Source organism: Octopus sinensis, linkage group LG9 (assembly GCF_006345805.1).
Source record: "Octopus sinensis linkage group LG9, ASM634580v1, whole genome shotgun sequence".
NCBI lineage: Eukaryota > Metazoa > Mollusca > Cephalopoda > Octopoda > Octopodidae > Octopus > Octopus sinensis.
The window spans coordinates 27,853,892-27,998,070 of NC_043005.1; the positions used below are offsets into that span (position 1 = coordinate 27,853,892).

The 144,179-nt window shown below is 38.2% G+C and overlaps 4 protein-coding genes and 1 long non-coding RNA gene across 11 annotated transcripts; 2 read left to right on the plus strand and 3 right to left on the minus strand.

The window, feature by feature from the left end:
* Positions 1–1,401: 1,401 nt before the first annotated feature.
* Positions 1,402–7,697, plus strand: LOC115215874. 2 transcript variants are annotated; one of them, XM_036505849.1, is made up of 5 exons: positions 1,418–1,478; positions 1,613–1,645; positions 2,838–2,975; positions 5,249–5,392; positions 7,558–7,697. In XM_036505849.1, exons 3-5 carry the CDS (start codon positions 2,856–2,858, stop codon positions 7,636–7,638), a joined length of 345 nt encoding a protein of 114 aa, XP_036361742.1. In that variant the 5' UTR covers positions 1,418–1,478; positions 1,613–1,645; positions 2,838–2,855; the 3' UTR covers positions 7,639–7,697. The 2 variants fall into 2 exon arrangements, with proteins under 2 accessions (XP_036361743.1, XP_036361742.1); XM_036505850.1 differs by lacking the exon at positions 1,613–1,645 and having other exon boundaries at positions 1,402–1,478.
* On the minus strand, positions 4,719–5,052 carry LOC118764806. The gene is made up of 3 exons (XR_005000614.1): positions 4,912–5,052; positions 4,841–4,844; positions 4,719–4,729 (listed from the first exon to the last, which is right to left on the minus strand). It is a non-coding gene; the product is annotated as an uncharacterized LOC118764806 (long non-coding RNA).
* Positions 7,698–13,146: 5,449 nt separating the features above from the next.
* LOC115215834 (structural maintenance of chromosomes protein 2) lies at positions 13,147–50,655 on the minus strand. Its single transcript, XM_029785162.2, has 25 exons — positions 50,387–50,655; positions 47,828–47,977; positions 44,395–44,556; positions 42,612–42,722; positions 41,605–41,742; positions 40,576–40,653; positions 38,632–38,694; positions 37,178–37,327; positions 35,979–36,168; positions 34,711–34,765; positions 32,535–32,655; positions 32,042–32,160; positions 30,572–30,710; positions 29,519–29,665; positions 28,519–28,723; positions 27,108–27,243; positions 26,049–26,173; positions 24,418–24,611; positions 22,941–23,084; positions 21,393–21,587; positions 19,761–19,961; positions 19,125–19,250; positions 18,022–18,173; positions 15,124–15,271; positions 13,147–14,214 (listed from the first exon to the last, which is right to left on the minus strand). Exons 1-25 carry the CDS (start codon positions 50,552–50,554, stop codon positions 14,029–14,031), a joined length of 3,603 nt encoding a protein of 1,200 aa, XP_029641022.1. The 5' UTR covers positions 50,555–50,655; the 3' UTR covers positions 13,147–14,028.
* LOC115215668 (2-(3-amino-3-carboxypropyl)histidine synthase subunit 2) lies at positions 39,503–70,620 on the plus strand. 4 transcript variants are annotated; one of them, XM_036505845.1, is made up of 9 exons: positions 39,503–39,507; positions 45,976–45,981; positions 50,709–50,731; positions 53,649–53,820; positions 55,509–55,621; positions 57,118–57,338; positions 61,918–62,574; positions 64,663–64,836; positions 70,428–70,620. In XM_036505845.1, exons 3-9 carry the CDS (start codon positions 50,709–50,711, stop codon positions 70,547–70,549), a joined length of 1,482 nt encoding a protein of 493 aa, XP_036361738.1. In that variant the 5' UTR covers positions 39,503–39,507; positions 45,976–45,981; the 3' UTR covers positions 70,550–70,620. The 4 variants fall into 4 exon arrangements, with proteins under 4 accessions (XP_036361738.1, XP_029640792.2, XP_036361740.1 ...); XM_029784932.2 differs by lacking the exons at positions 39,503–39,507; positions 45,976–45,981 and having other exon boundaries at positions 50,654–50,731; XM_036505846.1 differs by lacking the exons at positions 39,503–39,507; positions 45,976–45,981; positions 50,709–50,731 and adding an exon at positions 52,025–52,054.
* LOC115215669 (UPF0600 protein C5orf51 homolog) lies at positions 70,378–84,462 on the minus strand. Of its 3 annotated transcripts, none has more exons than XM_029784934.2 (7): positions 84,317–84,462; positions 80,981–81,076; positions 77,807–77,900; positions 77,610–77,662; positions 74,725–74,856; positions 73,568–73,679; positions 70,378–71,606 (listed from the first exon to the last, which is right to left on the minus strand). In XM_029784934.2, exons 1-7 carry the CDS (start codon positions 84,440–84,442, stop codon positions 71,368–71,370), a joined length of 852 nt encoding a protein of 283 aa, XP_029640794.1. In that variant the 5' UTR covers positions 84,443–84,462; the 3' UTR covers positions 70,378–71,367. The 3 variants fall into 3 exon arrangements, with proteins under 3 accessions (XP_029640794.1, XP_029640793.1, XP_036361741.1); XM_029784933.2 differs by having other exon boundaries at positions 80,981–81,075; positions 84,304–84,456; XM_036505848.1 differs by lacking the exon at positions 84,317–84,462 and adding an exon at positions 81,781–81,832 and having other exon boundaries at positions 80,981–81,075.
* Between the last annotated feature and the right edge of the window lie 59,717 nt (positions 84,463–144,179).

The following is a 144,179-nucleotide window of genomic DNA, read 5'->3' on the forward strand; positions in this document are numbered from 1 at the left end:
TCATCTTAATCAGGGAAGTTAAGTTTTATATGCCTCCTTTCAGACTGAGTGCAGCCTGTGCATTATTATTATTATTATCATTATTAAGAAACTCTCTCCCTCTCTCTCTCTCTCTCTCTCTCTCTCTCTCTCTATATATATATATATATATATATATATATATATAATCAAAATATATTTTAAATTGTATGGTGCCTCAACTTAAGTACCTTATTCATCTGAATCTAAGTTTTTACTGAACTCTTACATATATATATATATATATATATATAGTTGAAATTTACAGAAAAACAAAAGACAAAAACAGATGTATCAGTTTGACACTCAGGAAGGTGAGAAAGTCTTTTGCATTTCGAACCTATGCTCTTCAACAGAAAGGCGCGTAAAGAAATAAACAGAAAGAGAATAAAAAACTTTTGGAGATAGCAGTCAATCATGATGTGTGTGTGTATACATACATACATACATGTGTGTGTGTCTGGGTGTCTAAACAAATTACTTTTTTATTTAATTCAGGGGATGATAGGTTCAAACAAGCTGTGTCCAATCACTTTGAATAAAGTACTCAACGAGATAAGTAAGGATTAATAAACATTTAATCCATAACCATTAGTTTAACAAAATATATTTTGTTTCACCTATGGCTAGCTAAGCTTGAACTTGTCTCCAAGCTGTAATCAGTCAACTTAATTATAGTCGTCTGAATTAGCTTAAATGTTAATGAAGGTAGCAATCCATCTGAACATTTCTGCCCAAGAAGTATTACTATCCTATCCCAGAAAATGATATTTCACTCATCCGCCTCATATCATCAGTATGGCAAAACTGCTGTGTCCTGTACCATATCAGATTTTCAGACGTATAACTAAGCAAAAAGCTAGAGTCTCAATTCAATAGAAACTTGATGACAAGTTAACACAATTCAGTTTTGCTTGTTCTGCAGTAATTAATAGAATTTGAATGCATTAATTAGCTATAGGACCAATTAAAGCTCATACTGATCAGTGTTCCCAGACTATAATAATTTTGAGAAGGAAACAAATAATGGAAATATTTGATGTGTTGAGCATAGTGCAATGGAAATATTCGCATTTTGAAGAAGGAGTTTTTCGCCCACGATGACTTGTTTCAAACTACATTAAAAGATAGTCGTTTTCAGGTTTAGAATGAGTAAATTAAAGCTTTCCTTCAAGGGAAATAACTCATAATAGACCAGATACTTACGGTTCAAGGGATTTAATTCTTATTGCTAAATCGATTAATTGAAGTTGATTTGATATGTAGAAACGATTCGGTGATATCTATAGTACATGCATTGTATGTATGTATGTATGTATGTGTGTATTTCGCCAGACGAAATGCCGCTAAGTATTTCGCCCGGCGCGCTAACGTTTCTGCCAGCTAATTAATAAATCACTCACACAGTATTAAAGGGAGGTAACTAACATAAGCCACTCTCCAATGTTGTGAGGTTCCAGGTTTGTGTTTGTTTAAATTATTTCTGTATTTATTTCTCTGTTTTTGTTTTCCGAAGTAAATTTACGCAAAAGCAGTGAATATTGTTTATTGAACATGGCAGTAGATTTAAAGACATATTTCTAAACATTTCTAGCCATGAATATCTGAAATTAACCAAGTTGTTAATGTAAGCATTTCTTCCAGTTCCTGTAATTTTCTGTTTTTCTTTTGTTCGAATGAATGAAACAAGATTTTTCTTTACATCGACCCAGTATCTCAGATGGAGAATTATTGTTAGACTGTGTGATGTTCATGCCTTTCTCAACGACGATACAAATTAGACATAAATGAAGTAAAGGGATTCCAACGGAGGAACTGAAATAATATCAGACTCAACACTTTCTCTCAAACTTCGATCAGTCTCATAAAATTTCCAATAATTGATATTTATATAAAGTGATTTAAAACTCTTCATAAGCTTTTTACCCATTGACTTCGTGCATTTCGCCTTTTTACCTCCTTACGTACTAAAATACAGAAATAGTAGATCTTCATATATATTTCCACCATATTTACTCGTTTATAAGTCACGCCTCTAATTAAGTGTTAAATATTTATTTGTTTATAAATTTTGTATATTTTATAATAAGCTGCGATCAGGAATAAATTATTTATTCCATGGCATGGAAACCTTCACCTCTAGAGAGTATATTAACCCTAGTTGAGAGTTACCGATATTAAGGAATTACATCATAAATAAATATTGGAGGCTGGTTTTAAGATTCCACCATAGTTTAATTTGCTTAAATGTGTTAATTGAAAGCTATATCAGTTAAGAGAAAGCTATGAATCTGGTCAAGTGTTAAGCTGAGACCAAGTTTTAAACAGAGGTCTTAGGTTTACATGTATTTCCTTTCTACTTGTGTATCTGTTCTTTCTCTAAATATAATCTACCTCGCCTTGAACTTTCTTTTTCTCTCTCTCTTGTGTGTGTGTATATATATATATGAGAGTGTGTGAGTATAACACATGGCTTTAATATTCAAAATATGTTTCATGAAATGTTATATTTGACAATAACATATTTGTTCATTCTTAATATATTATTCTGACAGATGAGAGCATGGATATTTCATTGATGTGATTTTATGTTCTTGGAGGACATATCCTCCCATTAGACTACAGGAGTTCATAACACATCACATAAAGAGCAAAGTTGTTTTCCAATGAAGGAAAGCAAAAATGATGAGATATTCATGCAGAACATCTTAATACATTATTGTGTGGACTCTTGCTGTTCTGGCTGTTTATTCAACTGTACCCCATGAATTTATATCGTATTTAACGACTTGTTGCACATATTTTTTTTCTTCTTACAGAAATCTGTGATTGTTAGAATGGTACAAAAAAACACCGTTGCCTGTTTGTTCTTGATCATCACACTTCTACAACTCATTCTTCAGACTTCTTCAAAAGAATATGTCTTCAGACAGTATAAATTCAGGAAAAAGCGAGATGTATGTATTTAAAATAAACCATTGCCTTTCTAACTTTGGGTGAGCAACAGTAAAATGTAGGGGGAACAGCAGATTATAGGAATGGTGTACATCATAACAAACCAGATACTGTATGGTTTTGCATGTTTGTGAAGCTGGCCAATGAGGAAATAAATACCAGTAATATAACAAGGGTTTTTCAATTTACTGAAGTTCTTGCTTTCTACTAACTTGCTGTGCTGCACTTAAATCTATCAAAGGGTACATATTTTGTCAACCTTGGTAGGACAAAAGGCAAAGATCATCTCAGATTTAAACTTGGGACATAAACAAATCCAAACAGTTTATCTGATTTTCTACTAACAATAAATGAAATCGAAATCAAATTCGATTACTAGAATCCGTGCTAGTGGAGCACTAAGAGTACCATCCGAGCGTGATTGTTGCCAGAGGAACAAGCTGGCCTCCATGCCGATGGCACGTAAAAAGCACCATTCGAGCGTGATCATTACCTGCGTCGCCTTACTGGCACATGAAAAGAACATTCAAGCAAGGTCGTTGCCAGTGCTGTGGGACTAGTTCCTGTGCAGGTTACACATAAAAAGCATCATTTGAGCATGGCCTTCACCAGTACCGTCTGACTGGCCCTCGTGCCTGTGGCATGTAAAAGCACCCACTACACTCTAAAAGTGGTTGGCATTAGGAAGGGCATCCAGCTGTAGAAACTCTGCCAGATCAGATTGGAGTCTGGTGCAGCCATCTGGTTCGCCAGACCTCGGTCAAATCGTCCAACCCATGCTAGCATGGAAAGCGGACATCCTAAAGTCCCAATAGACATCCCTCTCTTTTGCCAAAAACTTCTCACACATCTGCTTTACTGCAAATATTTGATCTGCTCACTCCCTTCCACTCTTAAAACCACACTGTTCCCCTCCTAGTACACTCTCTGTCTGGTTCCTTACCTGAACAACCAGAATTCTCCCATACAGTTTACCAACCACACACAAAAGACTTAGACTCCTAAAATTTCCACACTCACATTTATCCCCTTTTCTCTTGTACAGTGGCACTATACAGGCACTGCACCAGTCCTTTGGTACTCCTCTAGCCATATAACAAACATTCATGGGCATCACAAACCATTCAATCACTGTCACTCCTTTCTTTAGGCATTCCACTGTACACCCATCTGTATCTGGTGCTTTCCAGTTTGCCATCTTCTGCAAGGATTCCCTTACCTCCTCCCTTCCAATTGCACCATAGTTCCATTCCCCAGTAACAGGCATTCTCTTCTCTCCTCCTACAGCCACTATACTTGCCTCCCTAGACAACTCCACATTTATTAAATCACTAAAATACTCTGCCCATCTCCTTTGTAATATCTTCACTTCCTTTCAACAAATTTCTATTTACATCCTTCGCCTTTTCTTCAACCATCTTCCTTACCCTCTGTACCTCTTTCCAAAACATCTTTTCATTTCTTACAAAATGTTCACTCAACTTTTTTCTGAACCTTTCATTTGCCTCCCCTTTCACTACCCTCACCACTCCCTTTACTCTCCTCCTCACTTCTCAGTAGCAATCATAAGCCCCTCTATCCCTCTTCTGCAACCACTCTTCAAAGGTCCTTTTCTTCCTTGCCACCGCTTCCCTTATCTGCTCATTCCACCACTCACTACCTTTCCTCACACCCATTCCAACCACTCTTGTGCCACATGCCTCAGAGGCACATCTCATTACTGCCTCTCTAAAGGCTTCCCACTCCTCCTCCACATCTCCCATCTCTTAACCTGTTCATATTCACCTCTCAGTTCCTCTACATACTCCTGCTCCTTCTCTCTCCTATCCAGTTCACACACCTTCACGACCTCGCTCCTCCTTGTCACTCATCTAGCATTCCATTTTGAGCATACTTTTAACTTACCCTGTACTAAGAAGTGATCTGAAACTCCTCCACCTCTCTTTACATGTACATCCACCAACCTTCCTACCACTCTCTTATCAATTAATACACAATCCATCAAGGCCCTATCCACTACTGTTCCTCCCTCCACCCTCTGAACTTATTCTCCCACTTTTTGAAAAGACTATTCCCCACCACCAACTCCTGCTCCATACACATTTGCAACAACCTCCTTCCACTCTCATTCCAACCAAGAACTCCCCTATTTTCCTCCTACATTTCCTACTTCCTCATTTCCCACTCGTTCATTCAAATCACCCAACACCCCCGCATAGCCACTTTTCCCCACCCTATCAACGCTTTAATGTTGTTTTTGTTGTTGTTTTGTCAGGACAAACACTATCGACATGCTAAAAGTCAGTGTGAGACGTCATCTCATTGCCAGAAGTTGCTTACACGTCCCTTGGATCACACCCGCTGTGTACGACTGTGTATTTCTGAGAAATGTTACAATGAATTGTATGGCCATGATGAAGTGAGTAGTTTTAAGTTTTGCTTTTGTTAAATTTGTACCTTGTGGAATTAATAGCATCATTCATCATCATCATCATCATCACTGAAAAAGTTTGATTGAGAAACTCGCTTCCCAACCATGCTGTTTCGGGGTCAGTCCTACTGTGTGGCACATTGGACATGTGTCTTCTCCTATGGTCCTGGTCAAACCAAAACCTTGTGAGTGGATTTAATAGAAAGAAACTGAAAGAAGCTCATTGTATGTGTGTGTGTGTGTGTGTGTATCCTTGTTTTGATGCCCCATGAAGGTTGTGAGTGAGTGTCATTGTCATTCGTTTCCATCTGCCATGGGGAAATATTAGTTTGCTTGGAAACAGGTGAAGATTGGCAACAGGAAAGGCATCCAGCCATAGAGAATCTGCCTCAGTGAATTCTATCTGACCCATGCAGGCATAGATGACTGGACGTTAGAACAATGATAATGAGAACACTCCCAGCAGTAGATCCCTATCCGTTGTTAGGAAATTGTTCTTTAGCTCCAGACCAATCCTGATGCTGCAGACTTATGATCAAAACATTCAATTCCAGGATTTTATATGAAGATTTAGCTGCTTTTTTTAACAGGTCAAATGATCATATTCAATGGCGTTTGAAAGATTTACTGTATTTGACGGTCTGAAAGGCTCAAGAGTATATTAAACATACTCCAACTTTGGCAGCACATAATCAAGGAACAAAGCGTTTTTAGTGCCTTAAATTGTATAATATGAGCCCAACTTCACATATAGGACCCAGGATATTCTAAATATTCTCTGTTTAATACTCATATGTAAGGAAGTAAGACAGGCTTCTTTCTTTTTACATCATTTTTACCCATAATTACGCAGAGAAGGTTCTATCTCAGCTGATAGGGATCCTTCTTACTGTTCGCTTCTAAACTGTAGAAGTAATTTATAATTTGTCAGACAAACTGAAACAGAGTTATGTCCCTTGCTCTGCTATACACTATAATGGCTGCCGTTTCAATTTATGATATCGAGGTTGGGTCGGTTTGGTACTTCAGGCTCAGCTTTTTAAAAATCGTCGTTACAACGTCTTTTTTCCATATTTGTGTGCGCCAGATGGAATTCGTTGAAACAAAATTTTTTGCGGTTGAATTGCCTGTCCTGTGGCCTCTCCTCACATGTTTCCAAGCCAAATAATACTTTCTCAAAATTGGACATATTTTCATGGAAAACTAAGAAAACAACATATACATACATATGACAGATTTCATTCTCTTATTGCTTACCAAATCCACTCACTAGGCACATCAGATGACACTTGCTGAAGGTGCTAAGCAGTGGAACTGAACCCATGTGGTTTGGAAGTGAAGTTCTTAAGCAGACAGCCATGGCTGCATCCATTTGTGTTTCTTTGGCAGCTTCTAAAAAATATTTAAGTATAATTGCTAGGGCAAGAAAAACGGTAGATTTTCCTTTAAATGACTAGAAGTGGCCAAATGTGAAGGGTTGTGGGTTTGAATGGCTACAATGCTAGGGTCACAGATTTGATTCTAGGATCAGATGACACACTGTATCTTTGAGCAAGATATTTCATGTTGCTCTATTACATTTAGCTGATAATGAGTACCAGTGGCATGTGGAAGTTAACCCTGTAAAGGACTGGTACCCTGTTCAGTGGGGTTATGTATTGTCAGCCTAAACCGTTTGAAAAAAAAAACATAAGCTTTGACCCCCATGTACTTGTAGACTTGAGGAAAAGAAGAGAGAATGACAGTCAGAGAAGAGAAACTGTCTGGACGAAACCCATGTCCAACATTGGAGAACTATTGACATCTCACTTTGTAATTCATGAAATAATGAGATTTTAATCTCTTCAACCTTATTTAACATCCACAATCCTTGCTGGCAGGGATTGAAAACAGTTTGACAGGGGGTCGTGGGTCCAAAGATCACATCATATCCAGCATCTACTTTGGCAATTTTTCTACTCTGCCAAAGGGTTGGGTGCCCTTCCTGAAGTTAACTGCTTTGTAACAAATCTTTAAATTCTTGATTTTAATGAAAACAATTTTGGACAAGTGATATTGCATATATTTATGGATATAAACAGGATTACTGTTTAATTTAGCATTTCTTGAAAGTAATTCTTGTTATAATCTTAATTATTTTCTTTCTGTTCCAGTTGGAAGAAGGTGAAATTGATGTTCGATTGAATTCCTTCAAAGGTTGTTACTTCTTAGATTTACGAAGTAGAGAGATGTGAACATTCCTTTTTAATGATTTCTAGTTTTGTAATAAAGCTGAATCAAGCATTTAAACATTGGTGAGTATGAAGTTGTTATTTTAAGGAGATTTAGGGGTTGGCATTTTTTCTTTTGCTTTGTCAGGGGGAAGGCTGTACCCATGGTTTTTTACACAGCCTATAATATTGACAGGAGCAGGGCTGGAAGACATTGGTCAAACTGAAAACCTGGCTGAAATTCTTGCAACAGAATAGACTTCATTAAAGGCAACCAAAGATGATGTGGTGTTAAATCCAGGAGGACAGAGTTAATGAGGATCAGGGTGTCATCATAAACACATAAAAGCAGAGTTTATGAATTAAGATATTTATTCAATTAAAAGAAAGAAATATTTAAACCATCACAGATATTCAAGGAAAGTTTAGGTCAGTGTTTCTATATTGGGGTCCACATAAGATTTTGGTATTAAAATTTATCTACAATACATTGCTATTTCTATAATACACAAAATATTTTTAATTTTGTCAACAATTCCTAATGTTATAAAAAAAATGCATTAGGGTTTTTTTTTTTATACATCAAATGTTTATTAGGGTCTAATAGAGTAAAATAGGAATAAAAGGGGATCCAAAGATGTTTTGAGGACCCTGATTTAGATATAACAGAGTAAAGAAATCAGGACATGATCATTGAGGCCAGTTCTTTCATGCCTTTAGAATAAATTAAACTTTTTCTTATTTTTCATGGGCTTTGGTTTAAGCATTAGACAGGGGTGGACTGAGCCATCAATCAATTGGGCAAGGCCCGAAGTCCCACAGTCTACATGTTAACTCTGTTGATATCAGTGCTAAGGGACCTGGTAAACAGTTATGCCAGAGAGCCCTTAACCCTGTCGTTACTGTATCTATTTTGAGATACTCTGTTTCTTTCAATTACTTTAAATATAACAAAGAATTTAGTAAATTAACTTAAGTTATCATTCAGCTAGTGTTAGGAACATAAGTTGTGACTAAGATTTGGTGGAAGATTTTAATTCAAAACTTATGAAAACAAGACATTTATACTACAGAGCTAGAGGCAGTTTCAGCTGGGTTGGTAACGAAAGGGTTAACACTCTCAGTCTGCCCCTGGCATTAGACATTGAGCCACAAAGTCTGCAAGTTCAAACCTTACTAGTGGTGTAAAATAACTTGTTGTCAGTTTACATGACTGCAAACGGGTATCGCTTCAATGGAAGGTGAAAACAAACAGCTTCAGTAATTCCACAGAGCAGCCGTGATAAATAATGGAGTGAATTTGTTGGTCTCAGAGAAATCCAAAGTTATCATTTCACCAATGATTATGTTGTGTGATGAATTCTAAGACGGGTGGCATTTCAGTGAGTTTATTCTGTTCATTTGTGATGATAATTTAATTTTAGCACAAGGCCAGCAATTTTAGTAGGATTGGTTTTAGTCAACTTCATTGATTGCAGTACTTGATTGGTTCTTACTTCATCCCTGAAAGGATGAAGGCTAAGTCAACCATGGCAGCATTTGAACTCAAAATTCACACAGCCAAAAGACATGTCAAGTTTTTTGTCTAATATGCTAAAGATTCTGCCAGCTCGCCTTGATGGGTCTTCTCAAACACGACATTATGCCAAAGGTCTCCGTCATTGCCTCTGTGAGGCCCAACACTTGAAAGGAACTCAGCCACTTTGGTTCTGTGAGGCCCAACGCTTGACAGGTCCTCTCAAGCATAGCACATTGCCAAAGGTCTCATTTGATATTTTGTTATATAATCACAAGGCCTGAAATTTTGGAAGAGGAAGGAGTCAGTTATATTGACCCCATTACATAACTGTTACTTTATTTCATCAACCCGAAAAAGATAAAAGGCAGAGATTATAGTCAGGGTTGGAACTCAGAAACAGGAAAAATACTAAGAATTGTCTTATGCTCTGACAATTCTGCCACTCCTCTACTTTGTGGTAAGAAGATTGTATCCCAACCACATGGTTCCAGGTTCAGGTCCAGTGCATGACACCAAAGCCTTGTGAGTGGGTCTGGTTGATGGAAACTGAAAGAAGCTCATATATATATATGTACACACACACACACACGTGTCTTTGTGTTATTCCCCTCCATTGCTTGACAACCAGTATTGGTGTTTATGTTCCCATAACTTGGCAGTTTGGCAAAAGAAATTGATAGAATAAATATACCAGGCTTAAAAAATAAAAAGTTCATTCATTTCACTGAAAATTCTTCAAGCCAGTGCCCCAGCATGGCTGCAGTCTAATGAGTGAAGCAAGTAAAAGATATAAGAGCTGTGTTCCTCCATCTTGTGCTGTCCTCAGATCATGATTTTCAAGTAATTCATCTAAAGAAACCAAATAACAGTGAATTCATATGATTTATTCATAGAATGAAACAAGAGGGGCTCTCCCTGTTGAGTGAAGTGGTAAGCCAGGAGTTGGGGTTATGTCTTGAAGTCATGGCTGTCAGCAGAGGAGAAGGAACTGAGTGTAGGGGGGGAGGTGGAGTTTGGTGCAGGTAGGGTAGGATAGGAGAAGTTGAGACAGTGGTGTTTGTCTGTAGGTCTATAGTGGATGGAGGTAGTAAGAGAAGAGTGGTAGATAGTGACAGGAATGTCAAGAAACTTGATGAAGATACTGGAGACAGATCAGGAGGATTTGAAGACGAGACAAAAGAGAGGAAGACATCAAGATATTAGCAGGCAAGTGAGGGCCAGTACCATAGTCAGTGTAATGAGCATATAGCTCGGGACTGGGACCAGTAAGCTGTGAGAATATTTGTGCGTCAATATAACCAATGAACAGGTTTGCATAGTTGGGGCCAATTCTCTTTCCCATGGCCTCGCCTGAGACTTGATAAAATTCACCTGGAAATGAGAAGCAGTTAAGAACTGAGGAGGGTAGAGATGTTAGGTTGAGGATGAAGATCAAGAAAGTGTTTTAAAGGAATGAGGAGGGATGACAGTGTAGATGAATTTAGGTCAAGGATGAACAGGAGTCTAGAGGGGCCAGGAAGAAAGGAGAAAGAATTGAATTGACAAAGAGGCATGGTTGGTGTTGTGACTGTGAAAGGAGGGAAGCCACTAGGGGTGTGAGGACAAGGCTGAGACATTTGGAGTTGAGATTGGTGGGGGGGAAATATGGTGTAGCCAGGGTTGTTGGGTTCAAGGATTTACATATATATATCTTTTCTATTACTTGTTTCAGTCATTCGACTGTGGCTATGCTGGAGCACCACCTTTAATCGAGCAAATTGACCCCAGGACTTATTCTTTGTAAGCCTAGTACTTATTCTATCGGCCTCTTTTGCCGAAGCCACTAAGTTACGGGAACTTAAACACACCACCATCGGTTGTCAAGCGATGTTAGGGGACAAACACAGACACACAAACATATCATCATCATCATTGTTTGACCGTGGTCGAGACAATGGAATTTACCATGTTGCGCCAGACTTCACGGTCCATCATAGCATTACGGAGGTCCTGTTGCTGGATGCCTGTATCCCTGGAGATTACATCAGGGTAGGAGAGTGTGCGCCCTCTGGTGTTGAGTAGATGGCTTCCAGAGGAGAAGAGTAGAAATTACTTCTTTTTCAGCTCTACAACAATGTCCAGCAAACTAGACTCTCCTACCCTTCACAAGAGATGACACAGGTGGTAATTTCCCATATATTTGCATTTTAGTTGGATGGCGCCTCCACGAGAGATTTTGAGCTCTCATAAGGAGGCGAGTGTAGGTTCCATCCAACCGCCTCTCAAGCTTCTTTGATAACGTCCAGGTTTCTGAGCCATATAGTAGGATTGGTTCGACTGTGGCTTTGAATATTTCAAGTTTGAAGTCTCTACTTAGATTTGATGACCAGATCTTATGCATGTCATTACAGGCTGACCAGGCCATACCCTTTCTAGTTAGAAAGTCTTTTCCAGATGATGATATGTATGACCCAAGATATTTATAATCAGAAACCATATTTAAAGGTGCACTGTTGAGAGTGTGGATGATGCAATCACTGTTGGACAGGCACTTGTTTATGTATTCAGTTTTGGTCTCATTAAGGTAAAGACCTACACAATTTGAGGCTTGTTCAAGAGATTGTAAAAGAGACTGGGCATTGGAGAGAGAATCACTGATAAGAGCGATGTCGTCAGCAAAGTCAGTGTCTGTCAAGTACTCAGCTGGGTGTCTGGAACTTCTTCTTGGTTTTATTTCAAAGCCCTTGCCAGAGATGGTATCAACTGACATACGTAGCACATAATCAACAACAATGATGAAAAGAAATGGAGCGAGTGTGTCTCCCTGCAGTATTCCGGCCTCGATCGAGAAAGATGATGTTTCTCCATCAGGGGTTAAGATGGTTGAAGACGTATCTGTGTAGAGGACCTTGATGGCAGAAATAATTTTGTCTGGTATCCCATAGAGCTTAAGGATTTCAAACATCTTGCACCTATCCACAGAATCGAACGCTTTAGAAAAGTCTACAAATACCATTGCAAGATCGCGATTAAATGCTTTTGATTCTTCAACATATATACGATGGGCTTCTTTCAGTTTCTGCCTACCAAATCTACTCACAAGGCTTTGGTCAGCCCAAGGCTATAGTAGAAGACACTTGCCCAAGGTGCCACACAGTGAGAATGAATCCGGAACTATGTGGTTGGTAAGCAAGCTACTTACCACACAGCCACTCCTGTGCTTACATATATATATAGTCATGTAACATCCTTTGTCTATGCTGGCATGGGTTGGAAGGGTTTGACCAGCGATGGCAAGCTGGAAGGCTGCACCAGACTGTCTGATTTGGCATGATTTTCTACGGCTGGATGCCCTTCCTAACACCAACCACTCCAAGACTGTAATGGGTACTTTTACATGCCATCACCATGGGTGTCAATTTGTGTGACACCAGTATCTGTCACGACTGCGATTTTGTTCAGCTTGATGAGTCTTCTCCAATGCAACATTATGCCAAAGGTCTTGGTCATTGCCTCTGTGAAGCCCAACATTCGAAAGGAACTTGGCTAGATGGATCTTCTCAAGCACAGCACATCGCCACAGGTCACGGTCACTAATCATTGCCTCTGTAGGCTCAAAGTTCAAAGCTCATGCTTCACCACTTCGTCCCATGTCTTTCTGGGTTTACTTCTACCACAGGTTCTCTCCATAATTAGAGATTGGCACTTCTTTACACAGCTGTCCTTGTCCTTACACATCACATAACCATATCAGCGCAGTGGTCTCTCTTGCAACACCACATTTGATGCCTCTTACGCTTAACTTTTCTCTGAAGATGCTTACACTCTGTCAAACATGCACACTGACACTGCACATCAAGCGAAGCACTCTGGCTTCATTTCTTTCAAAACCACAAACCCAACAACCCTGGGTTGAATAGATGTGTGTAAAAGGCAGTACCTCTAGATGTGTAGCAGTTCTGTTTCATATAGGAATAACATAAAAGCGAGCACACAAGCAGTAAGATTGCAGGAGACAAAACAGGGATGCTTTATCACCTTGATTTATTGTCCAGCTTTTTATGAAGTAGAGGTATAAAAGAGAGAGAGAGAGAAAAGATATTTACATTAACAAACAATAAAATGACATTCAGTCGACACAAAGACTCACGCATGCACCTGCACAGTGATGCAACATTACAGAACAGAACCAAATAATAAAATAAAATTAAATGCAGATAATCAGTTATAATGTAATAAAAATTTAGTATATTACATCTATCCTCATTTATTACTGACCTGGGATAACGACACAATTGTGAACCATGTTCCACATACCATGAATTGATCTATAATAACATGGATCAGTGGTCAAAGATTCTGCTTGGATCACAAAAGCAAGCCCCAGCAACCATACACAATGTTTGGGATAACTAGGGATCCCAGAACAAAACCTATTTTCCTCATGTTCTATTATTCATTAATCGCTGATTCATTTAACTTTTTTTTTTAAACCGAAAACCTCTCATAAATGAGGATAAATATAAAATACGATATGATAAAATACATGGTTATTATAAATTCTGACCATCACTGACCACTGAAATTGTAACTTGTATTTCATGACAGTTTCTGTGTTCTAAGGCAAAATGGAATATGACAAGTTACATTTTAAATGGGCATGATAGCCACTACTTCATTAAGTGCTTTCACCAAATTGATACTTTGCCATTTGTGACCTCCCTGTTATTTTTTTAAAAACATGTTCTTCTCCAAGCTATAATTAGGCCTGGTATATGTGTGTGTGAGAGAAGTTTGTATGTTTGGGTTGTGTTTTTGTAATTAATGTCAGAATGTAACAAAGACGATGGAAGTGAGAAGAGTCTCTGTGTGAGTTGACTTAAAAGGAGAGAGAAACGAGAAGCAGTTAAAATGTTTCAGGCAGATTGTTTCTTTCTTGACGATGATGATGATGATGATGATGATGAGTGGTCTTTACTGGTGTGTGAGGACTTTTGACTCTGAGTGTGTCTGGTCACTGTTGACACGCCGTCAACAAATTTCGTCTTAAACAGGACATTGGCATTGTTAAACATTCCGTCTTTCAGAGAAACCACAATGAACTGGAGAGAGAAAAAAAAAACACAAATACAGTGAGTGCCACAAAATCTCATTATCCTACACTTCTCTAAAGACAACTACAGGAGTGGGAGTTATGTATGAGTCTGTTTTAGTGTGACAGAATAAGTTGAAACTGGACAGTGGTGTGAGGGCTTTCATCCTCACCCAAGTCCATAGGAGGGCTAATTTAGCACATCATTGTATCAGATTTAGCCTTTCTCTGAAAAGGCATGAGCATCACATAGGATTTGAAGCCAACGTCTCAAGCTAACAAAAAACACTTCCAATTTATAAACTGTATCCTTGCTATCTACACTAGCGAAATGTGCTTCAACATTCTTTCTAGTTAGAGTTCAGTGTGTTTTTATTTGCTAAAGATATCACTAAATAATTCGTAAATTTAGGCACAATACTGTCAATTTTGATAAGAGGGTTGGACAATAGCACCAGGACATCATGGCATTTGATTTTATCAACCTCAGAAGAATGTAAGGCAAAGATGAGCTCAGCAAGATTGGAACTCAGAATGTAAAGAGCTGGAACACAACATACTAAATAATCATTAAAAAATGATTTCCAAGATAGGCACAAGGCTAGACATCATGATTAGGAGAGACTCTGAAGAGATCCTAATACAGGATTGAAATTAGTTGCTCCCCTGTGTCCAAGAAGATACTGTATATAGATGAGGTATTCACAAACATCTTATGTGACTCTGCACAATGTTGGCTAAACACCTGTAGATATATTCTCCAGCAATGTAAAGCATTTTTCTGGTTTTAGTTGATTTTGAATAAAAATTGTAAATTGCAACTTCAAAATATTCGTAATTGCTATCCACATAAAGGCCAAAATAGTCTTCTGAGACAGAACTAGTAATTAAACGGTTAATAGCAAGAACACGTGATTACCTGTGAATGTTTGAAGTGGTTTTTAATCATATGTCCAATGTTTTGGGTGTGAGACAAGTCAAGTGCAGCATCAACTTCATCAAGAATATAAATAGGAGCTGGTTTAAATAACAGCATGGCCAATATCAGAGAAAGAGCAACCAGGGACCTATAAGGAAAAATAATAGCAAAAAATTACATTGGTTTCTAGTTAAAAGAAATGAACAAAGCAGATATAAAAGAGTACATAAGAAAATATAAAATGTGGGGATTAAGGAGGATCAACCCTTAAAAGCTGCAGGTTTTACTGTTTAACCTTTTAGTTATCATATTTCAGTTGAAATACTTTTGTTTCAATTAATGTTAAAAGTTACAAAGAATTTAGTAAAATAACTTGGGTCATTATTAACCTGGTGTAAGGAACCTAAATACAAAATTTTGCTGAAAAGTTTTAATTTAGATTACTTTAAAGCAGGACATTTCTATTATAGAACCAGTGGTGGTATCAGACAGGTTGCTGTTAAAAGGGTCAATACATATATTGACATATTCTGTTACTTGTCTCAGTCATTTGACTGCAGCCATGCTGGAGCACTGCCTTTAGTTGAACAAATCAACTCCAGAACTTATTCTTTGTAAGCCTAGTACTTATTCTATTGGTCTCTTTTGCCCAAAGTGCCATGCAGTGGGACTGAACTTGGAACCATGTGGTTAGGAAGCAAGCTTCTTACCACACAGCCACACCTGCGCCTATGTTAGCAAAAGATTTACAAAATCTATTAATAAACATTTTATGAAAGATAAGTAGAATTGTTCAACTTACAGATCATATCTCCACATCTAATGGGTTCTTTTAAAATGTCTGAGAGAACTAGATGAGATTACAGCATTGATATATTGTATTGATTTTTTAAAAAAGCCATTAAAGCTCTTAAAAATATATGTTAGAGAAAAGTTTCCATCATTTAATAGACAAGCCCGGTGCAGCCTTCTGGCTCAACAGTCCTCAGTCAAACCATCCAACCCATGCCAGCATGCAAAGCGGACGTTAAACAACAATGGTGATGATGATGATGAAAGTGAAACTAAAACACATGAAATCAGACAAGAATACGGTGAAGATGATCTAAATTTTGAAATTTGTTCATTTTTCCATCCATTTTTCAATCCTAGCATGGGTTAAACAAATGCATATTGTTGAAAGACTGCTTTACCGTTCTGCCTTTTAAGTAAGAGAGTTTACACTTCACTCACCACAAGTGTGTGTATGTACACATTACAGGCTTTGTAGTTTCTGTCTACCAGATTCACTAACAAGACATTGGATGAAACAGGGCCATAGTAGAGAACACTTGCCCAAGGCATTGTGCAGTGAGATTGAACCCAGAACCACATGATTACTAAGCAAACTTCTTAACCCCACAACCATTTGTGCCAACTTTGATCTACCAGATCAAAAGGCTTGAAAGGCCTTTGAAATCAATTTTCATGTGTTGACATAAAGCTGTTAATATAGGTTTTAAGCAGGCTTGTGCTGCTTAGGGTAGGCAGTTGGTGACGTTTGTATAGTAAAACACAGGTGTGCGACTGAGTTGGAGACAGATTTACTCCTGCCTTTATAGCACATAGAGAAAATGTTGTAGGAATGTACAAAGCATGTGTATCACAGTAGTTCTCTGTGTAGCTTTAATACCGGGATTGAAAAGCAGGGACGAATTATGCCAACCTAATCTACAAAAAATTAAAATATTTTGTATTTTACACATAATAATCAGTGTAACCTTCATGATTTTATTGAATTAGGTGCATATTTTGCCATAAAAGGAAAATGTTACTATCAACCTATTTTATTCAGAGTAGGTACTGCCTGCCTTGCCTACCCAGGGGACACGTCCCTGGTTTTAAGTCACACTCATTCTCATTTGTACAAACTCATATTGCCAATATACCATTGTACCCCTTTGAAGAGAAATATTGCAGAAACAAAGGAATAAGGCTTTTCTGTAAACATTCGCCATCAGTTTTTTACATTGTGTTGAGGACTCATGTCCTTTATTTCTGTCTTAGCCACCACCATCTGTCATTGGGGAATAAGGGTACAAGAGCTGATGTTAAGAAACTTTACAACTAGACAAATCCAACACATAAGCTGACTACATTCGAGCATGGTTGATGCCAGTGTCGCCTGACTGGTCTCATGCCAGTGGCATGTAAAAAGCACCATTCGAGTATAGTTGATGCCAGTACTGTCTGACTGGCCCTTGTGCCGTTGGCACATAAAAAGCACCCACTACATGCTCCGTGTTGACATTAGGAAGAGCATCCAGCTGTAGAAACATTGCCAAATCAGACTGGAGCCTGGTGCAGCCTGCTGGCTTGCCAGTCCTCAGTCAAACCGTCCAACCCATGCCAGCATGGAAAGCAGACGTTAGACGATGATGAAGCTGACATAAAAATCTTACTGGGTACAATGTACACACACACACACACACAGGTATGGCTGTCTGGATAAGTTTGCTTTCCAACTGCAAGGTTCCAGGTTCAGTCCTACGCTGTGTGGCACACTGAGCAAGTGTTTCCTATTAAAGCTGTAAGCCAACCAGAGTCTTGTGAGTGGATTTGGTGAGCAAAAACTGAAAGAAGCCTATCATGTGTGTCTTCACAGCACATGGTAGTTGTAAAGGAGTGTCACTAATACAGAAGTAGTGTTATTTGTTTCCAATCTTCTATGGAAACAATGTTTGGCCATGGGGAAATATTACCTTGCTTGGAGATAGATGAGTGTTGACAACAGGAAAGGCATCCAGCCATAAAAAAAAAAAAATCTGCTTCAACAAATCCCATCTGACTGATACAAACATGGGAAAGTGGACATTATATTGATGATGATGGTGGTAGGAGTGAAACCTAGAAGTTTACCTCTGCCCTCCACTCAGTTCACCAAGCGATTCTTTCCAGACATCTCCAAATGCCACTTTCACCTCCAATCCATCAAGGACAGTCATTCCCTCTGGAGGACTTAGTTTAGCATCAGTACCAGGAAGCAGTGAGGAGAAAATGGAACCAAAATCCTAATGAAACAACAAAAAAGAATGGTAAAGGTTTAAAACAAAAAAAAAAAGAGTCTGGAACATAACACAAAATCATTAGTAAAGAATAAATATTGGTCATGAGGAGGAAGGAGTAACATGCAATACAATGGTGCTTGGTCTTTTATAGTTCAGTGTCACCTTTCATCGAATGATGTAAAACAAATGCTTCACTTCATGTTTAGTCCTTTAGCATTCTCACTACTCTCAAATATAATGCTTATTTATTCACATTGTTTTAAATTAATCATAAATTATGTTGTAGCTTTGAGATTTCAATGATGTGACTGTTTAATTTTAGAATGACAGAGGAGAATAGATAAAAGGCTGGATTTGGGCATAAAAACAAGTAGAATATTTGGGTTGGGTATGGCTAGCTTAAATGCCATGTATTAGATATTTCTATAGACTGTTGCATTCTATGTTAAATTTTTAAGGAAATGCCTAAAGATCAGTACTCATATTGGACCTTGCTGCATCATCAGTCATGTTTCTGCTCACTGTTAGCACAAGGCCCTGCTTTTATTTTAATCACACGAAACATGTTTTGGAAAATGCATTCAAAATATAACTACTATAGCTTGTTTAAATTTTATGCTTCTGAGAAAAATGACCAATCTTAAAAACCCAGTGCATTTGTGCAAGTTCACAATGCTCCTATGGGATGTCTAGCACCAAAGTTAAGATATACTGGTCTAATATATAGTCAGACAGAAGTATCAAGTTTTACCCACAAAGGGGCCAAACTAAGTAAAAGATCTTGGTGGGTAAGTTGATAAATTTTATTCAAGGCCACAAATAATTTAATCAATGATAAAGGTCAGGGTAGTATAATTGAATTTACCCCCAATATAGAGTGAAAGTAGAGGCTTGCTTCACACAATACACAATTCCACTTTACCAAAACATTGAGGGCTACACAATATGTCTTACCTTATTGACCTGCTCCCAGGCTTTCTTCAGGGCTGCCTTCTTCATTTCATCCAACTCAGCAATGACTTGGGCAATTTTCATCTTGTCATTCAAAACTATTTTCCTTTTCGCCATCAGATCGTTACACTAGGGAAATTAATCAGAACATTACACAGATTTAATGAAGTGTATTACAATTCTCTCTCTTTTTTGCTCTCTCTCACACACACACACACACACACACAATGGCTGTTGATCTGAACAAAGAAAACTGTATTTCCATTGGTTTTTCAAATTGTTGATAATATGTATAGGTTGCAACTTGCAGCAGAATTTGGTGCCCAGGGCAGATGTTGAGGAACTGTCAAGAGACTCATCAACTTTGGTTCAGTAGGTACAGATATGGTTGAGTGGTTAAGAAGCTTTGTTTTGCAACCATGTAGTTTCAGGTTCAGTCCCACTGTGGAATACCTTGGACAATCTAGCCTTGAGTAGATTTGATAGACAGAATGGTGTAAGTGCAGATGTTGAAATTATGTGTGTGGGAGTTTAAATTGTGTCATATACACAGCTCTGTAGATTAAGAGACAATATGAAACCTAATGGTGTAAAGTTTAAACAACATAACAAATGAGTTAAGTTTGTCAAATTATTTACCTCTTCCTCTGCCTTTTCCAACATATTCATGGCCCTCATGTTGATGTTGTGACCCAACTTATCCTTAATTTCCTGTAACTTATGAATGCGTTGTTCAGCAGCCACAGGATCATTAACAGTGAAATCATAGGCTGTGTTTGGTTTGCCAAAGAACTTTTTCTCATCAACAATCCACTCATATTTTTTCAGCCAGTTTTCAACCTGATTAATAAAGACATTTACATAAACAGTTAATTATTGATGTTTACATTGGGATAAACAAGAAATTATTTTTTCATAAGGGAAAACGAAACTTTGACATAGTAACAAAATACAGAGAAATAGCTATAGTGAAAACATATTGATTCTTGCTGTTCCCCAACCATTTGATGATTATCAGCAGAGACCAGTCAACAGTTAAATTAAGACCAGTGGCTCTTGTTAGACACATTGGTCTTGGGGTGTTTCTGGCAGATGAAACACATGTCCAGAATCCCTTGCACTAAGAAATCAAGTGTGTTATGAACATAAATTCATCATAAAGAAGCTCTTCTATGATGAAACACAACAGCGACAACAATATTCACATCTGAATATTAAAAATTAATATGCAAGTCATCATTGTAAATATATTCCTTGGCTGACCAAAGCCTCTCAAATGAAATTTGAAGACAGAAACTGATTGGAAGCCTGCCTCAGGAACTGTTATTGTTGTTGTGTTTGGTAATAGACTTGACTTCTCATTCAGTTAAACACCAACACACGACAACTGAACATGGTGAGTGGTTGACTTAATACAACTTAGTTTAACACCTGGTCTTTGGGGACCTGTTACAGGGTCCACTCTGTTGCATTTGGGCTAGATTTCCAGCTTGAGGCTTACTTACCTTCATCATTCAGAGGCTCTGAAAATGGTTGTGGTTACAAGTTTTCCCAACTGCAAAGTTGATCCAAAATGGCTTCAACAAGGAGTTGAAACCAAAATTGTTGACTTGATTTGTCATAAGTTTGCAGAAGTGTTGGATTATAAATATAGATAACATTATCAAGCATCCACAGTGATTATTGTGTATAACAGACACCACAGCATGTATTACAGTAATGGAAGATACGTGAATATATCGTAGATAATCAGATAGTAAGATAGATATACATTTGATGTCATAAATTACTCATACATTCTGGAGTGCACACTTACCACACTAGATCCCATACAACAAACACTCACGTGTCGGGGTTTATTGTATACAGTATAACACAGCATCTGTGCGCTCCAGTATGTTGAAGTACAACCGCCATACTGTAGCCCATACAATAAGTCCCAACATACTGGAGTGCACAGCATGGTATTTCATTAGGGGCAAGGGGCTTCTGAAATTATATCAAATCATTTGAATAACTACCCTTGTGCCACTGATCTGCTCAACTGGAGCTGGCATAAGGCTAACAGGGGACTGTAATAGCAGCCAAATCCCTCCAAAATTATACCATGCCATTTTAAAAGATAAAAGAGGTATTTTAGACAGCATAATCCTAGATGGGTAGTAATGGCTTTAATGTCTTTGATCGTAGTTTTGCTTTTTTAGTGTCAACAGTTAACCTGGGGAAACAACAACATAAAAAAAATGTTAAAACAACAACTTAACGATTTACCTGTGATGTTGTGTCTTTAGATTCCTTTTGCAACTTGCTACGCTTATGTTCCAATTCCTGATTCTCCAAGTCAATTTTTTTGGCTTTCTCCTGAAAAGCTTTTAGACTTTTGGTAGCATTCCGGATCTCTGTGTTACAATCATTCAATAGCTCCTTCTGTTTGTTCACATTGTCCTGTGCCTCTTTTACAGTGGCCTGTCACAAACACAAAACAAAAAACATCTCAGTGTTAGTTCTGTTGATAGATACACATTCATCATTGTATGGTACATGTAAATGTACATTGTGTGTGTGTGTGTACATACACACACACATTACTGTGCATGGGTATATAAGCATTAAAGCATACATATCAGTATGTGTGTATATTGTAAAGTGGTTGGCATTTGGAAGGGCATCCAGCTGTAGAAACTATACCAAAATTTACCTCACCTGTTCTGGTGCCATGTAAAAAGCACTCAACCCAATCTGGAGGGGGGTTGGTGTTAGGAAGGGCATCCAGCCATAAAAACTGTGTTAAAACAGACTTAGAGGTAAGGTGCAGTCTTCTGCTTGGCCAGCTCCTGTCAAACCGTCCAACCCATGCTAGCATGGAAAGCAGACTTTAAATGATGACGATGAGTATATACACATTAGAGTCTACATGTTGGGGTGTGTGTGTGTGAATGTATACAGGGTGTAGTTAGTGAGTGAGCATATGTATTCCTTTTCTTTCTCACTACCACCACCATTAGGGACAAAAAAAAGAAAAAAGGACCCCCTTTGGTCATGAATGACCATGAAGTTGTACCAAGAAAGTTCTCACAGGAGCAAGTCTGAGCAAAGTTGTTTATGGAAGACCAGTAGTTGCCCATGCACACCAGCCTTCCCTCTCCATGCCACCAATGTTGTCCAAGGGAAAGGCACCAGTCATGTCGCAACTCATTTCTTCAGCTGAGTGAACTGGAGCAACGTGAAATAAAGAGTCTTGCTCAAGAACACAACACACAGCCTGGTCCAGAAATCGAACTCACTATCTCACGATTGTGAGCCTGACACTCTAACCAGTGAGCCGGATGCTTTCACCACCATTAGCACCATCCAATTTAATAGAAAGGAATCTCAGTAATAATTTTCTCATTATATGAATTGTGATTGATACAACCAAGGTATAAGCACAAGAGCAGAATTCATCATCATCTAATGTCAACTCTTCCATACTTGCATGGGTCAGATGGAATTTATTGAAGTAGATTTTCCATAGCCAAATGTCCTTCCTGTTATCAATCCTCACCTGTTTCAAGGCAAGCTAATATTTCCCCATGAACCAGAGATATTTTCTATGGATGACAGGAAACGAACAACATTGCTTGTACCACATTGATGTTCATTCACAACCGCCTTATGATATCAATACAAGGGTACGCACAAACACATGTACAATGGGCTTCTTTCAATTTCCATCTACCAAATCCACTCATGAGGCACAATGTGTCATCCAGTGAGTCAGAACCTGAGACCACATGGTTGAGAAGCTGTGCAAGGCTATGTTAGTTTAATATATCTTACCTGGCACACAGTTAATTTCTCTTCAATTTCTTTCAGCTCAGAACTGTAAGTGTCCAGAACTGTGGCAACACTTTTAAGTTGTTCTTCATATGAAGTCACTTCCTTCTGCAGCTCCACAATCTCAAGTTTCACAGTGTCAATATGCTACAATAATAATAATAATAATAATAAAATATAAAGACCTGGAAGTAGAGGTAACTCGAATGTGGAGCCTAAAAACAGAAACAATTCTTATCATAAAAGGCACATTAGGTATAATAAAAAAAATATTCAGAATAATACATAACAAAAACACCAGGACTAACAAATATATATAACATACAGAAAATAGCACTACTAGGCAGCACACACATCCTATGTAAAACACTTTCAATACAGTAGCCATAAGAGCATCACAACAAACCACAGCACATATCCAAGGCACACAGAGCTGCACTCAGTTGTGTAGTGAAAGCACAGGATAAAAATAAGACTACTGAATAATAATAATAATATTAATAACAATAACAATAACAATAATAATAATAATTCTGCCACAAGGGCAGCTTAGTGGAGGTGGGTATGAGTCGATTACCTCAACCCCAGTGTTCAACTGGTACTTATTTTATCGACCCCGAAAGGATGAAAGGCAAAGTCGACTACAGCAGAATATGAACTCAGAACGTGGTGACTGATGAAATATCACTAAGCATTTCATCCAGTGTGCTAACCATTCAGCCAGCTCACAGCCTTAATATATTAACAACAATAACAATAGTTTCTGATTTAGGCATAATGGAAATGCAACCTATGTTGCAAATAGGCATACAAGTGTATCAGACTGTGGACGAAATAAAATGGGCTTGCGGGCACAATTGCGCCCATGGGTGGGGGCTTTCCCAACCCTTCTCTAAATGGTCACCCAATTTGCAAAAAATAGCAACCAAATACCCATGAAGTAAGCCTGTCTTATAAAAGGGAAGAAAAGAAGCATACATTAGATTATGTAAGAGTTCTAGGTACACTATCCCTGAGTTGTGATGCTGGATGGAACACCTGTGATTATAGGACTGCTTTGCCAGAGCTAACCTGTAGATAAAAAGTAATTTTCTCCTACATGACACAGTTTAAACTAAACCTTAACCACTCAACTCAGTTTAAGAGTTCATTGGTCCTTTTGATACCAACCCACCTGAGACTCACACTGGGTCTGTCACACAATTTCTTTGTTTTAAAATTATTTAAATTAAAACTTTTCATCAAAATTTCATGTTAATTTATGTTCCAAATACCAGCTTAATAATAGCAAAATTGCTTTATTAATTTTTTTCCATTATTTTCAAAAGTAATTGAGACAAAAGCAGTGTATTTTAACAGAAATGATAACAAAAAAATGCAAAGATTATGAGCAAGGTGCCCTTCAACCTCAACTGCACAAACAACAACACAGATGATAGAATTTTTTAAAAATTAATTAAACTAAGAGGAAAACACCAACCTGTTGCTTTTCCTTCATCAATTTATTGGACTCTTGCATTTGTTTCTGTATTTTGTTAAGGTTAGCTTCAGCTTGCTTTAATTCATTTTCTCGGATTTTATCAGCATTCTTGATTTTAAATTCAAGATCTTTCACTTTTTGTTTGGCTTTCTTGTTTACTTCTCCAGCAGTTTGGACAATGGCTTTCTGTTCCTCTAAAATCAATAACCAGTCAATCAATCAATCTCTGATCATGTCTGTTTCTACTGGGACAAGCCAAGCTGTCCTCAGATTCAGAATGCAAATTATGTGGCCTCCTCATTTTAAAGACAATATCCTTATCATTTAGTGCCTACATTAAATGCTGGTATGGGTTGGGCATTTGACAGGACCTGATAGGGAATACTGTGTTGAGTACCCATAGCAGTTTTGGCATGGTTTCTTCCGAATGTCAACCACTTTACAGTGTGTACTGTGTGCTTTTTCATGTCACAAGATAAGACCCCTTGATTGAAGGCAGGTAGCAGTTCAAAACAAGGTTAAATGAATATTTATAAACATGAATGCTTTCTCACTAAAAGTTAAACCTCCACAATTATTCAAGCAAAATTAGTAGAGTGAACATTAATAAGCACTTTATAAAAAATTTGCCCAAAACTAACTTCGCTTGTGCCAGTACCACATAAAAAGCACTGAGTCCACACTGTGAATTGGCTGGAGTTAGGAAAGGCATCCAGTCGTAAAATTCCTGCTAAAACAGACACAGTAGCCTAAGGTAGTTTTTCTACCGGCCAGCTCCTGTCATCTGTCTTACCCATGCATGCATGGAAGATGGACGTTAAACAATGATGATGATTGTGTAACAGCTTTTCTCAAACAATTCTTACTAAATCATAAGACATTTTTTGCCCACAGCATGTATTGGACAAGAGTTATTGGAGGGATAGTATTCTATGGCTGGATGTCTTTCCCCCCACCAACCCTTGTTTTTTAAGTAAAGTATTTTTACTGCACTGGTTTATATATATATATGGAAAATCCACAAAGCTGGGAGATATTGTTTACAAGTGACAATGTGAAGACATGTAGAAACACACACACATTATCATCATCATTCTAATGTTTACTTCTACTTGCTTGTATGGATAGGACAGGACTCGATACTCTTTTACTTGTTTCAGTCATTTGACTATGGCCATGCTGGAGCACCGCCTTTAGTCAAGCAATGTTGGGGAGACAAACACAAAAACATATACATATATATGACGGGCTTCTTTCAGTTTCTGTCTACCAAATCCATTCACAAGTCTTTGGTTGGCCCGAGGCTATATTAGAAGACATTTGCCCAAGGTGCCACGCAGTGGAACTGAACACGGAACTATGTGGTTGGTAAGCAAGCTACTTACCACCCACCCACTCCTATGCCTATAATGGAATTAATTCTGATTCTTTTGTGGTGTGTTTAATAATTTTCATAGAAATGTATCTATTGCTCCCCCTACCACATCTATTGTCCTCAGCACCAATAAAAAATTTTTCATATCCCTCATGGAACAGTACAGCCTACCTGAACAAGCACTAATTTAATGTTTTACTAAGTCCAGTGTTAACATTGATGCTAGTGATAACAGAGAAAGATGTAGTGTACCCACCAATAGTCTTTTCCAAGGCATTGATTTCCTCCAGCTGCTGATGATGTGATGTCTGTTCAAGTCTAGTTTTCAATAATTCAGTTTCATGTTGTTTCAACTCAAATTCATTCTTCAGTTTATTATATCTAAAACATTGGCAACACAAATTCTTTATAAACTTTACATTAAGGCCCTCATCATTGTCTTCATCATTATCTCATTTATTAAAGACATTTCAACAGAAAAGAACATCAACCCTTTCCTCCCAAACCACGTATTATGATACAGTATCAACCATGAGTTAAAGACCGAGGTTCTGAGGTTTATATATATATACATACACACATAAAGAGGAATGACCACTAGGTGGATTCTTAATCTGCTAAAGGTAGACCCCATATGGTCTGACCACTAAGAAAAATTGTTCTAAAGAAAATTCAGGAAACGCCAGAACATAAAGTGAGCAAGATAAATGAAAAGATACGAAATATGGTGATTAGTCACATACTATGATTTCATTATTACCATTTACATTACGTAAATGTCTGCAAATCCTCAGTGTGACCGTCACAGAAAATATAATTTGCAGAACTATACACGAGATGTCCTCCCGAGAGAGAACATGCATAGAGTTCTATCAATTATAATTAAGGTTATATTTCAAATGTCTTTGTTTTGGCACACCAAAGCCGGAAATGACTCTGCAGAAAATAATTTTCTGCATCGAAGCCTGCCGATTAGAGAACATTGTTATTTAAATTTATATATATCTTTTATGCTTTACTTGTTTCAGTCATATTCATTTACCAAATATTAATCAACACAATGCTAATTTGCTAAATTACATAATACTGATTTTTTAATGCTGTCTGAAGGTCATAAATTTAGATGTGGAGGTGAAGTCAAATAAATCAACCCCAGCAAGATTTGAACTCAGAATATGTATGGATGTAGCTGATGACAAGATGATTTGTCAGCCAGCATGACAATTCTACCTTCCACTTAATGATAATAATTGACATCACCATTTCAAAAATATTCTCTGCTTTACAATCATTAAAACAACAACAAGGTACTCACGTCCCTGACATCTTCTGCAATGCATTCAGTTCAGCTTCTATTTTATTGAGAAGGTTTTTCTTCTCAACTAATTCCTTCTCAACTTCGGTTAGTTCTTGTAATTTCACCAAGATTGAACTATTTTGTGGCCGAGAACCTGGATAAACATATAATATAAAGCATTAATTATCATCCTCAACATGGTTACAGACAAGCATATAATGTGTGTGTGTCTATTACTGATGTGCCATTCCATCAATGTGATCTTCTATCTTCAAACCTAGTTTATTTCTTTCATCTACCACTACCAATATCACTGCTACTTTGAACAATCACTCAGTCACGGTCACTTTTTATTCTGTCATCATTTAATGTCTGTCCTCCATGCTGGAACAGTTGAATATTTGACAGAATCCCAACATGCCAGAGAACTATGTTAAGCTCTTATGTTTCAGCAAGGTTTCTACAACCAGATGCTCATCCTAACAGCAAGTACTTTACAGAGTGTACTGGATGCTTTTTCTTGTGACACCACTACTAGTGGGGTAGCCAAGAAACCAGAAAGATGAAAAAAAAAAAAAGACCACTCGACTGAGTGGGGTCATAGTAGAAAGGGAGATGGTTCTATGTCAAGTGTTGCGAGGACAAGCATAGGTGTCTTGCTGTAGAAGCAAATCCATCATTACTCTTGAGATACAAGAAGGTTAGTATAAGAAAGAATACAGCATATATCAAACATGTTAAGCCTTTTACTATCAAAGCACTCGTGGTCATAAGACACAAATTGCCCTTACCACCCAGATTCAACTATTCATATTTAAACCAAAATATTGATCTCATCACTTTGAGATAATAATACAAGATTTCAAATCAGTCTAAATTGAAGATTATTTTAAGAAATATTGCAGCAAAATTATTAACTTGCAAACACATTAATGGCAGAAATGTTTTACATGTGTATATGTGTGTCTGTGTGTTTCTATCTAGCAATAATGGTTATGAGAGATGAAACAGAGTTGATAAAAAATATTGTAAGTATACACAATAAACTTGTAAAGTTGATGTTAGATATCTTACAAAATATTTTATCAGGATGGAGGATAAGAATAGACATGGTACAAAGATATAATAAACATGTGGTGGAAAGAACTAGTATGATAAAGACAATATGATTTGGTAGCATACAGTTGAATAGCTGAGTGAACATATATTAACATTTAACACCTTTTTTTCTATGCTGGCATGGGTGGAACAGGCTACGTAGATAATAACAATAATCATTCCTTCCACTTCTATCACTCTGAGGTAACTAACAAATCTTAAAAACGGAGAATACCTGACTGTGCTTTCTAACTGTAAGTTCGGTAAATTGGCAAGCTTTCTAAATAGAGCACAAAACAAAACAAAGAAAAAAGAAAAGCTAATCCCTTACCCCCTGTAAGGGTTCCTGCAGGGTTAAATGACTCCCCATCTAGTGTTACACTTCTCTTCATGATGGCCTCATGAAAAGTGACTGTTTTAGCAACTCCCATATCTTTACAGACAAAGCTGGTGCCAAACACATATTCCATGGCAGCAGACAATTCTTTCTCATAACCAATCAATGAGAGAGCTGTGTGAACATTCTCTTTTCCAACCTAAAACAAAATTAACAAAGGTTTTTAATTAATAAACAAGTCAATAATTACTAGGTTTGGTTGACGAAACATCCAAAACAACATTAAAATATATAATAATTAAACCTTGTGATTTATTGGTTATATCAAACAGATATTTCAGAGCACAATTTAGCAAAAAAAAAAAATGTTCTTACATCATGACACAATAATGGAAGTTTTATAGATTGCAACCTCACATTAGTACTCATGTTAATAAGATTTTAGTTGAGATTTTAATTAAAATATCAGCAGATTGTATTGTAAAGTTTAATTTAATAAGAAAATTTTTAAAAAGTGTAACAGTAAATTAATCCTAATTATTATATTCTAAATCATCAGAATCCATAAAATTAATTATTATCTGGAGAGGGTGCAGGTTTGTGACATGTAGATTAGCATGTGGGATAAAATTCAGCTTTGCATGCTGGTGAATCATACCTCAATTTCACAGAGCCAGGACTGTTCACAGTAAAGAGTTACACCTTGATTTGCCTACTAACACCTAGAATACCTGGGGTTATAGACAGGACAATACTAATCACAGGTCACAAACCTTCAATCACCCAGTTTGTTTGCCCGGTACAACACTCTCTGAAGCATCCTTACTCTCAAAATAATTAAGATGATATAGAATGAAGTGACATATTCCAGACTATGTACACGAGCCTCCACATCCTATTCATTAATAGTCCACTCCATCATTCACTGGACATCAGTAGAGACCCCTGTTTCTCTCCTACCATCAACCACAACATAACTACCAGTGATACATACCAACTTTTCAGCTTTCTTAACAGCATCAGGATGAATTTTAGATCTTACAATCTTGTCCAGTGGAATTATTGTATAACGCCGCTTCAGCTGACCATTCTGAACCAATTTTTTGCCCACAATTTCATTGTCCACAACAATATTATACAGCTGTAAGATAGAATACAATAATAACAAATTAAAAACAAACAAACAAAACAATAATATTTTATCTTTTTGACAGCAATCCACATAAGACCACCCTTGCTTCTATGATACATGCTTTCTAGTTTTAAGTAATCTAAATTAAAAGACTTCCATCAAAATTTTCTGTCAGTTTATATTCCAAGCTCTATATTAATAATGGCAGATATTTTATTTAGTTTTTCGTCATTTTCAAGATTAATTGACACAAAGACTGTATTTTAATGTCCAAATATGATAGCAAAAGAATTAATATTTTAAGTGTTGTTCTAAAGTAATGAGATCAAGTTTCTATTTTGAAGCCACATCACATGTCTTACTTCTATTCTTGTACTGATAGCAATAGATCAAATAATAACATCATGTCTCCATTCATTCATTCATGTTTATCAACCCCCACAACCTCAAGAGCCAATCCCTATCACTTGTAATGATATAGTCATTTGGGAGCATGGGAGAGAAAGGGCAGTGACCCTGATCCTTTTCAGGACTTCCATGACTCTTGGGAGAAAGAGAGGAAGTTATCTCACTGGACACTGGACCTAAATCCTTACAACAGACTGGACTCCTTTAAAGGTACAAAAAGGCCAGCACAAGTTGTTAAACTGAGTAACAGATCAAGTCTACTACCAGAGGCTAGGAACAGTTCCTTCACTATCTTCTATAAGTTCCTTTATTGAAATTTCAATTCCCACCCTTTTCCTGTCTTGCAACTTACATGGCAACATTTACTGATTGAAAGGATTCAATATTGGTGATAGAGAATAATTGTATATAAACACAACTTGATTATAACTTCAAATTCCCTCTCTCACAATCATACACACACACAAAACATACATATATACTACAAAGAAATAACAAAGAACTCACCTTACTTCCTGCAACTACTTCCAGAGCTGTACCAGTCTCTGGAGAGTTCACCCTGACAAGTTTACACAGAAGACCATGGACAGTACTTCGATTAAAATTTCTCTCAGGATCTTTATACTCAAAGTTCAGCTGAGGAAATCTGCAAGAGAGATTAGACATATTATACATGCACCCTCATGCACATGTATGTGTGTGTGTGATGTAACTAGGGGCAAGGAAATGAAAATAGATATGCTGTGTACAAATGGAGAACCCCAAGCAAAACATTATGTTCAAGCGTATAACCTGGCACATGTTTAAAATTTATATAAAATTGTCAATAAGTACACCAAACTATCCCTGCAACGTGTGGGATGTTGTATAGTTATGTGTAGACACTAGAAACTTGTTACTATGTGTAGTGTTATACACAACTGGCTAGAGTTTGTAGGGTTTTTTTTTCTTATATCAATGCGTTCAATTTTTGTTTCATGAACAAATATCTCTCTCCATATAAACGGCAGTTTGTGTGTCTGTGTGTCTGTTAGGTTGTACCCTCACCCTGACCACAGCTTTCAACCGATTCTGATGAAACTTGACACACACATAGCCCAATGTCATAATTCAAAACTAACGCAGCGAAAATTTTGAAAAGTTCCCCCGGTTCTGAAAAAAGTCGATAAATTCGACATGGGGTCGAGAATCAGAAACACAAACCACAGACTGTCTAGGGGACGCAACTCGACCTTTTTAACTCTCAAAAAAAATTTACCATAATTTTTTTTCCATTTTTTTGCTATAACTCTCTAAAAATGCTTTATAGTTATTTCCCTTACAAACCTGAGCAACGCCGGGCGATACTGCTAGTAGAGATATAAAAAAAAACAGTTCAAACAAAGTAACAAATAATTTTCAAATCAAATACAGCTGAACTAGATCATCATCATTTAACATCCGTTTTCCATGGTGGCAAGGGTCAGACGGCTTCACAGGAACTGGTATGGCCAAGGGCTATGCCAGGTTCCAGAGTCTGTTCTGGCTTGGATACTTTCTATGTCGCACCATTACAGGTGCTTTTTAAGAGCAACAGCAAGAAAATGAAACATAAATGTAAGAAAGAAAACAGGAATAGAAACAGTTCTGTATCCAAAGATGGCACATAAAAAGTACCATTCAAGTGTGGTCGATGCCAGAGCCGCCTGACTGGCTCCTGTGCTGGTGGCATGTAAAAAGCACCGTTCGAGCATGGTCAATGCCAGTGCCACCTGACTGGCCCCTGTGCTGGTGACACATAAAAAGCACCCACTACACTCTCAGAGTTGTTGGCGTTAGGAAGGACATCAAGCTGTAGAAACGTTGTTAGATCAGATTGGAGCCTCATGCAGCCTCCTGGCTTGCCAGTCCTCAAACAGTCCAACCCATGCCAGCATGCAAAGTGGACGTTAAACGATGATGATATGAGCATGGTAACATTAGAAATTGTGGACATACTTGGCTTCAAGTGTTTCTGTCTTTTCCTGAAGTTTCTGGACTTCTTGAAACAAGCGCTTTCTCTCAGCAGAGATAGTCTTCACTTTTTCTTCATCATAGTTCAGCTTCTTTAATTCCATCTAAAAATAATAATGATGAAAATAAAAATAATAATTCTTTCAAAATTTTGGCAAGAGATCAACAATTTTGAGGAGACTGGGTAAGTCAATTACTTGACTAATATTTTATCAATCCTGGAATGATGAAAGATAAAGTTAGCCTTGGTGGGATTTGAATTCAGAATGTAAGGAGCCAGACAATACCACAAGGCATTTCTCCAACTCTCTAAAAGAGGCAAAAGTCAAACATTTTAAGGGCAGAGAGACAATCAAATTGATCCTGGCAGAATGAGAAGCTTCCAGTGGGATTTGAAATCAAAATTTAAGAGGGTACGAATAATCATTTGCAGGACAATGATGAGGAGGAGAGAGGAAGATATCTAAGTGTCACTCACCTGAAGTTTATTAAGACTGTCCTGCATTTTATTGTATTCAATTTGGTCTTTCTTGTAACTCTGCTCTGTCTTTTTCAGTTCTGGTGATTTCTTTTTCAACACGTCCTGACTGTGTTTCAATCTGAGTAAGATGATAGAAGAGACTGGAGATAAGACAAATGACTAAAGAATGAAAACTAAAGATGACGGATGACTGAAGACAGATGCCTAATGATAAGATAAAGGCAAACTGAAAGTAAATGACTAAAGATGGTGGACGTCTGAAGACTAATGGGATAATTCTTTGTTTATCTAACAAAACAATACCTGTAAGGAGAGTAGAGTACTGAATTCACTACCACAACCATCGTGGGTTCAAAGTTTAGTAGAGCCATTTGTTGTAATTCTTAGCACATAATCATTCTGCCTGCCAACCTCAGGCACTCAACAGCACAAGAAACAACTGATTATGCTGATGCCCCCATTACATAACTGTTGTAACACAGTTAACTACAATATAATATTAAAGGTATGGCTGTGGTTGAGAAGCTTGCTTCCCAGCTATGTAGTCTCAGGTTCAGGCCCTCTGCATGACACCTTGGGCAAGTGTCTTTACTACAGGCCCAGACCAACCAAAACCTTGAGTGGATTTGCTAGATGGAAACTGAAAGATGCTTACTGTGAGTGTGTGTGCGCGCGTGTGCCTTTATTTTGACATCATGTGGTAATTTTAAAAGCAAATCACCATCATACAAGCAATGTCATTTGTCTCCAGCCTCACATAAGAAACATATCTGGCCAAGGGGAAATATCAATCCATCTGGATACAAGTGAGGTTTGGTGACCGGAAGGGCATCAGGCTGTTGAAAATTTGCTTCAAAAAATTCTATCTGACCCATGCAAGTATAGAAGGAAAAGTGGAAGTTAAATGGTAATGATGGCAAATGGTGAGGAGTAACACACAAATAGGTGTAATAAAACTTTAGATTCCAAAGTGAATCTCTTTTCTTCCACCCCAGAAGATACTAAACTTACTTGGTAGCACAAAATATTGTCATTATATATATATACGCACACACACACACACATATATATATATATATATATATATATATATACACACACACATATATATACATACATACATATATATACACATACATATATATACATACATATATATACATAAATCGGCCTGCTCGCTTAGCCAGCGGGGTGGCATCATTCAAAGGCTAAAACAATGCGAACGCATTGTGACCAGTGATGTGTAACTACATCTGATGGACTGGTCGGTCACGTGTGACGTGATATACATACATATATATATATATATACATGTATACATATATACATATACATATATATATATAATATGTGTGGAAACAACATGGCTGTGTAGTAGACAAGTTACTGGACAATCAAAGTGATCTGTTCATATCTGACAATGTTTTTAAATAAAGAATATTACTCTACCTCTGGTATTTGAGTACTCTTTTCCACCTTATTTAAAAGCAGCAGAAATATCACAAAAACTGTTACTTAGAGTTTCACTTTCCCATTTGTCGGAAAGTTTTCTGTCCAACAGCGAACAGGAACGTGAAACTCTGAGTAACAGTTTTTGTGATATTTCTGCTGCTTTCAAATAAACTATATATATATAGGTAAAAAAATTAAGGAGTGCATGCATTATATAAATAATAATTTTCATGATTAAATAAAAAAAATAACAAACGGAAAATTTTACATAGCTATATATATTTGCCGGTGGCACATAAAAAGCACCATCCAATCGTGGTCGTTTGCCGCCTCGTCTGGCACCTGTGCTGGTGGCACGTAAAAAGCACCCACTACACTCATGGAGTGGTTGGCGTTAGGAAGGGCATCCAGCCGTAGAAACATTGCCAGATCAGACTGGGCCTGGTGCAGCCTTCTGGCTTCCCAGACCCCAGTTGCACCGTCCAACCCATGCCAGCATGGAAAGCAGATGCTAAACGATGATGATGATGATGATGATGATGAAACAAAATAAACAAACAAACATATACTAAATGCACAGGCGAACAGAAAACACAGGTCATCAACTCCCCATCAGTTAATAATTAGAGAGTCAAACACAATTTCAGCCATTATTGATACGATTGCTTCCACATAAATTTACTCATTTAGAAGACAAAGGAGAAGAACAACTTTTACTGACCTCATTTCAGCCTGTTTTATTTCTGTTTCAGTATTACTGATTTCATTCTTTGCAGCTGGAAATAATAATAATAACAATAACTGAGTAGTGACATCCAAGTACTGGCCTGGGTGACAAAAGGAAGAACGGTACTATGCCCCAGGAGGACCCAAAGGGAATGTGGTTGAAAATTTTCGACCAATATCTTGTTAGCCATTGATGTAGAAACTGATGATGGACATCATATCAAACAGCATCTATAAGTACCTAGATGAGAATGACCTATTACCAGTGGAACAAAAAAGGTGTAGACGTAAGCGCAGAGGAAGGGAGGATCAATTACTAATTGATAAGACTATCCTGGCTGACTGCATGAAAATACACAAAAATTTGGTGATGGCATGGGTGGGTACAGGAAGGCATATGACATGGTCCCACACTTGTGGATTATTGAATGCCTTAAACTGCTTAAGGTCTCCAACAATATTCTGAAGTTAATACAAAACTCAATGACAGCATGGCACTAATTGAAACCTTTGGTAAATTGTTAATGCCTGCTTCCAAGTAAAGAATAACCAGTAATTAAGAACTATCTGAGAGTCCATAAAAGGATGAAAGGCAAACACCGAGATGATGACAAGTGACCAAGACCTTTGGAGATATGCTGTACTTGAGAAGACCCGGCAAGCCAAGTGAGACCATAACAATGGCCTATGGCAGTGCAGCATAACCAGCCTATTTAAGAGCACCCTTCAATCATTGGGTAATAAACTGTGCTTGCAAAGACCTGTTGAGGTAAGTGAAGTCGTTGTCATGGCCGATAACAGTACCACCTGATAGGCACCCATGCCGGTGGCATGTAAAAAACACCATTCAAGTGTGGCCGATGCCAGTGCCACCTGACTGGGCCTCGTGCAGGTGGCATGTAAAAGCACACATTACACTCTTGGAGTGGTTGGCATTAGGAAGGGAATCCAGCTGTAGAAACATTGCCAGATCAGATTGGAGCCTGGTGCAGCCACTGGCTCTCCAGATCTCAGTCAAACCGTCCAACCAATGCCAGCATGGAAAACTGACGTTAATCGATGATGATGATGATGAAACGATTCTGCGAGCTTTCCACCCTAAATACTAACAGTAGTTTCTAATTTAGGTACAAGGTCAATAACAGTGAGGGGAGGGTGTTAGTTGATGTCACCAACCCCAATGCTTGACAGGTGCTTTATTTTATTGACCATAAAAGGACAAAAGGCAAAGTGGAATTAATCAAGATTATAATGTATACTTACTTAAGAGCTGGTCATTGAGAGTGGCAGCTTCTCCATCATCGTTACTAGAAAGACCAGCAGTGACAGCATGGAAGTGTTTTTGAGCAGCAGCAAAATCTTCAGCATCCTGAATACTCTGCTTTTGAAGTTTCTCAGTGGCAGACAGAATCTTCTCCAGATCTTTCTCTCGGGTAGCAATTGTTTTGGTGTTCTATGAGGACAGGATAAATAAGAAAAAAATAGCAGACAGACAGACAATCACTTTGTATAGTTTTCTTCTCCGGAATTGCATCTAAATTTGATCTCTTCCTCACAGAAATACAAGCTCTGGCACAATTTAATGCTCACAGTGGAATCTGAACACATAGCCTATACATGTCAGCAATTTAATAACCCTTCCAAGGTGAGCCTTACTTTGATCATTTCCTCAGCAACTCCACCTAATAGAGCTGAGGTGACAACAGCCACACAAAAGTAGATTAACAGCCCACTCTGTTGCAATTATTCAGGTCTGGTTTCTGGTTTAAGGTGCTAAAAATCTAAAGCGTTGTGGCTACTGTCTTGCTCTCACTGCATAAATGGTTAAAGGAACATAAACTGCACCAAACTTGGAGGGATGCAAAATGAAATTAACCATAGTAGGACTTGAACTCATTACTACAAGGAATGAAACTGAATATTTTAAGGCATTCAATCTGTTACAAAACTACTTCTGGCTACCCCAGTCCTTAAAATCACAAATACTGGCCATCATTTTGTTATTATATTTGTATATTAATGAAATTATCTGCTGCAGATAAGAAGAAAAAAAAAAGCTTTTAAATCTTAGTTTTGAGCTTTGGTTAGATTTTGTTAAAGAACTGGGAGATAAATCTCCCACTGGATAGGATTATTGCGGCAGAACCCATTCTTATAGACAGCTAGTTGAATTAAGCTCAAGTAGATTACAGTGTCCAGTTCGAGAAACACAACAGACTTGTAGGAGAATTGAACTCTCAACCTGATTGCTTTATCCACACAATGTGGTTCAAACAGAAACAGAAGATTTCAAAAACGAAAGGACCAGTGAACTGAAAGAAAGGCAAAGGTTTAAACTATGGATTAAAAGGTGCTTGTGCTGGTCTACGTAAGAAGCACTCATGCTAGTCCACGTTAAAATCACCCATGACAGCATGGGAAATGGATGTTAATTGATAATGATAATGAAGAAGATGACTTACATCATCCTTTTGTTTGACCAAAGATTTCTTCTTTTTCTCTTCAGCTTTCATACTTTCTTTCTTACTATCACAAGCACTAAGTATTTTGGCATGAACCACATTGGCATCAGACAGGTCTTTCTGAACTTTCGATAAAGCCTCTCCACTTTCCTATAAATCAATTAAAAATATTATAAATCAAATGACCAAAATAAAAAAAATAAAAAAGCACAAGCAATAGCAGAGATGTGATCTAGAATTTGGTCCAATTAAATTAAACTTGGTTGTAATGTTACTTTTCATAATTAAGAAACTGGTTGCCAAACCAGAGTCCTTCGCTTCATTATTTTTATATAAAAATATATATTTTTATATATTTCTTTGCTTCATTATTTTTATATAATGTTCTTCGCTTCATTATTTTTATATAAAAATATCAATGTCTCTTTTACATTAATATTAATCCTAACACTGAAGCCGCAAGTTGGTGGAATCTTTAGCAGACCAGAGAAAATGCTTAGCAGCATTTCTACTGACTTTACATCCTCAGTTCAAATGCTGCCAGGGTCAACTCTGCCTGTCAGCCTTTCACAGTCAATAAAGTAAGTTCCAAGGGCAACGAGCTGGCAGAAATATTAGCACACCGGGCAAAATGCTTAGTGGTATTTTGTCTGTCTTTACATTCTGAGTTCAAATTCCGCTGAAGTCGACTTTACATTTCGTCCTTTCAGGATCAATAAATTAAGTACCAGTTATGTACTGGGATCGATCTAATAGACTGGCTCCTTCCTCCAAAATTTCAGGCCTTGTGCCTACATACTAGAAAAGAATAAGATAAGTACCAGTTGAACACAGGAGGTTGATGTAATTGACTTACCCCACCCCCACGAAATTGCTGGCCTTGTGTCAAAATATATTAATTCTAACACTGGTGCAGTATCACAAATCAATGCATCTGTTAGCAGTGGTACACTGTCAAAATATTAATTCTAACACTGATGCCACATCACAAATCTATTCCTACTTGTATTATGTCATAAGTCAATTAATTCTAAGACAATATCACAAATTGATTAACACTGGCACATTTAATACAATATTAACACTGCCCATGCTCCAGGTAGAAACTGACCCAGTAAATTATGTTAAGGGACCATGTTCAAAGCCATAAAGTCCTAATCAATAACTTTAACGATTACAATAATCAGTCTACTTTTGTGAGTATGTTAGTTTTAACTTCCAGTGTGGATACACAACATAATGCTTACACTACTGATGCTCTTGTGAAATACAGAAATGTTACAACATCCAATTTGTGTACCATAAAACTTTGTTGTCAACAGCTTAGAAAGATTTATGAGGCTGACTGGTCTATGACAAACTGTATCAGGAAGCTTTCAATGCTGCTTCAATTACCTATGAAAGATGATGTGGCATTATCTTTACACATTCACACAAAGCAATTCTCTTTTTACCTTTTCTTTTTTAGCTTCTAATTCTTGAATCTGTTTGTTCACAACTTGTATAGATTCTTCTACCTAAGAAAAAAAGTGACATGAAAAATATTCTTTGAAAATAATTACAAATTGAGAGAGAGAGAGAGAAAGAGAGAGGGGGGATGGAGCGGGGGAGGGAGAGAAGGGGGAGAGGGAGAGAGAGAGAGAGAGATGTGTTTAAGATGTTTGTTGGGAACAAGCTGAAGATTACCCTCATTAAAAAACAAAAATGCTGTAGATACAGAGAATCAAAGAAATAAACAGAACACAACAGAAGGGGATTAATTGCCAAGGTGAGACGACACCCAAACCTTGCGTGCACATGTGAGTAACATGAAGAAAAGGATTCCTCTATCAGATAAATGTGGCCAGTCATCTGTGAACAGAAAAACAATCAGATATCAACAATATCACTTTGTGATGCTGTTTAGCCTCAAATCAGCTCAGACCAGACAGAACTTTGATCAAAGATGTTCCAGTTGTGACCACCCTGTTTTTCTTTCAGACAGTGTATCTAGGATCAATGTGATCCAGCAAATCTCTCTTTTTCAAATGATAGAGTTTGTGATTGAGGGAGAATTGACTGCTATTTGTAGCAAGTCGAATGACCATGAGAAGACTCTGATTCCTTTACTAAGATGTTTACTACATGCAGATGTGACCTGATGACACAAAAATATCTATTCGATGACATTACATTTTATGCCACCACTCTTCAAACTCCATGCCAAGGCACTGAGACATGGTGCAGTGATGTGCCACAGCACCATGTCTCAGTAGTGATCTATGGCACAATGGTACACTCTGTATCGTCACTGTGCCAATATATGGTGAGGTAGCACTTAGACGTGTGTTGTGAATTTCTCCTTTATGTTTTAAACGTAATACATTTTTAAGAAAAGACAACTTTAACTACATCATCTCAATCATAAGATAAGATAAGAAAGAAAATGCTGACAGCGAAAATGTTGGCCTATCACTTGAGTGACCCTTGTTCTGGTGGCACGTAAAAAGTACCCACTACACTCTCAGAGTGGTTGGCATTAGGAAGGGCATCAAGCTGTAGAAACTTTGCCATATAATAGAGCCTGATGCAGCCTCCTGACTTGCCAGTCCTCAACCCATGCCAGCATGGAATGCGGACATTAAGCAACAATGATGATGATGAGAGGAAAAGGACATCAAAACCAAGGCAGAACAAGTATCTCAAGTCATTGATAATAATTTAATTAGGGTAAGGTTAATTAAATTGTTTTTCACGTGCCACCAGCACAAGTGCCAGTAAGGCGATGCTGGTAATGATCACATTCAAATGGTGCATTTTACGTGCCACCAGCGTGGAAGCCAATCAGCTGCTCTAGCAATGATCATGCTCGGATGGTGCTCTTAGCGCTCTACTAGCACGGATGCCAGTCATTGAATTTGATTTTGATTTCACTTGCCTCAACAGGTCTTCACAAGCAGAGTTTAGTGTCCAATGAAGGAAAGATACGCATAAGTGGGCTGGTTACACCACTGACACAGGCCATGGGTTATGGTCTCACTTGGCCTGCCGGGTCTTCTCAAGCACAGCATATTTCCAAAGGTCTCGATCACTAGTCATTGCCTCAGTGAGGCCTAATGTTCGAAGGTCGTGCTTCGCCACCTCATTCCAGGTCTACCCCTTCCACAGGTTCCCTCAACCACTAGGGTGTGGCATTTTTTCACACAGCTATCCTTGTCCATTCTTGCCAAATGACCATACCAGCTCAGTAGCAGTACATACATACATACATACATACATATATATATATATATATATATATGCCAACAGTGGTGATAATAACAGCAACAGAAAGAAGACTCCAGCACTACTGCTGCTGTTACTGTGACCACTGCTCCTGGATTGGACAAAATAATAAAGTAAAAATACATGGTTCTTACCTCTTTTGACTTTTCCTCTAACTTTCCAATGGTTTCAGTTATTTCTACCACTTCATCAGCAGACTTCTTCTTTCGATCCTGAAGGACAAGAGGTAACATAAATGATGTGTACATGTTTTTATATGTGTATATGGCCAACTCAAATTACATTGTGGGCTTCTTTAATCAGAGAAAGTGTTTTGAGAGCCGCTTGCATACTTTATGCACTAATAGTCAAATAATCAAAAATTTTTCATACTTTTCATTTGTTTAAAATTATAAAATTGTAGGCCGTTGCTTTATTGCCACTTATAAATTTAAAATTTATTTTGAAACAAATGCTTTACACAAACAATTTTATTTTGAAACACAAATTAAACACAATACTTCAAGAAAGTATCAAGCAGGCTGCAAGACAAAAGTCTGCGGGCTGCAAGCCTCAGGTTGACCAGCCCTTGTATAGACACTCATGGTGCTTTTCATCATCATTTAGCGTCCGCTTTCCATGCTAGCATGGGTTGGATGGGTCAACTGGGGTCTGTGAAGCTGGAAGGCTTCGTCAGGTCCAGTCAGATCTGGCAGTGTTTCTACGGCTGGATGCCCTTCCTAACGCCAACCACTCCGCGAGTGTAGTGGGTGTTTTTTACGTGCCACCTGCACAGGTGCCAGACAGAGCTGGCAAACGGCCACGAGCGGATGGTGCTTTTACGTGTCACCGGCACGGGGCCAGGCGATGCTGGCTACAGACACGAACGGATGGTGCTTTTACGTGCCACCGACACGGGGCCAGACAGAGCTGGCAAACGGCCACGAACGGACGGTGCTTTTACGTGTCACCGGCACGGGGGCCAGCCGAGGCTGGCACACATAAATATATTATGATATACATAAGGTCTATTATGATATATAAGAAGTTTAAGAGGAAGGAGACAAGAGAAAATTTATATTTTAGTAGGTGCGATTATGGGTGTGTAGTTAAGGAAGTTCACTTCACAAGCATGTGTTTTTAGGTTCGGTCCTGTCAAAGAGAAGAAAAAGAGAAAACCTTACCTCAGCACACATAAACTGATAAGCAATGTAGAGTTTAGTTAAATGTTCCAGTTCTCTGGTGATCTTCTGAAATTCCAAGTATGAAGACCGTTCTTCCCTCAGCTTTGTTAGAGTTGGGTTAATGTCTTCTCGTAGAACCTAGCAACAAAAAACATCAAATATAAACATTAACAACTCATTCAGAACACTACCTTATTTTATAATTGGTTCACTATATTTTTATTATAATTTTTTGTTTTTAGAAGGTACAAAGCTAATATGATCAGCTGAATGATCCCCAATGTATTACTGGTACTGGTTTTATAATGTCTAAGGAAATAAGTAGGGCTGTAATGCGATTTGAATCTATAAAGCTAAGTAACCTCTGTCTCAACCAACTCAGTTTCTGAAATGATGGTCAGGAGATTGAAATGTTGAACTATTGGTAACATAGTGGGGAGTTCAAGCTTTACTAGAAGAATAAAAACAACAATATTAAAGAAACACTGCAAACCAAACACAAGAGATTATGGTTTCAACTAGACTCAAACCTCAGATGGATAAAACACTTTGAAGTCATACACAGAAAGGAGGTAGTGGATGGTAGAATGGTTCACTAAACACTTGGCTTTTCGGTTCAATTCTTCCACATTTTGAGGTCAAATTATGTTGTGGTCAACTTTACATATCTGCAATATTGTTACTTAGCCCCAGATCAGGCATGATTAAACAGATATAACCATCCTAATTTTTATTCAACCATAGCATACTATCAAAGACAACATAATCTAATGTCCAATGCTTGTTTCCTATTTTTAAGACTTTAATTTGAGGGAGATATGGCTGTTATTTTCAGCAGGCCGAGTACTCATGTAGAAGTTCCTTTGTTAGTTTGCTTTTACAGACATAACAAATATCTCTAACAATAATATTCCTAAGTTGGTTGATCACATCTTTCCTTGACTAAAATCAGTTCTGTTCCCAATCCAAATAGACTCAATAATTAAAAATACAAACAAGATATTTACAGTTTCAATCTCAGCCAGTTTGGCATCTTTTTTCTCAATTGTCCGCTGGGCCGATTCCTTCTTGGTTTCATACAAACGTGTTCCTGCAGCTTCTTCAATCATTGACAAAATCTAAAAACAGTGACAGAATAACATAAGATTGTTAAAAACAACATAAATACCTAACATTTGACACATAATAGGTTATGATAGAGTGTAATGCCAGTATTCAATGACTCTACAACTGACATCAAGTAGTTGTGGATCTGATAATAAAGTCAAACTTTACATGACACCTAGACTAATGATGTGTTTGCCACTTCATTACTGAATGAGATATAGCAGTGAAAGAAGAGGTTGAAGATATTCAGTGCATGATGTATCAATGCCAGTGAATAGAGAGAACCTTATATAGTGTATGAAGGTGTATGGTGGTAAAACTGCATAGTAAATGTAGAGGAGTACATGTGGTACGTGTAAGATAAATGATAAAAGGGCTACATCTATCTATCTATCTATCTATCTATCTATGTATATATATATATATATATATATACACACACACACATACCGGAGTAAGCACATAAATATGAAACAAGGTGGTAAAAAAAGAGTACTCAAATACCAGAGGTCAAGTAATACGCTTTATTTAAAAGCAGCAGAAATATCACAAAAACTGTTACTCAGAGTTTCACGTTCCCTTGGAATCTGTCCTTCGATTTAAGGTTTTCTTCAATTTTACAATAGGATGAATTTATACTGAATTTATTTTGTTCATTGCATGATTAAGACCGTTAGTTGAAAGGACCAATGAAACAAAACCATTTTCAAAGGTGTAGCCTTTAAACTAGATTTTTTGTTCTTGTTTGATTATATCATCATTTCTGTTCCATTCTAATAAAACTGTCCAACAAATGGGAAGGTGAAACTCTGAGTAACATTTTCTGTGATATTTCTGCTGCTTTTAAATAAAGTATATATATATCCATTTTCTCTTTTTTCTTAAGTTCATGTTGTCGCACATATTCGCTCTTTCTTCCAAAAATTAATGCCCTTCGCTTAGGTTTTTGGGGCCTACCAATTTTGAACAGTCTCAAATATAACAGGCCAAAACTGGAGTGAAAATTAGAAGCTTGACTGATGAATAGAAAGCCATGAATGTTCCATCCTGGTTTTCCTATGGCCGTTTTTGTATCATCCATCTGCCCATATGTTTCATTGTCAACCATTATGTTCTTGTTCCATTTTTTTGGATTATAATATATATATATATATATAGAGAGAGAGAGAAAGAGTGTAAGGTGTGTGATGGTGCATGGTAGTAAAAAGATTGGTTGGAAAGCTATGGAACCAAATTGGCTTTGTGTATTTGCAGTGTTTATTTACAAGATTGAGAACAAGTGAAAACAATTATACTTGACATTTTATATACATCCAAACATTAATAACGAACTCTGGTATTACAGCTTCAGAAGTGGACTAAAGGACAGAGTTTGATGAACACCTACTTCTACAATAAATTCTTCATTGAATTCACTGTTAGTATTGACCTTTATATGGTCTGAACTGCTCTCCTGGACCATTTGGTGAATACATCATCTTCCAGACTGTAGTACTTGAGACTCTATAAAAGGCTGTTTTATTCTAAGATAAGAGTTGTAAAAGAGTTGTTTGTTCTTAGGTACAAGCAGCTTCAGTTGCAGTTGTCTCATCTGAAAAATGATATCCTGAATTCTATGTCCTGGTATGAAACCAAAATACATCTTATCTGGCAATGACAACAGTGAAAGGAAATTGTATTTACCTCTGGTGGTTTCATGTTCAGAACTTTGGTAATACGACCCTGCATGATAAGAAAATGAGGATTGTTGACATTGAGTTGGACAGACTGGAATAAATCTTGGACACGTTTATGTTGAGCTGACATTCCATTGATCATGTATTTATTACGGCCACCAATAACAACCTGCATAATAAAAAGAAATACACTAATATATGGCAGAGTAGCAGTACAATACAGGGGAACTTAATAATTCAAAACGGAACTATTTATAAAGTACAAGGAATATTAATTAGGGCTTGAGTGTACATATTGGGCTGTGTTAGCCTTTTTTTTTTCTGTTTGCTTATAAATGTGTGTCTGACTTTTTCAAAAAGAGATCAACATTAGGAAAGACATCCAGCTGCAGAAACCATACTAAAGCAGATATTCAAGCTTGACTCAATCCTCTGACCTGCTGGATTTTGTTAAACTGTCCAACTGATGACAACATGGAAGATGGATGTTAAATGATGAGGAACATAAAGTAACCAAGGAGTAAATAAATAACTGAAGAATTTCATAAGTGCAATCTGGATGAAAATACTGATTCATAGCACCACACTAACAAGAGATATATTAATATATACACATAGATCTATGTGTATATGTACACATATACATGTTTGTGTGTGTGTGAATATATATATATATATATATATATATCACCATAGTCAACTGCTACAAAGGTAAAGGTGACGCATTAGATACAAATAATTACAGAGGTATCAAGTTGTTGGATCAGGTAATGAAGATCACGGAGAGGGTCATAGCCCAACTAATTAGAAGATAGTCAGATTAGATGAGATGCAGTTTGGGTTTGTGCCAGGGAAAAGCACCACTGATGCTATATTTCTGGTAAGACAGCTGCATGAGAAATACCTAGCCAAAGATAAGCCCCTGTACCTGGCTTTCATTGACATGGAGAAAGCCTTGACAGGGTCCCCCGATCCCTTATCTGGTGGTCAATGAGTAAACTAAGGATAGATGAATGGTTAACGAGACCTGTGCAAGCTATGTACAGAGACGCTGTCAGTAAGGTGAGGGTTGGCAACGAGTACAGTGAAAAATTCTGGGTAGAGGTAGGGGTCCACCAAGGTTCAGTCCTCAGACCACTCCTATTTATCATAGGCCTCCAGGCAATAACAGAGGCATTCAAGACAGGATGCCCCTGGGAGCTCCTCTATGCTGATCACCTTACTCTAATTGCTGAGTTACTATCAGAACTAGAGGAAAAGTTTCAGGTGTGGAAGCAAGGATTAGAATCGAAGGGCCTTAGAGTCAACCTAGCTAAAACCAAAGTCCTAATAAGTAAGAAGGCAGACAAACCACAAATCCTTTCAGGTAGATGGCCCTGCTCAATCTGTAGAAAAGGCATAGGTAGAAACTCTATAAGATGTACCCAGTGTAAGCTATGGGCACATAAGAGGTGAAGCAATATCAAAGGAAGGCTAACTGGGAAGATAGTTTTTGTATGTGGCAGATGCTCAGGAGCAATAAACATTGAAAATGTGCAAAGAACAACTTCTGCCACATTCCAGGGAGAAAACTAGAAGTAGTTGATAGCTTCCGTTACTTAGGTGACCAAGTCAGTAGTGTGGGTGGGTGCTCTGAAAGTGTAGCTGCTAGAATAAGAATAGCCTGGGTAAATTTCAGAGAGCTCCTACCTCTACTGGTGACAAAGGGCCTCTCACTCAGAATAAAAGGTAGACTGTATGACACGAACAGCCATGCTACATGGCAGTGAAATATGGGCCGTGACTGCTGAGGACATGCGTAAGCTCACAAGGAATGAAGCCAGTATGCTCCGCTGAATGTGTAATGTTAGTGTGCATACTCAACAGAGTGTAAGTGCCTTGAGAGAAAAGTTGGACTTAAGAAGCATCTGATGTGGTGTACAAAAGAGACAACTGCGCTAGTATGGTCACATGGTGAGAATGGAGGAGGATAGCTGTGTGAAAAAACGTCACACCCTAGCAGTTGAGGGAACCTGTGGAAGAGATAGACACAGGAAGATCTGGGATGAGGTGGTGAAGCACAACCATCGAACATTAGGCCTCACCAAAGCAATGACTAGTGACTGAGACCTTTGAAAATATGCTGTCTTTGAGAAGACCCGGCAAGCCAAGTGAGACCATAACCCATGGCCTATGCCATTGGTGTAGCCTGCCCACTTATGCATACCTTTCCTTCATTGGACACTAAACTCTTCTTGCAAAGACACGTTGAGGCAAGTGAAATCAAAATCTAATTCGATGACAGCACAGCATGACTGACATCCATGATAGTGGAGCGCTAAGAGCACCATCCAAGCGTGATCGTTGCCAGGGCTGCTGACTGGCTCCCGTGCCAGTGGCACATAAAACACACAGTGTTGCCTTACTGGCACGTGAAAAACAACATTCGAGTGAGCTCATTGCCAGTGTTGCTGGACTGGCTCCTGTGCAGGTGACACATAAAAACACCATTTGAGCATGCAGCTGTAGAAACTCTTCCAGATCAGATTGGAGCCTAGTGCAGCCTTCTGGCTCACCAGTCCTCAGTCTAACCGTCCAGCCCATGCCAGCATGGAAAGCAGATGTTAAACGATGATGATGATAAGTGTGCGTATATATATATATATATATATATATATATATATATATATATATATATATATATATATATGTGTGTGTGTGTGTATATTCTTTTACTTGTTTAAATCATTTGACTGCAGCTATGGTGGAGCACTGCCTTGAAGTATTTTAGTCAAACAAATCAACCCCAAGACATTTTTTTCTTAACCTAGTGCTCATTCTATCGGCCTCTTTTGCTGAATCACTAGGTTATGAGGACATAAACACAGCAACACTCGTTGTCAAGCGGTGATGGAGTGGGGCGGGGACACAAACAAAACACATAGCTATATATATATATAATATATATATATATACGACAGACTTTTTTCAGTTTCTGTCTACCAAATCCACTCACAAGGCTTTGGTCAGCCCAAGAAGACACTTGCCCAAGGTGCCACACATTAGGACTGAATCCGGAACCATGTGGTTGGGAAGCAAGCTTCTTACCACACAGCCATGCCTGCACCTTATATATATATGCACATACACATGCTGGTGAAAAATGTAAGACACCTGTGCCAGCGGCACATAAAAGGCACTTGTGCAAGTGACATGTAAAGGGCACCCGTGCCGGTGATACATGTAAGGTACGTGTGTCAGTGGCATGTAAAAGGCACCTACTACACTCTTGGAATGGTTGGCTTTAGGAAGGGCATCAAGTCATAGAAATCAAACAAAACCAGACTGGAGCCTGATACAACTCTGGTTTACCAGTTCTAGTCAAACTGTCCAACCCATGCCAGCATGGAAAATGGATACTAAAAGATGATGATGATATATATATATTAACCAATACTAACCTGTCTAGTAACAGTAATTTCATCATATTGTTCATAGCCTAAAGGACCATGCTTCTTGTCTAAATTGTCAAACACAATACTGACGGTAGCTTTTGTAACTCCAGCTTGGCCACTCTTGTATACAAGGTCCTGAAGGTTGGTAGCACGAACCTAAAGAGAACAGTAATTACATATATTAATAATAATCATTGAACTGAGTGGATTAAATATATCATAGAATATCAGGTAAGGTGTTCTTATAACATTTTCAATATTGACAATAGTAATTTCTTTGATTAGGGGCAATGGGTGATGGATGTTGAAGAATGGATAAAGAATGGTTGGTGAATGGAGATGGCGGTGTCTTGAGAGAAATTGTAATTTGAATTATTGCAGATCCATCCAAGCCTTGCTTAATTGTGCAGAAAAGCAGACATTATAACAATACGCTCAGAAGGTATTTTTTGTAAAAAAAACAAATGATGTTGATAATTCTATTTTGTACTTTAATAATAAAAAAATCTAAATCAAAATATTGTGAAGATTTAATTTTCCAGTTATTTGAAAATTGCCTGTGATTAAAACAGGTTAGAAGTCTCTTGAACGAATAACAACTGCTTTAAAATAGAACTTTAGGAAACTTCGGTATAAACTTGATCAATCTGTCTTCGAAAACATCTGTTAGGCTCTCGTGTAAGAATGGAAAACAAGTATTTTTTTTTTTTTATGACAGAATAAGAGGATATTGCGGTTGACTGAGAGATGCAGAATACATAGTGTATGAAGACAAAAATGTCTTTATTTGCTTATCTCCAAGTGTCAAAAATTAAACTGTCAACTCAGTATAAATAAATATGTATAGCAGAAATCATTTACAAGATTAATATGAATATGAAATAACCTTTTTTTTTCTTCTTCTACACACACACCACAGTTTAAACATCACACATTCACAGACCGTGTGATTCTGCGAACTAAAGAGAAATAGCCACGCAAAAAAAGTCTAAACATCATGATATTTGTAAGTGACAAATACAAATCTCTCTGTTTTAATAATACTTAATTTGGTTAATTATTATTATTATTAAGGCGGCGAGCCGGCAGAATCGTTAGTACGCTGGACGAAATGCTTAGCGGTATTTCGTCTGTGTTTACATTCTGAGTTCAAATTCCGCCGAGGTCGACTTTGCCTTTCATCCTTTCAGGGTCGATTAAATAAGTACCAGTTACGCACTGGGGTCGATATAATCGACTTAATCCGTTTGTCTGTCCTTGTTTGTCAGGTAATAAAGAAATAGGTATTTCGTCTGTTTTTATATTGAGTTCAAATTCCGCCAAGGTCGACTTTGCCTTTCATCCTTTCGGGGTTGATAAATTAAATACCAGTTACGCACTAGAGTCGAGGTAATCGACTGGTCCCCACCCACAAAATTTCAGGCCTTGTGCCTATAATAGAAAGGAATAACTATTGTTATTGAAATATAAGGAAATGTAACTATGTTGAAGAATTACTGTAGAAACGCGCTATATTCCCCCAACAGGTGTCTTCTTGCCATCCAACAAGTTGTAACTGTATAGTATATAACACATTACTTTAGAATACTATGTGTGCGTGAGTAATATAAATCATAAGATATCGCATCGAAATAACTTATCAGTTTACGTTCCAGGTTCAAATGACGCCCAGGTCGACTCAAAATGTTTTACTATAGGGGAGATTTCAGATTCATACCAGTTAGAGAAAATAGGATGTTGTGACGTTCATTCATTTCCTGTCATTACAGATGAGGTACAAAGTTAAACGATATTGCCTCAACAGAGAATTCAAACTCATCTCAGCAGCAATTTAATACTTTAATCAGCATAACAATACCATAAACAATGAGCGAAGGAAAAAGAAAAAAAATACAACTTTTATATAATAAACTAGCCTGAGGCAACAATAACAAATATTTACTTTGTTAAAAACGAAAAATGTTTAATTTCAACAGTTAAATGTTTGTGTATAGAAGATAACTTCTATAGTAGCTGACAATTCTACCAGAACTGCTGAACCTCTAGGAAACATTCCACTGGCTCGAAGAACCCCTGCGCAATAATTTAATAGTCTTATGCACACATATCTGCACAGGAGACTTAAAAATTACTGCCGATTTTAGCAGTTTTGTAACTTCTTGCGGAACCCCTGCACTGTACTGGAGGAACCCTGGTTGAAAACTACTGCTCCAGACATAGATTTAGCATATAAACAATGACACATAGATTAAGCATATAAACAATGACACATAGATTAAGCATATAAACAATGACATAGATTTGGCATATAAACAATCTAGAGTTCTTATGATAAAAGATAGACAAGCGTAACAGGAGAAATCTATGTGTGTTTATACAACTGCAAAGTCGGATGGCGGGTATTTAGGATGAGATTATAATGTCCGTTAGACAGAAACAAAACACGACTAATACGGGAATAGATTTTATATGACATGAATGATAACCTAATATACCAGTGATAAATTATATATATATATATAGAGACATGTAGTGAAATAAAGGAGTATATATATAAATATATACCTGTGACAAGTTGGATATACCCAGAAGGAAACATATCGAATCTAAAATATTCGATTTACCACTTCCATTTAAACCAGTAATGGCATTGAATAGATGATCGAATCCATTGATCTCTGTTCGTTGAGCATATGACTTAAAACCATCAATGACAATTGATTTAATATACATAATGTTGCTCTAGAAGTAATTAAAATGAAAACAACTCAAGATGCTGGCTTCGTTTTTGAATTTCCTCCTTTATCGTAAATGGCGCCTTAATTGACAACAGTTGATCACGCATGCGCATTAAGTGCTTCCTGTCTAGTAGCACATGCTTCTCAACATGGCAGATACAACTGTTGACAGGTTGTTTCACTATTTCTGTGTTTATTTTGTTATTCTTTATTTGTACATATTCCCTGATCTAACTGACTTGTGGTCAGTCGTGTTCCAACCGTAATGATTCCGTCTTATATATATTTATTGTATAACATTATTCGCTGTGTGCGTTTTTCTTTCATTTCTGGCCTGAATGTATTTTGAGGAAGTTTTTGGCTGCTATTTCTACCAGAGCAAGTACCCACGTAGTCTCCTTCGTATTTCTGTTGCTTAACTGCTTTTGTGTATGACTGTGTCATCAATCGAATTGTCTATACATGGCTGTGTGATTTAGTTGACTCCACTTTGCGGTTGCTTTGGTCAAATGAAATTTTGTAAACAGTGACAATGAAAGCCCGTCGTTGTATTTCGGTTGTTGATTTAATCCATCACTCGGTTTAACATTACCAAGTGAACGACGTCTGTCTTTAGCGGAGCCCGCTCTGTAGCAAGCATTCAAACTAGACTTTTTGCTTAATGATAACTTTTCCCCATCAATCGCAGAAACTTCCTAAAAGGGCCATTGTTTCAGCCCACCATCGTCTGATAAAAAATATTTAAAGAAGTACACACTAGTTGCTGGTTTCGGAAACATCTGTTTAATAGCGTAGCTGAGAAGGAAGGGGCAGCACTTCTCGGTCTGTTGTAGGCGAAAGTAAACAATACGTACACAGGGTGTTTACAGTTAGGGCTTTTGTTACGCCGAAAACGGGTGGTGTACATATTCTTTGCCTTTGCCCTGTTGTATAAGCTTGTTTAGATTTGAGGGTCCTTGGTAGGGACAGCTAAATAAAGAGCCGCGCCGGGCGGTACACACGAGTTAGTCATTGCTTTTATTGTTTCAAGAAGAATTTGAATTAACTCAGACCGTATAGTGTCGAACTAAATAATTAGCCCTTGTAAGTTTGTTTGTTTTGTTTTTTTAACTGCTGTTATTTTAAACTAACGAGCAAGTTACATTGTATAACTAAATAGCTAATGTAAAATAATTTCTTTTTCTAATGTTACTAATCAATTACGTAAAGACTAAATTAGATTTGTCTACTTTCAGTTTTGTTATTAGACTCGACTCTCTGAACAAATTTCTTATTACAAAAACGTTCCAGTCATGACCATGTGTCTTCTTTTTTTCTTTATTCGAATATAATGAATCTAGGACTACATTATTCAATGTACCATTTAAAAAAACAGTAACGTGTAATTTAGACCTTACTGTTATTTCTAGCAGATCAAACAATCATATAAAGGCTTTCTTGTTAGCGTGTCGTATGAAGAATTACTTCAAGTTTCACTCTTTATTATGCACAGCAAGTAATCACCGATTAACTATACTAAATTTCTCAATTATTGCAGGGCTGTATTCCGGTAGAACTACTCCAAAACTCTACCATTATTTCTATTGTTAAAAAAAAAACAACAACACTTTAATTCTATTGCAGAACCGAAACACAAAACAAAAAAATATATATATGTGTGTGTGTACTCTGCAAGTTCTTGTACAGTGGACTGTATTTTTAATTACATAGACAAAAGGTGACGGGTTGTTTTATATAAAGGTTGGGGCAAAATGAGTAATTTCTGATTTTTGGTTATTTGCTTCCTATTTGTTTGGAATGATTACATTGCAAGTATTACATCATCTTTAGGGGTAAAAGTTGGTCAGCATACTTGTTAAGGAAGTTGAGAGAGTTTGGAACATCGGTGATAATTACTTTTTTTTTTCAGGAGATTTTTCAACTTTGACCCAATTGTAATTGAGGTTACCATTAAAATATCTGGATAATTTTTGGTAGCCAAATTTGTCTTTATATGCTCGTTGTTTACTTCACTTTCCCTCTCTTTTCATCACCGTCTTTCTTTAATACATACCTACCGATGACTCCCTACCGTCTTTTTCACCCTGTCTCACCTGTCACATATTCATTTTTCTATTCACCTTCTTACTATTGTCTACATCAATGGTTCCCAAACTCTTTTCGGCTGCTTCCCCCTTGGCACCCAGGCCACGTTCCTAGCGCTCCCCTCCCCCACTCACCACCACAATCATAGACTACTTCCTGCTGCAAATTCAAAACGACTCTAATTCACAAAGAAAACTTAATCTAATTCACCCATAATTTTTTTGTTTTTACATCCATCACCCCCATTTGGTCACCCCATTATCACCCCACTTCCCTTCAACGCCACCTTTGATCTTTCCACTGCCTCCAGTGGAGAAGTACCAACCACTGGTCTACATTAAACAAACAGGCACAATTTGGGAAAGACTGAGAACAATTTAACCTCTCTAGTACACCCAGTATACTCTCTAAAGTGATTGGTGAATAAACAGGAATGGTGTAGGATAGAGAGGATACATTATTTTCTAAAGGCAAGTCAGCCTTTCTAGTGCTGGATTAGAAAACATTAAAGGACAACACATCCATCCATTTTCTTCAAAATTCTCCCCAAAATAGAGGTGATGAAAGCAGCACACATAACACAATTCTAAACTACACACACAATATCCATGGGTCACAAATAAGAATCTTTTGTTGCTCACACATATACCACACACGGGCAAGGGCAATGGTCACTCTAAGAGGGTATTCAAGCATCATGGCTACTGTGTGGGAGGGGATTCAAAGGTCATAACCCCTATCTGGGATAGGGTCATTGTGTGGTGTGGTAAGTGCAAAGTTCACTGCTAACTGAAAAATAAAAAATATGTTCAAATTTTGATGAGGTCGTCCTTACCTTTCATTCCTCCAAGGGTAAGTTTTGTGTTCTCCAATTCAAACATGTCTTTGTAGAATGATCAAGGTATTGAAGAAGAAAAGCATTAAAAGACAGAATTTTTTAAATTCTACATTTGATTTTTTTGTTTATGTATTTTATTAATTCTTTATGTTTTTCCTTTTTACAGTGAAAAGGTTCCCCCCCTCCCTGTGGCATTCAGTAGTATCAATGATGTACGATTCCAAAAAGATGTCTCTGAAGAATCCTCTTTGCATTCTCCAACATCCAGCACTACCCTTATTGAGAAGTATGAACTCGCCAGATGTCTGCAATGGATAACAAACAATGGGTTTCAAAGAGTAAGGCAAACTAATACCGTTCTATATTTAAGAGATGTGGAATTATGAACATTATTTACATTTGACATATTTGTCCTCATCTTGTTTGTTAACACGTTTCAGCTGATTTACCCTCCAGCCTGATGAAGGCTGGAAAGTATATCAGCCAAAATGTTGTGTTAACAACAAGATGAGGACAAATATCTGCCAAATGTAAATAAAAAGGCAAACTGTTTTGGATAATTAAAAATGACAGGGCAACTTTCAAATTATTACTCAACCATATGTCCAAATTCTTAAACTATCCAATTACCAAATTATAAACCTTTTTGATTCCATCCCTATCGGTAACTGCCCTTCTATGATACAGACTGCTTGCTTTAAAATGACCTAAATTAAAACGTTCCATCAAAATGTCGTGTTAATTAATGTTCCAAACACCAGCTTAACTCTTTTGATACCAACTCACCTGAGAATGCCCTTAATCCTATGACATAAATTCCTGTTTTAAAATGATTTAAATTAAAACCTTTTGTCAAAACTTTGTGTTGATTTATGTTCCAAACTCCAGCTTAATAACAACAAATTTATTTTTACTAAATTCATTACTTTAAAAGTTAACTGAAACGAAGCCGGTACATTTTAATAGAAATTTTGCAACAAAAGAATTAATAACAACCAAGTTATTTTACTAAATTCTGTATTATTTTCAAAATTAATTCAGATATCTGTGCTGTATTTCAACAGAAACAGTCACTAAAAGGTGGTGAGTTGGCTGAAACATTAGCACGCTGGGCGAAATGCTTAGCAGCGTTTCATGTCTTTACATTCTGAGTTCAGATTCCACGAAGGTCAACTTTACCTTTCATCCTTTTGGGCTTGATAAATTAAGCACCAGTTGCATACTGGGGTCGATCTAATTGACTGGCCCCACTCTATAAAAATTTCAGGCCGTGTACCTAGACTAGAAAAGAAACACAGTCACAAAAGGGTTAAACTATGAGACCAACTACTACACTCCAGAGTATGACTGTAAACTACATCCAGTTGTAAGACCCTGGGGCCCTGGTTTCAGGGTGTGAGGAGTGTGAAATGACCTCTTAGCCACAATTGTCCCCAGGTCTACTCTGGCCTGGAGTGGTAGCACCTGTAAGAGTCCCAGCTGTGGGTTACCTAGCAAACCCCCTGCAACTGGGGTAGTGGGGTTGGTAGAATGCAGTCACCGTATTCCTTGCATAGACCTATGAAGAAAGGTGTTCCTGCCGTAACAATTGCATTTCTTTCAAGTAGTCCTGGTTTCTCACTGAGAACCTCACTACTACATTATACATGTCCTTCACTAAGATGATTCTATGGAGATTTTGTTGTTATTCTGTGCAAGTCAAGTGACAACATAGAATCTGCTTCATCAGCTGTGGTGGCTTTAGCAGTTGCTATAAGTAGACACAGTCTCACTGGGATTGTTTAAGGTGTGAAACAACAAGCAAGGGAGATAATTCCAATACAATCGGTTAATTGAAATTTATTATCATTATAAGACAGTATACATTGGAGAGGATCTGAACTTAAAGGCAATTAATAAAAGTAATGATGGTGGTGGGGATTGGGTGAAACAACAGTGCTGATAGTTGTAGGGGGTGTTCATAATACTGGCAGTGAAGTGTGCAAGTAATAGTATTAACCAGTTTCTCATTTGTTTGAATCACCAGGTGTCACTTCAGTTTCCTGATGAATGTCTGGTCGACTCTGCTGCTATAACAGCATGGCTTGATGGAAATGTATCTGGCAAAGTATTTGTTCTTGGAGACACGTCTTATGGCAGGTGAGTTCTCATCTCCCTCTTTTATGTTGACTTCCTTCCACTAAGGAACAGTAGACATACAGACCGTATGATCATAAGTTCAATCATTATTACAACAGTTTTGTAACCCACTGACCAAGATATATATATATATATAGTGCTTGAAGAGACCTATTGAGTTAAGTACATCAAAATCAAATCAAATCACATACAAATGGAAATTGTAGTTGTGATCCCTGTGCCGGTGGCATGTGAAAAGCACCTTCCAATCGTGGTCGATGCCAGCCCCCTCTGGCCCCTGTGCCGGTGGCATATAAAACAGTGCCCACTACACTCTCAGAGTGGTTGGCGTTAGGAAGGGCATCCAGCTGTAGAAACTTTGCCAGACCAGATTGAACCTGGTGCAGCCTCCTAGCTTCACAGACTCCAGTCAAACCGTCCAACCCATGCCAGTATGGAAAACGGACGTTAAACAATGATGATGATATATACAAATGTAGGTTCCTCTCTGCTTCATTTGTTAGTCATTCAGTTAATTATTGTCTTTGAGCAAAACCCTTGGAAATTTCATGGGTTTTGTTTCTTATTATAACTGCCACAATTACCTTATATTTACAAGTAGGCTTGAGTTACAACCTGTTCTCTGCTTACATATGTGTGTATATACATATGTTTGCATACATACTGACAGACATATATATGGAAGATCTTAATATTTTTCTCTTATTCATGTACTTTTGGAAGATCTTAATATTTTTCTCTTATTCATGTAGCAAACTATTACCTTCAATTAATCATACCATTATTTATATACCAAGGTTCATTTCCAAAGATATTTCAAACAAATGCAAAGAGAGTAAGCAGGAATGAGATAACTAAAGATGCTGTGACATCACAAACTCTTGCTGTCTTCATATTCTCCCTCTCCTCCCCGTCCCCTTCATGTTTGACTTTCTACTTTCTCTCCTCTATGTTTACTTCAACTCTCACTCTTTCTTAATCTATCACGTTTCAAAATCCTCTGTCTTCCTCTTTCTCTGTCTATCTTTCTCCATTCACCGTTATCAACACCAATGTTCCTCCCACCACCACTACCATAACTCCCAACTATTTCCCTCTTACACTATTTGACTTACTTCCCTTAGTCTGACACAAACCTCAAGTAGACTGGTAAGAACGTAGTCTTATATTAATAAGGCGGCGAGCTGGCAGAACCGTTAGCACGTCGGGCGAAACACTTAGCGGTATTTCGTCTGCGTTACGTTGTGAGTTCAAATTCCGCCGAGGTCGACTTTGCCTTTCATCCTTTCGGGGTCGATAAATTAAGTACCAGTTACGCACTGGGGTCGATGTAATCGACTTAATACCTATGTCTGTCCTTGTTTGTACCCTCTGTGTTTAGCCCCTTGTGGGTAATAAAGAAATAAGTATTATATTAATGCATTTTAGTTAATTACTATCTATCTTAATTACAGCCCATCTAAATTAATTTCTGTCTATTTTATTCCTACGAACAGCTGCTGTGTTGATGAAGTATCTGCCCAACACTACACTGCTGATAGTATCATACATTTTGGCTACACTTGTCTCAGTCCAACAAAACGGTTACCTGTTCTGTATATATTTGGAAGATATTCTATTGATGTTGAAGATTGTTGTGCAAAGTTTCAAGAAATCATACCAGATCCCATGTCAAAGGTCATCATCTATTACGATGTTAGATACACACATGCTATTGGTAATTGTTGTTCTTATATTTGGTGATGTCTGTATTATATTTATGTATTATGTTGGTGATATTATTATTATTATCATTATTATTATTACGGGCTCATAGGTGCTGGTGCCATGTAAAATGCACCCATGCTAGTATTGCATAAAAGCACCTAGTACATTTTGTGAAGTAGTTGGCATAAGGAAGGTCATCCAGTCATAGAAACCATGCTAAAACAGACATGGATCCTGGACAGCTCCTGTTAAACCATCCAACCCATGCTATCATGGAAAAAGGATTATTTACATTTGACGGATATTTGTCTTCATCTTGTTTGTTGTTAACACAACGTTTTGGATGATATACCCTCCAGCCTTCATCAGGTGACTTGGGGAAATCTCAAACCTGGGTTCTCATTCCTAAGGTATTTTTCGATGTTATTATTATTCAGGTCACTGCTTGGAATCGAACTAGGAATCTTGAGGTTAGTAGCCCACGCTCTTAACCACTACGCCATATGCCCTTAGGAATGAGAACCCAAGTTTGAAATTTCCTCAAGACACCTGATGAAGGCTGGAGGGTATATCAGCTGAAATGTCGTATTAACAATAAACAAGATGAGGATAAATATCTGTCAAATTTAAATAATGTAAATAATGTATATAATTCCTCATCTCTTAAATATAGAACTGTATTGGAAAAAGGATGTTGGCATTTGAAAAGCACCATTTGAGCATTGGGCCCCATAGAGGCAGTGACTGGTGAACGAGACCTTCGGTGATATACTGTGCTTATGTAGACCTGTCAAGCCTAGTGAGGCCATAGTCATGGCCGATGCTAGTGTCAGGTCAATGGCATATAAAAAACACCCACTACATTCTCGGAGTGGTTGGTATTAGGAAAGGCATCCAGCTGCAGAAATCTTGCCAAATCAGATTGGAATCTGGTGCAAATCCTTGGCTTACCAGTTTTCAAACAAACTGTCCAACCCATGCCAGCATGGAAAATGGGCGTTAAATGATTATTATTATTATTCCTTCATAACAGTGGAGGTAAAAATGCACAAGAGTCTTTAGTTATCTGTCAAGTCACAACAAGGACCTCAGACAGATAATACTTTCCTTGCAATGTGCACTGTGCTCAATAAGGCTGCTTTTTGCAAGACATCAATCTTGTATGGGATTTCCAGTTGCCTTAAGAAGTCTTATTATTATTATTATTATTAAGGCAGTGAGCTGGATAAATCATTAGCATGCTGGACAAAGTACTTTTGCAGTATTTCCACATCCTTACTCTGGTTATTCATTGATTTTCCTATCCTTTTAACCTAAAATTCTCTACTCAGACCATCCCATTTCAGCTTATAGTGATAGGACTCTCTCTGACGTTTGGTGTTTTAACTCCAATGTATCACAAGATTTGATTTTGTCTACTCAAATTCTTCCTGGATGGTGGATTGATAGAATTGAAACACTGGGTTCAATTTACCCTAGGATCAACCTAGACTTTTTACATATATATTTGTAATCCTGGTGACTTGGTTATGTATCAGTCTGTATGTCTTTAACCATACCTAATGTACCAAGTATTATCGGGATTATTTCTGTTTTCAGGTTCCACATTTAAGTTATCTCTATTTCCAGATCTTTGTATTTTGAGAGTTTCCCTGTTTCTTTTAGAGATATGTTGTCATCTGTTAGGACTAATATGTGAATTACAAGGTGTATTTTTCTTGGTGATCCCTGACAACAATATCTGTCCTATTAGCCTTGATTTCTCTGTCTGTGTGTATTGGTATATCCCAAAGAATGGTTGCTTTGTCATTTCCTGAAACCTTTTCTGGGATATGCTTATACCATTTTTTTAATTGTCATTACAAAGTGCTGGCACAGTTCCCTATATATGTAGGTCCCAACTCTATCATGTTTGCGGATATATTCTTTCTTAGCCAGTACTAGGCAATCAGAGACAATATGGTTTATTATTTCTTCTCCATCACCACATACTTTGCAGTTAGTTATTGTATTCTTGTTCATTATGTGTTTTTGCTGGTTTCTGGTGGAAAAGCTTTGATTTTGTGTTGCAGTTAAAACCCCTTCAGTTTCTGGTTTGTGTCCTGAGCTTCTCAATCATTGATGGGATTTTACTTTATTTCTGTAGTCTTATGGTGCATATTTTATAGTAATTTTGTAGTTGTAAAATGTCTGTACCACATTCAATTCATTGTCAGATTTTGGGTGGTGTAGTCTGAATCCCATCATAATTTTGTTTACCTATCTAGTTTGGTTAGTTCATTTAATGTCTAAATAACAATATTGTAACTGTAACTTATAACCAGGGCAGGTAGAGTATTGATATTTATCTTATTTTTTGCTTTGAGCTCTGTTTTAAGTACTAATCTAAATCATCTATAATATTCCTTCATTAGCTTTTCTTTCATTTGTGTGTGGTCAACCATATCCAGTTCACTGATTCCTAAGTATTTGTATATCTAGGTTTAGTCTAGTTCTCTTATTTCATTTTCTTTATCATCATCATCATCGTTTAACATCCACTTTCCATGCTGGCATGGGTTGGATGGTTTGACTGAGGGCTGGTAAGCCAGAAGGCTGCACCAGGCTCCAATCTGATCTGGCAAAGTTTCTACAGCTGGATTCCCTTCCTAATGCCAACCACTCCAATATTCTTATTCTTAACTAGTTTTCCTCTTTTCAAGGTGCTTTGGCACATTTTTTCAAACCAGATTTCATATATATTCCTTTGGTAAATCCAGGTCTGTAATAATGTTTCCAGCTGTTTATCATTTGCAGCATACAGTTTTAGATCATCCATATACAAGGAATGGTTGATTGTTTTGCCATAGAAGTTGTATCCATGTCCAATACTCTTTAGTATGTCTGTTAAAGGTATCAGTGCCAGATGGAAAAGGAGTGGAGAGAGCAAGACTCCTTAGAATATTCCTCTTCTAATGGAATGGTTTTAGCTTTTATAATTCCCTCTTTTGTCAGTAACTGCTGTTGTTTTTATTATTATTATATCTTGGGTTTTGTTGGAACTCCTGGAGTCTTGCATGCATAGCGGGCTTCCTACTTGGTGCCTACAGTACCATACAGTCTGTTCTTTTCAATTATCTACCTGATTATTCCGGCCATGCCAAGGAGGCAAACCTTTTGTAACGTTCTGCTGGGCACTCTATTCCGATTTCCTTTATATTCCTTTTGATGCTTTCTGATACTGTCCCCAAGGATCCAACAATAATTGGCACTACCTTCACCTTCTTCATTTTCCACAGTTCATCTATCTGATATTTAAGAGAACTTTATTATTATTATGTGATGAAAACTCACAGCTTATTACGCTGGGTATGATGGAAAGTGTCAGCTGTCCACAATCAGCAGACTAAGGTGACACTTCCTTACTGGTCATACTTCAAGAACTCTGCTAAGAAATCTTGCAGTTCCTAACAATGCTGATTCTTGCAGGTGTTATATCTTTACATTTATACCAATCTTTTTCAGTCATGTTGGTAGTTGGGTGCTAATACTTCCAAGTGTGCCAATTACTATTGGTTCTATGTCTACTCTCATTGACCACAACCTGCGTATTTCCCACTTCATCATAGTTGTTCAGTTTTTCTTCTTTGTCTTTGATCCTGTTTGTCACCGAGACATACTATGTCAATTATCATGCATGTTCTTTCTTTTTTATTAACCACAACAATGTCCGGTTTCCAATGTCTGGTCAGGCGATTGCACTGGATCCTTGCTTCCCACAGGATTTTGCAATTTTCACTCTCAGTGACTCCTTCTGAGGTTCGCTCATATCACGTCTTTGCTCTTTGTAGGCCATGATTTCCACAGAGCTCCCAATGGATCATTCTTGCCACATTGTCATGTCGTCTTTTGTATTCACATTGTGCCAATTTCAGGCTTTCACTAATGATGTCCCATACTGTTTCACCCCTCTCACCTCACATTCTGCATTTGTCGCTGTTGGTAGCTTTGTCAATTCTGCACTTCATATAGTTAGTCCTTAACGCTTGTTCTTGAGCTGCGCATATGAGTGCTTCTGTCTCTATCTTCAGGTCACTCCTCATTATTAGTTTGGAGGCTGTTCTAAAGGTCTGTAAATTTATAGATCTAACTCTTCAGGTCTAAGTCTCCAAATATATAGATGTAGAAGCTCACTATGCAGTATAGTGAGAACATTCTGTTGTGTGCTGTAGTATATTAGTGAAGCCTTGTGATGTTGTAGGAAGGTGTTGTTGTGTATTGTGGATCTGTGTAATATAGTAGTGAAGACATGTTGTGTGGAGAGGATAGGGGGATGGTCTTGAGGACATAAACCTGATGATGGCATATTGTATGGTAACTTGTGTATGTTGTGTAATGTGGAAAGCAGGTTGTGAGTGTGATAGGATGGACATACTTCATCCAGTTTGCTGCCCAACTTGGTCTATTGTTATTTTAATGTTTGTAACCAAAGTTGATATTGGTAATTAGTTGAAACGTTGTAGGTTCGATTTCTTGATATTTATTCTAAAATGTTGCAATTCTGCTTTAGAGACAATATTGAGACTGAGACTTGTTTTGTGTTTTTACAGATGATTTCAAAGCTGGTATAACCGTCTATGAGAATGTCTTGATAACTAAACTGAATGTCCCAACAGATGAATTAGCTGAAGAGAATGACCAAGGAAATCAAGAGGAATTCTCAAACCACTCTATATGTGGCCGGACATTTACTGTTCCTGATAATGCAACCATTTGTGACTATTCTGTATTCTTCATTGGTGAAGAAGGATTACTACTGACCAACTTGATGTTTTCATTTCCTAAATGTCCACTATTTTTCTACAACACAGTGTCAAAAGAAATTTGTCAGGAAACATTAATTAACAAAAAACTAATGAGAAGATATTACATGATTGAAAGAATCAAAGATGCCAATATTATTGGCATTGTAGTTGGTACTCTTGGAGTGTCTGATTATCTCCAGTGTGTCCACAGAATGGAATCCATTATTAAGAAAGCAGAGAAAAAAAGTTACACATTTGTGGTAGGGAAGCTCAATGTTGCCAAGCTGTCCAATTTCTTAGAAATCGACATTTTTGTTTTAGTCGCATGTGCTGAAAACAGTCTCATAGACTCTAAAGAATTCTTTAAACCTATTGTGACACCATTTGAAGTTGAAATTGCACTGAATTCATCACGAGAATGGACTGGTGATTACTATACAGACTTCCGACAACTTCTTCCTGGTAAAATATATTATATATCTCTAATGTAAGATGTGTATAACTTCTGTAGAGTTATATACACCTTATATGTGTTTTCATGTAGTTGTGTATTTAGGGGCAACAGAGCTTGAAAGAGGCCCTCCAAGTCCAGGGTATAAAAGAGGAATGGAACCGAACAAGTTGCTGAAACATCTTTTATTATAAACTGCTAATGCTGTTTATAACTGTCAACTGAAATTTCTTGTGGTGCCTATTTACAGTTGAGTGGACTGAGTCACATGAGAATTAAATGACCGAGTCGTGGATGTTGTTTGGTACTGGTTTGATATTTGGACTGTAAACTTGGTAGAAGCATGGCAGTGTGGTTGAGAATCCTGCAACCATGTGGCCTCAGGTTGTCTCACAGATTGTGTCTTCTACTAAAGTCCCAGGCCAACGAAAACTTTGTGAGTGGATTTGGTAGGCAAAATCTGAAAGAAGCCTGTTGTGTTTGTGTGTGTTTATCTTGATATTTTGTGATGATATTTTGTTGTCGTAAATTGATGTTGCTCATTTCCAGTCTTTCCATAAAAAACATGTCTGGTCATGGGAGACTATTACCTGACTTGGAAACATGCAAGGGTTGGTGACAGGAAGGACATCTGGCCATAGAAAACTGGCCTCAACAAATTCCACCTGGCCCTTGAAAGCATAGAAAAGAGGATGTTAAATGAGGATGATGACAAACCCTTAGGTTAGTGGGCCCACAAAATATCAACTTAAACAGAGCAGTTGTTCTCTTCTAGGGATTGAACCCAGAAAGTCAGAATATTTATTAAAATGAAATAACACATCATGAGAGTATGTGAATTAACTTTCTTGTATTATTTAACAATTACAGTGTGGAAGGTGTTAATAAGCCATTTAAAAACACACAAAAACCGCTAGATTCATTTCAACATTTAAAGTTAATTTGTCAAAATATTTTTGTTGCTTTGAGACTGCGACCTGTTCACTGACAAAATTCCAGCACGGAATTTTGTCGGTGAATAGGTCGCAGTCTCAAAGTGATGAAAATATTTTGGCAAATTAAATTTAAATGAAGTGAATCTAACGGTTTTTGTGTGTTTCTTAAATGGCTTATAAACACCTTCCATGCTGCAATTGTTTTCGTTCCAACACATGATCTCAGATCAGGTCACTTCCTATGCAAGTACTTTTCCGTAATTATTATTTAACTTTTCTCAAATTATTAATTCATATAGGAGCAGGTGTGGCTGCATAGTAAGAAACTTGCTCCCTAACCACATGGTTTCAGGTTCAGGCCCACCATGTGGAACATTGAGTAGTGTCTTCTATTATAGCCCAGGGCTTACCAAAGCCTTGTGAGTTAGTAGACAGAAACTGAAAGAAGCCCATCATATATATCATCATCATCATCTAGCGTCGATGTTCCTTGCTGGCATGGGTTGGACAGTTTGACTTGAATCTGATGAGTCAAACATTTGCATCATGCTCCAATGTCTGTTATGGCCTGGTGCTGTATGGCTGGATGCCCTTCCTAATGCCAACAACTTTACAGTGTGCAATGAATACCTTTTTCATGCCACCAGTACTGTTGAGGTCACCATATAAAAAAAAACCTTGGGGGAGATGTGTGTGTGTGTGCATGTGTGTACACATGCATGTCTCTGTGCATTACTGTCTCCTTGTTTTGACATCGCATAATTGTTGTAAGCATATCACTGGTATGCTAGTGGTGTCTTTCATTTTCAGTTTTCCATGGAAATATGTCTGGTCATGGAAAGATATTACCTTGCCTGCAAACAGGCAAAGGTTCATGACAAGAAGGGCATACAGTCATAGAAAACTCACCCCTCTAGGTTCTGTTAAGCAGATGAGATATCAACCTTTATTTGTCTGGTCAAATCTTATTAACCTTTATTTGTCTGGTCAAATCTTTCCATACATCTACAGAAAACAAAATGAAATGAACCCTTTGCATTCTTACCCTTTGTGATAAAGAATTGTTCTGTGATTGAAGGGGCCTATTATAAATTTTATATATTTTAATTGTTAAAGGTTAATGGTTTTGTTTCACTGCAGTATCATTGTTTATTCTCTCTCCAGGTGCCGTAGCCCATGTTCCTCTTTCTGATGGCCCATTTGATAATACAGATGTGTCATTAATCACAGGAAAACTACGAACATTAGGTCAAAGTGATAATCAACCAGAACCATCAGACACCATCATTGCCAGACCAGAAGCACTTTCTGTTACCACAGTGAAAGCCAAAGATGCAGGTTTGTTGTTATTTTTTTCTGGAGTAGATAAATGCATCTCTTTAGATAAGTAGAGGCTTTAAGAGCATGTGTGTAGGTAGTTCTGGTTTAAAGCCTAGAATTTAGCTCTGGTTTACGGTCCAGGGTCTAGCATTAGAATTGTTTGTATTGACATTGTTGAGTTCTGAACAAGTAGATATTGTCGAATCATTCAACTACTATATGCTGATGACTGTGCTCCTATAACAGAATCGGAGAAGAAATTCCAGGTATGGAAGCAAAACTTGGACTCAAAGAACCTTGAAGTTAACCTGACAAAGATCAAAAGTTGTCGTTAGCAAGAAAGCTCCTAAAACTCTCTTTCCGTCAAGTAAATGGCCCTGCCTAATGTATAGGAAAAGTATTGAATGAAATTCTAGTCATTGTACCCAATGCAGGCTAATGACATGTAAGTGGTGGAATCACAGGTATATGAACAGAAAAAGTCATCTTCATGTGTGGCAGATGCACAGGAACAGTAAACACTAAGGGCACACAGGACTTAGACTCTCTCAAATGCCCAGGAGGCTCCCTTGCAGTTGTAGATAGTTTCTGTCACCTAGTTGACCAAATTGGCAGTGGTGCAGGATGTTCTGAAAGTATTGTTACTAGAATAAGAATAGGATGGAAAAAGTTCAGAGAGCTATTACCCCTGTTGGCAACAAAAGGACTCTCTCAGAGTGAAAGATAGACTATATGATGCTTGTGTATAAATGGCTATACTTCAAGATAGTGAGATATGGGCTCTGAATGAAGATGACATGCATGAACTAGAGAGAAAGAACAAGTGGACATACTTTCAAGGTATGAGAATATAAATAGGGTGGTAGAGTATTGCCCAGGGTACATGAGCAGGGAGTCCATATTAATGTAGGCAGGGCAGGGAGATAGGATTGTACTGCAGGCGTGAGGAAATATATTAAGAGAAAAGTTGAGCATAAGAGGAATCAGATGTAGAATGTAAGAGAGAAGACTATATTGGTTTGGACATGTGATGTGTATGAATGAAGATGGCATGTGTAAAAAGATTTGAGCGAGGTCGTTGCCAGTACCGCCTGGCTGGCTCCGTGCCAGTGGCTTGTAAAAAGCACCCACTACACTCTCGAAGTGGTTGGTGTTAGGAAGGGCATCCAGCTGTAGAAACTCTGCCAGATCAAGATGGAGCCTGGTGCAGCCATCTATTCGCCAGCCCTCAGTCAAAATCGTCCAACCCATGCTAGCATGGAAAGCGGACGTTGTACGATGATGATATATATATATATATATAAAAGCAATAATAAATCTCTGAGCGAGGTATAAACAGTAGCTGCATGACATCATGAGGTATATTTGCCACTTACATGTGGCTAACCTTTAGTAGCATCCACACTTAAGGGTTAGCCATATTTAAGTGGCAAATATACTTCACGACACACACACACACACACACACACACATACACACACACACACACACAACTGGCTACTTTCAGTTTCATCTACCAAACTTCCTAAGGTTTTAGTTGTTTTGGGGCTGTAGTAGAAGATACTTGCCCAAGGTGCTGCATGGTGAGATTGAGCCAGAGACCACATGGTTGGGAAGCAAGCTTCTGAAGCACAGTCGCACCTGTGCCTATACAATTCTTTGATATTTATGCTGACAGACATCTCTCACCTCTGCCAACTAAGATGATCATTTCTTTCTTTCTCTCACTCGCCTATCATGCAATAGACATGTAGTCCAAGTTCAGTCAGTGCAGCCAACTCTGCCCCACTCCCACCATGGCTGAAACCCACAGCTGCTTACTACCAGTCAAAATAAAAAAACATGTACAGAACAAATAATAATTCTTCTGTCAAATTAAGGTAGATAAATATCAGAAATACCCCTTCCCCAATAAAAGCCTTCCCTCCCCCCCATTATCCATCCCCTTCTTGTACTCAACAACCTCTGATTCACTTTATATTCTTGTCATTGTTATGTTGACATCACATGTCACTTAAATGTCACTCTCTTTTATTTTAATCTTTCAGTTTCCTGTGAGTAGTAGGAGGAGGAGGGTTGTCTGAATTTCTCAAAGCACAACTTTACATTAATTTCTCAAGCAAATACTTGTTTCAGTAGAATTTTTCAAATGTGGTTGGATGAATTGAAGAATTCATATAATATTTATGAAGAATAATTTTAGTGATAATAATTGCATTCGTATTCAGACAGATCTTGACTATTTGCTAATAAAATATCTGCATATTCGTAGAAATAATAGATAGGATCTTTATTTATTTTAATATATGAGATTTTAAGGCAGCGAGCTGGCAGAAACGTTGGCATGCCAGGCAAAATGCTTTGGGGTATTTCATCTGTCTTTATGTTCTGAGTTCAAATTCCACTAATGTCAACTTTGCTTCCATCCTTTCGGGGTCGATTAAATAAGTACCAGTTACGCACTGGGGTTGATGTAATCGACTTAATCATATTATAATATTCATGAAGAATAATTGTGTCTTTGTTTGTCCCCTCTATGTTTAGCCCTCTGTGGGCAATAAAGAAATAAATATTTATGAAGAATATTTTAGTGATAATAATTGCATTCGTATTCAGACAGATCTTGACTATTTGCTAATAAAATATCTGCATATTCGTAGAAATAATAGATAGGATCTTTATTTATTTTAATATATGAGATTTTAAGGCAGCGAGCTGGCAGAAACGTTGGCATGCCAGGCAAAATGCTTTGGGGTATTTCATCTGTCTTTATGTTCTGAGTTCAAATTCCACTAATGTCAACTTTGCTTCCATCCTTTCGGGGTCGATTAAATAAGTACCAGTTACGCACTGGGGTTGATGTAATCGACTTAATCATATTATAATATTCATGAAGAATAATTGTGTCTTTGTTTGTCCCCTCTATGTTTAGCCCTCTGTGGGCAATAAAGAAATAAATATTTATGAAGAATATTTTAGTGATAATAATTGCATTCGTATTCAGACAGATCTTGACTATTTGCTAATAAAATATCTGCATATTCGTAGAAATAATAGATAGGATCTTTATTTATTTTAATATATGAGATTTTAAGGCAGCGAGCTGGCAGAAACGTTGGCATGCCAGGCAAAATGCTTTGGGGTATTTCATCTGTCTTTACGTTCTGAGTTCAAATTCCACTGATGTCAACTTTGCTTCCATCCTTTCGGGGTCGATTAAATAAGTACCAGTTACGCACTGGGGTTGATGTAATCGACTTAATCATATTATAATATTCATGAAGAATAATTGTGTCTTTGTTTGTCCCCTCTATGTTTAGCCCTCTGTGGGCAATAAAGAAATAAATATTTATGAAGAATAATTTTAGTGATAATAATTGCATTCATATTCAGACATATCTTGACTATTTGCTAATAAAATATCTGCATATCCATAGAAATAATAGATAGGATCTTTTAATATATCTGAGATTTTAAGGCAGCGAGCTGCCAGAAACGTTAGCATGCTGGGTGAAATGCTTAGTGGTATTTCGTCTGTTTTTACATTCTGAATTCAAATTCCACCAAGGTCAACTTTGCGTTTCATCCTTTTGGGGTCAATAAATCAAGTACCAGTTGCATACTGGGATCGATCTAATCAACTGGACCCCTCCCCAAAAATTTTGGGCTTTGTGCCTAGAGTAGAAAAGAATATTTCTTCAAGGCACCGAGCTGGCAGAAACATTAGCACACCTCGTGAAATGCTTAGCGGTATTTCATCTGTCTTTACATTCTGAGTTCAAATTCTGCCAAGGTTGACTTTGCCTTTCATCCTTTTGGGGGTCGATAATTTAAGTACCAGTTGCATACTGGGGTCGATCTAATCAACTGGCCTCCTCCCCAAAAATGTCAAGCTTTGTGCCTAGAGTAGAAAAGAATATATCTAAGGTTTTATTTTTAATATTTGTATGTTTATTTCTTCTTTAACTTGTATCCGTTGGTTTGTTTAACTTATTTAGTTATCATGCGTTAGAAGTAAAACCAGGACTATAAAAGAAAGAGCTTTTTGATCGCCATGAGGGTTCATACATCAGGCTTTCCATATCAAAACTCAAAACATCTCATGGCTTGAGCACAAGACATTCATGGATACATTCCATCAGCTCTGCTGTTGTTGCTTGATTCAGGATAAGCTTTGCTTGCCACTGCTATCGTGCTGAACAAACAAGCCATACCAAATGTTATATTTTGGAGACTTCCACACCCTAATAGAGGATGGAGACTATTTAATAACATTGATGCTATTGGCAAAGACACAATATGAAATTGAAAATCTACCAAAGCTAATGGGGGACAATTTTCTGGTGCAGTGTAGTGAAACATTTGGTTGTAGAAAGCTAAAAATGTTTCCATTAGTCATATAATCGCTAAAAATTCCTCCTTAATAACATTAAACCAATTCTTTGACTTGTCCATATTTGGTCTATTTTATAAATTTTCACATCACAGTTGATAATGGCCAGTAAAAAGTTTTGACATAAGATTTAGTAAAAAATAATTTTTTTCCAGTAAAATTTTATATATAGTGTGGTTTGTTAGTGCTAAAAGCTTCAGCTAAAACCAAAACATACATGATGTACTGCTGGTACTAATTTCTCATTTTTTCAAATTCTAACTTTATATAAAAGTTAATATTTACATATCCTAAAAGAAATTTTCCATGTTTTTACGTTTCGATTGGTATTTTTCTAATTACACCCACGTCATAGCAGAGTTAGTTGCCCTTCCTAAGCCTTAATCATGGTCTAAGGAAATATTAACGTCTCTTGTCTACTGATATTAGTGTTAATATCCTGAAATATTTGATAATCAATGTAATAGGTTTAATGATTATTTTCCTCAATCTAGCTGAGATGTTCTTACTTTCTTGTTCACGTTTTTTGAGATTTTATTTAATTTTAAATCCATTCATCAGTGAAACAAGTAAGTGTTGATATGGCTATTTGTATATTGTCAGAAGAATTAAATCTTTGTGTTCTTAGCTTACTGACAACCTTTCAATAGTGAAGTGAGCCAATAAGGAAACCTCTCCAGGCATCACTTTCTGGTTAGAAACAGCAGCCAAATCTCATTCAAATTGCATTCTATTGTCTTAAGGAAAAAAGAAGATATTTGATAATGTAGTCTAGAATGCACTATGTCAGAATAAAAATGGGCTGGAACCTTTCCTATTTTTGGTCCATTGAACTATGGCTAATCTGGTATTAAACAACAAAAACATCAGTGTGATAAAAGTGGAACATGTTGCTCATCTGGCAAACAGAGTTAACACAGAATGTCTGTTGTATGTTTTGATCTCGTAACCATAGATTCAGTAGCCCAGCACCATAACCACACCGCCATTGAATTGAAATTAATACTGAAAATATTTTATATATTTTTAAATAAATCCTTAAAATTATTAAAATACAGAACCAATATTCTTTGATACTAGATTGTCATTTAGAGGCCACAGCTGTCTGTGATAACTTAATCACATAAATTTATTATATCCTACAATGAAAGACCACAAATTTATATTGTGATGTAATAGTTTTATTTTCTCAAAAATGTATTTTGTAATTTTGCAGGAGAATTCCTGGCACAGAGATCTTGGCAGGGTTTGCAGCCACAACTCGGTGAGACCCCAGTTACCAAGGCAGTCGAGGGCAGCAGTGGTATCGCTTGGAAATATTCCCATGAATGTTCATAACAATTTGATATATTTAATAAACATAAAATATTTGATAAAATTAAATTCTTTTCTTTTTGTTTCTCTGACAGAAAAAAAATCTAACAATGAACAGACATTTTAATGTCTAATAACCATTTGTTTTACAGACACAGGTTCCAGTGTTGCAGGGAAGAACAATCAGGAATTTGAATCATCTACACTATATTACTGGAGATTTGAACTAACAATTTAACAAGTTACATTAAATACTGTAGGATATATGATGGAACCATTGCTTTACTGTTTCAGCAAACACATTCAAAGCTGACCAAGACAGTATTTTCAACTTCAGAGTTCAAATTCTGTCAGAGCCAACCTTTTGTCTTACTTAGGTCAACAAAATAACAGTAGAGCCAAAGGAGCTTCTATAAAGTTCTTGACCTGCTAAAAATAGCAGCCAAATCTCCCTTAAACTATATCCTACCACCTCAAAAAAATAAAAGCATTGGACAATGTAATCTTGGCTATGCAAAAATACTAGATGGTCATGACTAGAATGTATTTGATCATGGATCTGTTTGATTGTCTAAATAACAACAATTAACTAAGTACCAATAATGTAGCAAGATTGATTCAATTTGTTGAATCCCTACTTTACAAGGATTAGCCTTGTGCCTTGATGAGAAAGGCTTTCACACTTCTCAAACACTTTTTTTTTTTACATGATTTACAAATATTTCACTGAAATGTTGTTACTTTGTCATAGAAGAACAGATGGCAGAATAAAAAACATTTACTTCAATTCCATCTTCATGTTTCAAGAGCCAAAAATAACCATCAGAAAGTTATGCATCAGTTTAACGAGTAAATTGAGGACCTTTAAGGAGTTCTTTGGCCCTTTCTGATGACCAACCTTGGTTCTTTAAGGGTCCATCTGTGATTTGGATGAATGTTTCTAAAGCTGTTCTTCCTTCGGATATGACATCAATTGATCTGTCGGTGCCTTGGCTTGTTTCTGTGTTGCATGACTGTAGATACCAGTTACACAAGTCACCTTTGTACATCAAACTCAGAAGATGGGTGTCTGAATAAATACCTGCAGTGAAGGATGAAAATCAACAGTTTCAGATTGGTAGAAAATGGGAGGTTGCAGTGACATTTTTTAAATGTTTTAACCAGTGAGACATGAGTCCTGAATGCAGAGGACAGATAAAGGCTGTAGAGGAACAAAGCTAGTATGCTCCAATGGATGTGCGACAAAGCATTGGTGTATTGAGGGAGAAGTTGGACACAAGGAATTAGATGCAGTGGGCAAGAGATAAGTCTGCGCTGGTTTGGTCAGGGGATGTGAACAGCTGCATAGAGAAAAAGTGGCAAGAAGCTGTGGAAGAGGGACACCCGGGAAGGCATGGGACAAAGTTTTGAAGGCCAATCTCAAAACGCTGAACCTTACGATGATGAGGACAGATGTGTGGTGCAGAGCTTTACTCGAGAAGATCCAAAACAGAAATGAGATCTTAAAACAAAGGTGCCGCACATATGTCTGTATGTATGTATTGACATCGTGAGACGGATGTAAATGAGCATCACCTTCATACAAGCAATGTTCTTTGTTTTCAGTCTTCCATAAAAAAAATGTTGGGTCACAAGGAAACATTACCTTGCTAGAAAGCTGTATATGGGTGGTAATAGGAAGGACCATGGGCCATAGAAAATCTGCCTCAATGAATTGTCTGACCCATGCAAGAATTGAAAAGTGAAAACAAAAAAAAACAAATTAATTACTGTTGTTAAATATCTCTGTTGAAATGTTAATAATTAATAGTAAGCAATTTCAGAAAACAGACTCCATCACATGCCAGGGGAAGGAACTAGAAGTAGTTGATAGCTTCTGCTACCTAGGTGACCAAGTCTGTAGTGGGGGTAGATGCTCAGAGAGTGTTACCACTAGAATAAGAATAGCCTGGGCAAAGTTCAGAAAGCTTCTATCCCTACTGGTAACAAAGGGCCTCTCGCTCAGAGTGAAAGGTAGATTGTACGATGCATGTGTGCGAACTGCCGTGCTTCACAGCAATAAAACATGGGCAGTGACTGCTGAAGACATGTGTAGGCTTGAAAAAAATGAAGCTAGCATCATCCCTGGGATGTGTAATGTCAGTATGCACACACAACAGAGTGTAAGCACCCTGAGAGAAATGCTAGATATAAGAAGCATTGACGTTTGCATTGGTATGGTCATGTACTGCAGATGGATGAAGAGAGCAGTGTGAGAAGGTGCCACTCCCAAACAGTGCAAGGAATCCAGGGTAGAGGGAGACTTGAAAAGATATAGGATGAGGTGGTGAAGCATGACCTTCAAGCGTTGGGCCTCACAGAGGCAATGACAGGGGATCGAAACTTCTGGAAGTATGCTGTGACTGAGAGGACCCAGCAAATAAAGTGAGTTCACAGCTATAACCTGATAGTGTGGTGGGTCCTTTTTACATGCCACCGGCACAGGGGCCAGAGAATCTTTTGAAAGGAATTCATTATCTGTTAATTATTAACCAGCCAACTCAAAAGTACCTTGGATCATAGGGCGGCATGTTGTGCTTGAGGAGACCTACTGAGTCAAGTACATCAGCAATATCAAAATCAAATCAAATGGAATTCGTAGCTGTGACCCCGTGCCGGTAGCACATAAAAAGCACCATCCGAATGTGGCCGATGCCAGTGCTGCTCTGAGTGGCATCCATGCTAGTGGCACATAAAAAGCACCATCTGATTGTGGAAAATGCCAGCTCCTCTGGCCCCTGTGCCAGTGGCATGTAAAAAGAACCCACCACACTATCGGAGTGGTTGGCATTAGGAAGGGCATCCAGAAGTAGAAACACTGCCTGGTGCAGCCTCCTGGCTTCCCAGACCCCAGTCAAGCTGTCCAACCTATGCCAGCATGGAAAACGATGATGATGACAATGGCATCAAGTAGACTTAATTTTAAAATACAATGAATCCAATCACTAATCATTCTATTAACAAAACATTATCCACCAAAAATGTTTAAAAGACAATTCCTACCTTTTTTGATTAAATTAATAGTGTGCTGGCAGTTACTTTGGAATTCCTCATTATCCTGGCATTTTCTCACCAGAAACATCTTTGACAGATAATGAATTCCTTTCAAAAGATTCTGAAATAAAAGATAGATGAAAGATTTTTTAACTACTTCCACAATGTGTATTTCAAAAATTCATTAAATCTTTTTGTCAACTTCAAGAATAATATGTAGAATGAAAATTATATTTAAAATGCCACACAAGAGGAGACAGCTTTCTCTCTATGTTCAACTATTACTGAGATTGTGACATTTTCTTTCATCAACCTAAGATATAAAATAGCACCTGCTATATACTGATCCTATTTCATTAATTATATTTCCTAACAAGTCTAGATTAATGACCTCCAGTATGGGAAAGTGGGGAATGGGAAGCTAAATATCCTGTAGTACATTATTTGCATTATTTACATTTGACGGATATTTGTCCTCATCTTGCTTGTTGTTAACATGTTTCAGCTGATATACCTTTCAGCCTTCATCAGGTGTCTTGGGGAAATTTCGAACCTGAGTTCTCATTCCTAAGGTATTTTTGATGTTTTTATTATTATTATTATTATTATTATTATTCAGGAATTGAACTCAGAATCTTGGGGTTAGTAGCCGTGCTCTTAACCACTATGCCATATGCCCGTGGTGTAGTGGTTAAGAGTGTGGGCTACTAACCCCAAGATTCTGAGTTCGATTCCTGAATAATAACATCGAAAAATAACTTAGGAATGAGAACCCAGGTTCTCCAAGACACCTGCTGGAGGGTTAACAACAAACAAGATGAAGAAAAATATCCGTCAAATGTAAATAATGTACATAATACCTCATCTCTTAGATATAAAACTGTCTTGTAGTATGATGGAATGGTAGACTAAATGCCCTATGGCATAGTAGAGCTGATGGAGTGGCAAGTTAAATGCTTTATAGTATCTGACTGTGTTTCTTTATGTTTTGAATTCAAATTCCTTCTCAGTCAGTTTTGTCATTCATTTCTGCAAGGTTGTTAAATGACAAGGGACAGGCTAATTAACAAGCAGTGACTCTACAAACAATAAAGTTTCTTATCTACAGCTGACTTCACATCAAACTAAATACACTGTAGTAGTATTTGAACCATAAACAATCTCACCTGATTGAACATGTCTTTTGTTCTATTTCGTCTCTCTGCATCATCATTAACAGTACTGCAGTACATATACAGCAATGCACCCTGGCGCCAACAGATGCATTCATATATTTCTGCGCCTAAAATCTCACCAACCTTCGATGTTAAATAAGAAAATGTATTAAATATTAAAACAGAATTATCAATAACTTGTTTAGGAAGGAGGGCTAAGTACAAGTGATGGATGAAAGCTACCACACAGCTGAATAATGAGAAAAAACATTTATTCAAGATTCTAGGTTTACTAATAATTATAATTATTTCTAATTTTGGTACAAGGCCAGTAATTTTGAGGGTTAGATGCGAGTGTTTACCATCAAACCCAGTACTTGATTGGTACTTATTTTATAAGCCCAGAAAAGATGAAAAGCAAGGCCAACCATGGCAAAATTTGAACTCAGATGGTAAAATTCAGGGACAAATATTGCATTTTTTTCTGATGCTTTAACAATTCAGCCAAGTTGCTGCTTTACATGATAATGAAAGTAATGGTTTCTGATTTAGCTACAAGACCAGCAAATTTACAGAGGCCAGTGCTGCCTGACTAGCTTCCATGCTGGTGGCACGTAAAAAGCACCATTCAAGCATGGTCAATGCCAGTGCCATCTGACTGTCCCTCATGCTTGTGGCACGTAGAAAGCACCCACTACACTCTCGGCATGGTTGGCACTAGGAACGGCATCCAGCTGTAGAAACTTTGCCAGATCGGATTGGAGCCTGGTGCAGCCTCCTGGCTTGCCAACCCTCAGTCAAACCGTCCACCACATGCCAGCATGGAAAGTGGATGTTAAATGACAACGGTGGTGATGATGATTAGTCAAAACCATCAATTTTATTACTTGACTGCTACTTCATTTTTATCAAACTCAGAGAGATGAAGAGATGAAGTTGACCTAAGTGGGATTTGAGATCGGAATGCAAAGAGCTGCAACAAATATTACATTCTTTCTGATGCTCTAATAATTCTCCCAGCTCACTCCTTTATAAATTAATAATTATTTCTACTCTAGACACAAGGATAGTAGATAACATCAACCCCAGTGCGTAACTGGTACTTATTTCATCTGAAATAAACTCGACTGCTCTCATAAATGAGAACACTAAAAATGAACCCAACCGCTCTCAAAAATTAAGTAAAAAAAAAATGGAAAAATAATCCAGAATCCTTGTCCAGTACCAGATCAATCCCAAAATCGAATCAGTTTGTGCCAGTCATGAGGCCAAACATCCCTAAAAATTTCATCTGAATCTATCCAGCAGTTCTTGAGATATCTTGTCCACGGACAAACAAACAAAACTGAAACAATACTTCCACCTTTTCTAGGGTGGAGGTAATAAATTTGCATTTCCTTTCATTTAAAGTTCACTTCACAACCCATAGTTTTGTGTTCAGTCCAATGGTGTGGCACCTTAGGCAAGTGTTTTCTACTACAGCCCCAGGCTAACCAAACTCTTGTGAATGGAAGCCAGTCATGTGTGTGTGTGTTTGTGTCACCTTGTCTTGATGTTGTGTGACAATTGTAAATGCATGTCACTGTCATATAAGCAGTGTCCTTCATTTCCAGACTCCCATGAAGACATATCCTGTGATGGGAAACTATTAGTTTTCCTGGAAACAGATGAAGGTTGGCAACAGAAAGGGTATCCACCTGCTGAAAATTTGCCTCAATATCATCATCATTTAGCGTCCGTTTTCCATGCTAGCATGGGTTGGACGGTTTAACCGGGGTCTGTGAAGCCGGAAGGCTTCATCAGGCCCAGTCAGATTTGGCAGTGTTTCTACGGCTGGATGCCCTTCCTAACGCCAACCACTCCGCAAGTGTAGTGGGTGTTTTTTACGTGCCACCTGCACAGGTGCCAGACAGAGCTGGCACAACGGCCACGAACGGATGGTGCTTTTACGTGTCACCGGCACGGGGCCAGCCGAGGCTGGCAACAAACACGAGCGGATGGTGCTTTTACGTGCCACCAACACGGGGCCAGACAGAGCTGGCAAACGGCCACGAACGGACGGTGCTTTTACGTGTCACCGGCACGGGGGCCAGCCGAACATCTGCAGTAAGTTACAATGCATTACTGCCATTAGTATAGTTTATTTCTAGTTTTAAGCAGAGTTTGGTGTTGGATACACCAAACACTGATGTAAACAAACAGGAAAACAGTTGTTGTCATCGTCATTTAACATCTGTTTTCCATGTTGACATATATAGGACAATTTGGCAGGATCCAGCAAATGCAGGGCTGCATCAAGCTCTCACACCAGCTTTGGCATGGTTTCTATGGTTGGATGCCCTTCCTAACACCAACCACTTTACAGTATGTGCTGGATGCTTTTTTTCCTGCCACCAGCACTAGTGAGGTTGCCAAGTAACTTGCAAGACAGAAAAGAGAAAAGCTCCTGCTAGTAAGGAGAATATTTGAGGAGAGAAGTGGCTTTTTGCCAGGTATTTATGTCTTTATTGCCCACAGGGGGCTAAACATAGAGGGGACAAACAAGGACAGACAAAGGGATTAAGTCGATTACATCGACCCCCCAGTGCATAACTGGTACTTATTTAGTCGACTCTGAAAGGATGAAAGGCAAAGTCGACCTCGGTAGAATTTGAGCTCAGAATGTAATGGCAGATGAAATACCACTAAGCATTTCACCCAGCATGCTAATGTTTCTGCCAGCTCACCGGATATTGAAAGGCTAAAGTATGAGAGAGAGACAAGCACAGATGTCTCGTTATAGAGGGGATACATCGGTACCCCTTATTATATAAGGGTGGGTGAGAGTAATAAAGATGGAGATAATTAACATGATAATTGAATAAATTTTTAATTAACACCAGAATTATCTGTCTTACCTGTTCTTGAGGAAACAATTCCTGACACAACTCCACTGGTTTTTCAAGTTGTTCTGAAACAAATGATCACTTTGAATAAACAGCTGGAGACAGAGAGAGAGTGTGTGTTGTGTGTGTGTGCGTGTGTAATTATACATGTTATTGTTATTTCTCATAAATCTGAGAGAACAAAGAGGAAGAAAGTCAGGAATACTTACTTAGTAGATCTCTCACCTTCTCTTCACTAGAATGTTCCGGAAAATCTGTTTCTGTCAGGATTGACTCTGTGTAAAAAGTGAAATCAAGCATAGCCTGAAATCAGTTTAGAAAAAGAAAAGAAAAGAACAGTTCCACTATAAATCTATGTGTATTAACATGAGTGTATTTGTGTGTGTGTGTGTGTGAGAGTGTATATGTAGCTATGGATGTGTGTCTATGTGTATATACATACACACACACACACCATTATTGTTGATTCAGTTCCATTATGAATGCACATGTATTAACATAGCTATATTTATCTATTTGTACATCTCATAGGCACAAAATCATATTCAGTTTGGCTATCAATGTATGAATTTATATAAGAGGCATAAATAAGCGACAGACAAACCAATGAACAAAAATCATCACAGAAAGGCAACTAATGAGAAAGAACAAGAAAGATACAACATAACAAAATCAACAAATACTGAACCACCATTAACTGGTTACATCAAGTAGGGTACCAAAAGTTGGCAACAGCAACATTGAGGCCTTCATCTAGCAGTAGACTAACAACAGCTATCATCGGTAACGCGGCGTGGTAGATATGCTTTAGGATACATAAATGTATTGAAAAATAATTAGAAAGTACATTATTTACATTTGATGGATATTTGTCCTCATCCTGTTTGTTGTTAACACAACATTTCGAATGATATACCCTCCAGCCTTCATCAGGTGTCCTGGGGAAATTTCGAACCTGGGTTCTCATTCTTAAGGTATTTTTCTGATGTTATTATTGTTATCATTATTATTCAGATCACTGGAATCGAAGTCAGAATCTTGGGGTTAGTAGCACGCGCTCTTAACCACTACGCCATATGCCAGTGGCAAAGTAGCATTGAAGATCTCGACTATGTTTTAACCAGTGAAAGAGTTTCTTAGCACTCACTCAATATACACAATGTAACAGTCAAATTTTCCACCATATAATCCTTACATTCTTTAAAATGAGAACCCCAAGAAACAGGGAGGGAATTAATCAGTCAATGTCACTTTATAATTAAATTATTAATTAATTTCCTTTCACTCAGTGTTTTTTACAAGCATTTCCATACAATAAACTACATAACACAGAACCAGTAATCAATAATGAAGGCAATACTTCAACCAAGTAGGCAGTGAGCTGGCAGAAACATTAGCACGCCGGGTGAAATGCTGAGCGGTATTTCATCTGTCTTTACATTCTGAGTTCAAATTCCGCCAAGTTGCATACAGAGGTCTATCTAATCGACTGCACCCTCCATCCCCAAATATTTCGGGCCTTGTGCCTATACAAGAAAATAATATTTTAGCACGGGAAGGTGGCAAGCTGGCAGAAACGTTAGCATGCGTTCTGAGTTCAAATTCCGTTAGCTTTACGTTCTGAGTTCAAATTCCGTCAAAGTCGATTTTGCCTTTCATCCTTTCGGGGTCGATAAATTAAGTACCAGTTGCGTACTGAGGTCGATCTAATCGACTGCCCACCCCTCCTCATCCCACAAAATTTCGAGCCTTGTGCTTAGAATAGAAAAGAATATTTCTACCAAGACTAACACAGCAAGAACATCCGAGTTGTTTCCCTTGCTAACCTGGCCTAACAATTATGATAACTTAATCTAATCACTAAATTTACACAGCTGTGGTTAATTCCGATTGGAAAACATTTGAAATAATCTGACCCAGCTTTTTAATGAGTGAACACGCAATCATTCAACTGAAAGGTGTTTCTATACCTGTTAGTCATTTGATTAACTCAGAACATAATTTTCAGGAGAAATCAGTGTGACACAGTGTATGTGTGTGTGTGTGAGACAAGGCTGAATTATAGGTACAATCAATGCAACCAATGAATTTTCAAAGATTTTGCCAACCCAGTCTCTCATAGGCCATGGTTAAGTTGACCTGAGGCTATGGTAAGAGAAACTTGCTCAAGATGCCATGCAGTGAAATCAAAACTTAAGATCTCAAGGTTGCAAAACAAACTCCTTAACCACTCAGCCATGCCTACATCCATGTTTGGTAAAGACAGATTCTGTTGAGGACACAACTGTCATTACAGGGGATTCAACAAGATGTGAGTTCAAATCATAGTGGGTTTCACATTACTCATTTCTCTCTCATATGTAATCATATCCAGATGCGTTACTTTGTTCAACCTGTAAACATGTCATTAATATTAACTTAAATCCTTTGGTTCTACATGAACCAAAGATAAATTTAAAGGTAAAACGATCATGGCAGAAACGCTGACTGTGTGGTGGACATCTTTTACCAGCAAATGGAGATTACCGATCCTGTGGTTTATCTCTAAGTTTGTCATCAGCTTCGTCCTTATTGCTAAGTGCTTTTAGAGTAACCCCACCACTTCTAACTATACGCTGATGGGACTTCATCAGCAAAAAGGATGTAATTTAGAAGAACAGGAAGAGCTTTTTGCAAGGATACAGTGGCACTCAGAAGTTGGTTTATAGGATACATTTTCCATCATCATCATTTAACATCTGCTGTCCATGCAGGTGTGGGTTGGACAGTTTGATCAAAGCTGATAAACTGAAAAGCTGCACCAGACTTCAGTATAATTTGGCAAGGTCTCTATGGCTGGATGCCCTTCCTAAAGGTTTGGAAGGGTGAGAATGGAAATGTAGGACAGCAGCAAAAAAAGAAAAGAGGAGGCCAAGAAAGATATAGAATAGTTATGCACAGCTTCAACTCCCAAGGCAGCTTGGAAATGGCCAAAAATGTATGAGAACACTGTTGGTGAAAAGTGTGGACATAATGACAGCAGTACACTTGCCTGACTCCCTGCCCACTGACTACAAGAAGGAGCACAAAAGATTGGAGAATGAGGAAAATATAAAGGAGAGAGAGAACCTACCAAATACATCAGGCAGAGAGAGACCAGATACTGAAATTGGCAGGTGTAAAATTAAAACTACAATTAATAACATGAAGGCAAGGAGAGCAATATGTATATTTTCAATATGCATACATATGTACGTACATTCATACAAATGAATGTATGTATGTATACTGAAGATATTAACAGTTAATTTTCAGTGTATTGTTGAGACATGGCAAGAATAACAAGTTGAAAAAAATATTGATTTAAGTTCATAATAAAGAAAATGTAAATCATCTATACTAACCTTAGCATAGAGCTGAAGCTGATGTTTCAAGGAGATATTCCCAGACAATCCTTCATTACACATTAGACTGCATTTAGACAAAGTTTCACTCTTTTCTAAACACAAAAATACAAGATAAATTTCAGTATTAAACATCTTAAAAGACCTTTTAATAATTTGTTATATATTTGAAGAAGTGCCACTCCCAAACAGTGGAAGGAATCCGGGGTAGAGGAAGACATGGGATGAGGTAGTGAAGCATGACCTTTAAACGTTGGTCCTCATAGAGGCAATGACAAAAGACCAAGACCTCTGGAGATATGCTGTGACTGAGAAGACCCAGGAAATAAAGTGAGTTCACAGCTGTATCATACGCCAGTACCACATAACCAGCCCACTCAAAAGTACCTTGGATTGTAGCGTAACATTCTGTGCTTGAGATCTATTGAGTCAAGTACATCAAAACCAAAATCAAATGGAAATTGTAGTTGTGATCCCTGTGCTGGTGGCACGTAAAAAGCACCATCTGAATGTGGCCAATGCCACCTTGACTGGCTTCCGTGCCAGTGGCACGTAAAACGTACCCACTACACTCTCAGAGTGGTTAGCATTAGGAAGGGTATCCAGCTGTAGAAACACTGCCAGATCAGACTGGAGCCTAGTGCAGCCTCCTGTCTTCCCAGACCCCAGTCAAACCATCCAACCCATGCCAGCATGGAAAATGGACGTTAAATGATGATGTGTGTGTGTGGAGAGACAGACAGACAGACAGAGAGGTATAGCTAGAGGTGTAGTCATGGTTGTGTGTTTCAGAAGTTCACCTCCATACTGTTCAGTTATGGTTCTGTTCTGCTGCATGGTACCTAATGCTAGTATCTTCTATTATAGCACCAGGCCAACCAAGCTAAAAGAAGTCTATCATGTGTGTGTGTGTGTGTGCCTGCGTGCATGGCTGTTTAAATCTGTGATTGTCTGTATAAAAATTGCAAAGTATGTTATGGTCGTCAGTTCTCCTATCAACAAATAATCTACTCACTTCATGCCTGCATGAATATTTGATGAGGAAACATCAACAATTTTGTAGTAAGGATTATTTGCCAACATAACATGGCAGTCCTGGTTTAGGACGAATGTTGCTGTGATTTAGCCCCAGGAGACATCGTCTCCAGCTGGCTATGTGGCACGATCTGTGTCTTTATATTTTCGAACAAGGGAATCTAGCATATAAGGACACAGATCATGTTATATAGCCAGCTGGAGACGATGTCTCCTGGGGCTAAATTACAGCAACATTCGTCCTAAACCAGGACTACCATGTTACGTTGGCAAATAATCTCTACTACAAAGTACTGTTGCTGAATACCTCTCGTTGTGAGATTTACAAATAGTAATTTTCTAATCAACAGTTTTGGTCTAAACTGAGAATGGAACAAGTCAAAGTTACACTCCCTTGGTATGCTACATGATGCTACATGGCTTCATGTTGTGGTGCTACAGAAACACCTGTTTGTCACTTTAACTCCATTATTTCTTCCTCTTCATACAACAGCAGTAATTTGAGCTGAGTGCTTGCAGCTGCACTTAGCAGTTGCAAGCACTCAGCTCAAATTACTGGCTAACTGTGAACATGTGACAATAGCACTATATTTACATTGGTAAGTAGAATCAAAATTTATATTAAACTGAAGTGTACATGGATGTTATATTCATGATAAATAAATAACTGATTAATTAAACATGAGACATAGTCGTAGCTGTGTTCAACAAGGTCATTATGCAACCACATGGTTTCAGCTACAGTGCCACTGCACGGCACCTTGGGTAAGTGCCTTCAACTCTAGCCCCAGGCAAACCAATGCCCTGCAAGTGAATTTGGTAGACAACAACTGTGAGGATATGTCATGTATGTGTATATATATGTATATATATATATTTGTGTGGGTTGTGTGTATACACACAAACACACACACGTCTTTGTGTCTGTGTTTAACGCCCCAGTTTCCCCACTGCTTGACAACCGGTATTGGTTTGTTTATGTTCCCATAAAGTCGTGGTTGAACAAAAAAATAGGATAGAATAAGTACCAGGTTTTAAAAAATAAGTACTGGGGTCGATCTGTTCGGCTAAAACCTTGCAAGGTAGTATCACAGCATGGTCGCTGTCCAATGACTGAAACAAGTAAAGGATAAAAGTGGATTTTAAAATTGTTTTTTCCGCATTTCCTGAACGTGTCATAGGTCTCACAACATCATGTAGATGTTGGAACCGTATGCGCATGGCTATGCATGTGTAGGTGTGTGTGTGTGTGAGTGGTTAAGAGGTTTGTTTCGCAACTACGCGGTTTTGGTTTCAGTCCCACAACGCAACACCTGGGGCAGGTGTCTTCTTACTGTAGCCCCGAGTTGACCAAATTTTTGTGAGTGAATTTGATAGGCAGAAACTATATGGAAGCCAGTCTCTCTCTCTCTCTCTCTCTCACACACACACACATATGCGCGCGCGCGTCTTTACATTGGTCCCCACAGCACTGAGACAGTCGGTTTGTTTACGTCCCAATGAAATAGCGATTCGGCCAAAGAAAGCGATAGAATATGTAACAAACATTAAAAGAATAAGCAATTAGATCAATTTGTTCAACTGAACCCTCGAGGGCGGTGCCCCAGCATGGTCTCAGTCCACTGATTGAAACAAGCGAAGAAAAGAATAAATATGTGCGCGTGTGTGTGTGTGTGTGTGTGTGTATGTATGTATCGAGCTGGCAGAAACGTTAGCACGCCGGGCGAAATGCTTAGCCGTATTTCGTCTGCCGTTACGTTCTGGGTTCAAATTCCGCCGAGGTCGACTTTGCCTTTCATCCTTTTGGGGTCGATAAATTAAGTACCAGTTACGTACTGGAGTCGGTGTAATCGACTTAATCCGCTTGTCCCCTCTATGTTTAGCCCTTTGTGGATAGTAAAGAAATATAGTTATAGTTATAAAAATATGTACACCTAATACAAATAAGCTATTCTTACAATTAATGAATGGATTTTAGTTTTTTATTTAATATTGTCACGTAGAGTTGATAGGGATGAAGGCACAATCAGTTGTAAGAAGAAAAGAAAAAACAGTAAGCAAAGATGTTGCTGTCTTTCTGGTGTGGGTGTGTGAATTTAGACTAGTGTCCAATCTAAACACACGCCTCTCGTATTTAAGTATACAAACAAATCCTACTAAGACATTCATTCATTCATCATAAACATGTTAATTATCTGATACATACATACATATCTCACAAGTTCCTCTTTAAAAACTTTTTACAGACATTAATTTGGAATCTTTTATAATAATCATATTTTAATTACCATAATTATCTGCATTGTTATTCGTTCTCAGCATCTTGTTGCAATCAGAAGCGAGTGTTTGGAGTAAATTTACAACTGTTAAAGATTTCTCGTTCGGATGACAACAAGGAGCAGCCATTATGCTGTCTGTTTGGATCATACGATTATATTTAACTCCAGTATATATATAGATATCACTGCAACTATAACTAATGGGACTTCAATCGAACCAATATTTTCCTCCGCATAATATACGCTACACTATATAAAATGTATGGCAGGTAAATTTCGTTAAAAAACACAAACAAACAAAACATTCATTATCAAGAAAGTTACAAGGAAATAAAGTCGGGAATGAAGAGAATATCCGAAACTTCTCCGCAAAAATTACTTTACAAATTTTTCCACAACATAATCGTATTCTACCCCCATCTAAATTCATTTCTGGAAAATTTCATTAAAAAAAATATGCATTTTTAAGAAAGTTATGAGGAAACAAAGTCGTGGAAGGGGGTCACACTTCTGATGATATGCCTATATTATTGGACTGATTCCTATTCATTCGGTCCAATATCCTGAGGTCGTTTCTCAATACAACAAGCACCTGAAGAAGGTCAGAGAAAACAACAACTGAATTACTTTGATTAAACAACCAAACTGAAGGCATTGGTCTGAATTAATCTGTGTATAATAATAAATATATAAATATTTACATTTGTTTCATGTAAAACATATAAGAGAAGGAAACAGAATCATCGGAACCCAAAACTAATGTGTTTATGGAATAGAAGGCTAATGGATTATATGATATGCCGTCATACAAAAGAAAATATACCGCTAGTTATTTCTCCTTTAACGTGATTAAGTTTTATTTTGCACACACACACACACACACACACACACACAATGATTGATTGACTGATTGGTCGATTGGTTGATTGACTGATTGATTGATTGATTGAGGGGATAATTATAATCCTGGCAGTCACTTCATCAGAACATCACATGGGATTCTGGCTAGCTTAGTATTCCAATAATCAAAAGAAGATAGGTGAGCCATCAATTAATACGAAGGAGATGCAGAATTAATAATAATAATAATAATAATAATAATAATAATAATACCTTGATGCAGTACCAGGCACTGGCTCTCATAGATTCTGATCTTAACTGATTGGAGGTGTTATCATGTACATGTTATGGGCTACAGTAAATATTCTACTTAATACCACAGATCTGCATGTCAATTGTTTGACCTTAACCAGTTGAGCATGTCCCTTAGTGACTGACAATATTTGCATCACTGATCACGAGCAGAAGTAGTGGGGTAACATTATAGCCATGTGTTGAGAGAAATTCTTTGAGGTTTGGATAATTAACCTCTGGAAACATGGCTGTTTCATTCAACATCCTTAAACAACCCTTATTCAGGATAAACAACCCTTGTTCAGGATTTTGAGCAGGATGGGCTACTCAATCTGAAGAAAATTCTAATTGAACCCATCTACAAGGTTATGCACTGTTTATCTTGATGAGATCACTATGCTGCGCACATATGGTTGTGATGCATGTGCCTGATGTTCCCTTATCAGACAGGTTATCATGATGGGTATACTGGCCTTCACATATTTTACCCCAGTGTCACTTTGATGGCATGCACTGCTCTTTCACTCAATAATAATAATTATAATAATAATAATAATAATAATAATAATTGAAGAAGAAGTATGGTGTAGATACAAAAGGTCTGAATATTGTAATTGAAGAACTGAAGCAGTGCATACATGCAAAAAAAGCAAAGCTAACTAGGTTTAAACAACGGATTAAACAATACCAGCAAAACCAATTGTTTAGAATCGACAAAAAAAAATTTATCAAGAAATTAATGATGATATAGAATGTGAAAGATTAGTTCCTGATGTTGATGAAAGTCAACAGTTTTGGGGTAAGATATTATGGAGTAAGCAAGAACAGCATAATACTGCAGCTGAATGGCTCTGCAGCCTGAAGTAAACAGCTTCTTATCCCCCAAAAGAGGCTATCCATTTCACAGAAGAGAGCATCAGATATATGAGTAAAAAGATAGGCAACTGGAAAGCTGCAGACCTGATGGTGTACAGGGATTTTGGATAAAAAAAGTTCAGTAGGTGCCACAAATTGATTGCAGAGCAATTTAATGCATTGGTCGATGGAGAAGAAATTCTGGGTTGGTTGACAAAAGGGCGAACAATGTTGTGTCTGAAGGATACATCAAAGAGAAATGTTGCCTCTCATTAATGTGGAAGTTACTGCCAGAAGGAATTGCAAAAGAACTGTACAGATTTTTTGATGAGCACGATATATTACTGACGGAACAAAAAAGTTGTAGGAGGAGATGCAGAGGTACCAAAGACCAATTTTTGGTAGACAAAATGGACAAAATGGTAATGCAAGATTGAAAACAAAGGAGGACAAATTTGGGAATGGCCTGGATTGATTATCGCAAAGCTTATATGAGCCCACATTCATGGATCATCAAGTGCTTAAATTTGTTTGGAACTGCAAGGCATGTAACATATTTTCTGAAGAGAAGTATGGTTGGGTAGAAAACTGAGTTGGGCACCATGAGCATCAGAAGAGGAATTTTCCAAGGCAACAGTTTATAGCCATTGCTTTTGTTCTTTGCATAATCCTTCTGACCTTAAATTTAGGAAAATGAACTGGGACATCAGCTAAAGGGAAAATCTCAAACAATCAACCACTGCCTCTTTATAGATGATTTGAAGCTGTATGGCAAGGATGAAGCACAAGTGAGTTCTTTAGTGAACACAATCCACTGTTTTAGTGTTGATTAGAATGTAATTTGGACTCAAGAAGTGTGGCACAATGTACCTGAAAAGAGGCATGGAACAGTTCCATAGAACTACCTAATGGAGAACTGATTAAACAAATTGAAAAGGAAGGCTATGAATACCTTGGAATACAAGAGATCAAGGGAATCATGGAAAAGGAAATGAAAGAACAACTGAGGATGGAATATTTCCGAAGATTAGTGTTGTGCTCAAAATTGACCGGGATGAAATAAAATCCAAGCAGTTAATATATGGGCGATAGCATCACTTTGGTATGGAGCTGGAATCATAAACTGGCTAAAGAAAGAACTGATGAACATGGATACGAAGACAAGAAAATTATTGACAGTGCACGGAGTGGAGCCTTTCATCCTAAGAGTGACACTGATAAGCTGTACTTGTCCAGAAGAAAGCGTGGGAGAGGTTTGATCAGTTGCCAGGATTGTATCGAAGCAGACAATAACAGCATAGGGTGACATGTAAAAAATACTGGGGAATCATTGTTGAAACATGCGAAGAAGTCCAGCATCATCAAAATTGATAATTGTGTAAAGAAAAACTCGAAGAGGAAAAGAACACAAAAAAAAAACAGCATGGAAGAAGAAAAAATGTACAGTCAGTTTGCAAAAGGTACAAGCATCAATACAGATACAGAAGACCAGTGGCTATAGATGAGGAAGAGTGAAGTTAGAGACAGAAATACTTATATGTGCAGCACAAGAACAAGCGACAAGCTTTAAGGACTAACTATGAGAAGTGCAGACTCGACAACACTACAAACAACAACAAATGCAGAATGTGTGGTGAGAGGGGTGAAACAGTATGGCACATCATTAGCGAATGCCTGAGTTTGGCACAATGCAATTACAAAAGACAACATGACAATGTGGCAAGAATGATCCATTAGGAGATCTGTAGAAATCACAGCCTACAAAGAGCAAAGACGTGGTGTGAGCAAACCCTAGAAGGCGTCACTGAGAATGAAGATTGCAAAATCCTGTGGGATGCATGATTCAGTGCGATCACCTGACCAGACATCGGAAAATGGACATTGTTGTGGGGAATAAAAAGAATGAATTTGAATGATAATCGACATAGCATGTCCCGCTGACAACAGGATCAGAGAGAAAGAAGAAAAAATAAACAACTATGATGATTTGAAGTGAGGAAATATGAAGGTTGTGGTCAATGAAGAGAGTAGATGTGGTACCAATTGTAATTGGCACACTTGGAAGTATCAGCACTTAACTACCAACATGGCTGAAAAAGATTGGTACAAATGTAAAGATAGAACTCCTGCAAGAATCAGCATTGTTTGAAACTGCAAGAATTCTTCACAGAGTTCTTGAAGCCTGACCAAGTTTATGTTATTAGCCTTGACAGCACACACATAGATCGTAGCAGACGAGAATCGCCTGTGATGGGCGCCGGAATTCCCATATCACTTGTCATTTTAGACCAGTGGTTCTCATTCGCAGCTCCCAGTGCTGCGTGCAGCCCTCAAGCATCCTTTCGGCTGTCCCCAATGGTTTTTTTCCCTATAAGTAAAAATTTTTCTTTAATTGAATTGTGCATTACCTTTTGGGGGTGCTGCCCCCAACAAAAACCTTGGTTTAGGATCTTGTCTGGATATTAAAATGGTTGAGAACCATTGTTTCAGGTAAGCAGAGACTAATGGCCAGTCAGTCGTTTTTTGACGGGTCAAACAGAATACACGACTATTTTTCACCATCATTGCATGATGTTATTTTATTCAAATAAGGACAAGTAGTCTGTGAGCCATGTTTTAACTATACAAACACGATGTCTCTCTTTGCTGTCACTGACAGTCATGACTAAGCTGTTCTCTCTCTCTCTCTCTCTCTTTCTCTCTCTTGCAAGTTTTTCTCTTTATGGCTAGCCATAAATTGGTTGTACACATTTCACTCTACAAAACAAATTATTCCGTAGACAAGATCCTTTTCTTTACAAACTGACCCACTGACTTTGACAACACGAAAATACATATGTACATTTTTCATAATTTTTTTTCAACAGCATAAATTATCTAATTGATTTCTGTGTTTACATTTCTACAAATTATTTTATATAAATTCTTTCTTGATTGATATTGTAAATTAAGGGTTATACATTGTTTCTGAATTTTGCTCAATTTTGATTTCTATTCACAACCCATGTTGAACTGGCAGAATTGTTAGCATGCCGGGCGAAATGCTTAGCAGTATTTCGTCTGTCTTTACGTTCTGAGTTCAAATTCCACCAAGGTCGACTTCGCCTTTCATCCTTTTGGGGTCGATAAATTAAGTACCAGTTGTGTACTGAGGTCAATCTAATCGACTTAATCTGTCCTTGTTTGTCCCCTCTATGTTTAGCTCCCTGTGGGCAATAAAGAAATAATAATAATTATTATTATTATTATTAATATTATTATTATTTAACCAAGATTTCACCTACAAGATGGTGATCTGATAGATTCGATAACATTTCAGACAAAATACTAAGCAGCATTTCTTCCAGCTCTTTATGTTATGAGTTCAAATCCTGCCGAGATCAACTTTGCTTTTTATTTTTTGGGTCTATAAAATGAAATACTGGTTAAGTGCTAAGGTCGATGTAATCGATTTTGCCCCTCCCATCAAAACTGCTGGCCATATGCCAAATTTTGAAACCACTTTCCTGTAGCGATGCCTAATGACTAGGTCCCAACTACACTTAGGTCTAGTGATATGTCGTGGATATTAACCAGACAACTCACTGGAATATCACCCCATATTAGAGAATGTTCTATTTTGTTCCAGTAGTTCCCACGCTTTTGTGGTTATATATGCACAACTCATTTCAGAAGCACAAGCAACAAGCCCTTTACATCGACAAGTTTCTCTTGGCTGAAGTTCAGCACCAAGTTAAAAGGATTCTTCAACAAGGATGATCAAAGCTTCTCACATGAATCTAATGCTTTCTGGTAGTGATGTAATTACAAACTACATTCGTGTCTAACACATCACAACAGGCAAACCACAATTAAAATTGTATTTATTGTAATAGACTTTGATAACAATAAATGTTATTTCAATAACATTCTAAGTTGGTTTATTATGAGTTATAGCTAAATTTAATGCTCATTCAATGAGCCCAACATTAGCAAGGCCTAAATAGGCTTGCTTTTTGTTATTATTTAGAAAATGAAAGAAAAATATTGTCTGTTGTCAGTTATGTCAATGGATAATCTTTAATACCCTACAACTGTAAAAGGTATCCACATTCCCTTAATTATGCACACCAAAAAATACTAAAATTTCCTTGAAATCATTCATAGCATTATTGCGGGTGTTCTCTATTAGTTACTCCTTCACTGTTCTCATGATCATTAAGTATTTGATCAATAAGAATAATTATAATTAATTCTAGAAAATAATAAAGATAACAATTCGGAATAGCTGTAAATTATTTAGAAAAAATTATCAGGAACCAGTTGATTTGTTTAAATTTTTTTGTCTTCTCTGATTACATTTTGCAATAATAAGTGAATTGATTGGTTAAACTTCGGTGGACGAGTATATTTCTACTGACATCTATCTATATCTATTAACAGTTGTTTGGCCGGAAATATTCACATTCTTTGAGATGTTTTATATTTCTTTACACCCTCCCCACTTCTACATATGCCTACTGATGTTAGATTTCAACGAGACTATCGTCACTTGAGTCTTTTGAAAGTGAAGCCAACAATATCTCCTGAATCAATATCCTCAAAGCTGAGTTCTTTTACAATGGTAACAATTTCATTAATGACATCGTTTATTGGATTTTTAAAGCTGCTAAATTCATTATCGCATTCAAGCAGAAGATTCTGCCAGACTGCTCCCATACAGCTAACTGGCTGCCACTTCTAATGATTTGTGAATATTTTCAATTGTTTGCTTAATATTATTTTTATCCAAAAGCACTTTCTTGGTTATAGTATTACCTGTGAGAAAGCTTTTCAAATACAACTGGTCATAGCCATTGTTCCATCATTCTGGTCGTGGTACAAATATAACCAACACATTAATACAAAAATCATTGAGTTAGGATGACTGGGAGTATTCTTATCAGGAATTAAAAGAGCTGCAAAGTTACATAATTTTTCTTGCAATAACTTTCAATTTCTGAGCAAAAATGCAACATGAGGCAATCATCAAAGTAATCCATGTCTTTTTATTAGATTGCTGAATCACTAAAAGTTATTGCTTATTGCAACATTTTAAAGGCTTTGGATTATTATTCAACAAATAGGCATTGGTTTAGATTTGAAGCCCTCTCAATGGTTAAGTGATTTTTTTAATGCTTTTTAACCAGGTTATGATGCTTCACTTTTTACAAAAGGTTCTTGATGGCTATTTTAGATGAATGGCTGGTTTCAGAAATGTTGAAAATTTGATGATCATAGTAATTATTTTCCTTGATTATTTTTTTATTGTGCAGCAAAATATTTAGCTGCAATGCCTTCATCTGCTCTTTCACTTCTTTTATTCTTAGGTTTTTCATTCATTTTCTAGTTTTGACGTTTTCTAATCATCTTAGAAAGCATAAGATGTCACAAAGGAATTTATATGTCCTGGTATGGTGCATTAAAAACTTACACAGGCTTTCTACAAATCTTGGAAATTTCTGATTTGTCTCAAACACTCACAGGTGGCACATATATATTGTACAGCTTTACAATGCTTTGTGTATACTGTTTAGCTATTACTGCTATACCCAAATATTTATCACAAACATACATTTTTTTCAATTTCACAGGTTGGTCATTATCCAATGCATGTTTACATAGCTTGATCAACGGTGGTTAATAATTCAATCTAACAGCAAATCTTCATGGTTATTATTTGTGAAAAATTGTGGTTAGCTGATTAGTGAAGTTGAATTTGGCTGCGTGTTGTTCCTCCAAAATAACCAAAACCATAAAAGATTTCTTACTTTTTTTTCTTTCTGACGAGACCATTTATTTACACATTACTTGACAATATTTACAGTTGTACTTACTGGGGCCAGTTAGCTATATATGTGTTTTTGACTAAGAATTTAATAGTTACATATTCATAGTATGAGAGGTAGGGAAATTACACGTTCATGGTAAACAAATGGTTTCTTTTAGCCCAGGTACTAGCATAGCTAGAGAGTGTGCTGCCCAGGGCGGCCCTTCAGTTTTCCACTCCAGGGTCAACCCCCCACCAAAAAAAACATATTGCCTACAGCAGACCCAAAAGTGGTGCTACGCAGGACCGAACAGCAACCAAGAAACTTGACTTCTCACAGATCTCTTACATGTTTGGCTTTATTGTGATATGCAATTACATTCATAACCAAATTTTGGCAGGAACATAATGGAAAATCCACTAGACAACTTGCAATCGAATGACTGGGCTGAAATATGATTGGTCGACAATTAGGGCGATGCTGTCTGATGTGCTCTGGCCTACATCTTGGTACAGGGCTAACAAGGTTTTGATTCTTAGTTTCGTTACACATTCTACTACCCAGTCGTTTTTTAGCAGACGTATAAATCAGTTAAAACTACTAACAAGCAAGTCATGGGTTTCTCTATTTTGGCTGACATGTTAGCATTCAGAAAGACTATGGTTTAAGGGAAAACCTAAGTGTGGGCCTTTGTTCGAGTTTGTTTTCATCTTTCACTTCAGTTGCTCAGCTTCATTATATAATTAGTTGCAATATAACAAATGATTTAGGGTAGTGGATAAAAGAGTCGAAAGGGCGTCGGATAAAATACTTTATGGTATTTAGTTACGTCCCTTCCCTTTCTGAGTTCAAATCCAATGCAGGTCAACTTAACTTTAGATAATTTATATTTTAAACGTCTAGTGCTCAGTGAATAATGGTGACTAACTGTTACAAATGCTGGGTGATGTTTGATGGACAGCTTTGCTTTTTACATGTAGGATAACTCTTAAAGCCACTTGTTTGTAGGATTTGTCAATAGGTGAGGTGTATAGAAGCATACTAAAGTGTTTGTTTTCGTTACACGCATTGAAAAGTTTCGGAAAAATTCACAGCTTATAAAGTAAAGATACAACTAATTAGCCATCTTGAATGGCTAGAGGCTGTTGCCTGATCTGTTGATGTGGGTTTCCAAATCAGTATAGATTCATTCAGCTGCAAGGTTGTATATTGAGGGAAAACTACAAATTGTGCAAGTTAAAGTCAGTGACTATGTAACAACAACCAGAAGAGAGCTGAGATGAATGGTTTTCAATATAAAATGAAAAATAGTACAATGGTTAGTGATAATTAATAAGTGAGCATGATTCATAGTTACACAGCATAAGTTTAGCTTATGGTCAATACTAGTAGCATACGGTGATCATTGTCACAAAGTATGCATTATGCTACTCTGCTAAAACTGTCAACGTAAGTGTTAAATTATCACTTAAAAATAACATACTTAATCTGTGTTTTTAGTGCATCTTATTAAATTTAGAGACAGATTATTACTAGATTAATAATACTGCAACAGCAGAATTATTATAAAGAATTTTTAGTGAACTGATGCATATATCTTCACAGATATATGGAATATTGCTCAGCCTTCGGTCGTTAGCCATTATTTTGATTACATTCCCAGTAACTCACCACCCCTTCAGTGTCATATCCTGATACAACAGGTTGTGGGATGTGCACTACTATCTCAGAACAACTGTCACATTGTTGTATTTCATAAGAACACACACACACACACACACATGCAAAAATTGTTTCTTATTATTAAATTATTGAGTGAGTCTAATATTTATGCATGAATTTGCCATCGTCGGCAGGTGTACGCAACACACCTAACATATCTCTGGTCAATACAATTATGGACTGAGTGACAACTCCGGGTCATATTGATTATTTTTCGCTTAGTCACAGGGATCATGGATAATTTTTGTAGGGGAAGGGGTGAAGTGTAGAATATTATTAGTCCTTGTATCTTTGAAGAGACAAAAGGTGAAGTCTATTTGAACGAAAATCAAACCAATGAGGTACAGAATTAGATAACATAAAACTTCCGTACAGACTCCATGCAGACACTTCTATCAGCTTCAATGGCATGTTTTTTTTTTTCTGTCCCTCCTTTATTCTGTCTGTCAGCCTATACCATTTTGCTTCACTTCATTCTTCTATCATTCCTTCAGTTCTTCATTTCATCCCAATCCTGTCTTCCACCCCATCCCACTTTATACAATATATCTCTGTCGTTCCTAACAATCTCCACCTCTCCTTTCTCTTCTGTCAGCTCTTCTTTTAATCTTCTCCCCCTTCTATCGGTTCCTCCTTTCCATCGCCACTGCACTCTTTATCCTCTCATCTCTCTCCTCATGCAGCTACTTCAACCTCTCATCATCTTTCTCTTTCTTCATCACACCTAACCTCCTTCTTCACTTCCCTTTTCATTTCTTCTTGTACTCATTCAATTTTACTTTCTTCCAATTATGTCACCTCTCCTTCCCTTGCTTTCTCTTTCTCTTTTCACCCTCTTTCTCTCTAACACACACACCAGCTCGTTCTATCTTTTCATTCCATTCTTTCATCAAACTCCCTCTCTTAGTTCTTTCGTCATTTATTTTCTGTCTTTCTCTCATTCATTCATTCACTCTTTCTTTCGTTTCCTTGTCCCCCCCTCTCTCTAGTCTGTCTTACTCTCATTTGTAGTTCCTCAATCTTCAGTTCCCTTTCTTTATCTCTTTCACGCTCTCTCTCACTCTCTCTGTCTCTCTCTCTCTCTCTCATCTCTTTCTCTTTTAAAATTATTTCACTCTCATACCTTTATTTTTATTCTCTCCATTTCTCTTCTTTTTTCCTTCCTCTCCCCCTTTCCTCTTTTACTTCATTCTTCTTTCACTTTCTCTATTTCTCCGTTACCTTTTTATTTCTTTCACTCTTCATTCGTTTCCTTCATTTTCATTTCTTTGCCTTCCTTCATCTATTTCCATCTCTCTTTTACTTCACTCTCATTATCCCCATTAAAACCATTTCCTCCATTATCTGTCTGAGTCAGTCAGTCAGTCAGTCAGTCAGCCAATGTGTGCCTTTGTCTAATGTTACGATATATCGTCTGCTCCTTCCATATTTTCCACCATGCCTCATTTACCTTCAACTTCAACAAAACATCATCAAAAACAACATGACAGGAAAGCTTCATCAGCTAAACCGTTTTAAATATTGTTTGATTGATAGTTGTATTAGCAAGTAACCTCAAACGATCTCAATTCTCATTTTCTCTTGCACTGGGATGCAGCAGACATTTTAACATGAATTTCTGTTTTAACTATTTTTTCTTATTTTTTGTTATTATTTTAGGCTTAGTTTTATTTTATCATTTTCCTTTCTTTATTTCGTGATTTATGTGTTTGCTGTTTCTCTGTGTGAAATGTTTTTTGCTTCGTTTTTGTCTTTACATTCGGTTTACTTTCCATGTAAGTAAATTCCATTTAGTTACAACAGTCCATCTCACTTTCTCACAACACTTCCTCCTTCCTCTCGCTTCAGTATATTTTTGTGGATTTGCACACACACACACATACATACATACATATATATATATATATATATATAATATATATATATATATATATATAGAGAGAGAGAGAGAGAGGAGAGAGAGAGAGAGAGAGAATTCCAAGGTGAAGAGTGAAGTAGGTGAAATAGTTATTTACCCACGATCTGTGTGTGTGTGTGTGTGTCTGTGTGTATTTTCTGCCATGTCCGAAGAAAAATCTATTTACATTCTCCCAGCGTTCCACCAGAATAAATAGTTCTGCTCCTACAATTACCACATACAGATACAGATGCACATACATACATATATACATTAACACATGCACTAATATATGTATAAATATACTCAGACATACATATATACACATATACACATGCACAAATACATATTACATACACACACACACACACACACACATATATATAACACACACAGACATAGATATACATATATATATATATATATATATATACATATATACATTAAGGCATATTGGCTTACCAACACTCTTAACTGAAAAGCTTGAAAAATTGTGGATCCCCTTGCATGATACCAATGGTAGCATTGTTAATCTACAAATAAAGTACATACATACATATGTATATTTATATGCATACATACATTTTTTCCTTCAAACGAAAACCTTATCACATCAAACACCACTTGGGACCTCGGAGTAATTGTTGACAAAAACTTAAACTGGAGTGCCTGCATAAACAACAAAGTCAACATGGCCCACAAGGCTCAAGACTTTTCGGTCAAGAAACACTTTTACCATTATCCTTCTCTTCTCTACCTTTGCCCATCCTCACCTTGAATACTATTGTCTGCTGTGGTTTCCATACCTGAAGCAGAATATTATAAAAATTGAAGAACCCCAGATATCGGTCACAACGAAAATAGACAGCATGGCAGGTCTTGATTATTGGGATCATCTCAAGAAACTCAATCCTTATTCCTCCAGCATTGCCATGAATGCTATATCATTTGTACGATGTGGAAAATATTCCAACAGCATTGACTAAATGATGTTGGTATCAACTTTAAAGTTCACCCAAGGCTTGGTCCCTGTGCTAGCCATCCTCTATAAAAGTCATGTTTTTGTCACATCACAACTCTAAGACAGAACTGTTTCACCTCAACTGGCCCTGCTCTCTTAAACATCATATCATGACACATGAGAGAAGAAAAAGATCTAATAATAAAATTCCAGATAAAGCACCAACCCCTGGATATATATCAGCAAATAATAATTCTCAACTCAAATGGGCTGTGGTGCCCATAGAATGACTAATATCAATCACCTTTAAATGTCTTTTCAGGTGGTGCTATTAAGTTAGACATGGCCTGGAGTGGCGAAAACTTATCTAAATATCTAAGCACACACACACACACGTGTGTGTATGTACTGTTTTTAGTGAGTTCAATAAAAAGAAATTTATGTTAGAACACAGTAAAGATGGTGAAGAAGAGCTGCCAAGCCTTAACTAAAGACTGAGAAGGTGAACCGAACAGAAATGGATCTAAACTGGAGATGGAGTCAAGAGAGAGATTACCACCATGCTGGGTGGGGATCAATATCCATGACACTAAGTTTGGACATTATAACTGAAATCAAAAACAGTGAAACAAATTTTAAAAAAAGGCTTCTGGTCACCAAACATCTGCTTATTTTTCTATTCTTTTACTTGTTTCAGTCATTTGGCTGTGGCCATGCTGGAGCATTGCCTTTAGTCAAACAAATCGACTCCAGGACTTATTCTTTGTAAGCCTAGTACTTATTCTATCGGCCTTTTTTGCTGAACCGCTAAGTTACAGGGATGTAAACACACCAACATTAGTTGACAAACAATGGTGGGGGGACAAACACAGACACACACACAAATACACGCATGTGCGTGCACACACACATATATAAATGACAGGCTTTTTTCAGTTTCCGTCTACCAAATCCACTCACAAGGCTTTGGTCATCCCAAGGCTATAGTAGAAGACACTTGCCCAAGGTGCCATGTAGTGGGACTGAACCCAAAACCATGTGGTTGGCAAGCAAGCTTCTTACCACACAGCCACACTGTGCTTCGGAAAATTTAAATTCACCTAATAATTAGGTTGAGTAATAGAAACAAACCAAGGGACAGTTTTGTTAGTTGGCTGTGTTGATGTTGATTGAGATAATAAAGCAAAATTTCTACAACAGAAATGGTTTTACTGGAGGTCTCTGGCTGCTGTTGCCATTGTGTAGCACAGTTGATTGAAGTAGCCAAAGAATACAAACCATTAGAATTTATTGGTTTTAATGGAAACATGTTTAGCATCATTTATTGCTTGTTATGGTTAGGCATATGTGAAATTGTCCAATAATGTTACTTGTGGTTAAATGCTGTCTTAAATACATCATATTGGCAGTGACTTTAAAGTTTCATTCTTTTATTCTTTTACTTGTTTCGGTCATTTGACTGCAGCCATGCTGGAGCACCGCCTTTTAGTCGAGCAAATAGATCCAAGGACTTATTCTTTGTAAGCCTAGTAGTTATTCTATTGATTTCTTTTTGCTGAACCACTAAGTTACAGGGATGTAAACACACCAGCATCGGATGTCAAGTGGTGTTGCGGGGACAAACACAGACACTCAATCACACACACACACATACATATATACGACAGGCTTCTTTCAGTTTCCGTCTACCAAATCCACTTTGGTCAGCCTGAGGCTATAGTAGAAGACACTTGCCCAAAGTGCCACACAGTAGGACTGAACCCAGAACCATGTGGTTTGTAAGCAAGCTACTTACCACACAGTAACTTCTGTGCCTATATATAATTATTTAATATATATTCTTGTATGGCAGTAAGTGAGGAAGGGTCAGGAATCACTGACATAGAGGATTCCTTTTTACCAGGAAACATTGTAGTTGTTTTGTCCCTCACTATCCCTGATAAAGCAGAACTGTGATCAAAGCTTTCTAGCTGTAACCATCTGGGTTTTTTAGTAGAGGTTTTTTTTTTCTTTTTGTTCCTGGAGATAAAGTCAGACAATTGGTATGCTAATGATGGCTACTGAACCAGAAACATATGTCCATGATTGTCTTCTTATCTCCAGACAATAAGCCTGTCCTTTACCTTGATGACATCTCAACTCTAGAGAATTCTCAAATCTTGAGATTATCAGATTATCTCCCCTCCTCAAGTGGAGCTGGTCTTATCTGCTGTTTGGTACTTATGTGATAACTTCAAGAGGCAGAGACAATTTTAATAAATCAAAAATTTATGTTGTTTAGTATTTGATATTTAATGATATTTTGTCTAAGTTGTTCAAATACATGTTACAGGTCACTCTGAGTTATTTCTCTTATCTCGTGCTTGCGTGTGTGTGTGTGTGTGTGTGTGTGTGTGTGTGTGTGTGTGTGGTGTGTGTGTGTGTGTGGTGTGTGTGTGTGTGTGTGTGTGTGTGTGTGTGTTCTCTTCCCATTTTACATTTAGAATTAATTCTGACCAGTCACCTGCTTGGTAGCAAGGTTGTGAAGGGAAGCATCTTGTTTTGTTCATCTGCTTTTAAGGCTAAAGAAATTCTTGCAGATTTTTATAGTTCCAGATATCATGATCATTTCTAGTGTATGAATTAGGGAGTTGAGTTCCCTCTCCAAGAACCCTAAGTTCAGCCATATTTTGCTCCAGGTGGGTTGGTACACATCTTGTTGCTCCAATAATAGTATGAAACTGAAAGTGTATCCCAGGTACTGGATTTGCAAATTTCTTATGTACGTATGTATGCATTTGTGCATGCATATGTGTGTGTATGGATGCATGAATGAATGAATGGATAAGTGACAATTTCCCAGAAGACATTCAGCATTTTACTTAATTATATTAAACTGATGATGCTTATAATATATCTGAACACTTGAGTATCACTTGAGTATCTGATGTTTGAATTTAGAGCAGATATCTAAATATGCTGCTACATGTGTAGAAGGAGCAAACCTGCCATCATATTTTCTCTTAGGACAATGTATTTGCTGTATGTTGTAGACATAAGTGTCTATAAATAATTAAAATATATGAGAAGTCATATTTCATATTCACATGCAGTAAGAAATGTCACATGAAAACAAGGTTTTTAACTATACTGAGAATGTTGTCACCTTCTTTTGTACTGTGGTGTGGTTGTGGCCTGGTTCTGTAATTATGTAAGCATGAGAGAGATAGAGACAGAGAGAGGGTTATTGGATGAATACAAGTATCAGTGACCATAGTATAGCCCTGGGCTAGCTGAAGTTTGATCACTTTGTATCGCAGATTCTTCCTATTTGGCAGATTCTTCCTATTTGGCAGGTCTAGCCGTCCACGGCTGCTGATGGTTGAAAAGTACCTGGTGTGAAACACATGACTACCCTCTGTTCTCTTTCATCTGTCAGTGTTGCTTGTCAGTCTTTGTGTATGACTACATCTATTCATCATCTGCTCCTCTCTCTTATACTGCCTCCCTCTGTCTCTGTAAATTTAGTCTCTTTTAATATGCTCCAGAACAAATCTGATTGGACAGAATTGTGGTGACATCATCACTGGAAAATCCTGATGCTTACATTTAATTTTTATTGGTCAGATTTTTATTGATATCAATACTCGATATTAAAGATCTGTTTTTGTCTAGGAAAATTTTCCTCCTTAAATAAAAAGAACAATCCAGGTTCAAATACAGGCAATCATTTGCTACAAGTCTCTGTAATTTTTCAAACTTCTAACTGTAAACTGTATATTTTCACACATGAACAATCCGTCCAACCCGTGCTAGTGCGGAAAACGGATGTTAAACGATGATGATGATGATGATGATGATGATGAAATATTATTAAGCTGTTATGGATAATTCACACCAAGAGCTATTTTAAACCATGAAAATATTTTTTTCTCCATATAAAGAAGTAATTAAAATCTGAAAGGGTTAATTGATAAATTCAAGCAAATAGTGATTCTGATTTGAAACGAAACAATTTCTAACACAAACTAAAATTTTTAATGTTTCACCCTAAATAATTTGGCATATCATAAGACCACATGACCCTCTTGTCTTTCCACTTCACCCAACCCTGCTCTCTGTCATCCTCTCTTCCGAGACCGACCTCTCCTGCTCTCTTTAATACTGTGATTTCTATGTATTTATTAGGATTAAGAAATTATCTAAAAGTTGTTCAGAATTTGTGCTATGTTTTTTGTGGCACCCTAGGGTCCAGGTTTCTGCATGCAAGGTGATTCCTAGTTTGTCTCATATGGATGCAAATTCTGAACAACTTTTAGATAATTTCTTAATCCTAATAAATACATAGAAATCACAGTATTAAAGACTGGTTCACTGAGCACTTCTGAGACATCAGACTCGGCAATGACACCCTGGTCTCACACCACTTCCACTCAACTGGTCATTCACTACAACATCTGTCTGTCTTTGCATAGAGGGCCACTTGCACACCTGCTTCTGTTGTGAGAAAGAATTGATCTTTTCATTCTTTTGCTCCTTATGGCCTTAATTCATCTGAAACCAACCCCGCACATATTCCCACACTCCTCTCACCTTTAACTGCCACTTCCCTTCACCCATACACCTGTACACCACCTAACTCAGTAACTTCACCGCACACACAATTATACAAACACCTATACGCATTGCTCAACTCAGTACCCACACCACACACGATTACACACATACACACTCATATGAACATGCACTCACACACATTTTCTCACTCCACACACATTAGCACTCAATACCTCCTGACCCCTAAATCTAATCACCCCTACCCCACCTTGCATCTCCATGGATTCCCACACAGCACACTGTATTCACTCCTAAAACTACAATGCACAGGAACACAACATGCATAAACACAGACAACCTTTGCACATCAACATACACAATACACACACACACTATAGGGTCACAAACGCACTTCATGCACTAATTCACACACACACACATGTGCAGACACCACTTGAACAAGCATACACTAACTGCTACATGCAAGCATTTGCACTGCACACACACACACACACGATAGCCTCACAGAAATACTATACTACAGCCTCACACACATATACACACGTCCAAATGCACACACACTCATAAATATATGAAACACACGTTACTCTACACAATGCACGTACTCGTTACTTATACACATACACACACACATGCTCCCAGATGCACACACAGGCCCACATAATTTTAAGCTTGCCAACCCATACTTACACACATACACTCTCACACACCATACTTACATACACACACACACACACACACACTTATGCACCCTAGTTCACCCGGGTCACTGTTATTATCTCCCTTTCATTCAGCCCCTTTCTTCTGGTTATTTCATCATACTGAACTATTAATCCCTACACATTTTTTTCTCTCACTGTTACTTTTCATTCTCTCTCCATTTTTTTCCTCTCAGCCCTTTCTGCCAAAGAGCATAGGCTTGAAATGTCAAAGACTTTTCCTTTCTTCCTGAACTAATATACCTGCTTGTTGTTCCTTCACCTGTCTTTGTCTTTTGTTTTCTGTAAACTTGAACATACATACATACATATACATCACAGCTTCTTGTGATAGTCACACAAACACATGTACAGATGCTATAAATATAAATAAAGAATTTCATAATATACTTTCCAGACTTGAATTTTGGAATGTAGTCTCTGTGATCTTTATAACCAAGGAGACTCTTAAGAAGAAATTCAAACAATGCAGCATGACTTTCCTTCATAGGTTCCTTTATAAATTCATAAAGGAACACATGGAGTTCTAAAATATTGGCTTTGCATCAAGCTCGTTAACATGCACTTTACAAACATACACACACGCATGTACACATGTGCATATGTGCATGCCCAAGCATACACATGAGATAGAAGGAAGGAAAGAAAATATTACTGGGAGGAAAACTTTCTGCTAATCATCTAGAATGCAAACTTGCAGATGAGGAAATAAAATAAGTAGAGGAGTGATGTGAAAGGGTAGATGTAGGGAAGGAGAGGGATAAGCCAATGTGAGATGATGTGAGTAGTGAGGAAGAGAAACGATGTGGGAGGAAGTAGATTGATGAGGAGAAGTTAAAGTTGATAGTAAGACTCAGATCATGAGGAATTAAAAGGACCTGGTAGGTGGAGTTGAGGGGTAAGTGAGAAAAGTGGGCTGAGAGAGAGAGAGAGAGAGAGAGAGAGAGGAAGAAAGAATGTGCTGACAGGAGTGGTCAGGGAATAAAAGTTTGTTGGAAAAACATAAATTTAAGGAATTAGTAGGCTATGTAGAATGGGTATTTTAAGGAGCGGTTAGAGTCATAATGATAAAAATGTAGAGAAAATGGAAATAAAAGTGTCATCGTCTGTAATGGGAGGGGAGTAGGGAGAGGTCTAATGAGAGGGGAGTAGGGAGAGGTCTAATGAGAGGGGAGTAGGGAGAGGTCTAATGAGAGGGGAGTAGGGAGAGAGGTCTATATAACAAATTCATGTCATTGGTTCATTTGGAGTAATTTTTCTTTGCCCATTTTATTAAATGAAAACAGAATAGTAATTAGATACACTGTACAAACAACATATTCACACACATATGTTTATATATGTAGAAGCACATGCAAGTATACATATGCATGCATACAATCATGCATGTACATATCCATATTTGCACGTGTCCATATTAGCTGTTTGTTCCATAAAGACTGAAATCCACATTTTGAAATACAAGACACAATTCTGATAAAGACAGAGTATTTTACATTATTTAGTTAAAGTTTATAGTTTCTATTCTCTGGAGTAAAGATTCTCTCTCTCTCTCTCTCTCTCTCTCTCTCCCTCTCTCTCTTTCCTCTCCCTCTCTCTCCCCCTCTCTCCCTCTCTCTCCCTCTCTCTCTCCCTCTCTCTCTCCCTCTCTCTCTCTCTCTCTTTCCTCTCTCTCTCTCTTTCCTCTCTCTCTCTCTTTCCTCTCTCTCCCCCCCTCTCTCTCTCATTTATACTCTGAATTCAAACCCTGTCAAAGTTGAACTTTGACATATTTCTGGTGTTTATGAAATAAAGGTATCAGCCACACACTGAAATGTGTATTTAATTGAATGTTCACTCTTGTATGTTCAGCTAAGCAGAGAAGAATGATGGGAGCTGAGTTTAAGTGAAAAGTGGAGATCAAAGAAATATTTAAGAGTTCACACTGATTAATATGGAAAATAACAGAGCATAAGAGGTTTTATCTTTACATCTGAAACAGATCTATATGTTGATTTGAACACCACTCCTCTAACTTTCAATTAGGACAGGAGTTTTAGCAGATTGAAAAATGGCATCAACAAAAAGCTGGCCATCTAAACATTTTCAGGATGTTCAAATGATAATAACACCACAGGTTTGTCAAATTCAGATTTGTTCTGGATCATATTAAAAAGGCCAGGATTTACAGAGGGAAATAGTGAAAAAGTTAGGAGCTTAACAATGTGAGTAGCAAAACATAACAGTAGGCAACTATTTAGATTCAGCACAATCTCTAGAGTTAAGACTGTCAAAATGCTGATCTGTAAAAAATAACACTAGCACACTCTCTGGCTTCTCTCTCAACACACATACTACTATGAACAGAACTTTCCAATGTTACTCTGTTGTTTCTTTTCTTTGGACTGCTTGGTCCAATACAAACTTTTAACAATAGATATATGATGAATTGAAAATGAACAACCCATTGCATGGCACCTTGGTCAAGTATCTTCTACTATAGCCTTAGGTCAATCAAAGACTTGTGAGTGGATTTGGTAGATAGAAACTGAAAGAAGCCTGTCGTGTATATGTATATATCTATGTGTGTGTCTTTGTAGCTGTATTTGTCCCACCAACTCCTCGTGACATCTGGTGCTGGTGTGTTTACATCCACATAACTTAGTGGTTTAGCAAAAGAGACCAATAGATTAAGTTCTCAGTTTAAAAAAAACATAAGTACTGGGGTCAGTACAGTTGACTAAGAATTCTTCATGATAGTGCCCCAGTATGGCCACAGTGTAATAACTGAAACAAGTAAAGGGTAAAAGATAAAAGAACTCTTTCTATTTATCCATAATTCTTCAACATTCTTCTTACAGTTAAATTGGTAGACCATAAGATTCTTCTTATAATGTGAAGCGCCCAAAGTGAAGATTTATGAGAGTCTACAAAGAAAAAGAGTTCAAAAGGTTAATGGCATAGTTCATATAATTGATATATGAGGGCGGGGTAGCTAGAAAAGACATATCCAGTTAATCTGTTTGCATGGATTTGAAATACATGAAAATTGAATGTAAACAATAGTATCTTTCACCACCACAACCACCACCACCAACTATGGTATCATTTTAACTTGCTATAGACAAACATGACTGGCTGCTATAACAGAAATATTACTAATCACTCATTATTACTCAACTAGCGTTCTAAAACCTAATCACCTAATATAAAACATTTTTTACACAGTAACTTCACTGTTATTTTTAAAATCCACCACCACAACCACCACCACCACCACCACCACCTCCATGTCAGCTTGATTAAACTAAATTCAATCATTCATAGACACTCCCTCCTCCTTCCTTTCTTAGTCATTATTCATCTTGCCCTCCTCTACTTATTTCGCTTCCTCATTTTTTTTGTGTCATTTAATATTTTTATCTTCTCTTTTTATTTTCTTTATTTGATTTTTCTTTTGTGTTTTGTATATGTTTTTTTTAGATCCACCTATATTTCCTTCTTCTTTTCCCTCATTATATATTTCACTCTTTCCTTCTTCAAACTTTTGTCAAACATTTTTTTTCATTTTAAACGCTGTCCCTTTTTTTCTGTCTCTTAGTTGATATCCAATAAAAAGGTTACAACAGAATCAATGATACAATACCCAGCTGAAGACTTTTGCAGGGTCTAGTTAGATCCCTTTACTTCTCAACTCTAAACCTTCTGAGGCCAACAGAATCAATACCAATCCTATATTAAGGAACCAATATAATCAACTATTCTCCATCCTTTGGACCATAGCTGGAATTCCAAATGGTTTGGTAACAAACTTCTTACCAGAATCACATCTGCACATATATGCGTGTGTGTGTGTGTTTACACGATGGACTTTTACAGTTTCCATCTATCAAATTCATTCACAAGGAACTTGCTCAAGGCATCGAGCAGAAGAACTGAGCCCAAAGCCAATGGTTGCAAAGTTAGCTTCTTTTCTGCATCAAGGATATTTTTGTTCTTTGAAATGGGCAGATTTGTTTTAAATTAGATTATCTAAAAGAGAGAATTGCATTCTGGGGTTCATGATATCAATACAAGTTATGCCTGGAGTAAAAAATCCCCTTTTAATGTTTAAAATGCAGTGAAGGCATTTTTGGTGGAATTGTTCAAACAATTTGAAATGTCTTTCATTACACATCTATATTTCAGAAGAATACAACAAGAATGGTAAGACAAACAATTTGACCATCAACTTGACCAAAGAACATATTTTAAAAAAATTCTGGTACTTATTCTATCAGTCTCAATCCAAAGCAACGGTTTCTATGGCCTTTGGATTCATTTCAAGTGACTTTATGGTAGTCCTTAAAACCTCTTTTTAGGTTTACACCAATTATGTTTCCTCTCTGCAAGCTTGCCATAAAACAGCTGTTTGCTTGTGCACTCATCCGCCATTCGAACAATATGGCCAGACCATCTCGTTTGACTTTTCAGAATCCTTGATTTAATTGAAGTTATGCCTGGAGACACAAAGACATCGGTGTCTAGAGTAAAAAAAAAGCCCCATTTAATGTTTAAAATGCAGCAAAGGCATTTTTGGTGGAATCGTTCAAACAATTTGAAATGTCTTTCATAGCATGTCCATGTTTCAGAAGAATACAACAAGAATGGTAAGACAAACGATTTGTAAAGAGCCAACTTTATGTTGTTATTTATATGTCTTGGCACTAAATGCATGACTCTAAACCACCAAACACTTGTGCTGCCTTTTGAATTCACAGATGTATTTCTGTGTACAGATTTCCATCATTTTGTACAGAGCTTTCAAGGTAAATGAAAGAGTTCACAATCTCAAGTAACTTACCCATAACAAAAATTTTAGGAGGAGATGCAAACAGGACCAGGTGCAGGTTGAAACATTACAAATGTTTTTTTTCAAATTGGACCACCAAGAGCTGCAGATAAGTTCTGATCTTTGTGGATCTTAAAATGTCTTTTGAGGTCTCCATTAGATTTGCATACACTGCATTGAAAGGTGTGCACAGACATATAAGCAGAATAGTTGGTGGAGGTTCATTTTATATGGGTTCACAGATGAGATTTGAACCCAGCAAAAGACAGGCATGGTCTTTCGCAAACTATGCACATAAAAAGGTAATTGCCATTCACCTTCTCGATTGTTGTAGAAATAACAGAAAACATATATTTCTGACAAAATTTTACAATAAGGTATAAAATTATTTGGTTATCAACACATGGGCTGATATATGCATATATATATAGTCCTTAATCTCTGAGGGGTAAAGATTTTCAGCTGAAATGTCTTTTAATTAAGATAGCCAATACATTCAAGGTTTTCCCCACCCTCCACCCCATCCCCACATTTGGAGTATAGATTATTTGAGTGAATTCAGAAATCATTGAATTCCAATTTTGGTTTGAAACAAAGCAAAAATAACAATAAAACCTTAAAGTGTTCTTTTTGTTTTTTCATAATTTTGCGTATCATTTTCCTATGAACTTGTACTAAAATAGCTAGAAATTTATATCAGTTTCTAACATTCTCTTCTACACTAGGCACGAGGCCTGAAATTTTGGAGGAGGGAGCCAGTCGATTAGATCGGCTCCAGTTCCCAACTGGTATTTAATTTATCAACCCCGAAAGGATGAAAGGCAAAGTCAATCTCGGCAGAATTTGAACTCAGAAAGTGGAGACAGATGAAATACCTATTTCTTTACTACCCACAAGGGACTAAACACAGAGAGGACAAACAAGGACAGACAAATGGATTAAGTCAATTAGATCGACCCCAGTGCATAACTGGTACTTAATTTATTGACCCTGAAAGGATGAAAGGCAAAGTCGACTACAGCGGAATTTGAACTCAGAACGTAGTGGCAGACAAAATACCGCTAAGCATTTTGCCCGGCGTGCTAACGTTTCTGCCAGCTAATGTTTCTGCCCTATATCAGTTTCTTACATTGACAGAAAGAGACAAGTTTGTAGAGTGGGAAAATGAATGTGATTATACTGACCAAATGAATTTGACTGGGAATTATTTTATTGGCCCTGAAGAATGAAAAGCAAAGTTAAGTATTGTGAGATTTGAACTCAAAACATAAAATTACATATCTAAATACTGCACATCATTTTAAATAACATCCTGCTGATTCTGATATCCCCCACCTATATTCATAAAAATGTATTGATTATATTCCAATATCAGAACAGTAATCGATTTTAAAACAGCTCTCTTTATTTTGTATCATCTTAAAACAATAATTTTCATGAAAAGAAAAATTTTAATTTACTTTGTTATTTAAGCTCCGTTATTCAATAATTTGATTTAACATTGGCAGTTTTTAATAAAGTCTTTTAAATTTAAATTATAAAAATATTGAGCGCAAATAAGTTAACTGGTATATTTCTATAAACTGACAAAATGTTTCTAAAAATATAATTACTAATATACTTTGTAGAATTCTAGAAGTGAATATGAAATTAATTACATAATTTCTAATTTGGCACAAATCCAAAAATTTTGAGGGGAGGGGTGGATGTCAGTCAATTAAATCAACTCCTAGTGCTTGACTGGTACTTTATTTCATCAAGTTTGAAAAGATGAAATGCAGAGTTGACCACAATGGAATTTGAACTCAAAACATAAAGTCCCATAATTAAATACTGTTTTAACAATTCTGCCAATCTATCACCCATAGTAATGGTTTCTTATTTAGTCCCAAGACCAACAGTTCTCAGAGGAGAAGTTTAGTTGATTACATTGGTTCCAGTACAGGGCCAGTACTTTATTTTATTGATCCTGGAGGGAAAACAAAAAAGTAAAGATAACCTCACCAAGATTTGAACTCAGAACACAAAGAGCTGCAACAAATATTACATGCTCTAACAATCCCACCAGCTCACCACCTTTTTGTCACTCTTAATAATAATTTCTAATTTAGGCACAAAATCAACAATTTTGAGAAGTGGGGCTCAATCTCAGTACTTGACTGATAATTTATCAACACCCTGCAGAAGAATGAAAGGTAAAATTAAGCTTGCAGGAATTTGAACTCTGCAGGCAAAGAACTGAAGAAAATATGGCAAAAGTATTTTCTTCAACACACTAATGATCCAGCCAATACACCAGCTTTAATATTTTCTAACATTGGCACAAATCCAGACATTTGGTGGAGGAGTGGGGACTTTTATATTCTCAAAGCTGCATTGAACAAGTGCAATCTAACATGACCGCATTAATATCGTTTCCATTAAATTTTCTTGTATATTAAATATACATTTATATCTAATATAATTACACTTTTCTATATATTTATGACACAGTAATATATAATTATATTAGATGTATATTTAATATACAAGAAAATTTAATGAAAATGGTATTACAAGTTTTAAAGCGAGAAATAAAAATATAAACTTACTTCTTTCAATTATTTTCAAACTTCACATGAATGGTGGTGCACTGTTGCCAAATTTTCATTACACTATGAATTTAGCACAATTATATGTATTTATGCTACGCAGGAAATTTCTGTATTTGCATAAAAGTGCAAATGAAAATTTCCTGTTTATGGAAATTTTTCTAGCAATTTAAGAACATTAGAATAAATACTGTGTAATGAATGATTTTTTTTCCTTTTTAATACAAAATCGACTTCTTCCTGAAGGCTGTACTATTTATGGTTCATAGGATTTCCACTCTTGTTACAGTCAATTTAATTGATCCCAGCACTTGGCTGATACTTATTCCATCAAACCCTGAACGGTGAAAGGCAAAGTCAAACCCATCAAGATTTGAAGTAGGAATGTAAAGAAGCGTAACTAAATAGAAATCTTTCAGCTTAGCACCCTACCATCTCAGCCACTGTGCCACCTTTTAATCTGTCTTAAAAAGGGATTTCAAAGTTTTGTATAAGGTAGTCAGTTTAGATGTCCCAGTGTATTACTGGTACTTATTTATTAACACTATAAAGATGAAATGTAAACTTGACACAACAAGGGATGTAGTTAAATAATGCAAGATAGTTTGGCACTTCACTGTTGCTGTTGAGTGGCAGACAATGTATCTTGTGGTATTTAGTTCTGGTACTTTATGCTTTGAGTTCAAATCATTCAGGATCCGACTTTACCGTTCGTTTTTTGGATCTTGATATTATGAAGTACCAGTGTTGGTTACCTTGACTACTACTGCTCTCCAAAAGATGTGTCCTTGTTGCTCTATTTAATACAATCACTAAAGACTTTTAGATAGCTCATGATCACCATTGAGCAAGGGGAAAATGTCCCCCTCAAAGCAAAACTGAATTATAGATTTAATTACTGGTGTGCCATTTTACATTTACCTTGTTTTCAGAAGAGACATGAACACCACAAAATCATTTCTCTTCCCTTAAAAGATATCTTTGGACGTAATCAAAAAGAAACTTGATCTACACTGATATTCCCCACAAATAAACAAGTTTATAATAGAAGGACAAAATGTGATGTAATCCTTATGACTTTGTCAAAATTTGTCATTGTTATCTACTTCTGCTGTACATTGATGACACTGCAACAAAAGTCTTTCCAGTTAAGTGCAAATTCTCTCCTCAGATGAAACCATATTGTTACTTCCGTCCGGTTTTCTTATGGTATTTTCTTAGCAGAGACATTGGGGTGGTTTGCCATTGGCTTCCCCAACTGGATGGCCATTGAAGCCCATCTGCCCTACTTTGTTTTTAGTCCTGCTGGGTGGCCAGATACCAACAACGTTTTGGTATCTGGACAGCCTTTCTTCTTAAGGAAAAAAAATGTCTAAAAAGTTCATATTGTAAGATTATTGCTATGTTTTGCAGTGCCATATTTTCAATAAAAACATTCACAAGTTCTGAGTAACTTCAGCTTTTGGCTAAAGCATCAGAATTTCTTTCTTTCTCCATCATACAATTCTTTTCAGATCTTTTTGCTTTGATTCATAGGATCCAATTTTAAAGAAAATTTCTAACAGATGTAGTTTTGCAAGCTAATAGTGAAAACCACAACTGTTTTTTTAGATAATTATCATCATCATCATCGTTCAATGTTTGTTTTCCATGCTGACATGGGTTGGACGATTCGACTGGGGTCTGGAAAGCCAGAAGGCTGCACCAGGCCCCAATGTGATCTGATAGTGTTTCAACAGTTGGATGCCCTTCCTAATGCCAACAACTCAGAGAGCGTAGAGGGTGCTTTTTACATATCACCGGCAAGGGGCCAGAGGAGCTGGCATCGACCATGATTGGATGGTGCTTTTTACGTGCCACCAGCACAGAAGCCAGTCAAAGCGGCACTAGCAGCAGCCACCTTTGGATGGTGCCCTTTATATGCTACTGGCACGGGGGTCACAGCTACAATTTCCATTTGATTTGATTTTGATATTGCTGTTGGTGTTGATGTACTTAACTCAATAGGTCTCCTCAAGCACGGCATGTCGCCCTACGATCCAAGGTACTATTGAGTGGGCTGGTTACATGACACTGGTGTAGGTTACAGCTGTGGACTCACTTTATTTGCCAGGTCTTCTCAGTCACAGTCAATTAATAATAAAAGAAGTTTCAAAATAATAACGACTGAAATTTTTTGAAATTTTAGCTAATCAGATTCGTTCATTCTCAACATTACAGAAATTCATAATTTGTTATTTGTGCTTACTCCCAAACCAATAAGATGAAGCTATCATGGGCATTGGGTTAGTTTGATGGTTTAGAGCTGGAGTTTAGGGTGTAGGATTGGGGTTTGCTATGCATCATAAAAATTTCGTTGTAAATGTTAATGTGTCATTTTCTTTCATTAAATATTTTCATCTTCAAAGGTTTTGTTCAAAACAACAAGCTGTAATTTTCATAACAGCACATCTTGAAGGAAAAGCTAAAAACATGACACTTTCCATAATGTCACTAAGGCATATTGAAAGTGGATGCAACTGGTTAGCTAAAATTACAAAACATTTCAATCTTTAAAGGTTTATATTCAACAGCACAGCTGATGGGTGGTGGCCAATTGGGGCAGTCCACCTCAGGTGGCACTTTTATGGGAACAATGCTTTTGGGACTACTGAATGCATACATACATACATACATACGTGAAGACAGTTGCATCAAGAAGTACCAATCTTTTGTTGTGGAGGGAATGTGTGGAAGGGGTAGACCCAGGAAGACATGGGACAAAGTGGTAAGATAAGATCTTCACATGTTGGGCTTCACTGAGGGAATGACAGGGGACTGAGACTTCTGGCAGTTTGCTGTGGTTGAGAAGACATGTCAAGCTAAGCCTGTATAGGAAGCGATGTGACGGGGGGTGGATTCAAAGGCTGCTCTGAGTTTCACACAATTTATCAATGTCACCATTTATATTATTAATTTTTCTCAAAAAAATTATTGTGATTTTCATTATTGGTCTGAAAAAATGTATAAAAATCAGATCCTGTTTATCAAAATGAAAAGAATTTTGAATTCTCCAATTCACCAGTTCAGACCAAAATTCTCACAAAACAAATTTTAAAAAGCTGAAATATATCATAGCATAACATGTTACAATAAACACATTATAATACACTAAATTACCAATTGTATCAAAGAGAAATTTATGCCATGTTTGGATCTAGAAATAATCTTTAGATAGGTAGACATCTTAAATTCTTTTATCATGAATTTGTTTCTTAGAATAAAACTAATCAATAAATATATTAATGCAACAGATTATATATAACCAATAGAAAAAGGTATGACAGGGAAAAACTGGGAAGTTAAGAAGTTCATTTTGCAACCAGATGGTTTGGGGTTCAGTTCCATGGCATGGCACCTTAGGCAAGTGTCTTCTACAATAATATTGCCCAACCCATGCCAGGATGGAAAATGAACATTAAATGGTGATGATGATGATGATGTATTTATGTGTGCCTTTGTACTTGTGCTTGTCCTCCTCCTCTGCTTGACAGCCAGTGTTGGTTTGTTTGCTTCCCAGTAACTAAGCAGGCAGGCAAAACAGACTGATAGAATAAGTAGTAGTTTTCAAAAAAAAAAAATAAATAATAATAATAAGTACTAGAGTTGATTTATTCAACTAAAACTCTGCAAGACAGTGCCCCAGCATGACCAGAGGATCAAAAGAGAGATAGTTTATCTCTAACTATATTATAGTTCTCATGGCATTCAGAATTTATTCAAACATTCTATTAAATAGCGCTGTATTAAAACAAACTAACTTACATATCAGCTGTGGCGTTTGTGTTGTTAATACAAGAGAGGACCACCTAAATGTTTCCGTTAGTTTATAATATTAAAAAAAAAGGACGCTCACTTTATCATGTAATTGCTTAAACTTCTACTGCTTAACCAGTGATAGTGACACTTTCATTTGTAAAACCTAGATAACCAAAAGGTCAGCTTAAGCATTTCAAATTGCACTTAATTGCAATTAACATATATGTTAAATTATGTAACAGCTGTCCTATACATTCACTAAAAAACTTTAATATTAAGTGACATTCACAGCATACAAAATACACAGGTGGCAGGGCACTCCTTGAGCTAGAACCACTGCACATAAACATATCTATATAAACATTTCAGTACATAAGAAGCTCATATATATGTGTTTGTGTGTATATATATATATATATATATATATATATATATATATATATATATACACGCACATAAGAAGCTCATATGTGTATATATATATATACATATATGTGTGTTTGTGTCTATCTATCTATCTATATCTATCTATCTATCTATATCTATCTATCTATCTATCTATCTATCTATCTATCTATCTATCTATCTATCTATCTATCTATCTATCTATCTATCTATCTGAGGGCTGGGCATGCCGTGGTTGATGATGCGCAGACACGCGCTGAGACTGCGACATCTCTGGCTCTATGTAGACGACGGTGAACAGGTGTGGTCGCCGTTTGTGAGGCACGCTTTCCCGCAGCTCGTCTCCATGACCGAACTGCAGTCGTGGATCAAAAAGAGGCCGAGGAAGGGCGATTGGCACCGCGAGTGTCGTGTTGCTCTCAAGCAACTCTGCCGTCCCGGGTCGACCTTGAGTGACTTCAACACAACCAAAGCATTCTATAGGGGATTAGTGGAGGGGAGGTACGACGACGAGCTCGGGGCGAACCTGGACGTCGACGAGGAGTACCTGACCCGCCTGTTCAGGACGACTTTCGGGCCAGGGCCCATGGACAACTTCCAGAGATCCCTGGCCTGGCAGTGCTACCGAGAAGCGCTACCCGTTCGGGATAAGCTCTACAGACACGGCTCGAGAAACACGGGGCCGACCTGCCTGAGATGCGGTCAGAGCGACGAAACCGTTCTGCACGCACTCGTGCAGTGTCCAACAATTTCCGACCTGTAGGCTTATGTCGAACAACTGCTGTCACGTGTGGGATGAGTCGGTTTATCAGCTGAGTCTATCGTCAATATTGTCACGCCTCCTTCCTTCAAACGGGAAGGAAGAGCTATTTTCATCATCCTTGTGGCTATGGCGAAAGAATGTATCTGGTGGACGCGTCTGAAAGGATTGGAGACAAACACTTTCCTCTCTGGTCAATCTCTCATCAACTTCTTCAAGTACCACTTGAAAAGGAAAGTGAGAGTAGAGAGGCAAGTTTTGTCTAGCGAATGTTTTAAAAAAAGATGGGTGAATGTAGCAAGGATGGCACGTATGAATGACGAAGCCACCTTGAGCATAATCCTATGAACCCAGAAATTGAAAACAGAGGGTTACCCACTTGCAAACAAATGTGGTAACATATAACAATATTGACCAAGGTTACCGTGGTCTTTTTCGTAGGCTTTTCTTCCCACGGATAAACCTTACTTGCTTTCCCCTTTACACCATATATCATAACACTGTGATACACGATCCCTATTGATCGTTCTTTTTTTTCCTCTACCCCTTTTTTCTTCTTTTTTCATTTCTCTTTCCTTTTGTTCCCTTTCCTTTTCTTTTTTTTTCTTTTTATTCTTTTAATTTTATTCAATTTTTTTTTTTGTTCTTTTCTTCCCTTTTACGATCCCTCTTGATCAAAAACCTACGCCACACCCCTTTTTTTTCTTTTGTTTTTTGTTCTCTTCATCCCCCAAAAGAAAAGCTCTACCTTGTAACTTGTCCCATCTGTGTGCAGCCCTGTGTGGCCAATAAAGAAACTTATTTATATATATATATATATATATATATATATATATATATATATATATATACACATATAATCATATATATATATATATATATATATATACACATATAATCATAGCAATAATTCTAGGATGGAATTTATAAATATTTAATACATCACTATGTACTAGAAAATTACTATTTTTAAATCTGTCAACGAGAGATATTCAGCAACAGTACTTTGGAGTAAAATTTGTTTGCCATCATGACATGGCAGTCCTGGTTTAGGACGAATGTTGCTGTAATTTAGCCCCAGGAGACATTGTCTCCAGCTGGCTATATGACACGATCTGTGTCCTTATGTTTTTGAACAAGGGAATCTAGCACTCCCACTCAGCTTAAAACAATATCTGTGTATTGCGATGTCTCCTGAGGCTAAATTACAGCAACATTCATCCATGTTATGTCTGCAAACAATCTTTACTACATCGCTATGTATGTTTCCATAAATCCCATGATTTTGACATCAGAGTCAGTATCTTTGGGATCTTGAGATTGGTACAGCATAGCCCGTATTATGTGTGAGCATGTGGTTGATCATCATCATAGGTTCATTTCATCAGGCGATAATTATTGGATGAATCACAGAGGGATGTTCATCCCTTCCTGCCAATATGAAGGCCAATCTGACTATATAGCCAGATTAGCCTTCATATTGGCAGGAAGGGATAAACATCCCTCTGTGATTCATCCAATAAATATCGCCTGATGAAATGAACCTATGATGATCAACCACATGCTCACGCATAATATGGGCTATGCTGTACTGATCTACTGATCCCAAGGATACGGACTCTGATGTTAAAATCATGTGCTTTGTGAAAACTTACATAGCGATGTATTAAATATTTGTAAATTTCATCCCAGAATTATTGTTATTGTTATATTTATCCTACATCATATCGGTATAACCATGATGCAACCCTAAAAAACTGACTCACTGGTCAGTATCATTAGACAGTAGCCAGCATAATGATATAAGAGCTTTATTTGCATACCCTTAACGTTACCTTTAGCGAATTTGAAAGATATACATATCTAAAAGCAAAAATGCTTGTTCTAAAGTCTCTCTAAGAGATCAACGTAATAGTTGTAGTAACAAGTAATGTTTGTAGCCACTTCAACATGGCTGTTTGTTCGAACAGACTTTACTGTGATTTTTTAACCCCAAGAGGACATCTCATCTAGCTGGTTAATGATGCATCTGATATATTGCGAGTAGGGGAGCAAACCCCTACCACCTTCTAGCGACAGGACCAGCATACCAGCCTGGTTTTGGGCTATTTCTGCCTCTCTTCAATACTGGACACCTCGTCTGCTTGAGATGGTAGTAGTTTGCCTCTGCTTGCAATATATATGATTTCAAGCAACACAGTCACTGATTTTGCAACAAGCAAAAATGCTACTTCTAAAGTCTTTATAAGGGATCAATGCAGTAGTTGTACTATCAAGTAATGTTTGTAGCCACTTCAACATGGCTGTCCATTTGAAGGGTTCACTCCCTTGCTTGCAATATATCAGATGCAGCTGTGCATCATTAACCAGCTACAGAAGATATCCTCTTGTGGATTAAAAAAAATCGCAGGAAAGTCCATTCGAATGGACAGCCATATTGTAGTGGCTTTGAACATTACTTATACATATATAGGGAGAATTCACAAAAAAACAAAAGACGAAGACAGGTGGTGTAGACAACAAACAGATGTATTAGTATAACGCTCGGGAAGTGAAAAAGTCTTTTAACATTTTGAGCCTATGCTCTTCCATAGAAAGGAACACAAAGAAACAAGGAGAGAAAATAAAGAATGTGCAGTGGCTAGTGATCTATCATGATACATACATACATTCATACATACATACATACATACATACATACATACATACATACATACATACATACATACATACATACAGGCACAGGCTTCGGTATATACTAAGAAGTTTGCTTCTCAACCACTTGGGTCTGGGTTCAGTCCGATTGTGAGGCACCTTGGACAAGTGTCTTCTACTACAGCTCCAGGCCAACCAAAGTCTTGTGAGTAGATTTGATAGATGGAGACTGAAAAACACTTGTTGCATATATATATATATGAATATATATATATTTGAATGCCACGCATCCTCTTCCAAGTATGTTTTATCTTAATAATTCTGATGCACACTCTGTATGTTCTTTTTACTCTTTTGTTTCACTCTCTTATTCTTTTACCTTCTCTTCTCCCACTATTCTATCCTATTACTTTGTTACTTTCTTTCCCTCATTCCTCCTCCCTTGCTCATGTGGCTCCCACGTGACAATTGGCCATCTTTTTTCTCCTTCTAACTTGTGTTTCTTTCTTTCTCTCTGTTGTAGCTGGAACAAGGAAGACATGTTCAAGCTTGATTTACGCCTTTGCCAAAATAAGCAGGAAGCAGCCCTTCCTGCTTGTTTTCACTGTCCTGTTTGTGTTACCAATTTTGACCCTCTGCAAAATCCCAAATTTGATTTAATTTGCCTTGCAGGAGCAACTGTTTTATCGAAAGCGTATATTGTTGTTAAATGCTCGAAATACGAGACTAGAAAAACAGCCAACAACTGATGAAGGATCTTTCTTTATGTTGTTTGTCTTGTTTTCCATTTGTGTCTTTCATTGTTCAAAAAAATAGTCCATATTCCATGTACTCATACTTTGTATTTTTTGTTGTACACATTTCATGACGTCCTGTGCCCACATATGCACATATATATATATATATATATATATATATACTTTAGGGACATACTCATCAAGAAATTTGATGAGAGGGAGGAGGAGCTTCAGACGTCAGACATAGAAGGTAGCTGGGAATTCCTACGGGACAGCTTGCTGAGTGCCACAGACCAAGTCTGTGGATGGTGCAAAGTCCCTTCCAGACCTAGAATTACGTGGTGGTGGAATAGTGCAGTAGATAAAGTTATCTGTGAAAAGAGACGGGCCTGGAAAGCCTGGAAGGATGGGGGCAGCAGGGAACTGTACCAGATAGCCAAAAGGGAGGCTGGGCGGCAGGTATACATTGCCAAAGATGTAGCAGAAAAGAAGAAGTTTGCCAATGTCCAGCGTCGCGAGGATCAAAGAGCTGAAGTATTTCGGATTGCCAGACAGTGTGTCAGAGAAAATAGCGATGTTATAGGAGAGAAATGTGTCCGCATGGATGATGGGGCACTTGCTTTTACTACTAGTGAAAAGAAAGAGGCTTGGAGAAGCCATTATGAAAGACTGCTGAATGAGGAGAATGAATGGGAGGAGGAGAGCCTGCCAAATGTTGACCCAGTAGAGGGACCAGCTACCCGAATAGACAGCTCCCTTGTAGATAAGGCAATTAAGGATATGAAACCAGGCAAAGCCCCTGGCCTATCAGGAATCACTGCTGAGATGCTTAAAACAGCTGGCTATGTGGGCTATGCCATAGTCACCCGCATTGTAAACCAGGTAGTTCACAATGGAGTCATACCCAATGACTGGTGCAGCAGCACCATAGTCAACTGCTACAAGGGTAAGGGTGATGCTCTAGATAGAAATAACTACAGAGGTATCAAACTGTTGGACCAGGTGATGAAGGTCTCAGAGAAGGTCATAACCAATCTCATTAGGGAGAGAATTTGTTTAGATGAAATGCAGTTCGGTTTTGTACCAGGTAGAAGCACCACTGATGCTATATTCCTGGTCCGACAACTGCAGGAGAAGTACCTAGCTAAAGATAAACCTCTCTACATAGCTTTTGTAGACTTGGAGAAAGCCTTTGACAGGGTTCCCCGTTCCCTTATCTGGTGGTCGATGCGGAAACTGGAGATTGAAGAATGGCTAATAAGGGCTGTACAGGCTCTATACAGAGAGGCTGTCAGCAAGGTTAGGATTGGCAACAAATATAGTGAAGAATTCCGGGTAGAAGTAGGTGTGCACCAGGGCTCAGCCCTCAGTCCCCTTTTATTCATCATAGTCCTTCAGGCAATAACAGAGGAATTCAAAACGGGATGCCCCTGGGAGCTCCTCTATGCCCATGACCTAGCTCTCATAGCAGAATCACTACCGGAACTAGAAGAGAAATTTCGGGTGTGGAAGCAAGGGTTGGAATCAAAGGGCCTTAGAATAAATGTAGCAAAGACCAAAGTATTAGTAAGCAGCAAGAGGTACTCAGCACACACCCCCTCGGGTAGGTGGCCCTGCTCAACCTGTAGGAAAGGTACAGGTAGAAACTCCATAAGATGCACCCAATGTAAGTTATGGACACATAAGAGGTGCAGCAACATTAAAGGGAAATTAACAGATAAGATAGCTTTCATGTGCGGCAGATGCACAGGGACAATAGACACAACAGACACTCAGAAAACAGATTCCATCACACTCCAGGGAGAGAAACTAGAAGTAGTTGATAGTTTTCGCTACCTGGGTGACCAAGTTAGTAGCGGAGGTGGATGCACAGAGAGTATCACCACTAGAATACGAATAGCCTGGGCAAAGTTCAGAAAGCTCCTACCCCTACTGGCAACAAAAGGTCTCTCCCTCAGAGCAAAAGGTAGATTGTATGATGCATGTGTGCGAACTGCCATGCTTCACGGTAATGAAACATGGGCTGCAGAAGACATGCGTAGACTTGAAAGAAATGAAGCTAGCATGTTCCGCTGGATGTGTAGTGTCAGTGTGCACGCAAGACAGAGTGTAAGCATCCTGAGAGAAATGCTGGATATAAGAAGCATCAGATGTGGTGTGCAAGAGCGACGCTTGCGATGGTATGGTCATGTGCTGCGGATGGATGAAGAGAGATGTGTGAAGAAGTGCCACTCCCAAACAGTTGAAGGTATCAGGGGGAGAGGTAGACCCAGGAAGACATGGGATGAGGTAGTCAAGCATGACCTCAGAGCATTGGGCCTCACTGAGGCAATGGCGAAGGACCGAGATCTCTGGAGATATGCTGTGACTACAAAGACCCGGGCTGCTTTCTGCAGCAATTCCACATACCCCCTACCCATTCTAAGTACCCCGGATCCCCAAAGTACCCTGGATCCCCAAAGTACCCCGATCCCCAAAGTACCCCGGACCTCGTTGCCCCCGTGCCGCTGACACGTTAAAAGCTCGAACCGATCATGACCGATGCCGGACCCTCCGGCCCCTGTGCAGGTGGCACGTAAAAAGCACCGAATCCACTCACGGAGTGGTTGGCGTTAGGAAGGGCATCCAACCGTAGAAACTCTGCCAGATTCAGACTGGAGCCTGGAGCGGCCCCTGGCTTCCCAGACCCGGTCGAACCGTCCAACCCATGCTAGCGCGGAAAGCGGACGTTAAACGATGATGATGATGATGATGATATACGTATAGATGTATGTACATATATGTATGCATATATGCATATATATGTTATCATTTCCCTTGCCAGAATATCACTGGCTTATTTGGTTAACTTTCTGCCAAGTTAACTTCCACATATATATATATATATATATATATATATATATATAGTATTTAAATTATTCTGTGATTGAAAGCCATGCATCCTCTTCCAAGTTTTATCTATCTATATATATATATATATATATATATATATAGTATTTATATTATTCTGTGATTGAAAGCCACGCATCCTCTTCCAAGTTTTATCTATCTATCTATATATATATATATATATATATATATATATTCATTTTTTCATTTTCATTCCCTTGTTTCAGTCATTTGACTGTTGCCATGCTGGAGCATTGCCTTTAGTCAAGGAAATCGACTCCAGGACTTATTCTTTGTAAGCCTAGTACTTATTCCATCAGTCTCTTTTGCTGAACTGCTAAGTTACGGGGACATAAACACACCAGCATCGGTTGTCAAGTGATGTTGGGGGAGGGGGGCAAACACAACACACAAACATACACATATATATATACATATATACGACGGGCTTCTTTCAGTTTCCGTCTACCAAATCCATTCAAAATGCTTTGGTCGGCCCAAGGCTATATTAGAAGACACTTGCCCAAGGTGCTGAACCCGGAACCATGTGGTTCATAAGCAAGCTACTTACCACACAGCCACTCCTACGCCTATATATATTTAATGCATTCATGGATAATTAATGGGTGGGATGTGGTGGTGAAAAAGGAGCAAGAACACCTGAAATATGCATATACACTCATTACCTATTTTTCCAACTTTGACCACATTGTATACATAAACGTATTTGTATACAAAGCAGACAAATGTCAAGTGAGAGTAAAACAGTCAGCAATGAGTCAGCAACAACTTTAGTGTTTACAGGCAGGTGTCCATCAGTACACATTTTTCTTAATCCTCTCCTTTTTATTATAATCTTATAAAACATCACAAAAGAATTTACGATAGCTGCCTTGGAAACTCTTGAATACTGATGATTTAGCTATAGCAAAAGTTCAAAACTTGGAATTGAAAGGTCTTAGAGTAAACTTAGCAAAAACAAAGCTTTTAGTGGGAAGGGAGAAAAACAGGGCTCTTGACACCATCAACATCATCAGGTTAGTGGCCATGATCAGTAATCAGAAAAAGGACTCAGAGGAAATTCCTTATAAAGTACTCATTTTAATCAATGGATTCTCAAAGCGAATTTAGTAAAAAATGAAGAATTAGTCGGAAATGACCTTGCTTGGTATGTAGAAAAGGATTAGGTAAGAATTCCATATAGGCACAGGAGTGGCTGTGTGGTAAGTAGCTTGTTTATCAACCACATGGTTCCGGGTTCAGTCCCACTGCGTGGCACCTTGGGCAAGTGTCTTCTACTATAGCCTCGGGCCGACCAAAGCCTTGTGAGTGGATTTGGTAGACGGAAACTGAAAGAAGCCTGTCGTATATATGTATATATATATATGCATGTGTGTGTTTGTGTCTGTGTTTGTCCTCCTTGCATTGCTTGACAACCGATGCTGGTGTGTTTATGTACTCGTCACTTAGCGGTTTGGCAAAAGAGACCGACAGAATAAGTACTGGGCTTACAAAAGAATAAGTCCCGGGGTCGAGTTGCTCGATTAAAGGTGGTGCTCCAGCATGGCCGCAGTCAAATGACTGAAACAAGTAAAAGAATAAAAGAAAAGAAGGAATAGTGTAATCAGTAAACTACGGACACTCAGGGTGCAGTAGGTTCAAGGTTGGCTAACAGATTAAAATAAAATTCACCTGTGGCAGAAAGACAGAGTCAGTAAGTACTAAGAACACTTGAAAAATAGACACCAACTAACAGACAAGTCACTGATAAACAAGTAGTTGATAGCTTTTGTTATCTATAAGACCAAATTAGCCAGTGATATTCAGGCAAGGGAAATGATAACATTATTGCTTGTGGCTCAGTAATTTCAGAGAAGTGAAACTGTAAACATAAACACACAAACAAAAGTATGCACACACGTGTGTGTGTACACATGCACACACATATGCATGTACATGCACACACACACACACACACACAAGGTGTTTGGGCTAAATTTGATGATTTTCTTTTAATATCTCCTTTTTTTTCAGGAACAGCTCTATGTATTGGTGAACAGTCTACAGAATTGGAGAGCATAAAGATTAAATTTGTGGTTGAGAAAAAATGAGATGATATGGAGGACTAGAAGCCATTAAATGTTGGAAAAGATCTTCCTGTATCATCATGAATCATGCTGGGTGTCAAAATGCCGACATAATGACTGCTGCTCAATGCTCTGTGAGCATTGTAAAGGCTGTAAGATGTGACATGGACAGCCACAGCAGAAACTATGATGCCCAGCAGAAAAAGACACAGCAAACGTTCTGACTGCATCTACATGCCAGAGTTCATCCAACAACTGCAGAACAAAGTGATGGAAGATCCAAGGAGGAGAATCTGGGCTTTGACAAGAGTGATGGGAGTTGGAACTGCCACTATGAAGCTGGCCCTGAATGAAGACCTTTGCAACTATTCCTACAAGAAGCACAAGGAACAAATTCCAACAGCCAAGGCCAAAAGGGAACCACTTGACAAAGGAAAAGAAGCTCCTGAACAAGCTGAATCATCCTGTTGAGTTTGGGATGATCTGGTTTCTCTCAGATGAAAAGAATTTCTGCCAGGACTGCACAACACCCAGAACAACAAGGAGCTTACCTACAATCCATATAATGCCCCAAGTATTATGCAAACCAAGTTCTCCCAAACTGTGATGGTCTTTGGGTGTGTCTCCGGTGAAGGTGACATCATCTTTGAACAGAAGTTTAGGCTCAATTCAGATGGTTATGTGAAGCTGTTGGAGACTGTGGTCAATCTTTGGTACATACACATACCTATTAATACACATGGTGGTTGTCTACTCCTTATGAAGTGTTTGACAACCTCCTGTACCTACACCTTAGAAATCATCATGACATCTGATGTGACGTTTTAAACCAGACTGTGTTCTGAAAAGACACCCACATGCATTATACATCCAACTTGGATCACCAAGAGCTGCAGACAAGTTCTGATCTTTGTGTATCTTAAAATGTCTTTTGTGGCTTCTGTTAGATTTGCAAACCTTCTGGCATACATTGCATTCAAAAGTGTGCACAGATATATAGGCAGTATAACTGGTGGCAGTTTGTTTTCCATGGGTTCACAAATGAGATTTGAGCCCAGCAAAAGACAGGCATGGTCTGTCATAGACTGTGCATGCAAAAAGGTCCTTCACCTTCTCGATCATAATGTTCTTCCTTAAATTTCTTTTCAGTCTTGCATGCGTTATCCTGGTCTCTTCAAATGCTTTCACTCCACTCCACACTTTTATCCGCCATCCAACTCGATCCAAAGCAAGGGTTTCTATGACTTCTGGATCCATTCCAAGTGACTTCATAGTAGTCCTTATGCTGTCCTTAAACGTTTTTGTAGGTTTACACCAAAAGCAATTCCCCTCTACAAGCTCACCATAAAACAGCTGTTTGGGCATGCATTCATCTGCCATTCAAACAATATGGCCACACCATCTCATTTGGTTTCTCAAAATCATAGCTTTAACTGAGGTGATGCCTGCAGATGCAAGGACATCTGTGTTTGGAGTAAAAGAACTCCATTCAATGTCTAAAATGCGATGAAGGCATTTTTGGTAGAATTGTTCTAACAATTTATTCATACACATATATATCTACATACATACACACGTACACACTTTTATGCATGCATATAAACATTCATACTTACACATGCATATACATACGTGCATATATATATATTGGCAAGTACAAATACATGCACACACACACACACACACACGCACACACAACTCTAAACTGTGTTCTTTGACAGGAGTACAGATTGTGTGTATGTAGTGTACTCTGTGAAGGAAGGATGCTGATGGGAAGAAACTCTTATGGAAGTGTTAGAAATATGGTTGAGATAGGATTACTTTGTAAAACATTCCTTTTGAGGGAGTGATTCATATTTATGTGGAAGTTAACTTGGCAGAAAATATATGTCTGAGTGACGCCCTACAGGAGGACAGACAACAGACAAATAACAAATTCATCGAAATGGAGGAATGTGAACACACACACACACACATGTATATATATATGTATAACATAGATAAATAAATAGATAGTTAGATAAGTAGATAGATAAACATGAGACAGACACATACATACATACATGCATACATACATGCATACATACATACATACATACATACATACATACATACATACATACATACATACATATGAGATAGATAGATATGAGAATAGATAGATAGACAGACAGACAGACAGACATCTAGACAGATAGATAGATAGATGGATAGATAGATAGATAGATAGATAGATAGATAGATAGATAGATAGATAGATATCTAGATGATAGATAGATAGATAGATAGATAGATAGATAGATAGATAGATAGATAGATAGATAGATAGATAGATAGATAGATAGATAGATAGATAGATAGATAGACAGACAGATACAAATATTATTTGTTCGTGGGTGGTGGGAAGATGAAATCACTGGCTAAGTCTTTAAGTGTTATCTTTCTTTAAGATACTGTGAATTGGTTAGCACCAGAGGATCACTGACAGATGATAAATCGTTTATATTGACTTAAACTTTGATAAAATATATATGAAGTAATTTATATGGCAAATAAAGATAACTGATAAGGAATTGTGGTTCTGATGAGACATCTAATCCTGCCTTCTTCCTACTAATGCATATTTTTAATGGCAGACGCAAAATTATGAAATGGGAAGGGATGGCGGTGGGCATGGATTAATAGAACTTCTGCTGATTCACATGCAAATATCTACCATACAACTCCCTCCCCTTCTCCCTTTCTCTCTCCCTTTCTCACTCATACTTTTCCTCTTTCTCTGTTTGATTCACACTTTCTCTCTCTCTCCTATTTCGTCTCGCTATCCCTTAGCTCCCTCTTCCTTCTCCTCTCTCTTTATCTTTCTCTCGCTTTCTGTCTATTTTTTTTATTTGTTTTGTAGTTGCTCACTCTCCTTGTCACTTTCTGTTTATCACCCTCTCTTTATCACACACACTCAGTCTAAATTTTCTCTTCCTCCTCCCCTCCTCCTCCTCACACACATACACACACACACACACATACACACGCACACACACACACACACACGCGCACACACACACACACACACACACACACACACACACACGCACACACACACACACAACACACACACACACACATGCATACAAAATTCTCATCAGTGTTGTACCCTGGGTACTCTGAAAGCTTTACATAAGACAACACATTCTTTCCTCACTTAAGACAGTAGTTTATGATTTGAGGAAGAGTTGTCTACTATTTCTCAAGGTTTGAATGACAAGATGGTCAAGGCTTGAGTGCTTTGTGTAATAGGTCTACTCAGTCAGAATGGACTTTGGTCTCTGCAGCAACAACAACGACAATGTACAGTTGTGAGGAAGAGATGAGTCAGAAGGAAAGGGCTGTGATGTCAATGGTCAAGGGACCTGACTGGAACAGGAAAGGTGAGTGAAGAAGTAAGGGAAGGAAGACCAGGGTCATCCTCTTTTGCCTTAGGGCACTCACAGCAAACAGCATGCAGCTACATCAAGAAACAAGAAGAAGGGGCAAACAGGGGAGACAAAGTGGGAGAGGGGATGGTGGCAATGATGTGGGAGATCCTAAAGAGGATAAGAGCAGAAGAACCAGTAAGAAGGAACTGGTACTTATCCAAATCGGAGAATGGGATTGTATGGTGCAATACTAGCAGCATAGTGAAAGGGGCTGTATTGGAAATCAGAGGTATTGAAGTGGAAGATGCAGCCTGGCTTCAAAAAGCAGACGATTACAACCACATCAACATCATGGCTGAGTTGGATGCAGTGCTGAAATGGGTAAGCTTGACCCTGAAATGGGGGCTGCACTCCATCGAAATCCGAACTGATTCAGTCACAGTGCTTGGGTGGGTAGGATCAATGATCACCGACAAAAAGAGGGTTTGAACCAAAGAGACAGCAGAAATGTTAGTAAAGTGCTGCCTAAGGGTTCTAGGAGAGCTAGCTACTGAATTAGGTTTGAAGCTGAGCATGGTCTTTGAATCTTCAGAAAAGAACAAGGCAGATATTCTAACCAGGGTGAAAAAGTCCTGGTTGGTGGAGCTGGAAGATTTGAAGCATGGGAAAGCTGCAGTGTGTTGGTTAAGTGACTCAGAACTAAGGAGACTGCATGCTATGCATCATATAGGTGTGGATAGAACCCTTTATCTTGCCAGGAGGGCTGATGCCAATATTACTAGACATAATGTCCAAAAGATGGTTGTAACTGTGACAGGTGTCAATCCATTGACCCTGCTCCAAGTTTGCATGAGTGGGGAAACATCTTGGTAGAGCACAACTGAGGACAATTGTCAGTGAATGTGACACACTAGTGGCAGGGGACATATTTCTCGATGGTTGACTGTGGAGCAGGTCAGATGGCTATTTGGAGTGAATTGAAGACAGGCACTGCAAAAGAGATTGTGTGTATCCTCAACAAGGTATTCCTGGAACGGGGCCCTGTGGATGAATTGCTGATGGACAATGGCACTGCATTTTATTCGGAGATACTGAAGGAGATGCTTGATAAGTGGAACATGCACCACTTCTTCAGAGCAGCATACAGGCCAAATGGAAATGGGATTGTGGAAAGACATCATTGAACGATCAAGGCCATGGCAGAGAGTGAATGCATCTCATCACTAGAAGCAGTATTCTGGTATGATATGTCACCCTGATCAGGACAGGCTGAAGAGTCTGTGCCACACAGAGAATGATATTCAGATATGAATGGCGGCATCTGAGCAAACCATCAGAATACCCTGTAGAAGAGAGAGGGAGATGAAGTCTGGGTCAAGCACCTGAAGGCATGCTGCACATCTCAGTGGAACAGAAGAACAGTGATGACTGATTCCAAAAATAATGTTACTGTAGATGGAATGCCACGTCATGTCTTATATGTTTGCAGGATTGTTGGTTCATCGGATGATGAAGGTGAAGGAGAAGAGACTGAGGCTCCTTCCCTATGGAGATCACAGCGTGTGAGGCGTCCATCCGGGTGGATGGCAGATTTTGACATGGAGTAAAGTGTGGATCTAAGAGATCAGGGAGTGTTTAGGAATGAGATGAGCTAGATGGAAAGGGCAGTGACATCAATGGTCAAGGAGCCTGACCAGAACAGGAAGGGTGAGAGAGAAAGTGAGGGAAGGAAAACCAGGGTTTTCCTCTTTCACCTTGGGATGCTCACCATGAACAGATGTGTGTGGAGTGAGACTGGTAATAGCAGCTGCTTACATTAGGTGCAATGGGCAGGACTCGAGTTTTGGACTTAGTAAAGCTGGACAGCTGACAAAGAGAAGGTAGGTGAACTGTCTCTTATTTCCCCACATTACAGGTCCCTCAACCACAGCTGTCTCTACTTCAAGTACATAGTCACGGGAGGTGAGAGGCTATGTGGTACAAATATGTATTAAATAAATGTAAACTGATTTTATTATTTCGTGTTGTGAACTTTCTTGAAAGACGTTATCAAATTTTATAAACAGTATGGTTTTTAGAGTTCTGTTCAGCACCCCCAGCTATCAAGATAGCCACCTCCCGCTCAGTTGCAATCGTCTGGCTGCATGATTTGCTTTGTAATCCAGATTTGTGTAAATGTGACACTGATTAAAGTTAGATTTCAGTGTTAGAAAACACTGGGATATAAATTAGATTCAACTCAGCCATCCATCATATTGACAAATATTAATTCATAAAAAAAACTTTACAAACACTAACTCTATAAATTTGTTGGTCTGGGGAAAGGCATCCAACCATTGAATACAGAGATAGGCACCATGCTGTTGAATGCTGGCCAGGAGTGATAAGAAAGATGTCTAGATACTGAGCCAAAGTGGGAGTTTTACATAGTTACTCACAAATAACAGCTAAATCTTCCTCCCATCATATAACAGAAATAACAGCTAAATCTTCCTCCCACCATATAACAGAAATAACAGCTAAATCTTCTTCCCATCACATACCACTGTCTTAAAAAAAGGATATGTTGGACGAAGTGGTCCTGGGTTCATGTTGGATGAAACTGATCTGGGATTAAACAACCATACAACACCACCTACATATGAAAAAGGCATTCAAATGCTGAGCCAAAGAGAGTTTTACTTTTTACATTTTGGTTTAGTAACAGGTTAATCTTGATCCAGTAGACATGAAATCAAAGACATTGCACCATTTTTGTGCATGCCCATTCCATCTTTCTGGATATCTATAGTTACATTGCTTGGTAAGTCTTTCCTTTTTTAAGACTGTAACGGTGTTATTTGATGGAAATATAGCTGTAATTTGAGTTACCTGAGTGTAAAAATCAAGTGGAGTCCATTCCTATCTAGTCACACGTCTACAACCAGAAAAACAAAGGTAATGTGGTGGGGGTCATATTCCAAAACAAGTATCAAACCTTCAGTGCCAACATTGTTTCTCAGCAACTTTACCAAAGAATGGCAACACAACCAACATCCCTAGTTAGGCTTTTTTTTCACATAATATCTTGACATCTACAAAAAGTTTATCTTGTTACTTGATATCAACAGAATCATAATTATTTTGATGGCCACTCTTCTCCATACTTGCATAGGTGGGATGGAATTAACTTTTCTACAGTTGGAAGCCTTTCCTGTCACCAACCTTCAGCTGTTTCCAAGCAAGGTAATATTTCCCCATGACCAGACAAGATTTTGCAGAATATTGTAAATGAATGACATTGCTTCTATAATGGCGACACCCATTTAGAACTATTCTGTGATGTCAAGAGTACAAGCACCCACACTCAAACTCACCACACACACACAAACACAGATATATCAGTGAGAATGGATGCACTCTGTGCACCACAAATTTATCATTCAGATTGCACCACTTATTAGTAACCATACTAAACTCCAACCGTTGTAAGATCTCAAAGGGTTCTGTACATTCTAAGAAGGTTATACTGTAATCTGAAGAGCACATCAATAATGAGAGCAGGACAATGGTGGGGACTTGGCAATTCCTTTATAATATCTGCAACCAGTGTCCAGTTTGGATTATGTATGCTGCATTTCTAAGTTGTGTCTCTGGACTGCATTTATAGCATGATTAATTAATTACTGAATATTGAAACATATAACAGATGTAATAAAGGAATACCAGATTCACGCCCATGTTTTCCCCCCTTTATTTACACACGTACACACACACACGCACACACACACTTGTGTGTACATGTGTTTGTGTGTGTATACATATAGACGATGGGCTTCTTTCAGTTTCTGTTTACCAAATCCATTCACAAGGTTTTGGTCGGCCTGAGACTATAGTAGAAGATGCTTGCCCAAGGTGCCATGCAATGGGAATGAACCTGAAACCATGTGGTTGGTAAGTAAATTTCTTAGCCATACAAGTCACACCTGCACCTATCTAATCAACATTTGAAGGTTCTTATAATTTCATCAGATTAATTATGATAAAAACAATTTTCACACAACGAACTACCACTTCTTACAATTTATCTCGTTAGCCATTTCTGCCATCCAGCTACTTCATTAACAACGATTTTTTGTTTGTTTTTTTTTCTGTTTAAGTCTACCAACTCATGCAAGAAAATACAGAATTCTCAAAAGCAAATAACATTAGTCTTCAAATGATATTATAATGAATATATGTTTTTTTTTTCCTTATTAATTTCTGAAAATAAAAACATAGTTGCTGAATAAGGTGTAAAGTTTCTGCCTCCCTCCTGAGCTCTCTCTCTCTCTCTCTCTCTCTCTCTCTCTCTCTCTCTCTCTCTCTCTCTCTCTCTCTCTCTCTCTCTCTCGTCTCTCTCTCTCTCTCTCTCTCTCTCTCTCTCTCTCTCTCTCTCTCTCTCTCTCTCTCTCTCTCTTTCTCTCAAGTAGTTTTGATATTGTTGAGAAAATATTTCTTCAAAAGAAAGATGATGAAAGAAGGCAAATCAAACATTTCGAATTTCAAAATATAAAATATGACCAACTGGAAATTTCATTATTCTATGCTTTATTAATGAACGAATAGCCAGAAAATGTGCTTTCTATTAGGTTATGCATGAATGAGCAGCCATGTTGTGTCATGTGACTGTGTACCACCACTAACAGTTATGTTTCTCAACAAGTATGGTGGTGGTGGTAGCAGCAGTAGTGTTGATGATGGTAGTGATAATAGTGGTAATGGGAATGGTGGCAGAACTGATATGGGTTGATATCTAAGTGAGGGTGAGAAATACTTTTTATTTTAAAATCTGAAGGGGGAAAACTTTAATTCTTGATTTCCGGCACTTTCTAAAAGAATAATATAATATTGAAGCAGGAAAATATAAAATATGATAGTTAGAGTAGACGATATCCTATCTAGATTTCACTGGAAGACCACCAGACATTCTATTTTGAGGAGAGATAATATGTTGTCTTATCATTTGTGGAAGGTCAGGTGTTTACTGTAAAGTTAAGCAGCATGTAAGCCTCAACCCTACTCAAGAAAGTTTGAGTGTCACTAATTTTGTATTTTGAAAGATTTATAAAAAGAGTGATTATAAGTTTTAGTATCCATGATATAAGACTGTTCAGCTCTAGGTCAGCTCCATATATCTAATATTATGTCATCCAATATATTTTTACATTTTTTTTTGAAGTCAGGATGTGAGAAAAGGGAAATTTGGTTGCTATTTGTTACAAATTAAGTCTTTTTTTATTAACTTGTCTTCTTGTGATGCTGAACCGGGCAGTTCCACTTACTGGGTTTTCCCTTATGACATCATGGAAACTAAGCAAATTAAGTATAGCTTTAACATGTCTAAGTCAACATCATTCTTTTTACATTATTTTCCATATTGATGTGGGTCGGATGAGATGTTTTCATGCAGGCCAGATGCTCTTCTTGATACCAGCTTCTGATGTGCGTTGCACCTATCCTAAAAACTGCAAAACATGCAGCTTTGTAAGAAGGAAGGAGGCACTATTCTGTGTATGTTATGTGCATGTGCATATATGCACATGCGCTTCAAAAGCAACACATAAAAGAAATCAGTGTACACACAAGAAATGAATGTGTTCACAAAAGATTAATTACTTGAAATAAAGGATTAATTATTAGATGTTCAGTATGTACATGTGTATCACAGGAAAAAAAAAACATCTGCACAACATAAGATTTTGGAACGCATTGACTTCTAAAAACTAGAGAGAACTTTGAATGAAGGTAGTGTTAGAGTTTGGGTAAACATTGGTGGGAAAAGTGTAAACATTAGGGGAAGGTAGTGTAAACATTGTAGGGAAGTAGGGTGAACATTGGAGTGAAGTAATGTAAACATTAAAGAGGGGTAGTGTAAATAATGTATGGGGGTAGAATAAACATTGGGGGAAAGTAATGTAAATGTTGAAGAGATGTAGTGAAAATATTGGAGGGAAATAGTGTAAACACTGGAGGTAGACAGAGTAAACATTGTGAAGCAGGTGATGTAAACATTGTAGGGAAACAGTGTAAACATTGGAGACAGATAATGTAAACAACTTCATGAATGAACTCTTTCAATTTGTCCCATGATGTTTATTAATGACAGAAATAATGATTCTATACTTATGTATAAAGTCAATAATTATAGCAAGGATGGTGCTCCTCAAATTGGTTTACTGTCACCACTTTTGTTTTCCTAACACATTTTTAGTGTCCCCTTTCTATGATTCAACACTTCCTTTCTCATTTTTAATATATATATATATTATTAGGTCATAGGGATAGATGAGTGGTTGGTGAGAGCTGTACAAACCATGTACAGGGACACTATCAGTAAGGTGAGGGTTGGCAATGAGTACAGCGAAGAATTCAGGGTACAAGTAGGGGGTTCATCAAGGATCAGTCCTCAGCCCACTCTTGTTCATCATAGTCCTCCAGGCAATAACAGAGGAATATAAGACAGGCTACCCCAGGGAGTTCCTCTATGCTGATGACCTTATTCTTATAGCTAAATCACTACCAGAACAAGAGAAGAAGTTCCATGTATGGAAGCAAGGTTTAGAATGGAAGGACCTTAGAGTTAACCTAGCAAAAACCAAAGTCTTAGTAAGTAGGAAGGCAGACAAATCACAAATCCCTTCTGGTAGATGGCCTTGCCTGATCTGTAGAAAACATGTAAGTAGAAACTCCATAAGGTGTACCTGATGTAAGCTATGGGCACATAAGAGTAGCAGCAATATGAAAGGAAGGTTAACAGGGAAAATAGCATTTGTGTGTGGAAGGTGCACATGGGCAATAAACTCTGGAAATGTAGAGGGGCAATAAACTCTGGAAAATAGACTCCATCAACTGCCAGTGGAGTAAGCTAGAGATAGTAGATAGCTTCTGTTATCTAGGTGACCAAGATAGTAGCGGTGGTGGACGCTACAAGATTGTAGCTGTGAGAATAACAAAAGGCTGGGCAAAGTTCAGAGAGCTCCTACCTCTGCTGGCAACAAAGCACCTCTCCCTCACAGTGAAAGGAAGATTTTATGATGCCTGTGTACGAACAGCTATGTTACATGGCAGTAAAACATGGGCTTTGACAGCTGAGGACAAGTGTAGGCTTGAAAGAAATGAAGGCAGTATGCTTCACTGGATGTGCAATGTCAGAGTGCATGTTTGACAGAGTGTAAGCATTTTGAGAGAAAAAAGCTGGGTATAAGAGGCATCAGATGTGGTATGCAAGACAGACAAATGTGCTGGTATGATCATATAATGCATATGGACGAGGGCAGCTGTGTAAAGAAGTGCCAATCTCTAACTGAGGAGTGAACATGTGGTAGAGGTAGACCCAGGAAGACATAAGACAAAGTGGTAAATATGCTTCAAACTTTGAGCCTCATAGAGGCAATGACTAGTGACTGAGACCTTTGGCGATATGCTGTGCTTGAGAAGACCCATCAAACAAAGTGAAATCATAGTCATGGCTGATACTGGCGAGATGTAACTGGCACCCATACCAGTGGAATGTAAAAACCACCTTTCAAGCATTGGGCATCACAGAGGTAAAGTGGCCAATGCCGGTAACACATGAAAAGCTTGTTTCGAGTGTTGGGCCTCACAGAAGCAATGACAAATCACTAAGAGCTTTGGGATTATATTTGTGCTTGAGAAGAAGACCCATCAAGCCAAGTAAAATTGTAGTCATGACAGATACTGGTGTCATGCAAATGGCACCCATGCAAGTAGCACATAAGAGCAACCATTACACTCTTGGAATGGTTGGCACTAGGAAGGGCATCCAGCTGTAGAAATCATACAATAATAACAAGAGCACTCAGAGAGTGCAAACCTCTGCCAAGGCAACATCAGCATCCTCGCAACAATTAGCCAGAGATGATTTTTAAAATGAGAATATCTGAAATAAACTTGCCGGTCTATGCAAGCATGGAAAAGTGGAGGTTAAGTGCTGATGACGGTAGTGGTGACGACGACGATGATGATGGTGGTGGTGGTGGTCGGCAGCGACGTGGTAGTGGTGGCGGTGGTGGTGGTGGTATTGGTGATGCTGATGCTGATGATGATGGCCAAGTGGTGAATTTGAAGTGAAAATTTAAAGGTACATAACTAGATACTGAGCATTTCACCATTTTCACTTTTCTTCGATCTTCCTCTTGAACAAAATAATGAGTTATATCATTGGCTTCACCAGTGAACTGAGGAAAAGAGAAAGAAAGTTCTCAGGCTCTGTTTCAGCCTATCAAATTCTTCATTCAATTACCAACAAGGAATTCAACAGAGAATTTGGAGGTTTGAAACTAAAGACTTGTTACAACTTTTTAAACAGAGTTTTAGGAGAGGCAACATACCAATTTTTGTGGGTGGAATTCTGGCAGAGGGAATATTGTTGAATGACTGAACTCTGGTATATTATTATCATTACATATTTTACCAACCCCTGAGAGATATAATACAGTCACGCCTTAGTCAAAAGGCCAAAGGACCAAAATAAATATAGAAAGGCATTTGATCCTGTGCTGATTGACATGAACCATTTTTAAAAATAGAAATATCTTAAAGTTCAGTTATATTATTTCAAATTGTACTGTTCTCTTTCTGAGTTTCTGGGAACTCCCTTAATTATGTAAACCTTCAATAATTGGAAATCAAGTTTGTTCCAGAGGATTTTGCTTTTACTATTTTCACAGATATACTTCTCTTTATGATAGAGTTCAAGTTAGCAGGTAGTACGGTCTGTGGCCAGTGTTTCAAGTTCACCAGGGGGAATGTTGCAGAGCTTCAGGGATTTCTTGAGATGATCTTTATATTGCTTCTTTGGACCTCCGTGCGGTTGGTTACCCTCTGCTAACACTCCAAAAAGGACAATCTTGGGTATATGGTTTTCCGGCATCTTGATAACATGCCCCACTCAGTACAGTTGATGTTCAAGGATCATGCATTCAATGCTGGTCAATTTCACTTGTCTCAATATCTCTGTATGTGGGATCTTCTCCTTCCAGGTCAGATGAAGAATGCGCTGGATGAGTGCACTAGACTTCGTGAAGAAAAGCAGAGACAGCTCAAGGAATGTCAACAAAATTCTAGACAAGCTCATCTTCGTTGGAGCCCTCTTTGCTAGTCTGAGTGTAATCGGACATGTGACTCCAGAATTGGCCTTTTCAGCCATGAGAGGGCCTGCCAACACCATCAAGACAACCCCTAAGGATCAAAGACGACGTCATCATATGTCAAGATGGATTGCCTTAAGCAAGCAAGTAAGCAATAGTTTAGCAGAAATAGTACAGTACCCCAACCAGTAATGGGTTCTGCTTCCATTTCTGATCGTATATCATCCCAAAAAGTAGGCTCCCACGACTTCTGTAGAATTATTAAAAGCGTTATAAATAACAATAAGTCTTCTGTTCTTCCTTTATTCAATGGACCTGAGGTCTTGACATCATCTAATGATAAAGCAGAGTTCGTTGCTCAACTGTTTAGTTCTCACTCTATTCTCAATGACTCTGGTCATCCACTTCCTGGTGTTTTTCTCAAAACTGATAAACTGTTACACAGTTATCATATTACTTCTGCTAAGGTTGCGGTCATTGTGGCATGGTTGGATCCATATAAAGCAACTGGACCTGATGGTATTCCAGTCATTGTTCCTCAGAAGTGCTCTTCTGAGTTGACTTCTGTCTTATCTAGGCTCTTCCAAAAGTGTATCTCAGAATCTGGTTTTCTTTCTTTATGGAAATTCCCATCTGTTGTTCCTGTCTTTAAGAACTGTGGTGATCAATCTAATCCTTGTAATTATAGAGCAATTAGTCTACTACTAATCTTCAGTAAGGTTTTTGAGTCCTTGATTAATGACTCTCTCATAAAATATGACTCAAATCATTTATTCTCCGACTCTCAATATGGTTTCTGTGCCAGACAGTCTACAGCTGATCTTCTCACTATTATATCTAAGCATGTTTAATGTGCCTTGAATGTATCTGGTCAAGCTAGGGCAGCTGCTCTTGATATCTCTAAGGCATTTGATAGGGTTTGGCATGATGGAAGCTCCAATCCTTTAGTGTTCATGCTGACCATCATCTCTTTCTTTTACGACCATAGGATCAAGGTTGGTCTTGATGGTCAATCTTCAACCAGTTATTCTATTAATGCTGGGGGTTCCTCAAGGATCTGTCCTGGGCCCAACTCTCTTTTTTCTTTTTATCAATAATCCGCCTGGTCATATCTGTCAGCTCATAATCTTTGCTGATGATTCTACTTGTTTGGACAAATCTAATGGTTTGTCTGATAAGGTTAAGATTGCTGCTAATCTTGAGAATGATCTTTGCTCTATTGTTAAGTGGGGTAGGAAATGACTTGTAACAGTCAATCCATCAGAAACTAAACTTCTTCCAGTTAATTGCTTCAGACATCCTTTCTTGTCATCAGTTTCGACGGATGGTATCGACTTACCTCAGGGTCAATCTCTTTGTCTTCCAGGAGTGACTTTCTGTAATGACTTTTCTTGGAGAACTTACACTGAATCTATTGCCAAATCAGCTGCAATGAAGGCAGGCTCACTCCTTCGTTCGAGGAGTTATCTCACTCCTGAGACTATTCTTTATCTTTATAAGTCCACCATTCACCGCTGCATTGAGTACAGTTGTCACGTGTGAACAGGTATTCCTGCACATTCTTTAACTCTGCCCAACAGAGTTAAAGAATGCTTTTGGTCCTGATCTATCTTCTAAATTGGATTCACTCTTTCATCATCGTTGTGTGGCTTCCTTGTTTCTCTTCTACAAGTATTTTCATGGACATTGTTCAGCTGAGCTCCCTTCTCTGGTTCCTCCTTTAAGAACTTATCAGCCATCAACTAGACTTGCATCCAGTTCTCATCAATATACTGTGAAACCTCCTAAGTGTTGTAAATCACTTCACAGTACCAGTTTCTTCCCCCGCACCTCTAAACTTTGGAATTTTCTTCCACAGTTTTGTTTTCCTCTTCAATATGGCCTCTAGTCTTTTACGTCTAATGTACATTGTCACCTATTGACTTCTGTCTAACGTCCATTTTATTCTACTAGCTCTTACGTTTTCAGTGATCTAAGGACCTTGTAACAAGTGAATGCTTTAAAAAAAAATTTTCTTATAGCATCAGAATAGTACAGTAGATAGAAGAGTGATGGAGGGATGAGGGATAGGGTGATGAGTGGTGGGTTAAAGACTGCAAATGCGAAGAATGCAGAAGATGGATACCAATGGGGTGGGTGGGGGGTATGTTAGTGATAAGGATGAAGAATGAATGTGAATAAGAAATAGCTAGGGAATGGACCCACTTGTCTCGAAGAGAACTCAACTATGTACTTATTCATTATGCTAGCATGGTTGAGCAAGTCTTCCTGAGTACTGCATATCACCAATCATCTTAGTTCTTTGTCATCTCTTCTGTGAGTCTCAGCATCCTGAAAGCACCCTTCACCACCTCATCCCATGTCTTTCTCCTCCACAAATTCCAATTCACAACCATTCTAATCCATATCCATCACATGCCCAAACCAAAGAATTCTTCTCTGCCATAATACATCAGATTCCTCTTATGCCCAGTTTTTCTCTCACTGCATTTGTAGTCCATCAATCATGCAAACTGACACTGCACATCCAGCAGAGCAGGCTTGCTTCATTTCTTTCTAATCTTCAAAGGTCCTTCACATTCAGCACCCACACAACATTACTGCAATACATTGCAGTTTGTACTAAAGCTTCATACAGACAACTTTTCACCCTGAAAGAGTAACCTTCTATTACCAATAACAGTAATAGATCCCTGAATTTTCCTCACCCTGCTTTTACTCTTGCTATTAGAATTTCAGAATGTCTTCTTTCCACTACAAATTAGGTCACCTAGATAATAGAACCTACCAACTGTCTCTAGGGATATTTGAGGGTATCTATTTCTAGTGTACTCTTAAAGTTCGTTGCGTCTGTCACCCACAGTTTGCTTTCTCTGTTAACCTACCTACGATTGCACTGCACCTCCTGTGTGTCCAGAGTTTGCATTGAGTACACTGAATCAAATTTCTGCCCACTCCTTTTCTACATATCAAGTAAAGTAATTTCTCTGATGGTAACAGGGTACTGTCTGTTTGTATATGTATGTGTGTATGTGTGTATGCATGCATATGTGTGTGTATACATACATACACACACACACACATACACACACACACACGCACACACACACACCACACACACACACACACACACACACACACACATATATATATATATATATATATATTATTAGTGAATTGAAGAAATGGAGTTGAACGAAGATTGAACAGAAATCGTTTTATTGCATTCTACACGTGTTTCGAAAGGCACAATTTACCGCCTCTGTTCTGTGTTTGTTTTTTCCAACGGATTTCCTATTTCTTCCTGAAGAGAAAGACACAATATGGTCTCCTTATTCAATCGGAATTTGGTAAATTGTGCCTTTCGAAACACGTGTAGAATGCAATAAAACGATTTCTGTTCAATCTTCGTTCAACTCCATTTCTTCAATTCACTAATAATATTAAAATTCAATTATCCGCAGCAACGCACGGTTGCAACACCATATGGTTGTACCTCCAACCGTGCTGTCTTCTGCTGTGATTTTTGCTACCAAGGTATCGGTTAAACTTTTGATTAATCTGCAACAAAATTATTCATCTTTCTATTTCACAAAATATATATATATATATATATATATACAAACATACATATATACATCTTACATACATGCATATATACATCTTAAATACATGCCTACATACACACACACACACATGCATACACACACATAACATAATATGAAGGTGCATCGCTTAGTGGTTAGGCTGTTGCACTCACAATTGTGAGATTACAGGTTCGATTCCCAGAACGGGAATTGCATTGTATTCTTAAGGAAAGCACTTCATTTCATGTTGCACTGCAATAATTTCAACATCTGACATGTGCTACATGTTGCACCTGTACAGGTAATTCTGAACTCATGGAGGGAGTGAGCTTATGTCTACACAAACATTCGATCACTGTAAACAAATCATCTGTGTGGTTGTTCAATAAGAAATTGTCAAACCTTCATATGTCGTCTAGCGACAGGAGAGTCCTTCATATATATATACACACTCACACACACATACTCACACACACACACATATACATACTTATAAGTAAAATAGATTCATACATAATAGCAATAATAAAAACCATTTGTAGAACTAAATTTATTTATGCTTTTGTGTTACATATATATATATACATATATATATATATATATATAACCAGCCAGGATCCCTGGTCTGGTGGTACGTAAAAAGCACTATCCGACTCGTGGCCGTGGCACGTAAAATACTCCAATGCGACCGTACGACAGGCACCCTTGCCAACCCCCTTTGCTTGTGAAGACATGTTGGGGCAAGCGAAATCGAAATCGAATTGAACCAGCCAGGATCCCTGGTCTGGTGGTACGTAAAAAGCACTATCCGACTCGTGGCCGATGCCAGCACCGCCTCGACTGGCTTCCGTGCCGGTGGCACATAAAATACACCAATCTGACCATGGCCGTTGCCAGCCCCGCCTGGCACCTGTGCAGGTGGCACGTAAAAAGCACCCACTACACTCACGGAGTGGTTGGCGTTAGGAAGGGCATCCAGCTGTAGAAACATTGCCAAATTAGACTGGAGCCTGGTGCAGCCTTCTGGCTTCCCAGAACCCCGGTCGAACCGTCCAACCCATGCTAGCATGGAGAACGGACGTTAAACGACGATGATGATATATATATATATATAATATATATATATATATATTATATATATATATGTATATGTATATATGTATATATGTATATGTATATATGTATATATATATGTATATATATATATATTTATATATATCATCATCATCATCATCATCATCATCATTTAACGTCCGCTCTCCATGCTAGCATGGGTTGGACGGTTCAACTGGGGTCTGGGGAGCCCGAAAGCTGCACCAGTCCAGTCAGATCTGGCAGTGTTTCTACAGCTGGATGCCCTTCCTAACGCCAACCACTCCGAGAGTGTAGTGGGTGATTTTATGTGCCACCGACACAGGTGCCAGACGAGGCTGACAAACGGCCACGCTCGGATGGTTTTTTATGTGCCACCGACACAGGTGCCAGACGAGGCTGGCAGACGGCCACGCTCGGATGGTGTTTTTTATGTGCCACCGACACAGGTGCCAGACGAGGCTGGCAGACGGCCACGCTCGGATGGTGTTTTTATGTGCCACCGACACAGGTGCCAGACGAGGCTGGCAGACGGCCACGCTCGGATGGTGTTTTTATGTGCCACCGACACAGGTGCCAGATGAGGCTGGCAAACGGCCACGATCGGATGGTGCTTGTTACGTGCCCACAGCACGGAGGCCAGTCGATGCGGTACTGGCTACGGCCACGTTCGGATGGTTTTCTTATGTGCCACGTGCCACCGGCACTGGTACCACAAAGATACAAATTCCATTGATGTTCATCTATTTTGATTTGTTTTGATTTGATTTTCACTTGCCTCAACAGGTCTTCACAAGTGTCACAAGAAGGAAGGTATGCACAGGTGGACTGACTACGTCCCAGGTAGGGGCCATGGGTTATGGCCTGACTAGTCTTGCCGGGTCTTCGGATGGTGTTTTTATGTGCCACCGACACAGGTGCTAGATGAGGCTGGCGAACGGCCACGATCGGATGGTGTTTGTCATGTGCCCACCGCACTGACTACGGCACTGATGGATTTCTTGTGTGCCACAGGCACTGGTACCACAAGATACAAATTCCATTGATGTTCATCTATTTTGTCTATTTTGATTTGATTTGATTTTGATTTTCACTTGCCTCAACCGGTCTTCACAAGTGTCACAAGAAGGAAGGAAGGTATGCACAGGTGGACTGACTAGTCTTGCCGGGTCTTCGGATGGTTTTTTATGTGCCACCGACACAGGTGCCAGATGAGGCTGGCGAACGGCCATGATCGGATGGTGTTTGTTACGTGCCCACAGCACGGAGGCCGGTCGATGCGGAACTGGCTACGGCCACGTTCGGATGGTTCTCATGTGTGCCACCGGCACTGGTACCACAAAGTGTGTGCCACCGGCACTGGTACCACAAAGATACAGATTCCATTGATGTTCATCTATTTTGATTTGTTTTGATTTGATTTTCACTTGCCTCAACAGGTCTTCACAAGTGTCACAAGAAGGAAGGTATGCACAGGTGGACTGACTACGTCCAGGTAGGGGCCATGGGTTATGGCCTGACTAGTCTTGCCGGGTCTTCGGATGGTGTTTTTATGTGCCACCGACACAGGTGCTAGATGAGACTGGCGAACGGCCACGATCGGATGGTGTTTGTCATGTGCCCACAGAACGGAGGCCAGTCGATGCGGTACTGGCTACGGCCACTTTCGGATGGTTTTCTCTTGTGTGCCACCGGCACTGGTACCACAAAGATACAAATTCCATTGATGTTCATCTATTTTGATTTGTTTTGATTTGATTTTGATTTTGATTTTCACTTGCCTCAACAGGTCTTTGATTTTCACTTGCCTCAACAGGCCTTCACAAGTATCACAAGGAGGAAGGTATGCACAGGTGGACTGACTACGTCCCAGGTAGGGGCCATGGTTTATGGCCTGACTAGTCTTGCCGGGTCTTCGGAAGGTGTTTTTTATGTGCCACCGACACAGGTGCTAGATGAGGCTGGCGAACGGCCACGACCGGATGGTGTTTGTTATGTGCCCACAGCACGATGGCCAGTGATGCGGTACTGACTACGGCCATGTTCGGATGGATTCTTGTGTGCCACCGGCACTGGTACCACAAGCGGTACTGACTACTTTTTATGTGCCACCAACACAGGTGCTAGATGAGGCTGGCGAACGGCCACGACCGATGGTGTTTGTTATGTGCCCACAGCACGATGGCCAGTGATGCGGTACTGACTACGGCCACGTTCGGATGGATTCTTGTGTGCCACCGGCACTGGTACCACAAGCGGTACTGACTACGGCCACGTTCGGATGGATTCTTGTGTGCCACCGGCACTGGTACCACAAGCGGTACTGACTACGGCCACGTTCGGATGGATTCTTGTGTGCCACTGGCACTGGTACCACAAGGATACAAATTCCATTGATGTTCATCTATTTTGATTTGTTTTGATTTGATTTTGATTTTGAAGGTATGTACAGGTGGACTGACTACGTCCCAGGTAGGGCCCACGGGTTATGACCTGACTAGTCTTGCCGGGTCTTCGGATGGTGTTTTTATGTGCCACCATGTTCCCACAGCACGGAGGCCAGTCGATGCGGTACTGGCTACGGCCACGTTCGGATGGTTTTCTTGTGTGCCACAGGCACTGGTACCACAAAGATACAAATTCCATTGATGTTCATCTATTTTGATTGATTTTCACTTGCCTCAGCAGGTCTTCACAAGTGTCACAAGAAGGAAGGTATGCACAGGTGGATCGACTACGTCCCAGGTAGGGGCCACGGGATATGGCCTGACTAGTCCTGCCGGGTCCTCTCATGCACAGCACACTTCCATAGGACTCGGTCTTCAGTCATTTCCTTGGTGAGACCTAAAGTTCGAAGGTCGTGCTTCACCACCTCGTCCCAGGTTTTCCTGGGTCTACCTCTTCCACAGGTTCCCTCAACTGCTAGGTTGTAGCACTTTTGCACACAACTATCTTCAGCCATTCTCGTCACATGACCATACCAGCGCAGCCGTCTCTCTTGCACACCACAACTGACACTTCTTAGGTTCAACTTTTCTCTCAAAGTACTTACACTCTGACGATTATGAACACTGACATTACACATCCATCGGAGCATACTGGCTTCATTTCTTGCAAGCTTACGCATATCCTCAGCTGTCACGGCCCATGTTTCACTACCATGTAGCATGGCTGTACGTACACACGCATCATATAGTCTGCCTTTTACTCTTAGCAGCAGGGGTAAGAGCTCTCTAAACTTTGCCCAGGCTATTCTTACTCTAGCAGTTACACTTTCAGCACACCCACCCCCGCTACTGACTTGGTCTCCTAGGTAGCGGAAGCTATCAACTACTTCTAGTTTGTCTCCCTGGAACGTGGTAGAAGTTGGACTCTGCACATTTCCAGTGTTTATTTCTCCTGAGCATCTGCCACAGACAAAAACTATTTTCTTAGTTAGCCTTCCTTTGACATTGCTGCACCTCTTATGTGTCCATAGCTTACACTTGGTGCACCTTATAGAGTTTCTACCTACACCTTTTTTACAGATCGAGCAGGGCCATCTACCTGAAGTCGTTTGTGGTTGGTCCACCTTCCTACTTATTAGGACTTTGGTTTTGGCTAGGTTGATTCTAAGGCCCTTCGATTCTAATCCTTGTTTCCACACCTGAAACTTCTCCTCCAGTTCTGATAGTGACTCAGCAATTAGAGCAAGGTCATCAGCATATAGGAGCTCCCAGGGGCATCCTGTCTTAAATTCTTCCGTTATTGCCTGGAGGACTATGATAAATAGGAGGGGGCTGAGGACTGAACCTTGGTGGACCCCAACCTCTACCGGAATTCTTCACTGTACTCGTTGCCAACCCTCACCTTACTAGCTGCATCTCTGTACATGGCTCGCACAGCTCTCACTAACCATTCATCTATCCCTAGTTTCCTCATTGACCACCAGATAAGGGATCGGGGGACCCTGTCAAAGGCTTTCTCTAAGTCAACAAAAGCCAGGTACAAGGGCTTACCTTTGGCTAGGTATTTCTCCTGCAGCTGTCTTACCAGGAATATAGCATCAGTAGTACTTTTCCCTGGCACGAACCCAAACTGCATATCATCTAAGCTAACTCTCTCTCTAATTAACTGGGCTATAACCCTCTCCGTAACCTTCATTACCTGATCCAACAGCTTGATGCCCCTGTAGTTATTTGTATCTAGGGCATCGCCTTTACCTTTGTAGCAGTTGACTATTATGCTGCTACACCAGTCATTGGGTATGACTCCTTCGTGTATCACCTGGTTAACTATACGGGTGACTATGCTATA

Bases quoted from the DNA above. Each gene is read 5' to 3' on its own strand.
- LOC115215874 (XM_036505850.1), top strand. From the start codon at position 2,856: ATGGTACAAAAAAACACCGTTGCCTGTTTGTTCTTGATCATCACACTT. The intron at 2,976-5,248 runs GTATGTATTTAA...TTGTTTTGTCAG, and splicing joins AATTCAGGAAAAAGCGAGAT to GACAAACACTATCGACATGC. The intron at 5,393-7,557 runs GTGAGTAGTTTT...TTTCTGTTCCAG, and splicing joins AATTGTATGGCCATGATGAA to TTGGAAGAAGGTGAAATTGA.
- LOC115215834 (XM_029785162.2), bottom strand. From the start codon at position 50,554: ATGTATATTAAATCAATTGTCATTGATGGTTTTAAGTCATATGCTCAA. The intron at 44,557-47,827 runs GTTAGTATTGGT...TTTATTATGCAG, and splicing joins AAATTACTGTTACTAGACAG to GTTGTTATTGGTGGCCGTAA. The intron at 19,962-21,392 runs GTAAATCGTTAA...TTTATTAATCAG, and splicing joins CTAAAGACACAACATCACAG to GTTGAAAACTGGCTGAAAAA.
- LOC115215668 (XM_029784932.2), top strand. From the start codon at position 50,697: ATGCTTCTCAACATGGCAGATACAACTGTTGACAG. The intron at 53,821-55,508 runs GTAAGGCAAACT...TTGAATCACCAG, and splicing joins CAAACAATGGGTTTCAAAGA to GTGTCACTTCAGTTTCCTGA. The intron at 57,339-61,917 runs GTAATTGTTGTT...GTGTTTTTACAG, and splicing joins TAGATACACACATGCTATTG to ATGATTTCAAAGCTGGTATA.
- LOC115215669 (XM_029784933.2), bottom strand. From the start codon at position 84,442: ATGATCCAAACAGACAGCATAATGGCTGCTCCTTGTTGTCATCCGAAC. The intron at 77,663-77,806 runs GTAAGTATTCCT...CATTTGTTTCAG, and splicing joins GAAGGTGAGAGATCTACTAA to AACAACTTGAAAAACCAGTG. The intron at 71,607-73,567 runs GTAGGAATTGTC...CCTTCACTGCAG, and splicing joins TATTAATTTAATCAAAAAAG to GTATTTATTCAGACACCCAT.